This window comes from Grampus griseus (genome assembly GCF_964374135.1).
Source record: "Grampus griseus genome assembly, chromosome: 10".
Classification (NCBI taxonomy): domain Eukaryota; kingdom Metazoa; phylum Chordata; class Mammalia; order Artiodactyla; family Delphinidae; genus Grampus; species Grampus griseus.
In genome coordinates this window covers 92,459,717-92,601,662 of record NC_139004.1, presented here as the reverse complement: position 1 = coordinate 92,601,662, position 141,946 = coordinate 92,459,717, and the positions used below count along the sequence as shown (strand labels likewise).

The following is a 141,946-nucleotide window of genomic DNA, read 5'->3' as shown; positions in this document are numbered from 1 at the left end:
TGTCAAAAGAAAAACAGAAAGCTTTTCCTTACAGAAGATTTCAGCTAATACATGTAGAAGGAATAATAAAATTAGAAAATCACCGTTTTGCAGCTTCTGCTGTAAACATGTGTTTAGGCAGATATCAATAAATGCCAAACCTCCTGGGCGAAATGTTGATGGGAAGAAAGATATTCATATGGTCCTTAAAAATCACCTCCCACACTACTCACTAATTACGAAGTGGAAAGTGGACCTTTACGGTGAAGAAATATGTCAATCACCCACATTAACCAAGTAGTCAAATTTACCATCAAGAATACTGGAACAAGCAGAAACTATTTACATCCTGGTATGATTCTATAAGAAACCCACAATATCACATGTGAAACGATCTTGCCCAAAGTGTTTCAGCATACAGTCAGACCAACCCAGAATATGGGGCATTCCACAAGACCACTGGTCTGGATGCTTCAAAGATCCGTGTCATGGAAAAACTAAATGGCAGGAGGACAATCTAGTTTTAAAGGACTAAAACAAACATTACAACTAAATGCAACATGTGACCAGTGATTGGATCCTGAATTGGAAGAAATAAGAGAATATATCTATGGAAGACATTTTTCAGCAACTGGAAAAATTTGAATCTAGATTGTATATTAAAGAATATTATGGAATTATTCATTTTCTTGGGTGCAATAATGGTATTGTGGTTCTGTAGGAAAGTGCCCTTGTCCTTAGGAGGCATACCCTAAAGCAGCGGTCCTCGATGGTTTTGGCACCAGGGACTGGTTTTGTGGAAGAATTTTTCCACGGAGTGGGGGAGGCGATGGGTCAGGCTGTAATGCGAGGGATGGGGGGATGGGGAGTGGCAGATGAAGCTTTCCTCGCCTACTGCCATTCACCTCCTGCTGTGCGGCTCGGTGCCTAACAGGCTGGTGGACAGGAACCCGGCTGCAGCCGGGGGGTTGAGGACCCCTGCCCTAAAAAAGTATTTAGAGGTGGAATCTCCTGGTGTCTGAAACTCACTCTTAAAAAATGCATATGTATTTAATCTGAAAAAATTGTTTATGTATTTGTACTTGTCTACTTCCTCAAAAAACGATCTAAAATCTTGCCACATTTATAGATATTTCTATGACCATTTCTGTGATCATTTCACAGTTACGCTGGAGAATTATTTCATACCTTTGAAGGTGATAGTTAAGTGCAATAAATTATTTTAAAATTTCCATTTAAGTTTCTCGGTAAAATGTAAAACAAGCTAGTTCCTGTAACTAGGCATATTTGTGTCAAAGGTGTCCAAGTTATGAGTAATTCATTGCAATTACTTAAGGTCTTTTCAAGGCAACCAGAAAAGCAAAGCAAATGACGCATGAGAAAAGGGAAATGGAAAACTTGAGAATTTTTACAGACTTCATTTTTCCCTTCTCCTGGGCAAGTTATTTAATGATCAATAGACCTGGTCACTAAAGCAAGTACTGAAATCTACTTAATTCAGTTACCAATCAAGCAGAACCTGCAGCTTTTTCACTTCGCGTGTTATGTCAGTGTATCCAGACTCAAGAGAGTTAACTGCTTCCTTTTGTTCCCACTTAATTTTGTTCCCAGATGAAAGTAGTATTTCCCTCTAATTGTAGTTTTAGGACATGGGTAATCTGCATCATGAGTTCAACCCAGATGGAGACTTTGAGTTTAATCCTTCACGAAACAGATCAGTGAGGTGGGGTCAGCCCAGGGAAGTGGGGTTGGAGAGGTGGGGAGTAGAGTAGAGGGATTTATATAAGAACACTTTATTGGCTACTTAAGTACCTGGCTGTCAGTATTAAACTGATATTTAATGGGTACCTACATACTCTACCACGTGCTTAGCTGGGCACCGGGAAGCGTGGAAAAGACTGAGTAGAACGCAAAGTGTTTTGCTGTCCGCTTTTTCTGTATCATTACCTTCCTTCCAAAGGAATTTCAGACTTTCAAATGTGGTGTTTAGAGGGTAACAAAGAGGAAGATTGGCTGCTTTTTAATGGTTAAGTTGTAGCCCTTAGATGGTCTTTCATCCCATTTCCTTCATTGTCCTTCTTTCCAGTAATATTATGCAGACCTAGCAGCTGTGACCTAGGAAATCGCCCAGATGTTGTCCAGGTCCTCCGGCCTTCTTTAATTACTTCAACCACCATCTAGGGTGATGAAGTAGTTAAAGAACGGAATATTTCTCCGTTAAAGATACACATTATCAAGATGATTCTTTGTCATGGAAACACTTATATTGAATATAATATAGCAAGTGAAGGAGAGGAATAGCTTCTTGTGAGTAGTTTCTCTATTCAACTCTCCCTCAAACAAGCCCTTTTAATTACACTTACAGCTGTGCTACCTCTCAGGGGTAGGAGGAGGAAGCAGAAAGTACATCTATTTTAAAGGCAAAGTCTCACTCAGCACCTGAGATGCCTCGAGAAGTAGATGAAGTTGGCAATCCTTGATGCAAATGAGCAATTCTATGCAGATAAGTGTTCACTAGAAAAAAAATTAAACAAGCAAATTGTACTCTCATTATCAAAAATAAAGATATTTGGAAGAGAAAGATTGTTTCAAAAGAATCCCATTCATAGGAAAAGCAAGGCCTTTCTTTCTGAGTTTTTGAATATACTGTTTTCTACCTGAATGAAAAAAACTCGTAGTAAGGCTCAATGAAAATAATTCCATGTAGTAACAAATAAACAGAGCTGGTCCTTCCAAAAAATGATTCCAGTAAGAATTTACTAATTATTTTTAACTTGTGCATAATTGAATGATCATTTGACCTTCAGAAAAAGCAAACTATTTCAGATCATGTGGTTTTGGAAAACTACACTTGGCTTGAGAAGTAGGGTGAAAAGCTGTTATTAGATAGATCTTTGTATTATGTCTGTTGCCCTTGCTTTCAAAAAAAGAAGTGTACATTCTGACCCCAAATCAGTGTTAGAAATTAGGTTCTCAGGGCTTCCCTGGTTGCACAGTGGTTAACAATCCGCCTGCCAAGGCAGGGGACTCAGGTTCAAGCCCTGGTCCGGGAAGATCCCACATGCCGCAGAGCAACTAAGCCTGTGCACCACAACTACTGAGCCTGTGATCTAGAGCCCGTGAGCCGCAACTACTGAGCCCATGTGTCACAACTACTGAGCCTGCGCTCTGGAGCCCATGCTCCGCAACAAGACAAGCCACCACTATGAGAAGCCCACGCACCGCAAGGAAGAGTAGCCCCCTCTCTCCGCAACTAGAGAAATCCCACGCACAGCAACGAAGACCCAATGCAGCCAAAAATAAATAAATAAAACTTTTTTTAAAAAAGAAAAGAAATTAGGTTCTCAGATTAATAGCCTTTATTTCTCTTCCACTTAGCTTATTTTCAGAACATTATCACAAGGGAAGAGGCACCAATATTAAAAAAGAAAAGGGCAAAAAAAAAGGCTTCTTATAATGCTAACCTATTTTGGAACCATGTTTTGAAGCAATAGAGTGGCACTTGGTGACATGTCAATGCACATTCAAAGTAAAAGAGGGAAAACACTGTCATGTATTTCATGGAATAATTCTTAATCAGCAAGTAATTAAATTTTGATTAATTGCAGCCATTCAATTATAATCTTATTTTTTTGTCTCTATCTCATTTAAAATGTAGTAAAAGCAGAAACATCTTGAAGAAATGAGGAAACAGTGGAATTTGCCTTAAAAGTCTATTTTGGAGGGGGGAAGAGGTCATACATTTCTATCATTCCCCCATAGGGAAGAAGCCTGTTCGGGAAGTTTAGGAAACTTTTTGTACATAGGATGGAACACCCTGCTAGAGACATGTCACTGGCAAATGTTGGCATCCATAAAGCACACAACAGCAAAGAGAGCTGGCAGATTTGGGTAGAATTTTGAACACTTGGGCTGTTTTCAGAGTATTTGCCAATGCTACGTTCTCTGATTCCATGGGTTCCCCAGTCCCTCCACAGCGCCTGGCAGATGGTGGATACTTGGCGTCTGTTTATTATATAAACACATGAAGTCAATCTATTTCTTAACATTATGTATATGCCTGTGATATCTGGGTCTCTAAGGATCAGTTAAAGTGGTACTGGAGATCCCTAAAGTATCATAAACAAACTAGGTAGCCCTGGTTATTTAATATTCATTTACATGTATTAAGAAAAGTGTACTCATTTAAAATTTTCTATTAAATTAAAATACAGCCAATACTAACTAGTAAGTTATCCTAGATAAGTCAACCACGCCTGCAAGTAGAGTCGAGTCAAAATGCCTAGATTTTTCCACTCCTAGTTATCTGTCTACCCAAGGAAAAGGAAGACATACATCCATACAAAAACTTGTGCACAAACGTCCATAGCAGCATTACTCATCATTGGCAAAAGTGGAAACAACCCAAACATCCATCAACTGAAAAAATGATAAACAGAACACAGACTATCTATACAATGGAGTATTATTCAGCCATAAAAATTAATGAATTACTGGCACATGCTATAAGACAGATGAACCTTGAAAACATTATGCTAAATCACAAAAGGCTGCATATTATATGATTCTATTTATATAAAACATCCAGAATGGACAAATCTATAGAGACTATGTAGATCATTGTTTCCCGAGGCCTGGCAGGGAATGGGGGTGCTGGGACGGAATGGAGGGGACTGCTAAATGGTATGGAATTTCTTACTGAGGTGGTGAAAATGTGCCAAAATTGAATGTGATTATAAGCCTCTGTGGTTATGCAAAAAGCCACGGAACTGTACACTTTAAAAGGGTCTATTGTATAGTAGATGAATGATTTCTCAATAAAGGTATTACAAGAGAAAAATGCTGGGTTTGAAACCTGGGACCCTGCCACTTACTAACTTAGGTAAATTACTTATCTGAAAAGGGGCCAATATAGTGTCTCCCTCATGGGGTTGTTGTTATAATGATTAAAGGAGATAATTCTAGGGAAAAGCCTCAAATATAGCAAGCACGTAAGTGGTAGTATCAGTCGTTATTATAGGACATTGGCTGATCCACTGCCCTTGCTGCTGTGTTTTGAACCATTTAGTGGACACCACAGGACCATAGCCAGCAGTACAGCTGCATGTGAAAAGGTGACCTGAGCCAATGGCTGCTCTTTAATTAATTAACTAACTGACTTATTTTTATGTTTAGCTTAGTTCTATTTTCTTCTTCCAGTTTTATAATTGACTTAAAGCACTGTATAAGTTTAAAGTGCACAGCATAATGACTTTTACACACATCATGAAATGATTACCACAATGTTTAGTGAACATCCATCATCACATATAGATACAAAATTAAAGAAAGAGGAAAAAAAAGTTTTTCCTTGTGATGCCAACTCTTAGAATTCACTCTCTTAACAACTTTCATACATAACATACAGGAGTACTAATTATATTTATCATGTTGTACATTACATCCCTAGCACAATAGTTATTTATCTTATAACTGGAAGTTTGTGTTTTTTGACTGCCTTCATCCAATTCCCTCTCCACTCCCCTCTGGTAACTACACATCTGATTGTTTTTCTTCTGAGTTAGTTAGTTAGTTACTGAATTACTTAGTCTGTTTTTGGAGGATAATTGGCCTACAGCACTGTGTTAGTTCCTGGTACACAGTATAGTGATTCCATATTTCTATACATGGAATGTATTTCAAAATGATCACCACAATAAGTCTAGTTATGATCTGTCACCATACAAAGATACTAGACGATTATTGACTATACTCCCCGCACTATACATTTGGTACCTGTGACTCATTTATTTTGCAGCTGGAAGTCTGTACCTCTTAACCTCCCTCACTAATTTCTCTCCCTGACCTAACCTCTCGCCTCTGTCAACCACCTGTTTATTCTCTGTATCTATGACTCTTTCTGTTTTGTTTTGTTTGTTCATTTCTTTTGATTTTTTAGATTACACATATAAGTGAAATCATACAGTATTTGTCTTTCTCTGACATTTCACTTAGCATAATAATATACAATGGGGAAAAGACGGCCCCTTCAATAAATGATGTTGGGAAAATTGGACCGCTCCAATCAAAAGAAAGAAACTGAACTAGTCTCTCACACAGTTATAAAAATAACTGCAGGTCCTTCCATGTTGCTGCAAAAGGCAAGAATTCATTTTTTACGGCTGAATAATATTCCACTGTATTCGCCACTTTCTTTATCCATTCATGTGTTGTTGGACACTTAGGTTGCTTCCATATCTTGGCTGTTGTAAATAATGCTGCAATGAACATAGGGGTGCATGTATCTTTTTGAATTTGTGTTTTCGTTTTCTTCGGACAAATACCCAAAGTGGAATTGCTGGATTTTAGTGTAGTTCTATTTTTTATTTTTTGAGGAACTTCCATACTCTTTCCCATAGTAGCCACACCAGTTCCATTCCCACCAACAGTGCACGAGAGTTCCCTTTTCTCCACATCCTCGCCAACGCTTGTTATTTGTTGTCTTTTTTATTACAGCCATTCTGGCAGGTGTGAGGTGACATCTCATTGTTTTTTTTTTTTTTTTTGATTTGCATTTCCCTGATGATTGGTGTTGCTGAGCATCATTTTGTGTCTGTTGGTCATCTCTATGTCTTCTTTGGAAAAATGTCTTTTTAGATTCTCTACCCATTTTTTTTAAATCACTTTATTTCATTTTTTGATGTTGAGTTGTATGAATTCTTTGTATTTTTAGATATTAACTCCTTATCAGATATATAATTTACAAATATCTTCTCCCATTCAGTAGTCTGCCTTTTCATTTTATTGATTATTTCCTTCACTGAGCAAAATGTTGTTAGTTCGATGTAGTCCCATTTGTTGAGATTTGCTTTAGTTTCCCTTATCTGAGGAGACATATCTAGAAAAAATATTACTAAGACTTATGTCAGAGAGTGTACTGCCTAGGTTTTCTTCTAGAAGTTTTATGGTTTCAGGTCTTACATTTAAGTCTTTAATCCATTTTGAGCTTATTTTTATAACTGTGTGAGAGACTAGTTCAGTTTCATTCTTTTGCATGGAGCAGTCAAATTTCCCCAACACCATTTATTGAAGGGGCCGTCTTTTCCCCATTTTATATTCTTCAATCCTTTGTTGTGGATTAATTGCCCATATAAGTGTAGGTTCATTTCTGGGCTCTCTATTCTATTCCATTAATCTATGTGCCTGTTTTTGTGTCAGTACCTTACTGTTTTGATTACTGTAGCTTTGCAGTGTAGTTTGAAATGAGGGAACATGATACCTCCAGCTTTATTCTTCTTTATTTTGATAGAGAGTACATTGAATCTGTAGATTGCCTTGGAGAGTATGGTCATTTTAATAATGTTAATTCTTCCAATACCTGAGCCTAATATACCTTTCCTCTGTTTGTGTTGTCTTCAATGTCCTTCATCAATGTCTTATAGTTTTCCAAGTACAGGTCTTCTACCTCCTTATATGGATTTATTCCTCATTATTTTATTCTTTTTGATACTATGGGAAATGTGATTGTTTTATTAATTTCTCTGACAGTTCACTGTTAGTGTATAGAAATGCAACAGATTTCTATATATTGATTTCGTATCCTGCAACTTTACTGAAATTGATGTTCTTTAGATTTAAATAAAGAAACAGAGAGACTAGAGTAACTGACTGTGAGGCCTAAATTTTCAAGGTCACAGGGGCTGGACAAGCCCTGTGCAAATCAAAGTGATGAGGGAGCAGAAATAACTGTGAGGGAACAGAGAGGAACACAGAGGAGATGCCCACCAGAAGGTGAGATGCTGGGAGTAAAGTTGAGTTTGGCCAATACCCAGAACCGTCTGAAGTCCTGGTAATTTCCTTGTCTAATTCCAAGCCATTCATAGCCATGCAGTGTGCCACGACCACTGTGTGAGGCAGTGTAACCGAGTACTAAATAGTAGAGATACTGCCATCACATTGCAGAAGTCCAAGTCCCACTTTCCAATCTCAGCATTCCACTTACCAGCCCCATGACTGGGCAAGATCTACATTGGCCTCTTTTCAGGTAAGTAATTTACCTAAACTCTCTGAGCCTCAATCTCCTCATCAGCCAAATTGGTATCATTATAGAACTTCCCTCACTGCCTTGTTAAAGGAATGAAATGAGACAATGCATCTAAGTGCTCAGCACGTAGTAAATGCTCAATAAATGAGAGACTATTAGCTAACACTACAGTCTTTATTATTATTACTATTAATGCAACTTTGCTCCTTGCACGCAAAGGCATTTAATCAAATAGCTGGTTACGCAAAGCTGTTTACACAGTGAAGTCCTTTAGCTGAAAAGTAGTTTGTATAAAAGGATACTTGAAAGCGGAAATTTTTTTGGTGGGGGGGGGCATGCCACAAGGCTTGCGGGACCTTAGTTCCCCAACCAAGGATTGAACCCGGGCCCTCAGCAGTGAGAGCATGGAATCCTAACCACTGGACCACCAGGGAATTCCCAATAGTGGAAATTTTATAAAGGAGTTATTTACTCAGTCCTTTCTTTTGCTGATGAAGGAGTTATTTACTCAGTCCTTTCTTTTGCTGATGAAGGAACAGACATCTAAAGATTCAGTGGTTCTTCCAGTTCACAGAGACACAAAAAGGCTATGTGGGGTTGAGAAACCAGGCTTCCTGACCCTAGGCAGGAGGTAAGTCCACTGACTCTCAGATCTTTGGGATTGAAACTACTAAATTAAAGTAGCAAATTTTCTACCTAGTCTCTTAACCAGCTCTTTATTTTTAGTTTTTAAATGGAAGTCAAGATTAAAATCCTAATGCTATGTACTTTTTATTATATCAATTTTTATTTCTGTAAATTTTATTATATACATTATAATAAATTAAATCCATTTATTTCAGTTAGGTTTTATTCCACTGAGCTTTTGGCTGATCCATCAATATAGCCAAGTTCCAACAGGAAAGAGACACTTTTCCGTGGTGAAATCACAAGAATGTCCTGGGTTCCCAGTGACCTAACCTGTTCTTCTGTTGCTGTGACCCAGAGAAAAAATTCCTGAAAGAGGAGCAACAGTGGAGTCATTCCATGGCTGACTTATTTTTTTTCACATGACAGTAATACCAATTATCCTAGAAATGGGAGGGGGGAAAAACCCAAAATCCTTACTTTTTTTGTCAGATTTCCCAGAGGAGCAAGCATGGCACAGTTCCTTTTTCTTTTCTGCAATTATTTTCAAATTAATTTGCTCCTGGCCCAGTTTACTTTTATTCATTTCTATAGCCATTGAATCACACCCAAATGAGCTTCCTCTTTCTATTGTTAGACAAATTTTCTCAAAATATTTTAAAACTTTCTGCTTCCTCTCCATTCTGTTTTGTGGGTGAAGCATTTTATTCAGACTCTTTCCTCTGAGTCCTCTTGAGTTACAAAGTTAAATGATAATCTGTGGGTTGGAGACTTTGAGAAAGTTTTGATAATCGTAGGAAGACAGTTTGTGAGATAACATTTATTGTCTCTCATTGGCTTATCTATGGATGTGCCTGTGGTGTCTTGTATGTTACACTTAGTAAGTTGTCATTAATAATAATGATGATGATGATAAACACATTATATTAGAGACCGTTTATTGAGATCTTACTATGTGTTAAGTGCTTTACATAGGTCATTCTATTTAATCCTCATCGCAGTCCTAAAGGGTGGATTTTATTAACCCTATTTGATAGATGAATTCCAAAATTTAAGTAAGTTGCCCAAGATCATTCAACTTGTAAGCAGCAAGGGTTCTCTGAATCCTAAGCTCTTATTCATTCTATCCATGCTTCTCAAACTGTGGTCGTCAGACCAGCAGCAAGAGCAATACCTAGGAAATTGTTAGAAATGCAAATTCTCACACTGCATCCCAGATCTGCTGAAACAAATTCAGGGAGTGGGGCCCAGCAATCTGTGTTTTAATCAGCTCTCTGAATGATTCTGACAGATGATGAAATTAGAGAAACAGCTGCAGCATGCTATGCTTTATAGGCACAAAGGCATCACACCTGTAAGGAGGGAACTGGGAAGTTTTCTGGGAAATGACTCCAGGAACTTTGCCTGGCCAGGGACTGGCTAGGACCTGTGGCTTCCTGTCTCGCACAGGGAGGTGCAAGACTTCCCCTGGTTCCAAAGGCCCACAGATCTCCAGGGGTTGGGCGGTTGGCCTTTCTCTGAATTCCCCTGAACAGCTAGCATATGAGCTCTGTCTGTGCCTGAACCCTAAGTGGTTATCATCACCCTCCAATTCCTCCATGACCCCATGCAAGACCACTCTCATACTTTTCCAGAGACAAGGGAGAACAGTGAGTGCTGAGGTTGAGGTGCAGAGTCCCCCTCTGGTGCTTAGACTCACCATGGTCCAGCTGTGCCCCCAGCCAGAGCACATCGTCTGACACTGCAAAGGATGCTCGGTACATCTGCTGACCTTCTGCTGTGAATCCCAGCCTGCCTCTAGTGATAATGCTGGAACTGAAAGATGTATTTATTAGTTTCCTATTGCTGCCATAAAAAATGATCAGAAAGTTAATGACTTAACAAACACAGATTTATTATCTTATGGTTCTATAGGTCAGAAGACCAACATGGGTCTCATTGAGCCAAAACCAAGGTACATTCCTTCCTTTCTGGGGACTCTAGAGGAGAATCTGTTTCCTTGCCTCTTCAATCTTCCAGAGGCTGCCCACATTCCTTGGTTTGTGGACCCTTTCTCCATCTACAACATCAATAATGTTGCATCTCTCTGACCATTCTTCAATAGTGACATCTCCCTCTGACCACAGCCAAGAGGTGTTCTGCTCACCTACGTAATTAGATTGAGCAGGGCAATCTCCCCATCTCAAGGACTTTAACTTAATCACATCTGCAAAATTCCTTTTGCCACATAAGGTAATGTATTTATAGATTCTGAAATTAGGACGTGGACGTCTCTGGAGCCATTATTCTGCCTACCAGAGTCTTCTCTCGTAGCACAGAGCACAGCATTCTTTTTCGGAGACTATAATTGCAAATTCCAAGAGATAGGAACAAGAAGAGAAAATGAATTCATATATTATTTGTTATTTAGAGGACCATACAAAGCCATGTTTCCTTGATTCCAAGACCATTTACTGAAATATATACCCTGCTTTGAAAAAAAAGCTTTTTGAGGGAAAAGGAAGCACTACGATACTATACGTATCCCTAGCTCACAAGATACAACCAGAATTCAGAAACAATACAATGAGATATGGAAATGTGTTGCAGAATCAAAGTGATACCATAGTAAAACCAGCTAGTGTTTATTTCCTTTCTTATACCTATATATTTGGTCTCAATAAAATATGATTATGAAGTAGGCAAGGTAGGAGACTCAGCCGCGTAGAAGCTTAATTACTAAACCTAAAGTTTCCTAAATAAATGCTGGGACCCAAAGCTAATCTTTGAGACTGATGCCAGGACCTCTCTACTACGTGAGGCACATCTTCCCAGAGAGACATTACTTCCTCAGTGATCTCCAATCTTTGGGCCACAGACCCCTGGGGAACCAGTGATTACAAGTATTGGGAGTTCATTCAAATGTTAAGCATTGCCTGAAGCCCAAAAATGTAATATATTTCTAAACCTTTCAAATATATACAGGAACTGATGTGATGTAATACACAGTTTCCTTTGCTAATGTACTGCCTTCAAAGCAGCATCTTGACGTTTCATTTTCCAAATAAGTGGATATTAAAAGTAAAACTTCTATTGTAGGAGCATCTGAAATATAAATGTATGTTTATACTATATATATATTTATATATATATTTATTTCTATTTTCCAATTGACTTCTTGTTGAAAAATTTGGGAATCATTGTTCTCCATCATTTCATTTGATTTTCCATCTTTACAGCCAGGAGGGTCAGCCAGATGGATATAACAGCACCTCCATCCAGTGGTTATGTGATGATCCACTTTAATTCATCCAGCAAGTATTTATTGTGTATCCACTAGGTGCTGAGCACAATTCCAGGCACCGAAGATACAATAGAGAAGAAAACAGATGAAGATTCTTGCTCTTGTAGAACTGACATTAAATAATTTAAAACATGTGAAATACTTAGAACATTGCTTGGTACCTAGGAATAGCTCGAGAATTATTAGTTCTTATGATTATTATAATTATCAACTTATGTAATATCTAAAATGAGCATTCCAGAGTATTTTTTAAAAATAGGACACATTCCTCTGTATATTTAGAGAGTAAAAATGAGAAGTCCAAAGAGGCAGAAACATTCTGCCACGGGGTTCTTTCATTAGGCATTCTTTAGCATCATTGTGTGGTGAAATCACTGGTTTGGAAAGCCTGCTAACTGCTGCTTTTTAATTTTTTTGTGTGTGTGTGTGGCCATGCAGAGCAGCTTGCAGGGATCTTACCTTCCCAACCAGGGACTGAACCTGGGCCCCGGCAGTGGAAGCACCAAGTCCTAACCACTGGACCGCCAGGGAATTCCCTAACTGAGCCTTTTTAGTTTTGCTAGTTTGTGCTGCAGTCAATGAGAAAAATTTATACCGAGAGAAATTTTCATTTTGTTTGCTTTTTTCTTTTCCTCTTATTCAGATAGTTTTATCTTGCTTCTCTCCCACCTTCAGAGCCGAATGATGTTGTGCACTAGTGTTGAGGTCGTGGACACTAGCCTTCTCAGGACACTTCGTGGCCTCACCACTGTGGCACAGCCCTTGTCCAGCTTTGACGGCTGCTGACACTCAGGGTATCACTGCTTCCCGTTCAGCTGTCACAGAGAGGAAACCTGGTTTCCCCAGCTCCTCTCTCTATCCCCACAGCCCACCGCAGCCCCACAGAAGCCTATGGTTTAGCTGTGCTTGAGTCACATTGCCATCCCTGGTCCAATCAACTGTAACTGGAAGTTCAGGCAAAACCGGCTTGTGCATCAGAACCACTTAAAGCAATGCTTGGTGGGCCCACCCTTAGACTCAGGAGGTCTTGGGGTGGGGCCCAAGAATTTGCACTTTTAACAGGTTCCCCAATGCTACTGATGCTGCTGATTCAGACACTTTATAAATGCCGGCTCTTGTAAAGCAAGCCGCTAGCTGTACTCCTTTGTACCTGTGCCGGGAGGGACATTTTTCTCTTAGCAATGCTGGAGGCAGGCATGGCAAGCTCCGTGACAATTCCAGTACAGCCTACCATTTTCCTTTCTCCAAACTTACCATCCATTCATATTCCCGATGTTCCTGAACAGTGGTGATTGGAGAGAAAGATGGGAAGAAGCTAGAGTGCACTGAAAGAAGTTCAGGGCAAGTAAAAGATGCTCTATGGGCCTTTGGGAAGAGAAAGGAAGGAATAACATAAAAAATCACCGTGCTAGCTTCTCTTCTAAATCCTAACATTGATGCCCACCCACCCTGGAGAGGGCTTTACTCAGTCCACCAATTCAAATACACGAGACAGAGAGGTTTTCCTGCTCAATCACCTTCCTGCCTCCTTCCTTTCACAGGTTTCAAATATGTATTACGGTCTGGAGGCTTTCAATGCCTGTTCCTTTGTATTCCCTTGTCCCTTTAGTTTTCACAGGTGTTACCAACAATCAATCTCTTGCATTTCTGATTACATCTTGGCATCTGTTTGTTTTTAAGTTAATTTCTATTGGACTATAGTTGTTTTACAATGTTATGTTAGTTTCTGCTGTACAGCAAAGTGAATCGGCTATACATATACATATACCCCCTCTCTTTTGGATTTCCTTTCCATTTAGGTCACCACAGAGCACCAAATAGTGTTCCCTGTGCTATACAGTAGGTTCTCATTAGTTATCTATTTTATACACAGTAGTGTATATATGTCAAATCAATCTCCCAATTCATCCCACCCCCCTTTCCCCACCTGGTCTGCATACGTCTGTTCTCTACATCTGTGTCTCTATTTCTGCTTTGCAAATAAGATCATCTGTATTGTTTTTCTAGATTCCACATATAAGTGATATTATGTAATATTCGTTTTTCTCTTTCTGACTTACTTCACTTAGTATGACAGTCTCTAGCTCTATCCACGTCTCTGCAAATGGCACAATTTTGTTCCTTTTTATGGCTGAGTAATATTCCATTGCATATATGTACCACATCTTCTGTATCCATTCTTCCGTCGAGGGACATTTAGGTTGCTTCCAGATCCTGGCTATTGTAAATAGTGCTGCAGTGAATATTGGGGCACACGTATCTTTTGAATCATGGTTTTCTCTAGGTATATGCCCAGGAGTGGGATTGCTGATTCATATGGTAGGTTTATTTTTAGATTTTTAGGGAACCTCCATACTGTTCTCCATAGTGGCCGTATTAATTTACATTCCCACCAGCAGAGTAAGAGGGTTCCATTTTTTTCTCCACACCCTCTCCAGCATTTATTGTTTGTGGATTTTTTTGGTGATGGCCATTCTGACTGGTGTGAGGTGATACCTCATTGTAGTTTTGACTTGCATTTCTCTAATGATTCTGTAATAATTTGGTTGGATTGTTTGTTTTGTTGATATTGAGCTGCATGAGCTGTTTGTATATTTTGGAGATTAATCCCTTGTCAGTTGCTTCACCTGCAAATATTTTCTCCCATTCTGAAGGTTGTCTTTTCGTCTTGTTTATGGTTTCCTTTGCTGTGCAAAAGCTTTGAAGTTTCATTAGGTCCCATTTGTTTATTTTCATTACTCTAGGAGGTGGGTCAAAAAAGATCTTGCTGCGATTTATGTCCCAGAGTGTTCTACCTATGCTTTCCTCTAAGAGTTTTAAAGTGTCCGGCGTTACATTTAGGTCTCTAATCCATTTTGAGTTTACTTTTGTGTATGCTGTTTATTTGCTTTGGGAGAGTTTCTAATTTCATTCTTTTACATGTAGCTGTCCAGTTTTCCCAGCACCACTTATTGAAGAGACTGTCTTTTCCCCATTGTTTATTCTTGCCTCCTTTGTCATAGATTGGGTGACCATAGGTGCATGGGTTTATCTCTGGGCTTTCTATCCTCTTCCATTGATCTATATTTCTGGTTTTGGAGGCATCTCTTTTTGACGTGAACCACACTGACAGAGTTGGTACTAGAAGCGGTCTGAGAAAGCAGGTGATAAGATGAGATTTGAGGACTGGGTCATCCACTGCCTGGCTGGCAATGAGGATGCCCATCTTTTTTTAATGAGATAGAGTTGATATACAATATTATATAAATTACAGGTGTACAACATAGTGATTCACAATTTTTAAAGGTTATACTCAATTTATAGTTATTATAAAATAGTGGCTGTTTTCCCTGTGTTGTACAATATATCCTTGTATCTTCTTTATTTTATACATGATAGTTTGCCCCTCCTCCTTCCCTCTCACCACTGGTAACCACTACTTTGTTCTCTATATCTGTGAGTCTGTTTCCTTTTAGTTATATTCACTAGTTTGTTTTAGTTTTTAGATTCCACATATAAGTGATATCATACAGTATTTGTCTCTGACTTATTTCACTTAGTATAATATCCCCCAAGTACATCCATGTTGTTGCAAATGGCAAAATTTCATTCTTTTCTATGGCTGAGTAGTATTCCATTACATATGTGTGTGCACATATATATATATATATATATATATACACACACATATATATATGTATGTGTATATATATATATATCTTCTTTATCCACTATTGATGGACACTTAGGTTGCTTCCATATCTCAGCTACTGTAAATAATGCTGCTATGAACATTGGGGTGCATGTATCTTTCTGAATTAGTATTTTCATTGTTTTTCCAGATGTATACCCAGGAGTGGAATTGCTGGGTCATATCGTAATTGTATTTTTAGTTTTCTGAGAACCCTCCATACTATTTTCCACAATGGTTGCACCAATTCACATTCCCATCAACTGTGTATGAGGGTGCCATTTTCTCCATATCCTCACCAACATTACTATTTGTGTTCTTTTTGATGATAGCCATTCTAACAGGTGTGTGGTGATATCATTTTGTAGGTTTTTTTTTTTTTTTTTCTGCAGTACACGGGCCTCTCACTGTTGTGGCCTCTCCCGTTGTGGAGCACAGGCTCTGGACGCGCAGGCTCAGCGGCCATGGCTCACGGGCCCAGCCGTTCCGCAGCATGTGGGATCCTCCCGGACCGGGGCACGAACCCGTGTCCCCTGCATTGGCAGGCGGACTCTCAACCACTGCGCCACCAGGGGAACCCCTTTTTGTGGTTTTAATTTGCATTTCTCTGATGATTAATGATGTTGAGAATCTTTTCATGTGCCTGTTGGCTATCTGCATGTCTTCTTTGGAAAAGTGTCTGTTCAGGTCTTCTGCTCATTTTTTAATTGAGTTGCTTGTTTTTTTTGCTGTTGAGTTGTTTGAGTTGTTTATATATTTTGGATATTAACCCCTTATTGGTCATATCATTAGAGGATATTTTCTCCCATTCAGTAAGTTGTCTTTTCCTTTTGTTGATGGTTTCCTTTGCTGTGCAAATACTTTCAAGCCTAATTAGGTCCCACTTGTTTATTTTTGCTTTTACTTCCTTTGCTTTAGGAGACAGATTTCCCCCCCCAAAACACTGCTGCGATTTATGTCAAAGAGTGTTCTGCCTATGTTTTCTTCTAGGGGTTTTATGGTTTCCAGTCTTACATTTAGATCTTAATCCATTTTGAGTTTATTTTTGTATATGGTATTAGAGAATGTTTTAATTTCGTTCTTTTACATGTAGCTGTCCAGTTTTCCCAGCACTCCTTATTGAAGAGACTGTTTTCTCATTGTATATTCCTACCTCCTTTGTTGTAGATTAATTGACCATACGTGTGTGGATTTACTTCTGGGCTTTCTATCCTTTCTATCCTTTTCCATTGATCTATGTGTCTGTTTTTGTGCCAGTACCATACTGTTTTGAATCCTGTAGTTTTGCAGTACAGTCTGAAGTCAGTGAACATGATTCCTCCAGCTCTGTTCTTCCTCCTCAGAGGACCCCCATCTTGAGTGGTATGTGGGGTATGGACAGCCCCTGGCACAAGGTGGCAGCCCAACTGGTAAAATGTTTACTGGTGCTGACCTGGGAAAATGTCCATGTGGAAAGGAACGTCTACACCAGTGTGCTGATTTGGGGAATTTGAAAGATGTAGAGGAACAATGGATCCAAGAATAATGGGATTGGCTGGTTATTACCAAGTGGCATTGACATCCTACAGAGAGACAAAGAGAAACAAAGGCAGCTAAAAAAACAGTTAAAAAGTACATGTGAGACCCAAAGGGGCTCTTTGGTAGCTGTTTAAGAGCAGGTCGAGCTGAGTGTCAGGTTAATGATCTGATTGTTAGAATCCAGAGCTCCAGAGATGTTTGGATGCTCAGCCACGGCAGGTTTCCTATGCTAAAGTCAGGGATCAGACTGGAAAAACCTGGGACCCAAAACATGGGGCAGGAACATGTAGGTGGAGGCCCCTGAGAAATGTGGCTCTGCAGACTTCTCTGAGCCCCAGAGCCTGCAGAGAACTAGTATTGAGTTTGGAGAACTAGCAGTTCCTCCACGTGGGAAGAAGCTGAAGGTCCCCCTCACCCCAGGCAGTGCCCTCACCTCCTCTGTGCCTGCCAGGCTATAAGGAGAGTTAAATCCCAGTATAGCCAAACTGAGGAAATGCTGGGCCTCAGAAAGGAGAAAAGACATTTTACTCTAAAGGAAATGCAAGAATTAACTAGCATGATGGAGAAAGTAGATCCCCTCAGGCATTGTTGATGGGAACGTAAACTGGTACAGGCACTTTGGGAAACAGTTTGGTAGCTCCTGCAAGAGGTTAGACACAGAGTTACCATGTAACGAAACAATCCCACCCCTAGTTTATACCCAAGAGAAATGAAACATATGTCCACACAAAACTTGTAGACAAATGTTCATACGCTGTCCATAGCTGCATTATTCATCGTAGCTAAAAAGTGGAAACAATCCAAATGTCCATCAACTGATGAACGGATGAATTAAATTTGGTATTTTGGCCATAAAAAGGAAAGAAGTGCTGATTTGTGCTACAACATGGATGAATCTCAGAAATAGTCCAAGTGAAAGAAGCAGACACAAAAAGCCATATATTTTATGATTTCATTTACAAGAAATGTCCAGAATAGGCAAGGCTATGGAGACAGAAAGTCGAGTGGGTGTTACCCGGGGCAGGGTTGGGGGGATGAGGGAATGAAGAGTGACTGTTAATGAGGTTTGGAGTTTCTTTGGGAGGGATAATAAAAATGTTCCAAAGTTAGATTGTGGTGATGGTTGTATAATAATGTGAGTATATGAAAAATCATTGAATTATATACTTTAAAAGGGTAGATTGTATGGTGTGTGAATTATATCTCAGTAAAGGTGTTTTACAAAGGAATTAACTAGCACATATGAACCAAAGCCAGGGGAGTAACCTTGGGCCTGAACTGTGTGGGTATTTGATTAAGGGCCCAAAACACAAGAATGGATGGACAAGAATGTATTGACTTGGAAGTTCTCGCTTAGGACTTGGGATTTCATACCTTGGCAAGGACCCCAGGGAAAGGGGCAGACTCATTGCTAGTGTGGATCTAGAAGCTGGGAGAAAGCAGTGGCTTACTCTAAATGAAGGTGAAATGCATGGGTTGCTGAGGCAGATAGAAGAAAGGACTTGATAGTTCAGGGAACTAAAAATGCTGTTTGGATTTATTCTGAGAGGCCAGAAGACCCACTGAGGACTGTATTCCCTGGGAGGGCCCTCATGAGATGCTAGGTGCCAAGGCTGTCAGGCATGCACGGGGCAGAGGGGCACCAGCATCACTCAGCAATTCAACAGAGGCTTGCCTTGTCCTGGTCCTCAAAGGAGTACACTCTTGCTGCGCACAGGAATGATCCCATTGAACTACAAGCCATGACTGCTATCAGGGCTCTTTGGACTCCTTGTGTTCAGGGACCTCCAGGCAAGACAAGGAGCCTATAACTTGGCAGGGAAACTGACCCTGATTAGCAGGAAAAGTGTGAGATGTCTTCTCACAACTGTGTAGGGCTTCCCTGGTGACACAAGGGTTGAGAGTTCGCCTGCCAATGCAAGGGACACGGGTTCGTGCCCTGGTCTGGGAAGATCCCACATGCCCCGGAGCGGTTAGGTCCGTGAGCCATGGCCACTGACCCTGCGCGTCCGGAGCCTGTGCTCCGCAACGGAAGAGGCCACAACAGTGAGAGGCCCGCATACCGCAAAAAAACCAACCAAACAAAAAACTATGTAATGACACTGCCTTTCAGTTAGAGTAAAAGCTTACTAGATCCTACATAATCTGGCCCCCTGTTACTTTCTGACCTCCTTTGTTTTCCCCCCCTCCCTTGTTCATTCTACTGCAGTCACACTGGTCTTGCTGTTTAGTGAACACAGAAGTCACTGTCAGGTCTGAGGTCTTTCATCTAGCTTCATTAGATGGAAGGGGCAAGAAGACCAGCAGAAGGAACTTAAGTGGGAGTCAGAGCGTGAGCGAAAGTCTAGATAAATTGCCCTAATTGGTGTAGAGTTGATTGCTGAGCTGTACTTTTAACTCTGATTCCTAGCATGGCCTTCTCACCTATGGATTTCTCATCACTTTTTCCCACTTACTCATTGATTAGTGAGTGACCAATAAGAAATTATTTAATGAATTGAGAGAGAAGGTTGATACTTCCTGGAGAATCAACGAAGTTTCCATCTTTGATAATGATGGCTAATAATAGCAAACATTTTTTTTGAGGTGTTGTGAAATGCTAAGACTTTTACAACGCTATCTCACTTAATCTTCATAAAATCTGTAAGAAGGTGCTATTATTATCCCCGTTTCACATATGAAGAAATAGTGGCTTAGAAAGGTGAATGCTTCTTGTAATTGGCCGGCTTTAAACACAGCTCTTTCTGAGTCTAAAATCTGTATTATTTTCTCAACAATTTGCTTCTCTTTAAGGGAAAGAGGTCATGATTACTGCCATTCATTTTTCCATTAACTCAATAAATACTCACTAAGAGTTTATTAAGTGCCAGGTCTTGGCCTAATTTTGCAGATACAATGGTGAACAAATAGGCAGGATCCTTGCCTTCATGAAGCTTATCGCCTAATAGTGTAGCAGGACCATCAATCAAAGGAATTCAGGGCTCGGTAGGGCAGCAGGCTTGTGCTGAGATTGAACACTTGCGAAGAGACTGACAAAGATTATCTCTGACCTGGAATCTATATTTGTGCACAGCTAACATGTAAAACCTTGGTTAAAGCATTGATCTTTTAGCCTCATCAGTTGTAAAATGGGTATAGTAATAGTAGATTTCTTGCCAAGGGGTTGTGATGTTAAATGAGAAAATGTGTGAAAGCTCTTGGCAAACTGTAAAATAGCAAGTATGGAAGGACTTAAAATTTTTTTCACCTGTTTTTTTCATTTGAGATATAGTTGACATATTAGATTAGTTTCAGGTGTACAACAGAATGATTCCCTATTTGTATGTATTGCAAAATGATCACCACGGACTTTCCTTTATACTAAAAAAACTTCAAACATAAACTAGAAAGAATAGGACAAAAAACACTGAAAAATCCATAAACCAGCTTTAACAATGACCAACTCATGGCCGATTGTGTTTCATCTCTAGCCATCACCCCATTCACCATATTTTGAGAAGCAACTCCTTGGCAACAGCATGTCTTTTTATCTATCTATCTATCTATCATCTATTTCAATACATATATCTCAAAGGAAGGGATTCTTTTAAAAAACATACCCACAAATACCATTATCACTCTTAAAAAACTAAAAACAAAATTGACAGTAATTCTTAATTTTATCAAATATCATAACTTGATTTAGTGGCCATATTTCTCTGATTATCCTAAAAAATTTGAGATCAGTAGGTTTGAATCACTTTTTAGATAAGATTCATATATACTACAATTGTGTGAGATGTCATATTTAATCTATAGGTCCCCCCTCTTTCTGGTTTTTGTTTTGCCTTTTATTTCCCCCTGAAGAGATTGGGTCTTATGAAACAGTGGTTCTCAAACTTTAGTGTGCATCAGTATGCTTTAGAATCATCTGGAGAACTTGTTAAACGCACAGATTGATGTGTCCTGTCCCCAGACATTCTGAGTATTGAATTTCTAACAAGTTCCCGGGTCATGCTCATGCTGCTGGTCTGGGACGACACTTTGAGAGCCACAGTAGGGATTTCTCTAACTGTATCCCTTGGTGAGGTGTCCTTCAACACGTTCATCTTCCATTTTCCTGTTAAGGGAAGCTTATTGAATTGCCTGCATTACAGCATAATGATTTAAAACTCAGGGTTTGAAGGTATGTGTTAGAGACGCAGTGTGGCTGGGTTTAAATCTCGTCTTTTGACATTTATTTGCCTTGTGACCTTGGGCAGATCACTTAATTGTTCTGTGCACTCAACATTCAGGGTCCTCGTGAGGATTAAATGAGATTTCAAAAAATAAAGTGCTCACCTAGTGTATTGCCTGGCACACAACAAATGCTCAATAAACTCGATTATAATTTTTTCAACTTAAAAATAATAATGGGGCGCACAGGCTGCGGAAGGCCAAGACTTTTTGGGTTTTCTTGTTTTCACGTCAGGAGAGCCAAGGAGGAAGGCTCTAAAGGAGAGGTGCCTGGAGAGAGGTGGAAAGAGGGCAACTCTTAGGGACACTGAAGTCAGCCTAGGGCTTGGCCCCTTTAAGGAGGGCGGGGCCACGTGACCCAAAGGGTCACATGGCTAGTGGGAAAACATGGCTGCGCCCGCGCTAGAGCCGGCTGGAGGACGAGGCGCCGGGCTCGGTCTCGTTCTCTCTTTGCCTCTGGTCTTGCTGCTGGGCCGGGCGGCGGGGGGCGAAGAGGTCGGGGCCGAGGCGGGCGCGGCGTCCCTCGCGGGCTCGTGCGGTTGTGGCACTCCCCAGCGGCCCGGGGCCCATGGCAGCTCGGCGGCCGCGCACCGATACTCGCGGGAGGCGAACGCCCCAGGCTCGGTAGCCGGAGAGCGACCGTTCCCGCCCACCAAGGTGCTCTCTTGGTTCCTTAACGACGGGTGGGGGGCGCCGGGTTCCTCGACAGGGTTGGGATGGGTAAGGCCAGGGGTTGGAGGAAGGCAAGTAAAGATTATAATTACATTGCCAAATCGCGCACTTGCAGATCCAGTTTGTTGAGAAGTTCTTCCGCCCTCCGAAACGGGTGGATCTTGGGGCTCTGCGTAATGCTGAGCATTAGGGAGTTTGGTTTGAGGACAGTTGTCTTTCCTTTTCTTACCTCTTATCTCCTGCTTCCTCGTTCTTGCACCCTGTGTTTTTGATGAGGTTCTCAGAATTTTAAGTCAGATAGATGTGGGTTTAAGTCCTGCGTTCCTCTCATGAATTGTGAAGGAATCAGGACACTGGGTGTCAGTGTCTCTAACCTTGTTGTTTACTTATCAGTAGTCTCTGACAGTAGACTCTGCTTCTTGACGACAAGGACTTGTCTTATTTATTCTGCTATTCCTAGCACTTTAGTACATGGGAAAAACTAAGTAAACAGTAGTTGTTTTATTACTATCGTTTATCTGTACCTTGCACAGTGCCTGAATGTTTTATGTGCTAGGATATGTAAATAATAACATTAATAATAACTATTATTTAGTTCTTAGTTAAAACAAAAAATCAGTAACTGTTCCTTAGTTCTTACCATTCCAGGTATTTTGCATATTGGTATGGTTGTGAAAACAACTTAGATCTGCTGACTCCCAAAGTTCTTCTTGAATACTAGTACACCCTTTCCAGCTTTTTCTGTCCAAGTTTTTTTTTTTCCTGTGGGTTAATTCTGACCAATTTTCAGTTCTTAGGTGAGAGGTAACATCCTCCTGCAGGCCTTACCTGACCTCTTTCCTTCCTTTCCCTTCAGTATTTCCATATGCTGCCGCAGTTGTACCTGTTTGCTCTGACATAACCATTACTGAAGATATTTGTCTGTTGGTGTCTCTCCCCAGCTAGGTTGTGAGAGGGAGGGGAGTCAGGACTATAATTTTGTGACTTGGGTATAGAGTGTTAGGAGGTTGGTAGCTGGACTTCTCATTGTTTCTCCATCCTGTATAATTACTGGCCTTTAAAATGTTTCCTGTTGTTCCTCAGAGGATTCCCTGCATTATTAGTGTTTATCTTTTGTGTTGTGGGGAGCCTTGGTTACAGTTGTAGTGTGTGTTGGCCATAGTTGATTTTAGTTCCTCTATAACTTGAATGGTAATTGATAATCAGTTTCTCCCTCCTCCTGCAGGGAAAGCCCTCTGGTTATCTGCTTTGTAACTAACAGGGGCGCTGTCTTATTTGCATGTACATTGGTCTGTGTCAAACTTTTGCCGAGAACCTTCTGGCCAGTACTGAACATTCCTCATTTTAAATGCTCCAATGTCCTATTGATTCCAGAATCTGATGTACGTATCATTATAAGATATCCATTTTTCATCCCTTTAGAGTGGGTTCACGTCCGGACTGAGTATTGTGTGGGTCATCTTTGGCCATATCTTGCATTCATTTTATAAAGGGAAAAATATATAATTAATTAACTTATATTTTGTATATGTGCATTTATTTTATGTTTGTCTTCCCTTGCACTCAGTTTCTATAATGTTTGGCAGCATCCCAAGTTATTAGTAAACTAGCAGTTGTTGAGAACACAGCTCACAAGCCTTCAAGGACTCTTAAACTTAATGCTTGAACCTGAAGTAGACTTCTTATCAAGACAAAGGAATTCCTAGGAGGCTGTTCTTTGTCTCTCTGTTTTCCTTGGTTTCAGATGTTTTAGTTCATGTGCAGATGACTTTGGTCTAATTCTGACACTTAGCCATTTATTCTGAATTCAGGAAGTCCAATATTATGTGAGATACATGGTCGTAGTGATAACCTTTTATTTTCTTAATTTTCTTTCTTTTTTTAAATAAAAGGATTATTTTTTTGAGCAGTTTTAGGTTCACAACAAAATTGAGAGGAAGGTAAAGAGATTTCCCATATACCTACTGCCCCAACACAGGCATAGCCTTGCCCATTATCAAGATCCTCCACCACAGTGGTACATTTGTTACAATTGATAAACCTACACCGACATATCATAATCACCCAAAGTCTGTGCAGTTGACCCTTGAAAAACATGTGGGTTAGGGGCACTGGCCCCCTGCGTGGTCAAAAATCCTAGTATAACTTTACAGTTGGCCTTCCATACCTGTGGTTCTGCATTCCAGGATTCAACAAAGTGCAGGTCATGTAGTACTGAAGTATGTATCTATTGAAAAAATCTATGTATAAGTTGACCCTCGCAGTTCAAATCCGTGTTGTTCAGGAGTCAACTGTAATTTACATTAGGGTTCACTGTTGGTGTTGAACATTTTATAGGTTTGGATGAATGTACAGCGACATACGTCCATCACTATAGTATCATACAGAATATTTTTATTGCCCTAAGAATCTTCTGTGCTCTGCCTCTTCATCCCTCTCCCTCCTCCCAGGTGGCCACCACTGATCTTTTTACTGTCTCCGTAAGTTTTGCCTTTTCCAGAATGTCTTATAGTTGGAATCATATAGTATGTAGGCTCTTCAGATTGGCTTCCTTCACTTAGTAATATTCATTTAAGTTTCCTATGTGTCTTTTCATAGCTTGATAGTTCATTTATTTTTCATGCTGAATAATAATGTATTGTCTGGATGTACCACAGTTTATCCATTCACCTACTGAGAGGCATCTTGCTTGTTTCTGAGTTTTGGCAATTATGAATAAAGCTGCTATAAAAATCTGGGTGCAGATTTTTTGTGTGGACATAAAATTTTCAACACCTTTGAGTAAATACCAAGGAATGTGATTGTTGGATCATATAGCAAGAGTATGCTTAGTTTTGTAAGAAACCACCAAACTGTCTTCCAAAGCGGCTGTACCGTTGTGCATTCCTACTAGCAAGGCATGAGAATTCCTGTTGCTCCACACCCTTGTCAGCATTTGGTGTTGTCAGTGTTTCAGATTTTGGCCATTCTAAGGTATGTAATGGTATGTTGTTTTAATTTTGCATTTTTTGGTTGACATACTGAGCATCTTTGCCACCTGTATATCTTCTTTGGAAGGTCCTTGGCCCATTTTTAATTGTATTATTTGTTTTCTTATTGTTGAGTTTTAAGAATTGTTTATTTTGGATAACAGTCCTTTATCAGATGTGTCATCAGCAACTATTTTCTCCCAGTCTGTTGCTTGTCTTCTCAATTTCTTGACATTGTCTTTTGAAGAGTGGTCTCTGTCTAGATTCTTTTTTTTTTTTTTTTGCACGTGGATGTCCAGTTGTACCAGCATTTGTTGAAGAGACTGCCTTAGCTCCATTGTATTGTCTTTGCTCCTTTGTCAAAGATCATTTGATTTTATTTATGGAGGTCTATTTCTGGTCCCTCTCCGCTGTTCCATTAATATGTTTGGGTGTTCTTTAACTAATACATGTCTTGGCTACTGTAGTTTTATAGTAAGTTGCATAGTGTCTTTCCTCCAACTTCATTTTTCTCATCAATATTGTGTTGGTTCTTCTGGGTCTTTTGCCTCTCCATATAAACTTGAGTATCGTATTGTTCATATTGATCAAATAACTTGCTGGGATTTGGATTGAGGTTGTACTGAATCTATTTTTGTTTTCCGTTTATTTAGTTTAATTCAATAAATACTTATTTGGTACACGTATTATATAAGACTCTGTCCTGTGTTCTGGGCTTATAGAAAAGAAAGACCTATGCCCTACCCTCAAGGCATTGACTTGTTGGTAGACCTCTCTCTCTCTCTCTCTGTCTCTCTCTGTCTCTCTGTCTGTCTGTCTGTCTGTCTGTCTCTCTCTCTCACTCTCTCTCACACACACACACACACAATCACAGTTATATGCAAGCATCATTTTTCTATAGTGACAGTCCTATAGGAGGAGTATGTACAAAGCACTTGGAGAAGAAGAAAGGATTCTTGTTTCCTGGACAAGTCAGGAAGTGCTCAAAGAAAAGACCACATTAGGCTAGGCCTTGGAGGAGACATTTTCAGGAGTTAGGGATGGAAGGGCAGATTGAAGGACATTGCGAGAAGGAGAATAGCATGGGTACAAATGAAGCATTGTACAAGTGCATGGTGTGTTCCGGGATATGTAAGTAGTTTAAGGTTTCTGGGGGTGACATTTTCACCCTTTTTAATGTAACACTTTTTAGGTGTGAGTCTTTTTTAAAAAATATTTTAATCAATTTAATGAACACTTGCCAAGTGCTATTTACAGAGAAGTAAATAGCACTGGGCTTTACCCTCAAGGAATTTAGGTTTCACCAGAAAGTTATGGCAGTAAGAATTGTCTGGGAAACAATATAGATATTTTCAAATTTTACTTAACTTCCCTCTGGTTAAAAACTATACAATGCTCCTTGAGAAAACTATTCTAACAATGTTCTGTACAGCTTATTATTTTATAAAAAGGTATCAAAATGTTTTAATCTCCATGTATCTTTTAAAAGAGTTGTTTGAAAAGGCATTGAAGATCATGAGACAATAAAATTGTACGTGGTATCTCTGTATATGTGGGTAAAGTCAGTCAGTTTCCTGTCTGAGGATGGTTTGATCGGGTAATGCTTACCCAGGTGTCAAGACACGATTGAATACCATCTCTTCTATGACCCCTTTCCTCCAGGAAGAAGTGGTGTTTCTATCCTCTAAATTCTCATAGTATTTTGTCAATGTCTGATGGAAACTTGTATATTTTCTGTAAAGTAGTGTTATTTGTGTAATTGTCTGATATCTCTTTCTACGCGGGAAGCAATTTTTTAGACCTGTTTTAATGTCTGTATCCTCCAAGCGCTTTACACATTTAGGCATCGTGTAACAATTTCTGGAATGATCTTTTACCTTTTTTTGTTGGTTACAATATTGAGAAACTGCCAGGGGAATTAAGGGTATGAGTTACTTTTTAAAGAAACCTTTGGAAAGCAGTCTTTTTGCTGTATCTTATCCTCTCCAGGATCCTGTGAGATATTATCCTCCACTTTACGGATGTGACAACTGAGGCTGAATAGAATCATGAAATCCCCGGGCTTGAAGGAACTTTAATGCCATTTCATCTATGATTAGTGTCAGTAGAGTGACAGGATGATATAGGTAGGTAAGCCCTGCATAGATAGATAAGACAGCAGCTTGTGGGCAGATCCAGGGAGCTTGCGTCTCTTGTTATTCACCCAGCTTTCTGCGGAGCCTTTACCTTTTTACTTAGGTTTGAGGAGAGGAAAGAAGGAAAAAGGAGAAGTGCTACACAAAAGAGTTGCCTGTAAACTTATTTCATTTTTGTGTGTAAAACAAAAGTCCCACAGAAGCAAGTGAAAGAAGAGATTCTTAAAACTAGCTTAGTAGGCTGATAAAGAAGTGTGGGTAGGGACGTTTATGGGCTCTCATGGCTGGGCAGTTCACGTGCAGATATGGTCCCAGACACAGCTGGATGCAGGGCCTCAGGCAGCATCTCCAGATCTCTCTTTTTGGCTCTCTCGGCAGCTCCTCTTTCTTCTATGTTGGCTTCATTTTTAGGTAGTATTCCTTCTAATGATCAAAGAGCTGGAAGAGAAAGAGTTTTCTTTCCCTCATAGCTCCAGCAAGTTCTGAGATTAACTTTGATTGGGTCGTGGGCCTATCCCTGATTACATCTCTGTGGTCAAAAGAATGTGGTAATTGGCTAGGCCTGAGTCATGGGGCAGGGGCGGGGTGTGTGTGTGGCGGGGGGGAGTGGGGGGCATGCAGCACTGTCATCCAGCTCCACCTGAGACATGTACTTAGTTGAAGAAGTGGTTTTCAAAGAGATGTCACTTGCTCTTACAAGAACAGGAGGGAATGGGTGCCAGGTGGGCAAAAATCATAGATGTCCACTGCACCTGGCCAGAGTGTGTAGCTCAGATATGGTCCTAGTGATAAGAGAGTTGCTTTGACTCACCTGTCCTTTTGGCTTGCTTGGCAGTGGCAGAAACTGATGTGCCAGAAGGGGTTTTAACTTACCTCCAAGGACGAATGGATTGTTTGAATCTGGACCTTCATGAAGGTCCACACTGATCAAAACGGTTCTTTGTATTTGGTTTAGGAGTGTGAGACCTGATGCTCTGGATTTCACTAGAACGACATTCTACATTTGTAGGACAGAGACTTCATCAGTGAAAATTGGGAATTATGATACAGTCAGAGCCATGCAGGCTATTTTTATCTATAGCCTCCAGAATGGAAACTTGGCTTATTCATTGCTGGCTATCTCTGATGGTTAATGAAAGAAAAAAAATTAGGCCTGGAGTCCACAGTGGAAGTTGTGATTGTATTAGCATTGTTGGTGCTCACCTTGAGGGAGAGTGGGATGAAAAACAGATAATTGTAAAACTTCATTGGGAATAATGGGCATAGTTTCCTATAGGCCTTGTGTTTGCACCTTGGGATGAACAGCCGTTCTGAGAAAAGGACCTACTTGTCTGCTGCTGGAAAGCTTTTTTTTTTCTTAAAGTCCTTTAGGAAATATGAAACCTTTTATTAGATCATTTTAATAATCATTTTAAGCTTTCGTCTGCAGGCTTCTATTTTTCTTCTTCTTTGCAGAGCTGCTTGAAATTCTGACTTCTCATCTCGATTGAGGAATCTTGTGTCCCAGATGCTTGGAGAATAATGAGAATAATGTGGGAACCTAGTTCAGTCTTTGAGCAGAGTCTCTTAAACAGGTTTCACTGTGATGCAGGCATGCTATCCATGTCTGGGATGGTGTTATAAAAGAAAGAGAATTTTTATAATTAGGAATAATTCAACTGATACATTTTTCATTGTATCCGTGATGTCACTCTTTCAGTCAACGAAGTTTCTTCATCCATCCATCCCCCCCACTCCCTTCCTTCCTTCCTTCCTTCCTTCTTTCCTTACTTGCCGTGCACCGTACTAGGAGCTGGGGACATAGAAGTGAAAACTTTATTTCTGGTCCCCAAGGAGCCTGGGATCTAGGGCAGGTAAAAACAAGCCATTAAAGTATGTACAGTGTGTGTCGGTTGTTTAGAGAGGTGTTTATCAGAGGATCCCAAATGAGGGGGATATGCCCAGCCAGCAGAGGGAAATGTAGGCAGGAAAGGCCTTCTGTAGGAGGTGATCGTTGAGCATTGATGTTATTCACAAGAGATGAAGTGCAGGTGGAGTACAGCGTGAGAGAGGTGGGGAGAGATTAGGCTCTGATGCTGAGATATTTAACCCTCAAAGGTGCTGGGGATCCCTGAAGAATTTAAGTAGGAAAGAGGTATAATCAGATTGACACTTTATTGTTTGTTATTTTGAATAGAGTACATGGTTTTAAAATTACAAAAAAAATTCTGTAGAAGGGTGTATAGTGAAAAATTTTCCACTTTCGTAATAACCTTCCCCTCAGACAACCACTGCATGAGTTTCTTGAATACCTTCCCAGAGCCGTGTTCTGCAAATGTAAGCAAATACAAAAAAATATGTGAATCTATGTTCTCCTGCCCACCTCCTTTTCATGCAAATGATAACACACCATGCTTTCTAGGGTGCACCTTGCTTTGTTCACTTTGCTCTTCATCGTGGTGAGATCTCTCCATATCAGTATATTAAAAGTGTCTTTTTATTCCTGGTGTTTTCCTTCTTTTCCTTTTCTTATGGCTGCCTAATTTTCCATTTTCTGGGTGGCCCACAATTTAGTTAATCATTCCAATATTGAAAAATATTTAGGTTGTTTCCAGTCTTTTTCTGTTCCAAGCAGAGCCTCAGTAAGTTGTGTGGGATACAGAAGACAGATATTTTGAAAAGTTCAGTAGGGGCTTAAATACTTGTATGAATGATTGAAAGGAAGGTTGATGGCTTAGAGAGGAGCCGGGAGAAATGTGAAGGGATGAGACTGGAGGCAAGGAGACAATTGTGAGGCTACAGCATTAATCGAGGAAAAGAAAAGGGGAGAGGACAGAGGGATATATATTTAGGATACCCAGTAAAACTGGATGACTGCTGTAATGTTGGATTTCCCAAGTGATGCTGAGGATGGACCTGTGTTTCTTAACTGAAAATTTTCGGTGTGATCCTCAGATCTTATGTTTAGTGCTAGGAAAACATGTGAACAAAGCAGCCTCGGTTGCTACCCTCTTGGTGTTTAGAGGTTATGTGAAACAGTAGATAGGAACAATTAGAGTTTTAATAAGGTATTAAATAAGGACAAGACATGGTCCTCTAGTAAACCTTTTAGATTTTCCATTTCAATGATTTGTCTTTTCCATTATCATTGGGAACCTAGATTCACTCAGTGGGTTTTTTAATATATTATATATGGGGACTTCCCTGGTGGTCCAGTGGTTAAGACTGCGCTTCCACTGCAGGGGGCGCGGGTTGCCCTGGTCGGGGAACTAAGATCCCACATGCCGTGTGGCCAAAAAAAAAAAAAAAAAGTTAAAAAAAAATATTGTATTTGGCATTTTTATATTTGCTTTTAAAAATAATTTAAAAGAAATATGGACATAATAAAGGACAAAAATGCACAAATGTATAAAGAAGTGGAATATTCTCCCTGCCTCTGCACTGCAGCCATTAGCAGCTTGGTGACTGTTGCTCCAGACCTGTTTCCATGGCGTGTGCAGATGTGTATTATGTAGTGTTTTTCCTAAAGAAATCACTACCCTAAAGAATTTTCACTTCTTTTTGTGACTAATCATTCATTGGAGTACGCCATGATTTTACTTACTTCACAGTGGCTTTTGTGGCGGAGGTTGGCTTGCTGTTGGGTGCTTACTGTGTGCTGGCGCTCTACACTTGACCCAGGTTCACTCTGGCGGTGACGGCCTGACTTCCCGTGTTTCCCCTTTTGCTGCAGATGGTCCCCATCCCTGCCGGAGTATTTACAATGGGCACAGATGATCCTCAGATAAAGCAGGATGGGGAAGCACCTGCGAGGAGAGTTGCTATTGATGCCTTTTACATGGATGCCTATGAAGTCAGTAATGCTGAATTTGAGAAGTTTGTGAACTCAACTGGCTATTTGACAGAGGTAATGGGGTTGGAATGGGGAGGAAGAACTTTATCAGTTGACCGCTTTTTCCTATGTGCCTAGTGCTGTGACAGGCATTTTCTGTATATTTCATGTAATTTTTGTTCTCATAGCAACCCAGTGAGGCAGCTTAGTTTTCAGGTGGCAAACTGGGGATTAGCAAAGTGATTTGCCCCGAGTCCCACAGCTGGTTAGTGGCGGAGCTGGGATTCAGGCCTGGCCAGTGTGACCCCAGGAGCTGTCTTCTTAACCGTTATGCTCTAGTGTGTCAGTGCTTTAATCTTCCAAAGAGCGTCACTGTCCTCTCAGGCTTTTTGAGATGATAGCATGTAAGGTAAGGCCACTTCTCCCTCTCAAAAAATTATAGTTTGGGTGTTCCAGAAGCATTGCATAATTCATAAGTAATAGATGCAGAAGTGCAGCTTTTCATTTTTGTGGTTTTATTCCAGTGCCTGACGATTATAAGCTTTCCTTTGGCAGTTCCAGGCTTTATCCTGTGGTCACTGAATCACAGAGCAAGGTTCTGCAAGTGGATGTTTGTCCTAAACGGGAATAGGAAGAGAGAGGCTTTCTAGTTTATGAAAGTTTCTGTGAGTGTCTAAAATATCCTTGTTATGTAGGTTTCCCATTTTTTTCTTACCAAAGGACTCTACCCTACCCTTGCCTTCAGTTTGTGGAGTCCCTGTCCTTGTTTTTGTTTTTTTCCAGGCCAGAACATCTTCCTTTCTTTAAAAAAAAAATTTCAGAGCGAATGCTGAAAGCAAAACAGCATCCAAATTTGGTTTTGCATTTCTTTGGAATTTCTTAAAATATACAAAGTAGTTGTCTTTTTGGACCTATTTGTAGTAAGAAGTTGCTGTTCCTTTTGTTTCATGAGGATACTCTCAGATCAGGTTCCTCAGTAGTCTGATGAAGTTAGAAGTGGGCTTCGAAGGCAAGAAGCTTCCCTTAGACTAGGGTTCCCATCAAGACTAGATAGAATAAGCAGAGTTTAGGGCATCTAGGAGCATGGATGGGGAAATACTGCATCTGGATTTCTATTACCCTCTAACTGAAGTTCAGCATTTCCTTCAGTTAGGAATAGACAACATACCACAGTAGTGGCAGCAGTACCTATGACTTTATCACCAATAGAAATCACAGACATTTTGTATCCCATTATTGTTGTTGCAGAGATCATAAAATATTGTTTGTATTCATCCTCACTTTAGAAATGATAATTATGAGGCCTGCCACTAGATCTTATTTAATGTATTATTTATACATATTTATATTTAATGTATAGATATATATAACATATATGTATATGTTACTATAGCACAAATTTGTTTTACTAATATTTCGATATAACTAGTTTTCTTTGTAATTGTATTGATTTTATTTTATACACGTAAACATTTCATTCTGGGAAGGAGATCCTTAAGCTTCACCATACTGCCAAAGGGGTCCAGGGCACAAAAAGGGTTAAAACCCCTGCTTTGGATAAAATACTTCATATTATTATGGCATTCATGTTTCTTTTCTTCCATTTCTCCAACTTCATTTTATATCACATTTCCCTTGCTCACCATGTTCTAGCCCTGCTGTTCTTGGTTCTATTCCTTGCAGACTTGACACTCTTTCCCATCTTAGGGGTGCAGCCCATACTTTCCCCCTGCTTGGAATTTCCTGACCCCGTTGCCTGTCCCCCTTTTGCGTGGCTGGCTCCTTCTCATTCTCGAGTCATCTCAGCTTAAATATCCCTCTCAGGGAGGCTTCCTCTGCCCACCCTATCAAAAGGAGGCTTCTCTCTATACTCTCTGCCTTACAGGGTCAAATAAAGTTGTAATTATATTCTTCCTTTCTTTGTTTGACTTGACTTTTGTTTGTGGCCCCATATGTGAGTGCTCTAAGGACAGAGACCATGCCTCTGTAATACTGACCTTGTATCTCTGTCATTTAGCCCAAAGCCAGGCTTCTGATAGGTGTTTGGTACATGTTGTTGAGTGAAGGAATGGTCTGGGTTCTCAGGCATGGTGATGCTACAAGGGAATACAGAAATAAGAGCTGGGGTGGAGAAGAGATGATGAGCTCTAATCAGCAAAAGGAGTTTGAGGTGCTCATAAAGCTGGAAATACAGGGATCTAGTAGGCCGTTAATATCATGTGGTGAGGAGAGGAGAGGACTGGAGGTGGAGATACGAACATCATTTGAAATGCCGGTGGTGATTAAAATCATGGGATTTCAAGAGTTTGTCCAGCAGCAGGTCGGTGTATCTCATCATGTGATCTCTTAGACCACCTGTATTAGAATCACCAGCTTATCTGTACACACGGGCAGGTTCCTTGGCCTCACCCCAGACCTACAGAATCAGAACCTCTGGGCTTGGGGAGCAGTGCTGTGTAGCTATAACAAGCTGGCCAGGTGATCTCAACTGCACAAAGCCTGAGGGCCACTGGTGTAGAGTAAGAAGAGCAGAGAGCCGGGGCAGAGTGCTGGGGAGGAACAGTGTCTTGGGGCAAGAAGAAGTGCCCATGTATTTCAGGAGATGAGAAGGAGTCTGAAATGGAGGAAGAAAACTAGAAGAGTAGAATCATGGAGACCAAGAGACTACATTGGGTGTTTCCAGAACTGGGGTCATATGCAACAAAGAAAACCAGGTAGATATGGACTTGAGACAGTAATGGTAAATAAAAATGATTAAAATACAGATTTACATCTGGTGCTTGAATTGGCCACTTGAGATGTATAAGCACAGTGGACACGTCAGTGGAGTGCGTCAGAATATCAACAAACAGGGCCATTTACTTCTTTTAGCTAGGTTCCAGGAGCAGAACAAAGGACAAAGGTTGATTATGTAATCTGACATGTAAAGAATCCTGTTATTTTCCAAAGTCATTTGTAATACTTGGGGAGATGTGTTTCCATCAACAGAAACAATCACAGTCTCAGTAGCTAATCTCTTCCAGTCTGCCTTCTTATCAGCTAAATGAGCCTTAAATACAAATGGTCTCTCTAAGTGACAGTAACCTGTTTTAACAGGAAGCCACATGCTTTTAGGTCATTTGGGAGGTTATAAGACAAATCTAAGTTCATTTGGACAAGAAGAACCCCTTTAGTAGTGTACAGAGAAAATGGCACATGTGAAATATGTTACTACAACCTTTTCTGGATTTTTATTTCCTTCCTTTCCTTTAGGCTGAGAAGTTTGGTGACTCCTTTGTCTTTGAAGGCATGTTGAGTGAGCAAGTGAAGTCTGATATCCAACAGGCAGTAAGTAATGTTTAAACAGGCTCTCATATTTCTCTGTTGCTCATTGGAAAGGGCTTGGGTGAAAAATCCAAACTACCAGCCGCGCCACCCCCCCCCCCCCCCAAAATAAACGCCTCACCATTTTCCTGCTATAGATTTGACCGTAGAACAGGCCTATGGGACCAGGGCACCTTATCTTGAGGAAAATGGCACAAACCTGGGACAGTATCTGAAGTGTTAGGTCTGACTGAGCTTCTGTCTTGTGCCCCTGAGTATAAGTGGAGCTCAGCTGGGCTTTAGACACTTCTGGGTTTCTTTTGCTCATAGCCATTTCTAGAATGGAGGGTTAAATGTGCATGTTTTTTACTTCTATTCTTAAAGTCTTGGTCTCATCAGGTTCTGGTATGGAGAGAGAGCTTCCTATTTAAACATTCCTGAATTCACTTGATCAGAGTAGTAGTTATGAAAGGGGCCCTTTGCTGTGGATGTACACAGGAAATTGAACCCAGGACCTGGTCCTTACCATCCACGGTGTACCTTCTCTCATAAAGGGATCCAGGGAAATCATGGAGACTGGACTAGGTCTCCATAAGCCCCTGTGTGGTGAGTGGAACTTGGGATTTCTGTTCCAGACATTTTAGTAGGCTTGTGTATATTTGAGAATTTGTCTACTCACATGTCTCATGAGAAAGCAAAATATACAAGGAAAGGAGTGTGGGTAAGCTAGGAAGCTGAGGGTTCACAAAACAAGGATGGCTGAGGACACAGAAGAAGCAGGAGGTGGGAAGAGAGGAAAGGAAACGGGGTCAGCTGACCCAAGGGAGACTGATTAAGATACAGACATCGAAGACAGGAATTCAGCACTAATCTTCCTTTGTTATACAAGTTCCCTTTTAGCTCCTGCCTGAATCTCATCTTTATGTGTTGGGGTCACTATTCTCTGGTGAGCAGCAGTGCCAGAAAAATTAAACATTCCTGGCTCGGGTTTGCTTTCTCTTCAAACTCGTAGCAAAACTTGGGGGGGGAAAAGATGAGGTAGAAGCAGATTTGCTCTCAAGTCGTTTATAGGAGAATCAGGCCACTTTTATGTATGTATTTTAGAAAAATGTTTTAAAAACATGACTGAATTCCATCTGAATTTCAGAGTTTTCTTGGCTTGCTACAAGTTTATATTATCAGTCTATTATATAACCTGATTACCCCCCCGCCGTTTTTTTTAAAGGGCTTTGAGGTCAGATTGGCTTAGTGCTGATGAGCCAGTAGCTCAGGATGTGGTGCCTTGTTTTATGATGGGGAGTTCAGCTGGGGGAGGGCCTTTGCACTTATTTTTGTAATTTGTGCTTTCCGATACAAGGCCTCCTGTCACTTGAGAACCTCTGAGCACATTAGGCATAAAGGCAGAGGCAGAGGATTACTGGGCTCTGACGGTGCCCTTTTAAGTCCATAGTGAAGTGTGTGTGCTGGTAACTAGGATGAAGATAAGCAGCTCTTACCGGGTCGTAGTGTTGGTCTCTTGCTTAAATGCTCATAATGGAAAAGCAGACCTTTTAAGCATGTTTAGAAAGGGTTGGAACAAGTGAAATGAATCTGTTGGTGATCCGAGAGAGCTAAGTTTTTGTTTTTAGGTCTTGGCCTACCCTAATGCACCAGATCTGTTTTTAACCCAGTGTTTCCAGAAGTGTAGGATAGGAGATGGTCCATGCGGTGACTTGAAGTGAAGCAGGTGACTTAAGCTGGTACATGGCCAAACGTAAGAGAATCCTGAATCACATTGTCTCAGGGCTCTTTCAAGGCCTGATTAAGTTGAGAAGAAAGTCTCATTTGAGTGCTGGCCTGTCACTAGCACTCAGCGGCACTTGTTAATCTCCTTTTTAACACAGAAAATAGGCCTCAGAACCTTCCTCAGGCTTCAGTGGCTGGCTGGAATTTAATAATACGGTTTATGTTTGTGTACATTTTATTTACTTTTAAAATTTTTGTTGGAGTATGGTTGCCTTACAATGTTGTGTTAGTTTCTGCTGTACAGCCAAGTGAATCAGCTACACGTACACATATATCGCCTCTTTTTTGGATTTCCTTCCTATTTAGATCTCCACACAGCATTGAGTAGAGCTCCCTGTGCTATACCGTAGGTTATCATTAGTTATCTATTTTATACATAGTAGTGTATATATGTCAATCCCAATCTCCCAATTCATCCCACCCTCCCTTTCCCCCCTTGGTGTCCATATGTTTGTTGCCTACATCCGTGTCTCTATTTCTGTTTTGCAAATAGGTTCATCTGTATGTACATTTTAAATGTGATTATTTTATAAGATTGGTTACTTTCACATAGTTGTTTTACATGTTTACTATCGTATAATTATTTTAAATGTTTCATATAATTATTTAAAATAAATGTCATTATTTTAAATGTCATAAATGTTCTCTTATGATAGGTAACACTAGTGATATAACTTTTCCTTATTAGAAAAAGCCTTTTTATTGTAAAAGAAAAGTCAAATACAGAACATCAGGCAAAGCAAATGTGTAGCTTTACTGTGTTATTTTTAAGCAAACATGATCGTAACCTTCCCTTAAGTCAAGAATTAGGATTTTGCTCCCTGCCCCAGCGATCCCATCCACGAGCCACATTCTTAGCATCACCCCCTCTGTCCCTGAAGTAGCCACTGTCTTGCTTTTTAAAGTAGATGCTTCCCTGCCTTTCTTTATAGTAATATTGCGAGGTGTGCCTCTCAAGACTACCAATGTTTATTCTTGTCTATTTAAAGGAAATTTGTGTCTTTTAAGACTCTTTTAATCAATGGATTTCCCTTCCATTACTCTGCTCCTCCCCAGCCCCTGGCCCTTGCCCCCCTTTTTTTCCCTAACAATTTATCTGTGGAAGAATCCAGGTTGTTTTAGCGGTAGGCTTTCCCACAGTCTGAATTTTGCTGCCTGCACTGTCCCAGTACAGCTCACCTTTCCTCTCTGTCCTGTAAGTTGGTAGCTGGATCGCCAGGCCTGATCAGACTCATGTTTGGACCCTGTGGCAAGACCTCAGATAGTGACGTGTTCTTTCACTACGAGGCACCTAATGTCTTCTTCTTCCTCTTTTTGTGATGTTACCTGCTGTTAGTGCTCAGTGCCTAGACCCATTAATTCACTGGGAGTGGGAAGATTCTGATAATCTAATAGGTTTTTTTTCATTTATTAATTGAGATACTTTTATAAAGAGATGGTTGCCTCGTCTACTCTTTTCTTTTTTTTTTTTAAGTGACCAATTAGGTTTCTTTTTTAAAAAATTAAACATTTAAAGAATATTGTAAATTACATGCAGTTGTAAGAAATAATACAGAGATCCTGTGTACCTTCCCCCCAGTTTCCTTCAATGATAACATCTTGTATAACTATAGTACAGCTTTACAACCAGGAAACTGACAATTGACACAACCCACTTACCTTTGTCGGGTTTTAGCAGTTTTATATGTATTCATTTGTATGTGTGTATTTAGTTGTATGCAGTTTTATCACAAATGTAGATTTGTATAATCACCGGATTAAAAAATTATCTTCATGAACCTATGGATTTAAAAATATTTTACGGGTTTTGTTCACTTGGAATCATGATACCTTTTGAATGTCAAATTTTCCTATTTTGGGGTATTGAGTGCCTCTTTAAGTTCTTGTGAGTTCTTTTTTTCTTCTCTTTTTAAAACAGCTTTATTGAGATATTTATTATCCCACAGAATTCACCATTTAAGTGCACAATTTATTCAGCTTTTTCTGGTGCATTTATAGAGTCGTGCAGCCGTCACCACCATCCCAGTGCAAAACATATCCACCAGCCCAAAAGGAACCATGTGCCCATTTGCAGTCCCTCCTCATTCCCACCCCGAGCCTTAAGCAACTGTCCTGAGTCCTTTTGGAGTAACCCTAGTCGTCAGTGCTTCCTTGCTTTCTGTAATGACCCCCTGGCCTGGAATCAGCCATTTATTTAAGAAACACTAGCACCTTTTAGTAGAAAATAGTATTCCAGGACCCTGTCTAGGTTCTAGGTGTGCTCATTGCCTAAGGTTGGTCATTGTTTCTAGGCCTCTTCAGTGGGCAGAGCTATGATAAAATGCTCTATGAGTTCATACCGATGTTTCTAGGTTAGGGTTTATAACTTAGCCGGTTTTTGTATTACCTGTATCTTCTTCCTTCCACATCAAGAATCCTGGTTCTCAAGGACACAGGGGATGATAGAATCAGAATAACCTATAATTACTCATTTATTTTATCCCAGCTCTTATACATGGCAGTCTCAAAATAACAAGACTAATGCTACCATCACCAATGGAATTACTGAGACCAGGTCAAAAAAAAAAAAATAGCTTTTACATTTGCATTTCCTGTTTCTCTCCCAGTTTTAAAATTGTTGTACTATTTCTGTATTATCAGAGCATGTGTCCATTACATAGAGTACTCACTTCCACAAGTAACTATATGTTTAATGCTTTCTATGTTCAATGTCTCTCTAGTCATTTGGATTAATGAAGCTTTTTCTCTTCTAGATTCTTAAGGAAATGGTCTTGGGGACAGTATTGCCTAGTTTTTGCATATTGTTGACAGTTTGTTATTGCCCGTTAGACTTTGAAGTCAATTTTGCTGGATGTGAAATCTGGTTCACTTTTGTTTTTCTTGAGTATCTTATATATGTTATTTTGTTTTCTCTTGGAATAGGCATTACTGTTGAAAGTCTGATGATAGTCAAATTTTCTTTCCCTTGAAAGCTACTTGTTGTTTCTGCCTAGATACCCAAGGATTTTTTTTTCTTTTTCTTTAGTATCTAGTGATTTTACCAGAATATATCTTGGTGTTTCTTTGTGGGTCAGTATTCTCAGGTATGGGGTGTGTTCTTTTAATATGTAGCTTCAAAAATTTTTTTTCTAATTTCAGGAAATTTTTCTTCAAGTTTTTGCTATTTTTTTCTGTGCCCTTACTTTTTTTTTCTTCTTTAGGAATTCTTAATATATCTGTTTGTAGGATTCATTTTCAGTGTTTATTACTTTTGAATATTTCTATCTCTTTTTTTTAAATTAAATTCTTCCTTTTCATCTTCTTTCTCTCTTAAGTATTCTTGTATTCATTTCTGAACTGACTTTTTCTTTTGTTTTAGTTGTTTCTTGAGTTCTCTACCTCATCTGAGTTTGCTGATTCTGATTTATTCTCATGAATCATTTTCTTAATTCCGCTGACCTCATTTTTTTTTTTTTTTTTTTGCGGTACGCGGGCCTCTCACCGCTGTGGCCTCTCCCGCCGCGGAGCACAGGCTCCGGACGCTCAGGCCCAGCGGCCACGGCCCACGGGCCCAGCCACTCCGCGGCATGTGGGATCCTCCCGGACCGGGGCACGAACCCGCGTTCCCTGCATCGGCAGGCGGACCCTCAACCACTGCGCCACCAGGAAAGCCCCCGACCTCATGTTGAAATGGCCAGCTGCAGGCTTATTTTGAGCATGACTTAACCTTTAGAAGGAGGCGTGGCCCAGGGTAGCTTCTGTAACTTCACAGAACTCTTTCTTCAGTTGTACTCATGTAGGCTTCAAAAATATGGCCTCCTGGGACTTCCCTGGTCGTCCAGTGGTTAAGACTCCGTGCTTCCACTGCAGGGGGCACAAGTTCGATCCCTGGTTGGGGAACTAAGATCCCACATGCCCTGCGTCCAAAAAAAAAAAAAAAAGTCCTGCTTCCTCAGATTGCCGGCATCTCTCCCCCTCCACTCCTTCTCCTTTTCTCTCTTGTCCCTTGTTTTTTGGAGTTTGATTTCATTCTCTGAGGTTTCTCCTTGGTGGGTCTCTTTTCTGGAAGGGAACCCTGGCAGGTCAGTGTAAAGAATTCATAGGGCAAGACTGTTCGAAGGCCTTTATACTCTCTCACTGCGGGCGCCTTACATACACTCACCAGCAGAGTGGGCAGAATTCCTTCCCGTTTTCAGTGCTTTCTCACACTGTAATTCTCTGCTTTCCGGTGATACCCATTGGCTACTTTGGGATTTTCCTCGTCACATCTCTGATGACTTGCTGTTTCTTCTGCTTTCTCCTGCCCAGCCAGAGGCATCATGCAGGTTGTATGGCTATTGGCAGTTTTTCCTCACGTACTTGTATTCTGGCTTTGATTAAGTACCCTGTCACATAGATTGACTCTGCATGTTGTTCTTGGGTTTTTGGTGGTGTTATCCAGTGGTTATCTAGTTGCTCTGTCTTGTTTTTTTTTTTTTTCTTTTCCGTACGCGGGCCTCTCACTGTTGTGGCCTCTCCCGTTGTGGAGCACAGGCTCTGGAAGCGCAGGCTCAGCGGCCATGGCTCACGGGCCCAGCCGCTCAGCGGCATGTGGGATCTTCCCAGACCGGGACACGAACCCGTGTCCCCTGCATCGGCAGGCGGACTCTCAACCACTGCGCCACCAGGGAAGCCCTGTTTTTTAATGTATACAGTTTTGAGGCAAAACATGGATCTGGCTCTCAGGGTTTGCTTGTAAAGATAAACTGTGAATTTAATGGTTAAAAATAGAGTACATGTGCATGCTGGAATTTTCTTATTCGTGATTATTCTTTGGATGCTGAATTTGAAACAGGGTCTTAAAAGCTATAGATATCAAATCCTAGAAAGGATTAAGGTTGTCGTGTTGTTGATTTTGTTGGTTTGGGGGTATTTTACCCTAGAAAACTTATTGTTGAAAAGGATGGTATTTAAAATATTTAATTTCTAAAAAGTATGTTTCATTTTTTTACTTGTGTCATTAATGTATCTCATAAATCTTTGACAGAGGAATGGCTGTGGGATAGGAGAAAACAGTTCCTCTTGATGGAATCCTGAGAAACAATGATCACCTATTGGTTTGTAATTTTGTACTTTCAAAGTTGTTAACAGTTTAAGGAAACAAATTCCTGAATAAGTGTCCTCCATAAAGGAGGATGGGAGGCTATTTTGAGATGTTATTTTCAATTGAAAGCCAATTTCAGTGAGGATTCAGAATTACCAAGGCTGCTGCTGCTTTTTCTTCTTTCTTGAGTAAAAAAAAAAAATGTGTAAAAAAACAATGTCTCTTCTGCCTAAAGGATATCCTTTGGTAAATGTTTTTGTTATTAATTGTCTTAAAATATCTTTATTTTGCTTCATTACTGAAAGATATTTTCACCAAGTAAAAATTTTAGGTTGGCAGTTATTTCCTGTCAGTACACCGTAGGGCTTATTTCACTGTCTTCTGGCTTTTGTTGTTGCCATTCAAAAGTCAGCCATCAGGAACATCTATTGCTCTTCCCCTGTAGGTGATTGGGCTCTGCCTGCTTTTAAAACTGTCTCCTGTCTTTACTATTCTACAGTTTCACTATGGTATGTCTAGGTGTTGATTTCTTTCATTTTTCCTGCTTGAGTTTTATTGGGCTTCCTGGGTCTGAGGAGTGGTGTTTTTAAAACAAATCTGGATTATTCTTTTTTTTTTTAATTTATTTTTTAGGCCACGCCATGCGGCATGTGGGATCTTAGTTCCCTGACCAGGGATCGAACCTGTGCCCCCTGCAGTGGAAGTGCAGAGTCCTAACCACTGGACCGCCTGGGAATTCCCTGGATTATTCTTTTTTTGGGGAGGGAGAAAAGAATGTTGTCTTTTTTTTAATTTTTATTTTTATACAGCAGGTTCTTATTAGTCATCAGTTTTATACACATCAGTGTATACATGTCAATCCCAATCGCCCAATTCATCACACCACGACCCTCACCCCGCTGCGGCTTTCCCCCCGTGGTGTCCATATGTTTGTTCTCTACATCTGTGTTTCAATTTCTGCCCCGAAAACTGGTTCATCTGTACCATTTTTCAAGGTTCCACATATATGCATTAATATACGATATTTGTTTTTCTCTTTCTGACTTACCTCACTCTGTATGACAGTCTCTAGATCCATTCACGTCTCTACACATTACCCAATTTCATTCCTTTTTATGGCCGAGTAATATTCCATTGTACATATGTACCACATCTTCTGTATCCATTCGTCTGTCGAGGGGCATTTAGGTTGCTTCCATGACCTGGCTATTGTACATAGTGCTGCAATGAACATTGGGATTCATGTGTCTTTTTGAATTATGGTTTTCTCTGGGTATATGCCCAGTAGTGGGATTGCTGGATCATATGGTAATTCTATTTTTAGTTTTTTAAGGAACCCTCCATACTGTTCTCCATAGTGGCTGTATCAGTTTACATTCCCACCAACAGTGCAAGAGGGTACCCTTTTCTCCACACCCTCTCCAGCATTTGTTGTTTGTAGATTTTCTAATGAAGCCCATTCTAACTAGTATAAGGTGATACCTCATTGTAGTTTTGATTTGCATTTCTCTAATAATTAGTGATGTTGAGCAGCTTTCATGTGCTTCTTGGCCATATGTATGTCTTCCGTGGAGAAATGTCTATTTAGGCCTTCTGCCCATTTTTTGATTGGGTTGTTTGTTTTTTTAATATTGAGCTGCATGAGCTGTTTATATATTTTGGAGATTAATCCTTTGCCCATTGATTTGTTTGCAAATATGTTCTCCCATTCTGAGGGTTGTCTTTTCATCTTGTTTATGGTTTCCTTTGCTGTGCAAAAGCTTTGAAGTTTCATTAGGTCCCATTTGTTTATTTTTGTTTTTATTTTCATTACTCTAGGAGGTGGATCAAAAAAGATCTTGCTGTGATTTATGTCAAAGAGTGTTCTGCCTATGTTTTCCTCTAAGAGTTTGATAGTGTCCAGTGTTACATTTATGTCTCTAATCCGTTTTGAGTTTATTTTTGTGTATGGTGTTAGGGAGTGTCTAATTTCATTCTTTTACATGTAGCTATCCAGTTTTCTCAGCACCACTTATTGAAGAGACTGTCTTTTCTCCATTTTATATCTTTGCCTCCTTTGTCATAGATTAGTTTACCATATGTGCGTGGGTTTATCTCTGGGCTTTCCATCTTGTTCCATTGATCTGTGTTTCTGTTTTTGTGCCAGTACCATATTGTCTTGATTACTGAAGCTTTGTAGTATAGTCTGAACTCAGGGAGTCTTATTCCTCCAGCTCCATTTTTTTCCCTAAAGACTGCTTTGGCTATTCGGGGTTTTTTGTATCTCCATACAAATTTTAAGGTTTTTTGTTCTGGTTCCATAAAAAATGCCATTGGTAATTTGATAGGGATTGCATTGAATCTGTAGATTGCTTTGGGTAGTATAGTCATTTTCACAATATTGATTCTTCCAATCCAAAAACATGGTATATCTCTGCATCTGTTGGTATCATCTTTAATTTCTTTCATCAGTGTCTTACAGTTTTCTGCATACAGGTCTTTTGTCTCCCTAGGTAGCTTTATTCCTAGGTATTTTGTTCTTTTTGTTGCAATGGTAAATGGGAGTGTTGCCTTAATTTCCCTTTCAGATATTTCATCATTAGTGTATAGGAATGCAGGAGATTTCTATGCAATAATTTTGTATCCTTCAACTTTACTGAATTCACTGATTAGCTGTAGTAGTTTTCTGGTGGCATCTTTAGGATTCTCTATGTATAGTATCATGTCTTCTGCAAACAGTGACAGTTTTACCTCTTCTTTTCCAATTTGTATTCCTTTTATTTCTTTTACTTCTCTGATTGCCGTGGCTAGGACTTCCAAAACTATGTTGAATAATAGTGGTGAGAGTGGACATCCTTGTCTTGTTCCTGATCTCATAGGAAGTGCTTTCAGTTTTTCACCATTGAGAATGATGTTTGCCGTGGATTTGTCGTATATGGCCTTTATTATGTTGAGGTAGATTCCCTCTATGCCCACTTTCTGGAGAGTTTTTATCATAAATGGGTGTGGAATTTTGTCAAAAGCTTTTTTTGCATCTATTGAGATGACCATATGGTTTTTATTCTTCAATTTGTTAATATGGTGTATCACATTGATTGATTTGCGTATATTGAAGAATCCTTGCATCCCTGGGATAAATCCCACTTGATCATGATGTATGATCCTTTTAATGTGTTGTTGGATTCTGTTTGCTAGTATTTTGTTGAGGATTTTTGCATCTATATTCATGAGTGATATTGGTCTGTAATTTTCTTTTTTTGTAGTATCTTTGTGTGGTTTTGGTATCAGGGTGATGGTGGCCTCATAGAATGAGTTTGGGAGTGTTCCTTCCTCTGCAATTTTTTGGAAGAGTTTGAGAAGGGTGGGTGTTAGCTCTTCTCTAAATGTTTGGTAGAATTCGCCTGTGAAGCCATCTGGGCCTGGACTTTTGTTTGCTGGAAGACTTTTAATCACAGTTTCAATTTCATTACTTGTGATTGGTCTGTTCATATTTTCTATTTCTTCCTGGTTCAGTCTTGGAAGGTTATACCTTTCTAAGAATTTGTCCATTTCTTCCAGATTGTCCATTTTATTGGCATAGAGTTGCTTGTAATAGTCTCTTAGGATGCTTTGTATTTCTGCGGTGTCTGTTGTAACTTCTTTTTCATTTCTAATTTTATTGATTTGAGTCCTCTCCCTCTTTTTCTTCATGAGTCTGGCTAATGGTTTATCAATTTGTTTATCTCCTCAAAGAACCAGCTTTTAGTTTTATTGATCTTTGCTATTGTTTTCTTTGTTTCTATGTCATTTATTTCCGCTCTGATCTTTATGATTTCTTTCCTTCTGCTAACTTTGGGTTTTGTTTGTCCTTCTTTCTCTAGTTCCTTTAAGTGCAAGGTTAGATTTTTTCTTTGAGATTTTTCTTGGTTCTTGAGGTAGGCTTGTACAGCTATAAACTTTCCTCTTAGAACTGCTTTTGCCGAATCCCGTAGATTTTGGAATGTCGTGTTTTCATTGTCATTTGTTTCTAGGTGTTTTTTGATTTCCTCTTTGATTTCTTCAGTGATCTCTTGGTTATTTAGTAACATAGTGTTTAGCCTCCATGTGTTTGTTTTTTTTACATTTTTTCCCCTATAATTCATTTCTAATCTCATAGCGTTGTGGTCAGACAAGATGCTTGATATGATTTCAATTTTCTTAAATTTACTGAGGCTTGATTTGTGACCCAAGATGGGATCTGTCCTGGAGAATGTTCCGTGCGCACTTGAGGTGGAAGCGTAATCTGCTGTTTTTCGATGGAATATCCTATAAATATCAATTAAATCTATCTGGTCTATTGTGTCATGTAAAGCTCCTGTTTCCTTATTTATTTTCATTTTGGATGATCTGTCCATTGGTGTAAGTGAGGTGTTAAAGTCCCCCACTATTATTGTGTTACTGTTGATTTCCTCTTTTATAGCTGTTAGCAGTTGCCTTATGTATTCAGGTTCTCCTATGTTGGGTGCATATATATTTATAAGTGTTATATCTTCTTCGTGGATTGATCCCCTGATCATTTTGTAGTATCCTTCCTTGTCTCTTGTAACATTCTTTATTTTAAAGTCTATTTTTTCTGATATGAGTATTGCTACTTGAGCTTTCTTTTGATTTCCATTTGCATGGAATATCTTTTTCCATCCCCTCACTTGCAGTCTGAATGTGTCCCTAGGTCTGAAGTGGGTCTCTTGTAGACAGCATATATATGGGTCTTGTTTTTGTATCCATTCAGCAAGCCTGTGTCTTTTGGTTGGAGCATTTAATCCATTCACGTTTAAGGTAATTATCAATATGTATGTTCCTATTACCATTTTCTTAATTGTTTTGCATTTGTTTTTGTAGGTTGTTTTCTTCTCTTGTGTTTCCCACTTAGAGAAATTCCTTTAGCTTTTGTTGTAGAGCTGGTTTGGTGGTGCTGAATTCTCTTAGCTTTTGCTTGTCTGTAAAGCTTTTTTTTTTTTTTTTTTTGTGGTACGCGGGCCTCTCACTGTTGTGGCCTCTCCCATTGTGGAGCACTGGCTCCGGACGCGCAGGCCCAGCGGCCATGGCTCACGGGCCCAGCCGCTCTGCGGCATGTGGGACCTTCCCGGACCGGGGCACAAACCCATGTCCCCTGCATTGGCAGGCGGACTCTCAACCACTGCGCCACCAGGGAAGCCCTGTAAAGCTTTTGATTTCTCTGTCGAATCTGAATGAGATCCTTGCTGGGTAGAGTAATCTTGGTTGTAGTTTCTTCCATATCATCACTTTAAGTATATCATGCCACCCCCTTCTGGCTTGTAGAGTTTCTGCTGAGAAATCAGCTGTTAACCTTATGGGAGTTCCCTTGTATTTTATTTGTCCTTTTTCCCTTGCTGCTTTCAGTAATTTTTCTTTGTCTTTAATTTTTGCCAATTACATTACTATGTGTCTTGGCGTGTTTCTCCTTGGGTTTATCCTGTATGGGACTCACTGCGCTTCCTGGACTTGGGTGGCTATTTCCTTTCCCATGTTAGGGAAGTTTTCAACTATAATCTCTTCAAATATTTTCTCGGGTCCTTTCTCTCTCTTCTCCTTCTGGGACCCCTATGATGTGAATGTTGTTGCGTTTAATGTTGTCCCAGAGGTCTCTTAGGCTGTCTTCATTTCTTTTCATTCTTTTTTCTTTATTCTGTTCCATAGCACTGAATTCCACCATTCTGTCTTCAGGGTCACTTGTCCATTCTTGTGCCTCAGTTATTCTGCTATTGATTCCTTCTAGTGTAGTTTTCATTTCATTTATTGTATTGTTCATCTCTGTTTGTTTGTTCTTTAATTCTTCTAGGTCTTTGTTAAATATTTCTTGCATCTTCTCGATCTTTGCCTCCATTGTTTTTCTGAGGTCCTGGATCATCTTCACTATCATTATTCTGAGTTCTTTTTCTGGAAGGTTGCCTATCTCCACTTCATTTAGTCGTTTTTCTGCGGTTTTATCTTGTTCCTTCATCTGGTACATAGCCCTCTTCCTTTTCATGTTGTCTATCTTTCTGTGAATGTGTTTTTTTTTGTGTGTGTGTGAATGTGGTTTTTGTTCCACAGGCTGCAGGATTGTAGTTCTTCTTGCTTCTGCTGTCTGTCCTCTGGTCGATCTCTGGATTATTCTTAACACTCATGTTTTTTGTTTTTTGTGTTTTTTTTAAGTAGTTCGGCTTTAAAAGAATTTTTTTAATGTTTTTTAAAAAGTTTTTATTTATTTATTTTTGGCTGCATTGGGTCTTTATTGCTGCGTGTGGGCTTTCTCCAGTTGCATTGAGCAGGGGCTGCTCTTCATTTCAGCGCGTGAGCTTCTTACTCTGGTGACTTCTCTTGTTGTGAAGCACAGGCTCTAGGTGTGCGGGCTTCAGTAATTGTGGCATGCAGGCTCAGTAGTTGTGGCTTGCAGGCTCTAGAGCGCAGGCTCAGTAGTTGTGGCCTGCATATAATTTTTGCTTGCAGCACTCATACATATGTTTTATAATTTAAAGGAGAAAGCAATCTATTATATTTACCCAAACTATTCCTGTTGCTCTTCCTTCATTCCTGAAGTTCCATGTTTCCCTTCACCTTAAAAAACTTCTTTTAGTGTTTGTTTTAGAGCAAGTCTTATGGTGATGAATTCTCTTAGTTTCTCTTCATCTGCAAATGTCTTTATTTCACCTTCATTCTTGAATGCTATTTTCACTGGATACACAGTCCTGGGTTGACAGTTCTTTGCTTTCATCACTTCAAAAATATTTCACTCTTTTCTGTTCATGTGGTTTCTAATAACAGTCATTTGAATCACTGTTCTCTCATATGTATTGTGTCATTTTTTTTTTCCTGGCTTCTTTCAAGATTTAAAAATTGTTTTGTCTGCAGTAGTTTGATTATGCTTTTGGACATTGTTTTCTTAGAGATTATCCTGTTTGGGGTTTGTTGAGATACTTGTGTCTGTAAATTTGTGTCTTTAACCATATTTGGGGGAGTTTTTAGCCATGATTCCAAATATTTTTTCAACACCAATGTCGCCTCTCATTTTGGGATGCCAATGCATGAATGTTAGACCTTTGATTATCCGAGAGATGCCTTAGGCTTTGTTCACTGTTTAAAAATTTTTTTCCTCTATTCTTAGTTTGTGTACTTTCTTTTGTTATGTCTTCAAGTTTCCTATTTTTTCTGTCATTTTCATTCTGCTCTTGAGCCTGTCCAGTGAATTTTGATTTTCATATATTGTATTTTGCAATTCTAAAGTTTCCTTTTTAAAAATAGCTCCTGCTTCTCTGTTGAGAATGAATGCCTGTCTTTTCATTCATTTCAAGAGCATTCATCTTTACCTCATAGCTGATGGTTATAATAGCTGCTTTGGTCTTTGTCTGATAATTCCAATATCTGGGTCATCTTGGATTTGACACCTGTTCATTTTCTTTTCCCTTCAGTATTGGGACTCTGGGTCCTGTTATAATGCTGTGGAGAAAGTTGACTTTTTTTGAGGCAATCAACCTGATAACCTCGTTAAGTACAGATCTGAAGTTTTGTCTTGCCTACTGCTGGTAGTGATTTTGTAGCTCTGTTCATTCATCCCTTTCATGCTAGGATAGCACTGTAGTTATTTTTTTCTTTGTCGTAACTAGCATTTTACTTTTTTTAATTGAATTATATTTGATTTACAATGTTGTGTTAACTTCTGCTGTCCAGCAAAGTGATTCAGTTATACATATATATATATATATATTGCTTTTCATATTCTTTTCCATTATGGTTTATCACATTTTACTTGTTTAATCAATTTCTTGCAGTTGATTAAAGGCATAATAATGCCTACCTAGTAGAGTATTGTAAAGACCAAATGAAATAATATACACAGAATCACCTAGTAGTACAATATCTAGCACATACAGAGCCTTTTAATAAATGTTGTTATTCTCGTTTCTTCAAATGCACTATCTCTTTGCCTGGCCTAATTGAAAATTTATTTAAATCTTCTTTGCTTCACTCTTGCCCATTTTCATGAATTGGAAATGCCACATAAAGTGTTCTACCAAATTACAATGATATTTTCAAAGGATTTGCTATTGTGGAATAAAGCCTCTTGGATTGTCTCAGAGTCCTTGACTGGAGGAATATACAAGTGATAAATCTGTTTTTGGTGGGGGAGGGAGGTAAAATATATATATAACATAAAATTTATCATTTTAATTATTTTTAAACGGGTAATTCATTGACATCATGTACATTCCCAATGTTGTGCAACCCTCAATCACCACTGTGCCTTTCCCGAGCTTGTTCACCATCCCAAACAGAAACTCTGTACCATTAAACAATAATTTTTCATTCTCTCCTCCCCTAGCCCCTGGTAACCTTTTTTCTACTTTGTGTCTCTTTTAATTACTCTATTCTAAGTGCCTCATAGATGGAATCATACAATATTTGTCCTTTTATGATTGGCTTATTTCACTTACCATAATGTCTTCAAGGTTCATTCGTGTTGTAGCATGTATCAGAATTTCATTTCTTGATAAACAACAAGGTCCTGCTGATTAGCACAGGGAAACGTATTCACTATTCTGTGATAAACCATAATGAAAATGAATATAAAAAAAGAATGTATATATATGTATAACTGAATCACTTTGCTGTACAGTAGAAATTAACACAACTTTGTAAATCAACTATACTTCAATAAAAAAAAGAATTTCATTCCTTTTTAAGGCTGAATAATATTCCAGTGTTTCTGTATACCGCATTTTGTTTAATCATCTGTCAGTGGATGTTTGGGTTGTTTTCAGCTTTTGTGTATTGTGAATAATGCTGCCATGAGCATTGGTGTACAAGTATCTGGCTGAGTCCCTGCTTCCAATTCTTTTGGGTATATACAGTAACATATCTTTTTTTTGGATTCATGCCTCCTTGATTGTCTGCCATCCATCAGTGGGGTCTGTTTTTTGACTTCTTCTAGTGATAGAAATCAGTCTAGCTCCCTCTGTTTGAAGATTTGCTTTCTGGCATAAAATATGGGCTGTTTGTTTAGCAAACCATCAGAAATGTCCTGCTGTCTTCTAGGTACTGTGCTATTCCTGAGAATACAGCGATGAAACATAACTTCCCTGTCTTTTAGCTGTGCAAAGTCTAAGAGATACAGTGACATCAACTCTGAACTGATATGAGGTGTTTTTATTGTTTTGTTTTGTTTTTTTGTGGTATGTGGGCCTCTCATTGTTGTGGCCTCTCCCGTTGCGGAGCACAGGCTCTGGACGCGCAGGCTCAGCGGCCATGGCTCGCGGGCCCAGCCGCTCTGCGGCATGTGGGATCTTTCCAGACCAGGGCACGAACCCACGTCCCCTGCATCGGCAGGCGGACTCTCAACCACTGCGCCATCAGGGAAGCCCGAGGTGTCTTTTTTTTTTTTTTCTGATTTATGACTTTTTAATAGAGAAATAAAAATGAAAACACATATATCATCTGTTTAAAAATTCTTGAAAAGAATGAGAGTATATGAAGTCCATCCTATTCTGTAGTGGAAGTACATCAGCAGGTGCTGTGATAAAGAGAAGTGGTGAGGAGTTGGGGTAGATGCCAGGAAAGCTGAATTTGCTAGGTTGATCAGAGAAGGCCTGTGTGAGGAAGAGCCATTTTAGGGAAGCCTTGCAGGTGAGGAAGAACTCATCTTGGGATGAACTAGAGCACAGTGTCTGGTGGAGGGCCTACTATGTCCGGATGTGTTGACCATCCGCTTTCAGCTTTACATGGTCAGGACTCAGCTAAGCTTACTCTGGGAAGTCCATTTGAAATGCCCTTCCGTTGTCCCACATTCCAGATTTAGATGCTTCCATTTATTTGTTCTTATGGCTTCTTGTGCCTTCCTTTTATGTCATTTACCTCCCCTATAATTATTTGTGTAGGTATTTGTTGAATGCCCTTTGCTTTACCTGATATGTCCTGTGATGGTGGGTGGGGATGCTTCTGTATTATTCACAATATCCCCAGCCTAGTAACTGTCACTTAATAAGCACTTAATAAACATTTGTCGAAAAATGAAAGAATGCCATTTGGGTATCACCTGGGGGAGCATTAGTTTTTGAGGGCTGAGGGGCTCAGACCTAGTATGACCTGTCTTATGTTGGAAAGGCAGCTTTTCCTTGGCACGAGAACACTGATCCAATCAACAGGGTTAAGGTCGGTTCACAGTAACTGAAGAGTTTTGGCAAGAGCGATCCAGGGCTGGGTGATTGGATAAGAAGGGAACATGGTCAGACAACCGTATTTTATGTCTGTTTTTGAAAGGAGTAGTTGTCCACCTGTCTTAGGAGTCAGTGTGTGGTGTAGGCTCAGGAAGCAAAGCATGTTAACCCTGGAAACTGAGAACCCAATATAATAAGATAACAGGGCACAATATTTTATTCCAGCCTGCTCCAAAACAAGGCACCTGATCAGAATGAGTGTGAGTGAGGTGTGTTGGGGTCCCAGGGGCTCAGATTCCAAATATCTGTTTAAGGTGTTCTTAAGTGTCTTTTCAAGTCATGGGTCTTTTGAGGTCTGTCTTGGATTAAGAAATAAAAATGATTCTCACATCCCCCCTACCTCCCAGCTGTTGGCGTTTGCGCCATAAAATCTCCTTGGTGAGACAAAGACAGACTATCTAGTAGGGAGTCCTGCTCAGGGGATATCCAGCATTAAGAAAAATTTATGCAAAAATGAAGGTTTAGAATGGAGGGAGCTTCCAAAATATTCAGGCAAAAACCCTTCCTCTTGTAGATGAGGCAGCCATGGCCCAGGAGGGGAAATGGCTCCCCTCAGTTCTCAGTAATGTTTGAGGGGGGCCACGAAATAGTACCTGAGAACTAGTATAGTACCTTTCCCCTTACGGACCCCTGTGCAAAACCCATAAGACAACGGCTGATTCTCTCTCTCTTTAAAAGTATATCCCACTGAAAAAGCATATCCCACTGATAGACTATATTTAAAATTGGTGTTTATCCAGAAGATGGTCACGCAAGGTGCTGAGGGCTTTGGAAACCATGGAAACCTCAGGAAAAGGTGAACTTATTTGTTAAATAAATGTTGATCCTGTGTATGCTATGGGCCTGGCAGTGCCAGACGGCTGGCAGAAGACCTCAGACATCCCAAAAGTCAAGAATTTCCCATGTACCTAGGGAGGGCAAAAGAAAGAAGAAAAAATGGAGACAAAAGAACAGGGACAGGACCTGCACCTAGGGGAGGGAACTGTGAAGGAGGAAAGGTTTTCACACACTAGGAAGCCCCTTCACTGGCAGAGATAGGGGTGGGGGCTTCGGAGCCATGGAGGAGAGCGCAGCCACAGGGTTGCGGAGGGCAAAGCAGAGAGATTCCCACAAAGAGGATCGGTGCCGACCAGCACTCACCAGACTGAGAGGCTTATGTGCTCACCCACCAGGGTGGGCGGGGTTGGGAGCTGAGGCTCAGGCTTCGGAGGTCGGATCCCAGGGAGAGGACTGGGGTTGGCTGCGTGAACACAGCCTGAAGGGGGCTAGTGCCCCACAGCTAGCCAGAAGAGTCCAGGAAAAAGCCTGGACTTGCCTAAGAGGCAAGAGACCATTGCTTAAGGGTGTGCGAGGAGAGGGGATTCAGAGTGCCCCCTAACCGAGCTCCAGAGATGGGTGTGAGCCGTGGCTGTCAGTGCAGACACCAGAGACGGGCATGAGACTCTAAGGCTGCTGCTGCAGCCGCCAAGAAGCCTGTGTGCAAACACAGGTCACTATCCACACCGCCCCTCCCGGAAGCCTGTGCAGCCCGCCACTGCCAGGATCCTGTGATCCAGGGACAACTTGCCCAGGAGAATGCACAGCGCGCCTCAGGCTGGTGCAATGTCACACTGGCCTTTGCCGCCGCAGGCTTGCCCCGCTTTCCGTACCCCTCCCTTCCCCCCGGCCTGAGTGAGCCAGAGCCCCCTAATCAGCTGCTCCTTTAACCCCGTCCTGTCTGGGCGAAGAACAGACACCCTCAGGTGACCTACACGCAGAGGTGAGTCCAAATCCAAAGCTGAACCCCAGGAGCTGTGCGAACAAAGAAGAGAAAGGGAAATCCCTCCCAGCAGCTTCAGGAGCAGCGGATTAAACCTCCACAATGAACTGGATGTACCCTGCATCTGTGGAATACCGGAATAGACAACGAATCATCCCAAAGTTGAGGTGGTGGACTTTGGGAGCAACTGTGGACTTGGTGTTTGCTTTCTGCATCTAATTTCTTCCTGGCTTTATGTTTATCTTAGTTTAGTATTTAGAGTTTATTATCATTGGTAGATTTATTTATTGATTTGGTTGCTCTCTTCCTCCTTTTATATATATATATATATATTTTTTTTTCTTTTTCTCTTTTTGTGAGTGTGTATGTGTATGCTTGTTTGTGTGATTTTGTCTGTATAGCTTTGCTTTTACCATTTGTCCTAGGGTTCTGTCTGTCCTTTTTTTTTTTTTTAGTATAGTTTTTAGCTCTTGTTATAATTGGTGGATTTGTTTTTTGGTTTGGTTGCTATCTCCTTTCTTTTTTTTATTACTTTTTAATTAAAAAATTTTTAATAATGATTTTTTATTGTTTATTTTAATAACTTTATTTTATTTTATTTTATTTCTTTCTTTTTTTTCTCCCTTTTCTTCTGAGCTGTATGACTGACAGGGTCTTGCTGCTCTGGCCGGGTGTCAGGCCTGTGCCTCTGAGGTGGGAGAGCCGAGATCAGGACATTGGTCCACCAGAGACCTCCTAGCTCCCCATAATATCAAGTGGCGAAAGCTCTCCCAGAGATCTTCATCTCAACGCTAAGACCCAGCTCCACTCAACAACCAGCAAGCTACAGTGCTGGACACCCTATGCCAAACAACTAGCAAGACAGGAACACAACACCACCCACTAGGAGAGAGGCTGCCTAAATTCATAATAAGGTCACAGACACCCCAAAACACACCACCCGACGTGGTCCTGCCCACCAGAAAGACAAGATCCAGCCTCATCCACCAAAACACAGGCACTAGTCCCCTCCACCAGGAAGCCTACACAACCCACTGAACCAACCTTAGCCACTGGGGGCAGACACCCAAAACAACAGGAATTACGAACCTGCAGCCTGCAAAAAGGAGACCTCAAACACAGTAAGTTAAGCAAAATGAGAAGACAGAGGAACAAACAGCAGATGAAGGAGAAAGATAAAAACCCACCAGACCAGACAAATGAAGAGGAAATAGGCAGTCTACCTGAAAAAGAATTCAGAATAATGTTAGTCAGGATGATCCATAATCTTGGTAGAATGGAGAAAATACAAGAAACTTTTAACAAGAACCTAGAAGAACTAAAGAGCAAACAAACAGTGATGAACAACACAATAAATGAAATTAAAAATTCCCTAGAAGGAATCAATAGCAGAATAACTGAGGTAGAAGAACAGATAAGTGACCTGGAAGATAAAATAGTGGAAATAACTACTGCAGAGCAGAATATAGAAAAATGAATGAAAAGAATTGAGGACAGTCATAGAGACCTCTGGGACAACATTAAACACACCAACAGTCAAATTATATTATAGGGGTCCCAGAAGAAGAAGAGAAAAAGAAAGGGATTGAGAAAATATTTGAAGAGATTATAGTTGAAAACTTCTCTAATATGGGAAAGGAAATAGTCAATCAAGTCCAGGAAGGGCATAGAGTCCCATACAGGATATTTTCAAGGAGAAACAAGTGAAGACACATATTAATCAAACTATAAAAATTAAATACAGGGGCTTCCCTGGTGGCACAATGGTTAAGAATCCGCCTGCCAATGCAGGGAAAATGGGTTCGAGCCCTGGTCTGGGAATATCCCACATGCCACGGAGCAACTAAGTCTGTGTGCCACAGCTACTGAGCCTGTGCTCTGGAGCCTGCAAGCCATAACTACTGAGCCCATGTACCACAATTACTTAAGCCTGCACACCTAGAGCCCGTGCTCCACAACAAGAGAAGTCACCACAATGAGAAGCCTGCGCACCGCAACAAACAGTAGCTCCCGCTCGCCAGAACTAGAGAAAGCCTGTGCACAGCAACGAAGACCCAATGCAGGCAAAAATAAATAAATAAATAATTAAAAAATTAAATACAAAGAAAAAATATTAAGAGCAGCAGGGAAAAACAACAAATAACATACAAGGGAATCCCCATAAGGTTAACAGCTGATCTTTCAGCACAAACTCTGCAGGCCAGAAGGGAGTTGCAGGACATATTCAAAGTGATGAAAGGGAAAAACCTACAACCAAGATTACTCTACCCAGCAAGGATCTCATTCAGATTTGACAGAGAAATTAAAACCTTTACAGACAAGAAGAAACTAAGAGAATTTAGCACCACCAAACCAGCTTTACACCAAATGCCACAGGAACTTCTCTAGGCAGGAAACACAAGAGAAGGAAAAGACCTAGAACAAGAAATCCAAAACAATTAAGAAAATGGTAATAAGAACATGTATGTACCTTAAATGTAAATGGATTAAATACTCCAACCAAAAGACATAGACTGCCTGAATGGATACAAAAACAAGACCCGTATACATGCTGTCTACAAGAGACCCACTTCAGACCTAGGGACACATACAGACTGAAAGTGAGGGGATAGAAAAAGGTATTCCATGCAAATGGAAATCAAAAGAAAGCTGGAGTAGTAATTCTCATATCAGACAAAAGAGACTTTAAAATAAAGACTATTACAAGAGACAAAGAAGGACACTACATAATGATCAAGGGATCAATCCAAGAAGAAGATATAACAATTGTAAATATTTATGAATCCAACATAGGAGCACCTCTACATAAGGGAAATGCTAACAGCTATAAAACGGGAAATCAACAGTAACACAATCATAGTGAAAGTGAACACCTCACTTTCACCAGTGGACAGATCATCTGAAATGAAAATATATAAGGAAACACAAGCTTTAAATGATACATTAAACAAGATGGACTTAATTGATTTTTATAGGATATTCCATCCAAAAACAACAGAATACACTTTCTTCTCAAGTGCTTATGGAACATTCTCCAGGATAAATCATATCTTGAGTCACAAATCTAGCCATGGTAAATTTAAGAAAATTGAAATCATATCAAGTATCTTTTCCAACCGCAACGTTGTGAGACTAGATATCAATTACAGGAAAAAAATCTGTACAAATACAAACACATGGAGGCTAAACAATACACTACTTAATAACCAACAGATCACTGAAGAAATCAAAGAGGAAATCCAAAAATACCTAGAAACAAATGACAATGAAAACACGACAACCCCAAACCTATGGGATGCAGCAAAAGCAGTTCTAAGAGGGAAGTTTATAGCAATACAATCCTACCTCAAGAAACAAGAAACATCTCAAGTAAACAACCTAACCTTACACCTAAAGCAATTATAGAAAGAAGAACAAAAAACCCCAAAGTTAGCAGAAGGAAGGAAATCATAAAGATCAGATCAGAAATAAATGAAAAAGAAATGAAGTAAACGATAGCAAATATCAATAAAACTAAAAGCTGGTTCTTTGAGAAGATTAACAAAATTGAGAAACCATTAGCCAGACTCATCAAGAAAAAAAAGGAAGAGGACTCAAATCAATAGAATCAGAAATGAAAAAGGAGAAGTAACAACTGACACTGCAGAAATACAAAGGATCATGAGAGATCACTACAAGAAACTGTATGCCAATAAAATGGAGAACCTGAAAGAAATGGACAAATTCTTAGGGAGACCCCAAATAGCCAAAGCAATCTTGAGAAAGAAAAATGGAGCTAGAGGAATCAGGCTCCCAGACTTCAGAGTATACTACAAATCTACAGTAATCAAGACAGTATGGTACTGGCACAAAAACAGAAGTATAGATCAATGGAACAGGCTAGAAAGCCCAGAGATAAACCTACACACATACGGTCATCTTATTTTTGATGAAGGAGGCAAGAATATACAATGGAGAAAAGACAGTCTCTTCAATAAGTGGTGCTGGGAAAACTGGACAGCTACATGTAAAATAATGAAATTAGAACACTCCTTAACACCATACACAAAAATAAACTCCAAATGGATTAAAGACCTAAATGTACGGCCAGATACTATAAAACTCTTACAGGAAAACATAGGCAGAACACTGACATAAATCACAGTGAGATCCTTTGACCTAATGAAACTTAAAAGCTTTCTCACAGCAAGGGAAAACATAAACAAGAAGAAAAGACAACCGTCAGAATGGGAGAAAAAATTTGCAAATGAAGGATTAAATGACAAAGGAATAATCTCCAAAATTTACAAGCAGCTCATGCAGCTTAATATCAATAAAACAAACAACCCAATCCAGAAATGGGCAGAAGACCTAAATAGACATTTCTCCAAAGAAGATGTACAGATTGCCAACAAACACATGAAAGAATGCTGAACATCGGTAATCATTAGAGAAATGCAAATCAAAACTACAGTGAGGTATCACCTCACTCCAGTCAGAATGGCCATCATCAAAAAATCTACAAACTATAAATGCTGGAGAGGATGTGGAGAAAAGAGAACCCTCTTGCACTGTTGGTGGGAATGTAAATTGATACAGTCACTATGCAGAACAGTTTGGAGGTTGTTTAAAAAACTAAAAATAGACGTACCATACGACCCAGCCGTCCCTCTATTGGACATATACCCTGAGAAAACCATAATTCAAAAAGAGTCATGTACCACAATGTTCATTGCAGCTTTATTTACAATAGCCATGACATGGAAGCAACCTAAGTGTCCATCAACAGATGAATGGATAAAGAAGACGTGGCACACATATACAATGGAATATTACTCAGCCATAAAAAGAAATGAAATTGAGTTATTTGTAGTGAGGTGCATGGACGTTGAGTCTGCCATACAGAGTGAAGTAAGTCAGAAAGAGAAAAGCAAATACCATATGCTAACACATATATATGGAATCTAAAAATAAAAGGTTCTGAAGAACCTAGGGGCAGGACAGGAATAAAGACGCAGATGTAGAGAATGGACTTGAGGACATGGGGAGGGCAAAGGGTAAGCTGGGACGAAGTGAGAGAGTGGTATGGACATATATACACTGCCAAATGTAAAATAGATAGCTAGTGGGAAGCCGCTGCATAGCACAGGGAGATCAGCTCAGTGCTTTGTGACCACCTAGAGGGGTGGTATAGGGAGGTTGGGAGGGAGACTCAAGAGGGAGGAGATATGGGGATGTATGTATATGTATAGCTGATTCACTTTGTTATGAAGCAGAAACTCACACACCATTGTTAAGCAATTATACTCCAATAAGGATGTTAAAAAAAAAACCTCCCCTTACTTAGAACTTAACCATAACCGTTACGTTAACAGTTCAAAGATTTTGAGAAGTTCTGCAATTAAAAACTAGTATAAATTGATTAACTCGGTGCTTTCCTGGCTAGTTTGAATGCTTTGATTATGTTACTTTTTCTCCCCCCTGTACGTTCTAAAGTCATGTGGAAGACTTGGGAAACAGCCACTGGGAAATGCTTGGATAGTAGAACAGAGTTATAAATTGAATATCTGCGGCTGTAGGTTCTTTTCCTGGCTCTGTCACTACCTGCCACATTTCAAGGCTTATTTTTCCATCCTTAAAATGAGGGAATTTAAATACACGACCTCCCTGATCCTTCCCATCTTTAAAATCCTGCGGCACTATAATCCTGCGTCTGTTAACTATGCAGCCAGGCTGGGAAAGCATCTTATATGCCTTTTCTATATTCTGTCTTTTGTTTGACCTTTTTTCTCAGAAGCCTCAGAACTTGTAAGCCATGAAAAAAAAGTACAGAAACAATCAAATGGTATTCAGAGTTTCTGTAATTTCCCTGTTTTATACATTGAAAAAATGTCTGTAGTTAAGCCAGTAGCAATATAAGGAACCTAAATGGAGCCTTCTTGTGAAGAGTTGTAATAAAAACCTCTCTCTGGGGTGCCATGATTTTTACATATACTCATCCCTCTTTCCAGAGGGAAACTAGCCACACCATGTATTAATATTGGTAGATTTTTAAAAATCCGTTGTTGATTTTTTTTAAAAAAACACGATTTTTAGCAAGAGCCACAGAAACACACTCTTAGGTACAGTGATGCCAGTTCTAGAAATTTGGGAAAAGCAAAAACTAAATGAACATGTTTGAAGATGTTCACTGTAGTGTTATCTATAATAGTAAAAAAAGCAACAAAGTTGAATATAACCTGAGTGGTTCAATGTTAGGAGATTGGTTGGTAAATTACAGTACATCAACATGAGAAAATATTGTGCATCCTCTAAAAATGTTTGTTGTGAAGTTCAGATAAAGCATAAGAAAATATTTTATAAAGTAAATGAAAACAATCAATACATATAAATTTGGAAAAAATATGTAAAAATGTGTATGCTTATTGATGAAACTGGAAGCTGAATATAAAAACAAAGTTTATAGAGAATGGTGAATATGTTATTTTAATTAAATTAATAAATAATTATTTAATATTGCTTACTTTTGTTTTTTCAATGTAAATTAACTCTCAGCTCTGTTAGCAGAACAAACTTAGAAAATCTGAATAAAAAATGTATTCACTGTAGATAATTTAGAAAAGAAAAATGACACAAAAAAGAACATTAAATATCACCCATCATCTCACCACCCAGAAATAATCATTGCAGACATTTCAGTATATATACCAGTAATCTTTTCTTGGTGGGGCGGGGGTGTGTCTGTGTGTGTCTCTTTCTAGACATATTTTTAAGCAGATTTGTACAGCCATACGTGCAACTGGCTTTTTTCACTTTAAATTGTGAACATTTATCCAAGTAGTTACGTTTTTTTCCTGCATATCATTTTTAGTTATTACGTTGTATTCCTTCATACAGATGCACAGTAAGGGACTCAGCCAGTCTCCCCTATGGGTATGCATGTGATGTAGCCTTTTGCTGAGTATTGTCAAATTGATTTCAAGATAGGTTATATCAATTTACTTGGTCACCTTGCCTAAAGAAGTAAAAAATTACTTAAAAAAAATAAAACGTTTTGTCTTGTTTTTATGAATTTTTTAAAAAGCCCCAGATCCTGGACCTAGACAGCATTATGCTAAGTGAAATAAGTGAGAGAGAGACAAATACTGTATTTTATCACATATATAGAATCCAGAAAGTAAAGCAAACAAATACATATAATGAAACAGAAACAGATTCACAGATACAGAGAACAATATAGTGCTTACCAGTGGGGAGAGGAAAGGGAGGAAAGGCAAGATACGGGTAGGGGAATAAGAGATACAAACTACTATGTGCAAAATAGGTAGGGAATGAGGATATGTTGTACAGCACAGGGAAATAGAGCTATTGTAATAACTTTAAGTGGAGTATATGTTGTACACCTGAAACGAATACAATATTATAAATCAACTATGCTTCAATAAAAAAATTGTAGTAAAAAGCTGCAAATCTACTTTTCCCATGTTTATGGAGTTCTCAACTGAGAATGAGTCAACTAGATCACTTTTAAAGGGTTTTTTGATGCTAAAGAACTCTTAGGCCGTTTTTCTTTTTTTTTATTTTTAAATTTAATTTAATTTATTTATTTATACAGCAGGTTCTTATTAGTCATCAATTTTATACACATCAGTGTATACATGTCAATCCCAATCACCCAATTCATCACACCACCACCACCACCACCACCACCCCCGCCGCTTTCCCTGCTTGGTGTCCATATGTTTCTCCTCTACATCTGTGTCTCTATTTCTGCCGTGCAAACTGGTTCATCTGTACCATTTTTCTAGACTCCACATATATGTGTTCATATACGATATTTGTTTTTCTCTTTCTGACTTACTTCACTCTGTATGACAGTTTCTAGATCCATCCATGTCTCCACAAATGACCCAGTTTCATTCCTTTTTGTGGCCGAGTAATATTCCATTGTATATATGTACCACATCTTCTTTATCCATTCATCTGTCGATGGGCATTTAGGTTGCTTCCATAACCTGGCTATTGTAAATAGTGCTGCAATGAACATTGGGGTGCATGTGTCCTTTTGAATTGTGGTTTTCTCTGTGTATATGCCCAGTAGTGGGATTCACTACTGGGCATATACACAGAGCTGGATCATATGGTAATTCTATTTTTAGTTTTTAAAGGAACCTCCATACTGTTCTCCATAGTGGCTGTATCAGTTTACATTCCCACCAACAGTGCAAGAGGGTTCCCTTTTCTCCACACCCTCTCCAGCATTTGCTGTTTGTGGATTTTCTGTTGAGGCCCATTCTAGCTGGTGTGAAGTGATACCTCACTGTAAGTTTGATTTGCATTTCTCTAATAATTAGAGATGTTGAGCAGCTTTTCATGTGCTTCTTGGCCATATGTATGTCTTCTTTGGAGAAATGTCTGTTTAGGTCTTCTGCCCATTTTTTGATCGGGTTGTTTGTTTTTTTAATGTTGGACTGCATGAGCTGTTTATATATTTTGGAGATTAATCCTTTGTCCGTTGAATCGTTTGCAGATATTTTCTCCCATTCTGAGGGTTGTCTTTTCATCTTGTTTATGGTTTCCTTTGCTGTGCAAAAGCTTTGAAGTTTCATTAGGTCCCATTTGTTTACTTTTGTTTTTATTTCCATTACTCTAGGAGGTGGATCAAAACAGATCTTTCTGTGATTTATGTCAAAGAGTGTTCTGCCTATGTTTTCCTCTAAGAATTTTATAGTTTCCAGTCTTACATTTATGTCTCTAATCCATTTTGAGTTTATTTTTGAGTATGGTGTTAGGGAGTGTCTAATTTCATTCTTTTACATGTAGCTGTCCAGTTTTCCCAGCACCACTTATTGAAGAGACTGTCTTTTCTCCATTTTATATCTTTGCCTCCTTTGTCATAGATTAGTTGACCATAGGTGCGTGGGTATATCTTTGGGCTTTCTATCTTGTTCCATTGATCTATGTTTCTGCTTTTGTGCCAGTACCATATTGTCTTGATTACTGTAGCTTTGTAGTATAGTCTGAAGACAGGGAGTCTGATTCCTCCAGCTCTGTTTTTTTCCCTCAGAACTGCTTTGGCTATTCGGGGTCCTTTGTGTCTCCATACAAATTTTTAATATTTTTTGTTTCAGTTCCATAAAAAATGCCATTGGTAGTTTGTTAGGGATGCATTGAATCTGTAGATTGCTTTGGGTACTATAGTCATTTTCACAATATTGATTTTTCCAACCCAAGAACATGATATATCTCTGCATCTGTTGGTATCATCTTTAATTTCTTTCATCAGTGTCTTATAGATTTCTGCATACAGGTCTTTTGTGTCCCTAGGTAGCTTTATTCCTAGGTATTTTATTCTTTCTGTTGCAATGTTAAATGGGAGTGTTTCCTTAATTTCTCTTTCAGATATTTCATTAGTGTATAGGAATACAGGAGATTTCTATGCAATAATTTTGTATCCTTCAACTTTACCAAATTCATTGATTAGCTATAGTAGTTTTCTGGTGGCAAATTTAGGATTCTCTATGTATAGTATCATGTCATCTGCCAACAGTGACAGTTTTACCTCTTCTTTTCCAATTTGTATTCCTTTTATTTCTTTTACTTCTCTGATTGCCATGGCTAGGACTCCCAAAACTATGTTGAATAATAGTGGTGAGAGTGGACATCCTTGTCTTGTTCCTGATCTCATAGGAAATGCTTTCAGTTTTTCACCATTGAGAATGATGTTTGCCATGGGTTTGTCGTATATGGCCTTTATTATGTTGAGGTAGATTCCCTCTATGCCCACTTTCTGGAGGGTTTTTTATCATAAATGGGTGTTGAATTTTGTCAAAAGCTTTTTTTGCATCTATTGAGATGATCATATGGTTTTTATTCTTCAATTTGTTAATATGGTGTATCACATTGATTGATTTGCATATATTGAAGAATCCTTGCATCCCTGGGATAAATCCCACTTGATCATGATGTATGATCCTTTTAATGTGCTGTTGGATTCTGTTTGCTAGTATTTTGTTGAGGATTTTTGCATCTATATTCATGAGTGATATTGGTCTGTAATTTTCTTTTTTTGTAGTATCTTTGTGTGGTTTTGGTATCAGGGTGATGGTGGCCTCATAGAATGAGTTTGGGAGTGTTCCTTCCTCTGCAATTTTTTGGAAGAGTTTGAGAAGGGTGGGTGTTAGCTCTTCTCTAAATGTTTGGTAGAATTCGCCTGTGAAGCCATCTGGGCCTGGACTTTAGTTTGCTGGAAGACTTTTAATCACAGTTTCAATTTCATTACTTGTGATTGGTCTGTTCATATTTTCTATTTCTTCCTGGTTCAGTCTTGAAAGGTTATACCTTTCTAAGAATTTGTCCATTTCTTCCAGATTGTCCATTTTATTGGCATAGAGTTGCTTGTAGTAGTCTCTTAGGATGCTTTGTATTTCTGCGGTGTCTGTTGTAACTTCTTTTTCATTTCTAATTTTACTGATTTGAGTCCTCTCCCTCTTTTTCTTCGTGAGTCTGGCTAATGATTTATCAATTTTGTTTATCTCCTCAAAGAACCAGCTTTTAGTTTTATTGATCTTTGCTATTGTATTCTTTGTTTCTTATTCATTTATTTTTGCTCTGATCTTTATGATTTCTTTCCTTCTGCTAACGTTGGGTTTTGTTTGTTCTTTTTTCTCTAGTTCCTTTAGGTGTAAGGTTACATGGTTTATTTGAGATGTTTCTTGTTTCTTGAGGTAGGCTTGTCTAGCTCTAACCTTCCCTCTTAGAACTGCTTTTGCCGAATCCCGTAGATTTTGGAATGTCGTGTTTTCATTGTCATTTGTTTCTAGGTATTTTTTGATTTCCTCTTTGCTTTCTTCAGTGATCTCTTGGTTATTTAGTAACGTATTATTTAGCCTCCATGCGTTTGTGGTTTTTACGTTTATTTGCCTGTAATTCATTTCTAATCTCATAGCGTTGTGGTCAGACAAGATGCTGGATATGATTTCAATTTTCTTAAATTTACTGAGGCTTGATTTGTGACCCAAGATGTGATCTGTCCTGTGGAATGTTCCGTGTGCACTTGAGAAGAAAGTGTAATCTGCTGTTTTTGGATGGAATATCCTATAAATATGAATTAAATCTATGTGGTCCATTGTGTCATTTAAAGCTTCTGTTTCCTTATTTATTTTCATTTTGTATGATCTATCCATTCGTGTAAGTGAGGTGTTAAAGTCCCCCACTATTATTGTGTTACTGCCGATTTCCTCTTTTATACGTGTTAGCATTTGCCTTATGTATTCAGCTTCTCTTATGTTGGGTGCATATATATTTATAAGTGTTATATCTTCTTCTTGGATTGACCCCCTGATCATTATGTAGTATTCTTTCTTGTCTCTTGTAACATTCTTTATTTTAAAGTCTATTTTATCTGATATGAGTATTGCTACTTGAGCTTTCTTTTGATTTCCATTTGCATGGAATATCTTTTTCCATCCCCTCACTTGCAGTCTGAATGTGTCCCTAGGTCTGAAGTGGGTCTCTTGTAGACAGCATATATATGGGTCTTGTTTTTGTATCCATTCAGCAATCCTGTGACTTTTGGTTGGAGCATTTAATCCATTTACGTTTAAGGTAATTATCAATTTGTATGTTCCTATTACCATTTTCTTAATTGTTTTGGATTTGTTTTTGTAGGTCGTTTTCTTCTCTTGTGTTTCCCACTTAGAGAAGTTCCTTTAGCATTTGTTGTAGAGCTGGTTTGGTGGTGCTGAATTCTCTTAGCGTTTGCTTGTCTGTAACGCTTTTGATTTCTCCATCGAATCTGAATGAGATCCTTGCTGGGTAGAGTAATCTTCGTTGTAGTTTCTTCCATTTCATCACTTTAACTATATCATGCCTCGCCCTTCTGGCTTGTAGAATTTTTGCTGAGAAATCAGCTGTTAACCTTATGGGCGTGCCCTTTTATGTTATTTGTTGTTTTTCCTTTGCTGCTTTCAATAATTTTTCTTTGTCTTTAGTTTTTGCCAGTTTGATTACTATGTGTCTCTGTGTGTTTCTCCTTGGTTTATCCTGTATGGGACTCTCTGCACTTCCTGGTCTTGGGTGGCTATTTCCTCTCCCATGTTACGGAAGTTTTCGACTATAATCTCTTCAAATATTTTCTTGCGTCCTTTCTCTCTCTCTTCTCCTTTTGGGACCCCTATGATGTGAATGTTGTTGCGTTTAATGTTGTCCCAGAGGTCTCTTAGGCTGTCTTCATTTCTTTTCATTCTTTTTTCTTTATTCTATTCCACAGCACTGATTTCCACCATTCTGTCTTCCAGGTCACTTATCTGTTCTTCTGCCTCAGTTGTTCTGCTATTGAACCCTTCTAGTGTAGTTTTCATTTCAGTTACTGTATCGTTCATCTCTGTTTGTTTGTTCTTTAATTCTTGTATTCCTTTGTAAAACATTTTTTGCGTCTTCTCGATCTTTGCCTCTATTGTTTTTCCAAGGTCCTGGATCATCTTTACTATCATTATTCTGAATTATTTTTCTGGAAGGTTGCCTATCTCCACTTCATTTAGTTGTTTTTCTGGGGTTTTATATTGTTCCTTCATCTGGTACGTATCCCTCTGCTTTTTCTTGTTTATCTTTCTGTGAATGTGGTTGTTGTTCCACAGGCTGCAGTATTGTATTTTTTCTTTCTTCTGCTGTCTGCCTGCTCCCTTAGGCTATTTTTTACACATTGTCTATAATGAGTGAGTCTATAGGATTTCTGCTACTCTCTTAAGGAAACGTAATGAATGTTTAGAGTATACCGATTGGTGTCATGGAATGCAATGTATTCTAGCATGAGGAATTTCACTACAAACTGAAGCAAAAAGTATTGAGACATTTCAGATCTGCCTTAAATTTCTTAAATATTTGTACTCTGTTTGAAAAAGCATGGATTTTTCACTCTAATGTGTTCTATTAAGTAGTCGAGGTACCTGCTTTAGGATTTAATTTGAAATAAGCTGTCAGACTTGAGTACCTATCTATTTTCATGATGAATTTGTTTTTAGTCTTTATTTAAGCCTAGTTCTCAATTTTCTACATTTGTGTTAGGTGTTGAAGAAAGAGATTTTTACTCATTGTGTGCCTTCTATTCCATTTTATTCCTTTAGTTGCATTTGATTCTCATCCAGTTTTATTTATACTTCATGAATTTGAACAGATCTGTGATTTCTCATTGTTTCCTGGTGCCAGTTGAAAAATTCTCCCAGGCTCTTTTTATGGGGTAACTGTCATGTTTATACTGCGTTTCAAGAAATGTCCATCTTTTTAATTCTCTTGTCTAAATGCATTCAATTTTTAAAAGAACAGTTGTAAAGTCGTGAACTTGACATCTTTACACTTGAATGTGCATAATTACACAGTGCTCTTTTTCCTGTGCCGACTTCAATCTAGGCTGTGTGTGTATGAGAAGCATAATTTACCACTTGGCAAGAATAAAGGCACCTTTGCTGTCTTCCCCTTTTCTTTTCTTTAAGCTGTTACTACATGTATGGTTATGTCCCTAGGGAGAGGTGGGAAAAGATGTCTTTGCTCTCTGAAGTCCATTTCTCAAGGGGATATCAATACGCACAAGGATCCTATTTACATTGTAATTGGTTTCTGGCTGTCTGGTACAGCTGTTTCAACTTAAATCCAAGACAGTCACTATGGAGATGGTTGACTTGAAATAGGTCAAGTTAAGTCCTTTTCTCCCTGGATATGAGGGAGTGCTGTAACTCAGCTAGAAATGTCTCAGTTGAACAGAATATATGTAGATGGGCAACCACATTCCCCACCCCCCCAACACCCAAATTTCTCTTTTTAGGCTGAGGCTTGTCACATATGCTAGTCCGATCATGTTGCTGCTGTGAATCTGGAAACAACACACCTGAAGACTATTTCTGTTAAAGAAAAGGAATGAGAGATGTCATAATTTGCAACGTAACCTTGAATTAACTGGCTCATATGACTCTCAAAAGGTGCTTATTTCATAAGTTCCTAGACATAGTAGAATAGCATTTATTTTCAAGACATGACCAGGCGTTCAAGAACAGTTTTTAAAAACATGGAGTTGGGGGGGACCTTCAAGATGGCAGAGGAGTAAGACGTGGAGATCACCTTCCTCCCCACAAATATATCAGAGATACATCTACATGTGGAACAACTCCTACAGAACATCTACTGAACGCTGGCAGAAGACCTCAGACCTCCCAAAAGGCAAGAAACTCCCCATGTGTCTGGGGAGGGCAAAAGAAAAATGAAAAAACAGACAAAAAACAGGGACAGGACCTGCACCTCTGGGAGGGAGCTGTAAAGGAGGAAAAGCTTCCACACACTAGGAAGCCCCTTAACTGGTGGAGACGGGGGGTGGTGGGGTGGGGAGCTTCAGAGCCACAGAGGATAGTGCAGCAACAGGGGTGCAGAGGGCAAAGCGGAGAGATTCCCGCACAAAGGATCGGTGCCGACCAGCACTCACCAGACCGAGAGGCTTGTCTGCTTACCCACTGGGGCAGGTGGGGGCTGGGAGCTGAGGCTCATGCTTTGGAGGTCAAATCCCAGGGAGAGGACTGGGGTTGGCTGCATGAACACAGCCTACAGGGGGCTAGTGCACCACAGCTAGCCGGGAGGGAGTCCAGGAAAAAGTCTGGAGCTGCTGAAGAGGCAAGAGACAGTTGTTTCCAGGTGCGTGAGAAGAGGGGATTCAGAGCACCACCTAAAGGAGCTCTGGAGACGGGCACGAGCCACAGCTATCAGCATGGACCCCAGAGACGGGCATGAAGTGCTAAGGCTGCTGTTGCAGCCAGCAAGCCTGTGTGCAAGCACAGGTTACTATCCACACCTCTCCTCCCGGGAGCCTGTGCAGCACACCACTGCCAGGGTCCCGGGATCCAGGGACAACTTCCCTGGGAGAACACACAGCGTACCTCAGGCTGTTGCAACATTATGGCAGTCTCTGCTGCCGCAGGCTTGCCCCACATTCCATACCCCTCGCTCACCCTGGTCTGAGTGAGCCAGAGCCCCCTAATCAGCTGCTCCTTTAACCCCGACCTGTCTGGGCAAAGAACAGACGCCCTCAGGTGACCTACATGCAGAGTTGAGGCCAAATCCAAAGCTGAACCCCAGGAGCTGTGCGAACAAAGAAGAGAAAGGGAAATCTCTCCCAGCAGCCTCAGGAGCAGCAGATTAAATCTCCACAATCAACTTGATGTACCCTACATCTGTGGAATATGTGAATAGACAACAAATCATCCCAACTTGCGGTGGTGGACTTTGGGAGCAACTGTGGACTTGTGGTTTGATTTCTGCATCTAATTTGTTCCTGGTTTTATGTTTGTCTTAGTTTAGTATTTAGAGTTTATTATCATTGGTAGATTTGTTTATTGATTTGGTAGGTCTCTTATTTTTATATATACATATATATATATTTTTTCCTTTTTCTCTTTTTGTGAGTGTGTATGTCTATGCTTATTTGTGTGATTTTGTCTGTGTAGCTTTTCTTTTACCATTTTTCCTAGCGTTCTGTCTGTCCTTTTTCTTTTTTTTTTTCTAAGTATACTTTTTAGCACTTGTTATTGGTGGATTTGTTTTTTGGTTTGGTTGCTCTCTTCTTTCTTTCTTGTGTTCTTTTTTTTATTACTTTTTAATTTTTTTATTTTTAATAATTTAAAAAATTTTAATTTTAATAACTTTACTTTATTTTTCTTTCTTTTTTTCTCCCTTTTCTTCTGAGCCATTTGGCTGACAGGAGCTTGGTGCTCTGGCCAGGTGTCAGGCCTGTGCCTCTGAGGTAGGAGAGCCGAGTTCAGGACACTGGTCTACCAGAGACCTCCCAGCTCCATGTAATATCAAACAGCAAAAGCTCTCCCAGAGATCTCCATCTCATGGCTAAGACCCAGCTCCCCTCAATAACCAGCAAGCTACAGTGCTGGACACCATCTGCCAAACAACTAGCAAGACAGGAACACAACCCCACCCGTTAGCAGAGAGGCTGCCTAAAATCATAATAAGGTCACAGACACCCCAAAACACACCACTGAACGTTGAAAGAAAGACAATCTCCAGCCTCATCCACCAGAACACAGGCACTAGTCCCCGCCACCAGGAAGCCTACACAGCCCACTGAACCAACGTTAGCCACTGGGGGCGGACATAAAAAACAATGGGAACTATGAACCTGCAGCCTGCGAAAAGGAGACCCCAAACACAGTAAGTTAAGCAAAATGAGAAGACAGAGGAACACACAGCAGATGAAGGAGCAAGATAAAAACCCACCAGACCTAACAAATGAAGAGGAAATAGGCAGTCTACCTGAAAAAGAATTCAGAATAATGATAGTAAAGATGATCCAAAATATTGGAAATAGAATGGAGAAAATACAAGAAATGTTTAATGACAATGTAGAAGAACTAAAGAGCAAACAAACAATGATGAACAACACAATAAATGAAATTAAAACTTCTCTAGAAGGAATCAATAGCAGAATAACTGAGGGCGAAGAACGGATGAGTGACCTGGAAGATAAAATAGTGGAAATAACTACTGCAGAGCAGAATAAAGAAAAAAGAATGAAAAGAATTGAGGACAGTCTCAGAGACCTCTGGGACAACATTAAATGCACCAACATTCGAATTATAGGGGTCCCAGAAGAAGAAGAGAAAAAGAAAGGGACTGAGAAAATATTTGAAGAGATTATAGTTGAAAAGTTCCCTAATATGGGAAAGGAAATAGTCAATCAAGTCCAGGACGTGCAGAGAGTCCCATGCAGGGTAAATCCAAGGAGAAACACGCCAAGACACATATTAGTCAAACTATCAAACATTAAATACAAAGAAAAAATATTAAAAGCAGCAGGGAAAAACAACAAATAACATGCAAGAGAATCCCCATAATATTAACAGCTGATCTTTCAGCAGAAACTCTGCAAGCCAGAGGGGAGTGGCAGGACATATTTAAAGTGATGAAAGGGAAAAACCTACAACCAAGATTACTCTACCCAGCAAGGATCTCATTCAGATTCGACGGAGAAATTAAAACCTTTACAGACAAGCAGAAGCTAAGAGAATTCAGCACCACCAAACCAGCTTTACAACAAATGCTAAAGGAACTACTCTAGGCAGGAAACACAAGAGAAGGAAGAAGACCTACAATAACAAACTGAAAACAATTAAGAAAATGGTAATAGGAACACACATGTCAATAACTACCTTAAATGTAAATGGATTAAATGCTCCAACCAAAAGACATAGACTGGCTGAAGGGATACAAAAACAAGACCCATATATATGCTGTCTACAAGAGACCCACTTCAGACCTAGGGACACATTCAGACTGCAAGTGAGGGGATGGAAAAAGATATTCCATGCAAATGGAAAGCAAAAGAAAGCTGGAGTAGCAATTCTCATATCAGACAAAATACACTTTAAATTAAAGACTATTACAAGAGACAAAAAAGGACACTATATAATGATCAAGGGATCAATCCAAGAAGAAGATATAACAACTGTAAATATTTATGCATCCAACATAGGAGCACCTCAATACATAAGGCAAATACTAACAGCCATAAAAGGGGAAATCAAAAGTAATACAATCATAATACTGGGGGACTTTAACACCCCACTTTCACCAATGGACAGCTCATCCAAAATGAACATCAATAAGGAAACACAAGCTTTAAATGATACATTAAACAAGATGGACTTAATTGATATTTATAGGACATTCCATCCAAAATCAACAGAACACACTTTCTTCTCAAGTGTTCATGGAACATGCTCCAGGATAGGTCATATCTTGGGTCACAAATTAAGCCTTGGTAAATTTAAGAAAATTGAAGTTATATCAAGTATCTTTTCTGTCCACAACACTATGAAACTAGATATCAATTACAGGAAAAAAATCTGTACAAAACACGAACACATGGAGGCTAAACAATACACTACTTAATAACCAAGATATCACTGAAGAAATCAAAGAGGAAATCGGACAATACCTAGAAACAAATGACAATGGAAACACGATGGCCCAAAACCTATGGGATGCAGCAAAGGCAGTTCTAAGAGGGAAGTTTATAGCAATACAATCCTACCTGCTTTTGCACAGCAAAGGAAAACGTAAACAAGGAGAAATGGCAACCCTCAGAATGGGAGAAAATATTTGCAAATGAAGCAACTGACAGAGGATTAATGTCCGAAATTTACAAGCAGCTCATGTAGCTCCATATCAAAAAAACAAACAACCCAATCCAAAAATGGGCAGAAGACCTAAATAGACATTTCTCCAAAGAAGATGTACAGATTGCCAACAAACACATGAAAGGATGCTCAACATCACTAATCATTAGAGAAATGCAAATCAAAACTACAATGAGGTATCACCTCACGCCAGTCAGAATGGCCATCATCAAAAAATCTACAAACAGTAAATGCCAGAGAGGGTGTGGAGAAAAGGGAACACTCTTGCACTGTTCGTGGGAATGTAAATTGATACAGCCAGTATGGAGAACAGTATGGAGGTTCCTTAAAAAACTAAAAAGAGAACTACCATACGACCTAGCAATCCCACTCCTGGGCATATACCCTCAGAAAACCATAATTCAAAAAGAGTCATGTACCACAGTGTTCATTGCAGCTCTATTTACAATAGCCAGGATATGTAAGCAATCTAAGTGTCCATCAACAGATGAATGGATAAAGAAGATGTGGCACATGTATACAATGGAATATTACTCAGCCATAAAAAGAAATGAAATTGAGTTATTTGTAGTGAGGTGGATGGACGTTGAGTCTGTCATACAGAGTGAAGTAAGTCAGAAAGAGAAAAACAAATACCTTATGCTAACACGTGTATTTGGAATCTAAAAAAGAAAATGGTTCTGAAGAACCTATGGGCAGGACAGGAATAAAGACGCAAATGTAGAGAATGAACTTGAGGACAGGGGGAGGGGAAACGGTAAGCTGGGACGAAGTGAGAGAGTGGCATGGACATTATACACTACCAAATGTAAAATAGATAGCTAGTGGGAAGTAGCCACATAGCACTGGGAGATCAGCTCGGTGCTTTGTGACCTCCTAGTGGTGGGATAGGGAGGGTGGGAGGGAGACTCAAGAGGGAGGAGATATTGGGATATATGTTTATGTATAGCTGATTCACTTTGTTATAAAGCAGAAACTAACACACCATTGTAAAGCAATTATACTCAAATAAAGATGCTAATAACTAACTAAATAAATAAATAAAAACATGGAGTTAACAGTGATATTTGGAAGAAGGCACCTGGTGACACTTGATGGGATTTGCCATTAGTTTGGCCAGAAAGCATGGCTTTCCCAGGAAAACTTGGCTATGTTCTGTTGTGGGTGACTTTGATTACTTACCTTTCCTTCTTCATGTGTCCTATGTGGAAATGGTTCCTGACTCTGCATCTGACCATTACAATGGGGACTTACAGTCTTTCTGACAGGTGGCGATGCCGTTAGGTTCCCTTATAGGACCCGTAGCTTTGTCTTGTTTGGGGCATGGTGAATATGGGTACAGTTTTGGTTGTCATAGTTGGGTTGCGGGTAGGATGTTACTGGCATCTAGTGGGGAGGGGTCTGCGATGCGGCTGAGCATCCTACAACGCACGGGACAGCACCCCTCCAACAAGGAATTATGTGGCCTAATAAGTCAGTAGTGCTGCGGTGGTCTGTTTTCGATGGGTTGCTAACAAATGTGAAAGATTTCATTCAAGAGTGATAGTGGGAGAAATGAAAAGCAGACATCTAGAAGGAGAGGCAAGTGTGTGTATATGACAGGGAGGAAGTTGAGTAGGAGCTATAGAAGTGATGTGTGTAAGGTGGTACCCGGACCCACCAATTTGAGTTTTGTAGATATTTTTGGAAGAAAATAAAATGCCTAGGTTCACACTTTGTATCCTGCTTTGTGTAGTTAACCATGTAAGATAAATATGTGCAATAAATAATTGAAAAACTCTCAATATACCGACTGTCTTAAGTCATACTCAGAGGATTCTGGGAGTTGAAGATCCCCTTTAGGAATTAGGCTTAGCTCCAGGCAGATAGTAGGTGCTCAGTAAATATTTGCAACCAGAGTGAGTTAAGGGGAAGAGGAGAGGGAAAGGGAATGGACTCAGAGGCCACTGGAGCAGCTGCCCTGGGTCTACCGCACACAAGCCAACTCCATGGAAGTTCCCTGTTGAAGAAGGTTGGGAACCGTGGAGGACTTCTGCCATTAAGGCTTGTGTTCAGCTGTCTTTACTAAAGCTGTGCCTGTGTCTACCCTGGGATCCAGCAGTTCCACTCCACAGTATGCAATCAGCAGAAATGCTTATCATATTTACTAAGTCATGAGCTTTCAAGAATGTTCACAGAAGTAGTACCATTCATAGTAGCCCAAACTGGAAGCCACCCAAATGCCCATCAGTAATAGAATAGATAAATAAATTTATTTTAAAAATTGCTAATGGACTTGAGGACATGGGGAGGGGAAAGGGTAAGCTGGGATGAAGTGAGAGAGTGGCATGGACATATATACACTACCAAATGTAAAACTGATAGCTAGTGGGAAGCAGCCGCATAGCACAGGGAGAGCCGCTCGGTGCTTTGTGACCACCTAGAGGGTTGGGATAGGGAGGGTGGGAGGGAGACGCAAGAGGGAGGAGATATGGGGATATATGTATATGTATAGCTGATTCACTTTGTTATACAGCAGAAACTAACACACCATTGTGTTAGCAATTATACTCCAATAAAGATGTTAAAAAAATTGCTAATGATGAAATATTTCAAAGCACAATAGGGTATAAGAAAAATAGGCATTCTAGTTCCTACCACCCAGATTTAACAAAGGTTAACATTTTTCCTGTTTGTTTTTTTTTCTTCTTCTCTTTTTTTAAAATTTTTTATTTTTTATTTGAGAAATAGAACCTTCTGGTGGCCTTAGTGTTGGGGGTAGGGTAGAGGTGGGTGAGTGATGTAAAGATACTGGAATGTAAGAGTGGGATGACCTGGGCTTTCTCTGCAGGTCTTCCCTTGACATGGAATGAGTTACCTGTCACTGGCACCTAAACATCAAGCAGAGTAGTCAGCGAGAACATCTCCCCATTAAAGATTCCGCAGTACTACAGAAGGAATAGGAAGAAGCCATGCCGTTCACCTCTCCTGCTCTCTGAAAAATAAAACACTTTGCAGTAGTGTCCTTTAAGGACACAATGCCTCTTTCGTTGAAATATAAAAGAATTTGGCTTTTTCCATCAAATTGTGATTGGAATACCATGAATGTTTTGATTGCGCTGATGTGAAAAAAGAACAAGACAGGGTTTGGTGTTTTCAGTGATTGCTGTAATTGTTAGCAGGAACACATTCCCCCTTCTCTTCCACTCAGGCTGGCTCATCAGGACGCAGAGGATTGAGAGTAACATTGTCATGGGGATAACCTTGAGTCTGCTCTGGTTTATATTAGAAGAAACATTTGCAAACTTCTTTACTTAGTATTAGCATCATTGATGATGGTAATTTTTTTGTAACTCTCTTCCTGTCATGAGGCCCCTAGTTGAGACTGGTTCCCTTTACTGAGTGCTTGCTAAGTGCTAGGCATAGTCCTAAGCCCTGTGTGTATGTTCTGTTTCCTCCTTGTAATAACCCCTGAGGTAGGCATTGTTACTGTCTTCACCTACAAATGAGAAAACAGGTGTGGGGAGGTTGATTAGGTTACCAGGGGTCACCGTAGGAGTGGCAGAGCCATGAGTCACATCTCATTTTGCCTGACTCCAAAGCCACGTTCTCAATCAATCACTAAATGAGGGCCACTTGATTTTGGTATTTGGGTTAACAGAACTGTAAAGTAGGAGGTAAGGTTCTGGGAACAGGATCTGGGCTGACCACTTCCCAGTCCTATCTAATGCAGCCTCCTTTGAGTCTGAGGTAGGTGAGGCAGGCGGGCCTGCTCCCATTTCACAGATGAGGACTCTGGGGCCAGGCAAGCAGTGAACTTGCCCAGAGCCATACTATTGTTGGGCTGGAGATTAACCAGGGTCTTTTGAAAACACACTACAGCTCTTTATGCTATGCTTCAGCTTGGTCTCTGGCTACCTCGGTTGACCTTCAGCCCGGCACTTAACTATAAGATTAATGCTGTTTCACCATCTTTTAAATAGGAGGAGTACTACCTGTCTCACTTGTTAGAGATTATAGAGGGTTAGCTAGCAGTGTGTCTTTTAAAATTCTTGGAGACACACACCATTTAGATACGTATTTATTTAATCACTGTGGTGCTTTATGATGGGAGATAATGCTTTTGTTTTTTTTGGCCACAGCGTGTGGCTTGCTGGATCTTAGTTCCCCAACCAGGGATTGAACCTGGACCACAGCAGTGAAACATCGAGTCCTAACCAGTGGACCGCCAGAGAATTCCCGAGATAATGCTTATTTGTTAGATTTAGTTACATATAAATCTTTATTTTTGATATTCTGGTAAAGTTATTTGGTAAGTCAACTGGAAGTTGAAGACCTTAAGAGAGATATTTTTCTGCAGAGACTGAGTCAGTGTTTTTCTAGAGGCATCATAGCTAACCTCAGCTTATTCTGGGTTGCTTTGAGGTGGCAGCTGCTCCCTGGTGGTTACCTGTTAAAGGCGCTAACTGGAGACACCCAGAAGGGCCCGACTCTACTGTCCTGCACAGGTGAGGCTGGTGGGTCTTTCCCCAGATGACATGTTTCATTCCAAAATAGGTTCCTATGCTGTTGAAAAGAAACTCAGTGGCTGTCTTGTATAAAAGAGTGAGTATGAAAAACTCTACTGACTTGGTCGGTAGGAAAATAGGATGGCAGGAAATACTGTATGTACAGACCCAAACATAGCACCTAGCTCACAGAGAGCTCTTAATAAGTGGCCTTCCTCCTCCCTCATTTGGCCTGTCAGAGGGTTCCCTCTTGGAGATTTTTTCCCCCTTTGACAGGCCTATTACAAATCTCATGACATGTTTAACCTTTACAACTTGTCTGTTTGCTCTCCCTCATGAGTGGGTCATTGAGAGGAAGGAGACCATCTGTCTTACAGATAAGTGGTGGTGTCCTGCCAGGTGGCCGCGGTAGAAGCTCATCCCTTGGGTTTAGGACTCATGTTGTCTCCAGTCCAGGACTGACATACTTTGAAGCCACCGTCTGACCGAAAAACCACAGAGCTGCAAGTCGGTCAGCAAGTCTCCAGGGTGGCAAAGAAATAATTATCTCAAGCAAAAATGGATAGCACTTTAAGCCCTGAAGACGCAGAAAGGTTTGGGTCAGGACTCAGCATCTCAACAGCCCAAGAAAACTGTTCTCCTAACCCAATTTTTCAGATGGGATTTTCGAGCTTCTATTTTTGACAACATTCCCGGTTATTGACCTCATTGTCAGGAATCTGGAAGTGCATGAAGTTCAGCTTTAGGGATATAGCCCCTTGAAAACATCAGAAATCTTTCAAAGCCTGAGGTGGTAGCCTCTGTGGTAGAAATAGGCCATGAGGTGGAAAGTTGTAGGATTCTTGGGTACCTCAGGTTGACGGCCTCTTAGGTCCCAATTATTATCTTCTTTCCTGAATTTAATAGTAGAAGAAAAAGTGAAGGGTAGAAGGAAAAGTGAGAGTGGAATGTATTATATCCACTGAGTGAGTCCTTCTGAGAAAAGTGCATGTCTTAATATCAGTGTTGAAAACAGTGACTGGCATGTAATAGGTACTCAATAAACGCTTTTAAAGAATAAGTGAAAGTTGTGTAATTACTGTAGGGAATTCAAAGATGCTTAAGAAATAGCCTAGGAATGTAGAGTCCACCTGAGAAAGAGTGAGCAGGGAATTAAAGTTATCTGGTGCTGGGTAAATATGTTTATCCCCTTACTCTCAAACTTTCCCCCTAACCTTCCCTACCCCTCTATACTTTTAGAAAAAATAAAGATTTATTTGGAATCTGCTAGATTCCTCACTTGCTAGAGTGAGGCACATATAGCTGACTCATCTATAGCAGAAAGAGACAAAGTTTAAGGCCAAGTATCACAGATTGGATTCTCTGGAAACAGATGCTTAGATAGAGCTTGGTGTGAAGAATATTTGTATAAGGGGATCCACACCTGTGGAAGGGATGGGGAGGAAACAGGATTGGGCAGAGGGAGAAGCCAAGACTACAGTGCAGGTCCAGGACATCCCACCCAGTCCTTGGGGCTCTGGGGTATAAATGACACGTAGGATTTAGCTATGGTGAACTCACACGGCTGCGCCTTTATGCCCCTGCCGTGGTTGGTCCTCGCTGACTGTAAGGCGGCTCTTTGCAGCTCTCCTAAAGGAGCCGAGAGCTGGAAGCTTCTGCTGATGCCACGCCCAGCAGCTGGAAGATCATTCCTTCCTCATAGGGGGATCTGGCTGGTGCGTCTCCACACCTACTGCACCAAGTGAGATTCTCTGGGGGTCCAGGCCTGCATGCAAAGTGAAGAAATGTTTTGAGTCTTGTTCCAAGCGGGATCATAACCTCTTTGGGAGCCTTGGATGTCAGAAACCCGTGGTCGAGGGTGACAGATGTGACCGGGCTGGGGCTGGATTTGGGGACCAGGCTCACCTCAGCATCACAGATTGAGGTGAAGGTGCTGATGGGCACTTTGCTGAAGCCGGTCCTGCCGGTTCCTGTTCCTGTTCCTGTTCTGGTTCCTGCCCTGCTCACTCTGCTCTCGCTGTTCCCCAGGCCAGATCACCCGGTTCTTCACGTCTCCTGGAACGATGCCGTCGCCTACTGCACATGGGCCGGGAAGCGGTTGCCCACGGAAGCCGAGTGGGAGTACAGCTGTCGAGGAGGCCTGCAAAATAGGTACTTGGAGGGTCTCGTCTTTGCCTAACAGTATGTGGACCTTTTTCTAAATATACGGAACTTACTTTGGCTGGACAGTTGGTTTAAAACCACAGCCAGATCGCAGCTTACTCCTGCTGGGCTTTCTTCCTGCCCGTGAAGTTACTTAGGAAACATGGATGCAGGGATCACCACCCCCTGACAGTCTCCCAAAGCCATGTGTGTGGTGAGGTGGGCTACGGCAATTGAGCCGCCATCCCCGTGTCACATAGTCCTCCTTAGAGCCTCCTGGCAGGCTGCCTTGCTTTTTGGATTTTCTTATTTTAGGCATCTCCTGAAGCAGCAATATATCTTTTGCTTCCAGAGCCATGAGACAGAAAACTCATGTTTGGGTCACATCTAGGAAAGGTTCCTTAAAATAACGAAGGCTTTATAAAAAAGTGCGGTGTGATGTTGCCTGATCATGCTTCCATATAAGTCCAGGATGATGTCTGCTTTCCCAGCCTCCTATAAGCCCTTCTTTTAGTTCTGTGATTTATTTCAGGCCTCCTGAGTCCTCGGGAGAGACCAAGGTTGTTGTGAACTTGACATGAACTGGTTGTGCGGAAGTTAAAAAAAAATCCTGATTAAAAGCTTTATGTATTTTTTTTTTTTTTAAAAATAGCTCACTCGGAACAAGCAAGCAATGTTCTCTCTTTCACTGCCTTCCTCCTCTTGACTTTCGTCCAGAAGCCTGTGTCTGTTTGACAGGCTGATGCCTGTGTCTCTTCTGACAGACTCTTCCCCTGGGGCAACAGACTGCAGCCGAAGGGCCAACATTATGCCAACATTTGGCAGGGCGAGTTTCCTGTGACCAACACCGGAGAGGACGGCTTTCGAGGGACTGCGCCTGTGAGTAGCGAGGCTTGTGACGGATGGCGGCGGCTGCAGCGCACCGAGAAACCACCAGCAATGAGTGAAAGCGCTGCTCGCTCTCTGCCCCACGTGCTGCCCCCTTCCTGCCTCCGTCCACCACCGCACGTAGCAAATACTAATAATTAACCAGACGTTCTTTTTCTGTAACACCTTTTTCCTTCCGATTCCATAACACTTGTTGTGGAAACTTTGAAAAAACAAGAAGTGTACAGAGGAGAAAATTGAAAGGATCTGGAATCCTACCCCCCAGAGATAGGTAACCCCTGTTAACGTTTAGGTGCATTTCCCCCCATTCGTCTCCTATGTTGATGATGCTCCTAATGGCTAGTAGTTAGTGAGCACTTGCAGAGTGCCAGGCATGTTGCTGAGCCATTTGCATGAATTATCTCATTTAATGTCTCTTCAGCTCTGTAAGGTAGGTACTGTTATCCCCATTTTCCAGGTGAGCATTCTGAGGCACACAGAGGTTAACTAACTTGCCCAAGGTTATACAGCTGGAAAGCAGCACAGCTGGGATTTGAACCAGGTCGGTTTGTTTTCAAAGGCCATGCTCTTAACTACCACAGATGCCAGCATAAATGTTTCTGGTGTATATGTGCCTATATATTTTTTACATATTGCTTTTGGGTCATACTATAATATTTAAAATCCTACTGTTTTTCCCTGTGTAATATCAGCAACATTTTATCTGTCATTAGCAGTTCTTCACAAATACATGTCTTTTAGCAGCTGGATAACTTGTCATTTGAATGAACCCTAATTTATTTACCTCTTATTTTTGCAAATTTATATCTGTTTTTCTGCTAAACAACAATGAACATCTTATGCATAGATATTAAATTGTATCTCTGATGATTTTTTAAAACATTATTATTGGAATATAGTTGATTTACAATGTTGTGTTAGTTTCTGCTATACAGCAGAGTGAATCAATTATACATATACATATATCCACTCTTTTTTAGATTTTTTTTCCACGTAGGTCATTACAGAGTATTGAGAAGAGTTCCCTGTGCTATACAGTAGGTCCTTATTAGTCTGATGATTTTTTAAAAGATAGATTCCTAACAGTGAAATTAGTGAGTCAAAGACTAGAAAACTTTCTTCATAAGGGTTTCAGATATATAACCAAACTCTTTTCCAGACTGTGTATCGCAAGTTTCCCTCCATGAGTGTTCCTTTCTTTCTGCTCTTTTGTCAGCAAAACCATACATTAATGAAGCAATGTTAAAAGCATTTCGTTTTCTCTCTCTTTTTTTTTAAACATCTTTATTGGAGTATAATTGCTTTACAATGGTGTGTTAGTTTCTGCTTTATAACATAGTGAATCAGCTATACATTTACATATATCCCCATATCACCTCCCTCTTGCATCTCTCTCCCACCCTCCCTATCCCACCCCTCTAGGTGGACACAAAGCACTGAGCTGATCTCCCTGTGCTATGTGGCTGCTTCCCACTAGCCATCTGTTTTACATTTGGTAGTATATATAAGTCCATGCCACTCTCTCACTTCGTCACAGTTTACCCTTTCCCCTCCCCATGTCCTCAAGTCCATTCTCTACGTCTGCGTCTTTATTCCAGTACTGCCCCTCGGTTTTTCAGAACCTTTTTTTTTTTTTTAGATTCCATATATATATATGTTAGCATACGGTATTTGTCTTTCTCTTTCTGACTTACTTCACTTTGTATGACAGACTCTAGGTCCATCCACCTCATTACAAATAGCTCAATTTCGTTTCTTTTTATGGCTGAGTAATATTCCATTGTATATATGTGCCACATCTTCTTTATCCGTTCATCTGTCGATGGACACTTAGGTTGTTTCCATCTCCGGGCTATTTTAAATAGAGCTGCAATGAACATTGTGGTACATGACTCTTTTTGAATTATGGTTTTCTCAGGGTATATGCCCAGGAGTGGGATTGCTGGGTCGTATGGTAGTTGTATTTGTAGTTTTTAAAGGAACCTCCTTACTGTTCTCCGTAGTGGCTGTACCAGTTCACATTCCCACCAGCAGTGCAAGAGGGTTCCCTTTTCTCCACACCCTCTCCAGCATTTATTGTTTCTAGATTTTTTGATGATGGCCATTCTGACTGTTGTGAGATGATATCTCATTGTAGTTTTGATTTGCATTTCGCTAATGATTAATGATGTTGAGCATTCTTTCATGTGTTTGTTGGCAGTCTGTATATCTTCTTTGGAGAAATGTCTATTTAGGTCTTCTGCCCATTTTTGGATTGGGTTGTTTGTTTTTTTGTTATTGAGCTGCATGAACTGCTTATAAATTTTGGAAATTAATCCTTTGTCAGTTGCTTCATTTGAAAATATTTTCTCCCATTCTGAGGGTTGTCTTTTGGTCTTGTTAATGGTTTCCTTTGCTGTGCAAAAGCTTTGAAGTTTCATTAGGTCCCATTTGTTTATTTTTGTTTTTATTTCCATTTCTCTAAGACGTGGGTCAAAAAGGATCTTGTTGTGATTTATGTCATAGAGTGTTCTGCCTATATTTTCCTCTAAGAGTTTGATAGTTTCTGGCCTTAAATTTAGGTCTTTAATCCATTTTGAGCTTATTTTTGTGTATGGTGTTAGGGAGTGGTCTAATCTCATACTTTTACACGTACCTGTCCAGTTTTCCCAGCACCACTTATTGAAGAGGCTGTCCTTTCTCCACTGTACATTCCTGCCTCCTTTATCAAAGATAAGGTGACCATATGTGTGTGGGTTTATCTCTGGGCTTTCTAGCCTGTTCCATTGATCTATCTTTCTGTTTTTGTGCCAGTACCGTACTGTCTTGATTACTGTAGCTGTGTAGTATAGTCTGAAGTCCGGGAACCTGATTCCTCCAGCTCCGTTTTTCGTTCTCAAGATTGCTTTGGCTATTCGGGGTCTTTTGTGTTTCCATACAAATTGTGAAATTTTTTGTTCTAGTTCTGTGAAAAATGCCATTGGTAGTTTGATAGGGATTGCACTGAATCTGTAGATTGCTTTGGGTAGTAGAGTCATTTTCACAATGTTGATTCTTCCAATCCAAAAACATGGTATATCTCTGCATCTATTTGTATCACCTTTAATTTCTTTCATCAGTGTCTTATAATTTTCTGCATACAGGTCTTTTGTCTCCTTAGGTAGGTTTATTCCTAGATATTTTATTCTTTTTGTTGCAATGGTAAGTGGCAGTATTTTCTTGATTTCACTTTCAGATTTTTCATCATTAGTGTATAGGAATGTAAGAGATTTCTGTGCATTAATTTTGTATCCTGCTACTTTACCAAATTCATTGATTAGTTCTAGTAGTTTTCTGGTAGCATCTTTAGGATTCTCTATGTATAGTATCATGTCATCTGCAAACAGTGACAGCTTTACTTCTTCTTTTCCGATTTGGATTCCTTTTATTTCCTTTTCTTCTCTGATTGCTGTGGCTAAAACTTCCAAAGCTATGTTGAATAAGAGTGGTGAGAGTGGGCAACCTTGTCTTGTTCCTGATCTTAGTGGAATGGTTTCAGTTTTTCACCATTGAGGAAGATGTTGGCTGTGGATTTGTCATATATGGCCTTTATTATGTTGAGGAAAGTTCCCTCTATGCCTACTTTCTGCAGCGTTTTTATCATAAATGGGTGTTGGATTTTGTCAAAAGCTTTTTCTGCATCTATTGAGATGATCATATGGTTTTTCTCCTTCAATTTGTGAATATGGTGTATCATGTTGATTGATTTGCGTATATTGAAGAATCCTTGCATTCCTGGAATAAACCCCACTTGATCATGGTGTATGATCCTTTTAATGTGCTGTTGGATTCTGTTTGCTAGTATTTTATTGAGGAATTTTGCATCTGTGTTCATCAGTAATATTGGCCTGTAGTTTTCTTTCTTTGTGACATCCTTGTCTGGTTTTGGTATCAGGGTGATGGTGGCCTCATAGAATGAGTTTGGGAGTGTTCCTCCCTCTGCTATATTTTGAAAGAATTTGAGAAGGATAGGTGTTAGCTCTTCTCTAAATGTTTGATAGAATTTGCCTGTGAAGCCATCTGGTCCTGGGCTTTTGTTTGTTGGAAGATTTTTAATCACAGTTTCAATTTCAGTGCTTGTGATTGGTCTGTTCATATTTTCTATTTCTTCCTGATACAGTCTTGGCAGGTTGTGCATTTCTAAGAATTCGTTCATTTCTTCCAGGTTGTCCATTTTATTGGCAATGAGTTGCTTGTAGTAATCTCTCGTGATCTTTTGTATTTCTGCAGTGTCAGTTGTTACTTCCTCTTTTTCATTTCTAATTCTATTGATTTGAGTCTTCTCCCTTTTTTTCTTGATGAGTCTGGCTAATGATTTATCAATTTTGTTTATCTTCTCAAAGAACCAGCTTTTAGTTTTATTTATCTTTGCTATCGTTTCCTTCATTTCTTTTTCATTTATTTCTTATCTGATTTTTATGATTTCTTTCCTTCTGCTAACTTTGGGGGTTTTTTGTTCTTCTTTCTCTAATTGCTTTAGATGCAAGGTTAGGTTGTTTATTCGAGATGTTTCCTGTTTCTTATGGTAGGATTGTATTGCTATAAACTTCCCTCTTAGAACTGCTTTTGCTGCATCCCATAGGTTTTGGGTCGTCGTGTCTCCATTGTCATTTGTTTCTAGGTATTTTTTGATTTTCTCTTTGATTTCTTCAGTGATCACTTCGTTATTAAGTAGTGTATTGTTTAGCCTCCATGTGTTTGTATTTTTTACAGATCTTTTCCTGTAATTGATATCTAGTCTCAGAGCATTGTGGTCGGAAAAGATACTTGATACAATTTCAAATTTCTTAAATTTACCAAGGCTTAATTTGTGACCCAAGATATGATGTATCCTGGAGAATGTTCCATGAGCACTTGAGAAAAATGTGTATTCTGTTGTTTTTGGATGGAATGTCCTTAAGTATCAATTAAGTCCATCTTGTTTAATGTATCATTTAAAGCTTGTGTTTCCTTGTTTATTTTTATTTGGATGATCTGTCCATTGGTGAAAGTGGGGTGTTAAAGTCCCCAACTATGAATGTGTTACTGTCCATTTCCCCTTTTATGGCTGTTAGTATTTGCCTTATGTATTGAGGTGCTCCTATGTTGGGTGCATAAATATTTACAATTGTTATATCTTCTTCTTGGATCGATCCCTTGATCATTATGGAGTGTCCTTCTTTGTCTCTTCTGATAGTCTTTATTTTAAAGTCTATTTTGTCTGATATGAGAATTGCTACTCCAGCTTTCTTTTGATTTCCAGTTGCATGGAATAACTTTTTCCATACCCTTACTTTCAGTCTGTATGTGTCTCTAGGTTTGAAGTGGGTTTCTTGTAGACAGCATATATATGGGTCTTGTTTTTGTATCCATTCAGGCAGTCTGTGTCTTTTGGTGGGAGCATTTAGTCCATTTACATTTAAGGGAATTATCGATATGTATGTTCCTATTCCCATTTGCTTAACTGTTTTGGGTTCGTTATTGTAGGTCTTTTCCTTCTCTTGTGTTTCTTGCCTAGGGAAGTTCCTTTAGCATTTGTTGTAAAGCTGGTTTGGTGGTGCTGAACTCTCTCTCCTTTTGCTTGTCTGTAAAGGTTTTAATTTCTCCATCAAATCTGAATGAGATCCTTTCTGGGTAGAGTAATCTTGGTTTCAGGTTTTTCTCCTTCATCACTTTATATTAGTCCTGCCAGTCCCTTCTGGCTTGCAGAGTTTGTGCTGAAAGATCAGCTGTTAACCTCATGGGGATTCCCTTGTGTGTTATTTATTGTTTTTCCCTGCTGCTTTTAATATGTTTTCTTTGTATTTAATTTTTGACAGTTTGATTAATATGCGTCTTGGTGTATTTCTCCTTGGATTTATCCTGTATGGGACTCTCTGTGCTTCCTGGACTTGATTAACTATTTCCTTTCCCATATTAGGGAAGTTTTCAACTATAATCTCTTCAAATATTTTCTGAGTTCCTTTCTTTTTCTCTTCTTCTTCTGGAACCCCTGTAATTCAAATGTTGGTGCGTTTAATGTTGTCCCAGAGGTCTCTGAGACTGTCCTCACTTCTTTTCATTCTTTTTTCTTTATTCTGCTCTGCAGTTGTTATTTCCACTATTTTATCTTCCAGGTCACTTATCCATTCTTCTGCCTCAGTTATTCTGCTATTGATCCCATCTAGAGTATTTTTAATTTCATTTATTGTGTTGTTCATCATTCCTTGTTTCATCTTTAGTTCTTCTACGTCCTTGTTAAATGTTTCTTGCACTTAGTCTATTCTATTTCCAAGACTTTGGATCATCTTGACTATCATTCTGAATTCTTTTTCAGGTAGACTGCCTATTTCCTCTTCATTTGTTAGGTCTGGCGGGTTTTTATCTTGCTCCTTCATCTGCTGTGAGTTTTTCTGTCTTCTCCTTTTCTTATCTTACTGTTTTTGGGGTCTTGGGGTCTCCTTTTTGCAGGCTGCGGGTTCGTAGTTCCCGTTGTTTTTGGTGTCTGTCCCCAGTGGCTAAAGTTGTTTCAGTGGGTTGTGTAAGCTTCCTGGTGGAGGGGACTAGTGCCTGTGTTCTGGTGGATGAGGCTGGATCTTGTCTTTCTGGTGGGCAGGTCCACGTCTGGTGGTGTGTTTTGGGGTGTCTGTGGACTTAGTATGATTTTAGGCAGCCTCTCTGCTAATGGTTGGGGTTGTATTCCTGCCTTGCTAGTTGTTTGGCATAGGGTGTCCAGCACTGTAGCCTGCTGGTTGTTGTGTGAAGCTGGGTGCTGGTGTAGAGATGGAGATCTCTGGGAGATTTTTGCTGTTTGATATTATGTGGAGCTGGGAGGTCTCTTGTGGACCACTGTCCTGAAGTTGGCTCTCCCACCTCAGATGCACAGCACTGACTTCTGGCTGCAGCACCAAGAGCCTTTCATCCACACGGCTCAGAATAAAAGGGACAAAAAGTAGAAAGAATGAAAGGCAGAAAGAAAGACAGAAAGAAAGGAAGAAAGAAAGGAAGAAAGAAGGGATGGAGGGAGGGAGGGAGGAAGGAAGGAGGGAAGGAAGGAAAGAAAGAAAGAAAGAAAGAAGATAAAATAAAGTAAGATTAAATAAAGTTATTAAAATAAAAAATAATTGTTAAGAAAAAAATTTTTATTAAAAAGAAAAAAAAATGGACGGATAGAACCCTAGGATAAATGGTGGAAGCAAAGCTATACAGACAAAACTCACACAGAAGCATATACATCCTCACAAAAAGAGGAAAAGGGGAAAAAGTAATAAATCTTGCTCTCAAAGTCCACCTCCTCAATCTGGGATGATTTGTAGTCTATTCATGTACTCCACAGATGCAGGGTACATCAAGTTGATTGTGGAGTTTTAATCCACTGCTTCTGAGGCTGCTGGGAGAGATTTCCCTTTGTTTTCTTTGTTCTCACAGCACCCGTGGCTCAGCTTTGGATTTGGCCCCGCCTCTGCCTGTAGGTGGCCGGAGGGCATCAGTTCTTCGCTCAGACAGGACGGGGTTAAAAGAGCAGCTGCTTTGGGGACTCTGGCTCACTCAGGCCGGGGGGAAGAGAGGGGTACGGAGTGCGGGGCGAGCCCGCGGGGGCAGAGGCTGGCGTGACGTCGCACCAGCCTGAGGCGCGCTGTGCGTTCTCCCGGGGAAGTTGTCCCTGGATCCCAGGACCCTGGCAGTGGCGGGCTGCACAGGCTCCCCGGAAGGGGGGTGTGGAGCGTAACCTGTGCTCGCACACAGGCTTCTTGGTGGCGGCAGCAGCAGCCTTAGCGTCTCATGTGTGTCTCTGGGGTCCGCGCTTTTAGCCCCGGCTCGCGCCCGTCTCTGGAGCTCCTTTAAGCAGCACTCTTAATCCCCTCTCCTTGCGCACCAGGAAACAAAGAGGGAAGAAAAAGTCTCTTGCCTCTTAGGCAGGTCCAGACTTTTCTCCGGACTCCCTCCCGGCTAGCCGTGGTGCACTAATCCCCTGCAGGCTGTGTTCACGCCGCCAACCCCAGTCCTCTCCCTGCGCTCCCACCGAAGCCCGAGCCTCAGCTCCCAGCCCCGCCCGCCCCGGCGGGTGAGCAGACAAGCCTGTCGGCCTGGTAAGTGCTGGTCGGCCCCTATCCTCTGTGGGAATCTCTCTGCTTTGCCCTCGGCATCCCTGTTGCTGTGCTCTCCTCCATGGCTCCGAAGCTTTCCCCCTCCGCCACCCACAGTCTCCGCCCACGAAGGGGCTTCCTAGTGTGTGGAAAGCTTTCCTCCTTCACGGCTCCCTCCCACTGGTGTAGGTCCCGTCCCTATCCTTTTACCTCTGTTTATTCTTTTTCCCTACCCAGGTACGTGGGGACTTTCTTGCCTTTTGGGAGGTCTGAGGTCTTCTGCTATCGTTCAGTAGGTGTTCTGTAGGAGTTGTTTCATGTGTAGATATATTTCTGGTGTATCTGTGGGGAGGAAGGTGATCTCTGCGTCTTACTCTTCCGCCATCTTCCCCTCATCCGCCTGTTTGTAGATTTTTTGATGATGGCCATTCTGACTGGTGTGAGGTGATACCTCATTGTAGTTTTGATTTGCATTTCTCTAATGATTAGGGATGTTCAGCATTCTTTCATGTGTTTGTTGGCAGTCTGTATATATTCTTTGGAGAAATGTCTATTTAGGTCTTCTGCCCATTTTTGGATTGGGTTGTTTGGTTTTTTGTTATTGAGCTGCATGAGCTGCTTGTAAATTTTGGAGATTAATCCTTTGTCAGTTGCTTCATTTGCAAATATTTTCTCCCACTCTGAGGGTTGCCTTTTCTTCTTGTTTATGTTTTCCTTTGCAAAAGCTTTTAAGTTTCATTAGGTCCCATTTGTTTATTTTTGTTTTTATTTCCATTTCTCTAAGACGTGGGTCAAAAAGGATATTGTTGTGATTTATGTCATAGAGTGTTCTGCCTTTGTTTTCCTCTAAGAGTTTGATAGTTTCTGGCCTTACATTTAGGTCTTTAATCCATTTGGAGTTTATTTTTGTGTATGGTGTTAGGGAGTGTTCTAATTTCATTCTTTTACATGTAGCTGTCCAGTTTTCCCAGCACCACTTATTGAAGAGGCTGTCTTTTCTCCATTGTATATTCTTACCTCCTTTATCAAAAATAAGGTGACCATAGGTGCATAGGTGTATGTGTGGGCTTTCTATCCTGTTCCATTGATCTATCTTTCTGTTTTTGTGCCAATACCATACTGTCTTGATTACTGTAGCTTTGTAGTATAGTCTGAAGTCCAGGAACCTGATTCCTCCAGCTCTATTTTTCTTTCTCAAGATTGCTTTGGCTATTCAGGGTCTTCTGTGTTTCCATACAAATTGTGAAATTTTTTGTTCTAGTTCTGTGAAAAATGCCATTGGTAGTTTGATAGGGATTGCACTGAATCTGTAGATTGCTTTGGGTAGTATAGTCCTTTTCACAATGTTGATTCTTCCAATCCAAAAACATGGTATATCTCTTCATCTGTTTGTGTCATCTTTAATTTCTTTCATCAGTGTCTTATAGTTTTCGGCGTACAGGTCTTTTGTCTCCTTAGGTAGGTTTATTCCCAGGTTTTTTTTTTTTTTTTTTTGCAGTACGCGGGCCTCTCACTGTTGTGGCCTCTCCCATTGCGGAGCACAGGCTCCGGACGTGCAGGCCCAGCAGCCATGGCTCAGGGACCCAGCCAGTCCGCGGCATGTGGGATCTTCCTGGACCAGGGCACGAACCCATGTCCCCTGCATCGGCAGGCGGACTCCCAACCACTGCGCCACCAGGAAAGCCTGTATTCCTAGGTATTTTATTCTTTTTGTTGCAGTGGTAAATGGGAGTGTTTTCTTGATTTCACTTTCAGATTTTTCATCATTAGTGTATAGAAATGCAAGAGATTTCTGTGCATTAATTTTGTATCCTGCTACTTTACCAAATTCATTGATTAGCTTGAGTAGTTTTCTGGTAGTGTCTTTAGGATTCTTTATGTATAGTATCATGTCATCTGCAAGCAGTGACAGCTTTACTTCTTCTTTTCCGATTTTATTTTTATTTCTTTTATTTCTTTTTGTTCTCTGATTGCTGTGGCTAAAACTTCCAAAACTATGTTGAATAAGAGTGGTGAGAGTGGGCGACCTTGTCTTGTTCCTGATCTTAGTGGAAATGGTTTCAGGTTTTCATCATTGAGAACGATGATGGCTGTGGGTTTGTCATATATGGCCTTTATTATGTTAAAGAAAGTTCCATCTATGCCTACTTTGTGGAGGGTTTTTATCATAAATCAGTGTTGAATTTTGTCGAAAGCTTTTTCTGCATCTATTGTGATGATCGTATGGTTTTTATCCTTCAGTTAGTTAATATGGTTTATCACATTGACTGATTTGCATATATTGAAGAATCCTTGCATTCCTGGGATAAACCCCACTTGATCATGGTGCATGATCCTTTTAATGTGGTGTTGGATTCTGTTTGCTAGTATTTTGTTGAGGATTTTTGCATCTGTGTTCATCAGTGATACTGGCCTGTAGTTTTCTTTCTTTGTGACATCTTTGTCTGGTGTTGGTATCAGGGTGCTGGTGGCCTCATAGAATGAATTTGGGAATGTTCCTCCCTCTGCTATATTTTGGAAGAGTTTGAAAAGGATATGTGTCGTTTTCTCTTAACACAGTCAGGAAAGATGTCTTGTGGCGAGGCAGTAGCACCTTACTGGGTTTGTTGTTACAGAGAATAATTTTCTTTCAACAATCTTTCAAACAGTTGTCATTTTTAAAATATTTGTATTTTTGTTTCAGACAAATATGATTCTTCCAAAATTTATTTATGAATGTAGCACACATATGTTATTTGGAACATGACCAAATGATTCCAGAATTTCAACTGAAATAATAAACAAGTGAGAAAGACTGAGACACTGGAAAAGATGAAGGGTTAGGAGACACTTGACCTATGAGAACTTTTAAAATATTTTGAGCCATATAGTTGTTTTTTTTTTTTTTTGCAGAGTTAATGTAAAAAAAAAAGTTGCATGAGAATATGTTGCCCTTAAATAGGCACATAGGTGCATATGTGTGTGCTTCTAAAATTCTATATATATGAGTTAGGTATATGATAAAGGTACCGACACAAACCAGTGGGAACTGGATGTATTATTCAACAGGCAAAAGGCTAATCAGGCCATCTAGAAGTTGATTCTTCTCAAGTTTCCTTCAAGATCGCTTGTGCTCTCATGGGTGCATAATTTTTTAGTCAGTAAAATGAGTGATTAGAGACCTTGGGGTCTAAACTATCTCAACCTGTTCTCAACCATTTCCTGGGTAAGAAGCCCAGCCAGTATCTCATGGGCCACCTTTTGTTGGCAGAACCGTGCTGCAGGATGAACAGAATAAGGTGCCGGATGAGGTTGCTCATGACACCCCAGGAAAGATGATAGTTGGTGCAGAAGCTGCACAGTGGCCATCACGTGGTTTGAGAAGGGCCTCGGCAGCCTGGAGGTCCCTCTTCAATGGGAGTCTGTGTGAAGTAGGGCCACTGCCCTTAGCCTTGAGGCCTACGGCATGGGCTTCTGGTGGACCACACAAATTATACTAGCGCCTGCCAGTGTTCATAAAAGGCCATGAGCAGCTGTACTGGACAGTTATGAATATTTTACAGCACTTAATGGCTACAGAATTTCTTGTCATTATTTAAGCACATGAGCCTCCAAGGAAAATAGTCATTTATTCTCAAGTCAGTGCACCTTTTCAGAAAACACCAGTTTCCGTATAAAATAAGGATACTTTACAGATATTTCGAGTTGGAACATTTAACTGTGGGTTCAACAGATGTCTGTTTGGAGTATATTCAACAGAACTTACCTGAAGAAGTTGCCATAGAAGTTCCTAAGACAAAATTAGAACAGTTACCAGGAGCCCGCAAATAATCAATTGGAGAAACAGGACCCGTGGAGAAAAAAAGCAGCAAGTTATACAGAGGCCACTTCCACCTGTGTTTGGAATGAGACTTGACGAGATCTATACCTTTAAATTGGGACTGTTTACCCAGAGAATTATCTCAAGTCCTCCATAGCTGCCTTGTTGTGTCCACAGGCCCTGGTCAGTTGAGAGCAGGAATTGAACTTTAATGATAGGATGGACTGCAGTGAAATAGCTCCCTCCCCTGCTATTTTATGTATTTTATTATTTTCACTCTGGTTGTAAACTGAGCAGACTATTCTGACCACAGTGAATTTGAAGAATTGGATTTGTATTTGGTTAGGCCTCTGTTGTACAGTTGTTAGTATGTTTTGGTTTTCATGCCTATCAGCTCATTCACCTGAAAATAAGCATGTTTGAAGTATTTCTCATGTACATTTGTCTTTTAATGAGCTTTCTGGAAGGAAGCTTTGGTTGGTGTGATTAATTTAACCATGAGCGTTTAAAATTTTTATACTCTCGTGGTAATTTTGGGGGTGGTGACCTCCTGATTTTACCTCACTTAAACGTCATATTGTTTAAAGAGGGAAAACCCCTCAAACCTTTGAGTAGATGCTCTTATTTCCTCATGTTATGGTTTAACCGGTCCAGATAGGCTAACTTGCTTGCCCAGTGGTTGCTGCGTGTTGGCACATAAAGGGGACCTCAGGCTGACTGACCTGAGAGCCCCTCCACTCGTCTGCTCTCTGAGCCTGAGAAATGATTCCTTCTTCCAGAACGTTCGTTCCATCTCACTTGCTCTCGCGTCCCTTGCTCCTTCCCTTCTTTCCCTGAAACAACTTATTTTCTCCTTTTCCTTCCTTCTCTTTCAGCTGTTATTCTGTCTTGCTGTTCCTGATCATCTCCAAATTCTTGAAAGGACATTGTATCCTCTGGCCTTTCCTCCTTTACTGTCTCTCTGTCTTTTGAACTCTGACCTCAATTCCCACAAGGCACTTCTACCTTTGTTGAAGAGGGTTCACCTTCAGCCCGAAATCTCTCCCTCTTGGGAGTTCCTGCACCTTTTCTTTCATTATCTTACCTTACTCATCCCACCCTGCCTTTCAGGATTGGATTTTTAATTTTTGGTATCCTCCTCCTTTCTCCCTCATTAAAGCTCATTCATGTCTATGTCATCAAACCCTTCCTGCTTTCATTCGACACTCATGGAATTACTGAATGAAGCAATGAATAGGTACCACTGTTTCCATAATGAATGCTGAGTGAGGAAGCAGAGTGGTAAACGTTTTCAGCTTTCCACCTCGCCTGGATTAAGTTTTTTTTTCGGAGTAGCTTCATAACTTTGAAGTGCTCTGAATTGCCCAAGTGTGAGATGCTTCCATATTTATGTGTCAGTCTAAAACCTTCTGAAGCCAAGTAGAAGTGAATGGTATTCCTTTTAGTTCTATCTCATTAATTGGGGAAAAAAACATGGATTTAAAAAAATACTTTAAAAAAAAGAACCCCAAAGATAACAGTATTTTTTTCATTTAAAAAATAAAAGTTTTCTTCATGTATGAGAATTTCTATTACAATATGTTAGGAAAAATTTTGCGTCCCTAAAATAGCATAACTGTTCTGTACATATTTACTATTCAGTCAAAGATTTTTCTCTCCTCCTCCCCACCCTCCTTCTTACACAAGTGTTGCACTTTGGTACCATGTCTGTGACAGTATTATGTGGCAGACTGTCTGGTCTGCCTTTGAAATGTGATCAAACTACTTGCTGAAGAGCCTGTGCAGCTTACCTCATACTTCCACGTGCCAGAGATTGCAAACCCTCTATGTATTACAAATACGCTCGGTAATGAATTCACATTTTCTTTATAAAAACAAGTCCCCTCAGTGTTGCGATGATAACGACTGAGGCGTAAAGATAAGCTGGTGAGTTGGAAGGGGCTGGTGGAGAGGATAGAATCGGCTTGGGGTCTCTCAGTGCTAAAAAGACATCATGGCCAGCAGAGCTCAGCTCTGATGACAAGACTGATACCGGGTCTAATATGGTGTTTCTGTTACGCTTTTGAAGGTCTGAAGATGGTTTACCCCTCACTCCCCAGTCAGATACAGATTTGACTTATGACCAGTACTAGTCTCTCTATTAGGAATAATTTCATTGACTGTCCTACTATGTAATGTGAACTCTTCTTAGGTTTCTAAACTCCCTTTGAGAGCTCAAAGCTGAAGAATATCTTTGTTTCTACATTGGCCAGATTGTATTTTCACTGTTGGAATGAGAATTAATATTCATACTTTAAAGTAAGAGTTCTTTGTACATGTTTGTACCAAAGAGGTTTTCTAGACAAGATGAGTACTTTGACATTTCCCCCTTTTTTTAATTTTTAGGTTGACGCCTTTCCTCCCAATGGTTACGGCTTATACAATATAGTAGGGAATGCCTGGGAGTGGACTTCAGACTGGTGGACCATTCACCATTCTGTTGAAGAAACGATCATTAACCCAGTGAGTATCAGTCTCAGAGTATGTATTGTGAAGAGGTTACATCCATCCCCTGGGCAGGCTGTGGCAGCAATTTCATGTGTTTCGGGTATTTCTTTTCTATTGACGTTAATCTTGGAATTTCCCCAAAGGGATACTAAGCACTTGTCTCTCATTTCAACCTTAAAGCATTGTGTAGACATGTCTATGGACATTTCATATGCTGCTGGATTGCAATGGTATTAATGATTTGAGGGAATCTGTCTATAACTTTAGAAATTATTTCAGCCTCATAAATGTGATCAAAGTGAGATATATAAATAAGTATGCAAGATGCATTAATGTTTATTAATAACTAGTGAGATCCGGTAGATGGTATTTATCATCCAGCTAATTGCCTGAGTTTTCATTGGTTGAAATTTTGATTGAAGAGCATTGTTTGGAGAAAATGAGAAAGGATGTTTTCTGGGTGAATGTTGAATCAGGAAGTTGAGTCATTTCATGATTATTTGCTGAACTCCACAGTATGAACTCCACAGTTCAGTGCATCATAAACCTTGGGAATTGAGACAACCATGTTTAAGTTTTACCTTTTCTGGCATGGGAGGAATGTTGACTGCAGTTAGTGGACTACTGTGCCTCTAAAACCAAGCTCTCCCAGCAGAATATACAAAAATTGAGACGCTACAAAAACTGGGCATGTGGGTGGGAAGTACTTCCTTTAAAAAGAACATGACTGAATATTTCTTGTGTAAACAGATTGGGGGGAAAATACCATTTAAAAATCCTATCTCTAGCAAACTAGACATTCATAAGTCAGATCCAAGAATGTATATTTATACCCAAACTAGCTAGACTGGGAACTTAATATGTTTAATTTTAAACCTTAACCTCTTGAAAAGGCATAAAAGGTAGTGATAAAGAAAATTAATTCTTTGATCTCTTCTCAGTAGAGTGTTGAACAGCTCAGAGTAATTGAAGAAATTGTCAGACTCTGCCTCGGGCCATTTTTCAGAATACGGGGATAAATTTGTGTGATATGCTTGATTTTTCTTCACAGAATAACACGTGGATTGCTCATGAATAATCTAGAGACAGAAATCTACTTTCTTGGGGGCAGATGAAAAAGCTGAGTTTTTCGGAAACTGTCATTTCCTCCTTGTTTTCCTTGTACTTTCTGGCAGGACTGGTGGAAGTAGTGGTCAAAGACAACCCATCTCTCCAAAATGAGAATAAGGTTGTGAAGTTCTCAGTGGGTTTGTGGTTGGGAGACGCCATTCTCTACTGGCAAGATGTGACTTGGCGTTTGCTGTCAGAATCAGAAATAGAATTTTTTTCCCCCTCAGATTAAAGCATCTGCATGTTTGGAAGGGGGTGCACGAGGCTTCAAAATGCTGGCAAGTTGTGAATGTATCTCTCTGACCATCTGTTGTTGAGCTGGGTGCTTATTGGTTTCAGTTTTATAATTGCTTGTGTTTCTTCTAAGGATTTACAGAAAAATCCATATTTTTCTTGTTTTCCCCAGTCCCGGGCTCTATCTCAGATGTTGTCTTTGGTCTATAAATCATTCTCCTTGTAGGTTTATTCTCTGTCACAGAGGCCTCATTTGCTTCCTTATTTGACTGGGATAAAATTCAACAGTTTTGAGAACTAAATCCCAACTCCCTTGCAAACTCAGACTCTTTCATTGAAATCTTCACAGCTCTCCTTCATTCGTAGAGCCACTGCCTGTCTCTCATCTGCATTACTGCATCAGCTTCCCAGCTGGGCTCCCTGCCGTCACTCTTTCTGCTCTACTGCAGCTGTAATGATCTTTATAGAGGACACACTTAATGCTGTCACTCCTCTGTTTAAAATAAAGTACAAACTCTTGAACATGACTTCTGAAGGCTAAAATAATTTAGCCCTTGCTGATCTCTCAATGGCCACAGCTTTTTCTTCTTCTTTCAACATTTAATTATGAAATGTTACAAAAATTCGGACAAGTACAGAAAATAGCATAACAGATACCTATGATATCGACCATTTTGATTTAACGTATATTGACAGTATATTGTATTTACTATATTTCTTTTAGCTAAAGAACAAGAACAAAAACTAGTCAACACTTGATATTTGTCAGTATTTTTAATTTAAGCTATTCTGGTCAGTGTATAGTGCTATCTCACTGTGGTTTTTTAGTCATTGTATATGTATATTAAAATTTATTTTGGTGAAGTACAGTTGATTTACAGTGTTGTGTTAACTTCTGCTGTACAGCAGAGTGATTCAGTTACACATAAATATACACATTCTTTTTCATATTCATTTCTGTTATGGTTTATCACAGGATACTGAATATAGTTCCCTGTGCTATACAGTGGGACCTTGTTTATCCATTCGAGATATACTAGTTTGCATTTAGTCATCATATATTAAAGTTTGTATCTGACAACTCTCATATCTGGTCACTCTGTTGATCTGCTTCTGTTGTCTGTTGTTCTTGAATTTTGGTCACATCTTGTTTTCTCACATGCCTTGCTATTTTTGATTGAGTACCAGATGTTGTTTAAGAAAAACTGTGGTGATTATTTGAGATCTGGATAGTGGGATCTTTCTCTAGAGTGGACTTACCTTTGCTTCTGGAAACTTCTATTTCATATTAGCTTATTCCAATCACGAATTGAGATGATTTGAAGCTGAGCTTCAGTCCCTGTGAGGGCTAGTTGGGTATAGTTCTTCAGGGTACCAACGAACAGTCTAGGGGTTTTCCATGACTTTTCTTCCTTGTAGGGCGCCGAGCTCCAGGTTTTTCTTCCTTGGTCTATAAGTCTATGCAAAGTTCTTTTCAGCTTCTCAGCATTATAGCTGCTGCCATTGGAATCAATAGACCTCTGGGAAAATAGGCTCGTCTCTCTGGGCTTCCCTTCTCTCTGGGATTTGAGCCCTGCAGTTCCTCACAGCCCTGATAGTTCTCATCTGATCTGTTTAAACTCCCAATTGTCTTTGAGGTCTTTTTTCTTTTTTTAATTAATTAATTAATTTTGGCTGCGTTGGGTCTTCGTTGTTGCGTGTGGGCTTTCTCTAGTTGCGGGGAGTGGGGGCTACTCTTTGTTGCGGTGCGTGGGCTTCTCATTGTGGTGGCTTCTCTTGTTGTGGAGCACGGGCGCTAGGTGTGCGGGCTTCAGTAGTTGTGGCACACACGCTCAGTAGTTATGGCTCGCGGGCTCTAGAGCGCAGCCTCAGTAGTTGTGGCGCACGGGCTTAGTTGCTCTACAGCATGTGGGATCTTCCTGGACCAGGGTTCGAACCCGTGTCGCCTGCGTTGGCAGGCGTATTTTTAACCAGTGCGCCACCAGGCAAGTCCCCTCTTTGAGGTCTTAATTTATTTGCCTTCCTTCCCTGATGGCCTGTGTATTACCAGTGCCTAGCAGAGAACCTGGTACATAATAACTGGTCCTATAATAAAGCCAATTCCAGATACCTAGAATCAAGAGAGTTTGGTTACTCTTCATACTCCAGGTGTTTCAAAAGCAAAGGCTAGTTAAAAACAGATATTTTCAGGAAAAGCTTTGGACCAAAATACCCATGTGATTAGTAAACATTTCAACCCAGGAACTGACCTCTTCAGTGTCATGTGTATCTTTTAGTTCCAAGACTAAATCATAATGGCAAATCATTTTAAATCTTCTTTGGAGAGCTTAGGAAAAGTCAGTGCTCTGTATGCAGAGGCTATTCGGGGATTATCTTTTTCTTGTTCAGTGACTTCCAGGGAGCAAATGTTAATCATTAGTGTTTATTTTATTGGGTAGTCATTTATGGCAAAAGCAGGTGGTGGGAACACCTTGTGTGCTTTGTACACACAATCCTAGGAGAGACTGAGCTATTTGGCCATATGGAGTGAGGGTCAGTTTGGTCTTACCTGGTAGAAGGTTCTTGGGAGTGTGCATGCATGTGTGTGTGTGTTTTCTGGAACTACTTAGGGTGGCATCACCTCTTCCCACACAGATACAATCCAGAGTGTGGCTGTTGATACTACTGTTTTTTTTTCACCCAATAATTATAATAATAAAAGATGATTTGTGGTTTTTTTCCTTTTCACTTACCTAACCCGGAGACCCTTATTAAACTGTGGCAGTGTGTGCTGCTTTCAATAAAAGACTATGTAGAGCTTATATAGCATCCTGATTTCCCACACCTGCATCCTCACTCGCACTACCCTGGTATCATGCTGACTTGTTCGCTGATGATGTGAAAGGATGGAGTGATCTATAATATCTTTCCCACTCTTAGAGGTACACGGTTTCATTCAGGCAGCTTTTTTTCCCTAAGGGAAAGAATTCTAGTCTTAGAATTAGTCACAGTAACTTGGATTATAGCTCTGCCACTTAATAGTAAAGGAATCTCTCTAAACTTAGAATATATCTTAAGTTTCCTTATCTACAAGCTGGGAATAACTATACCTATCTCATGAAATTGTTGGGAAGTTAGATTTGATAATGTTGTATATAAAAATACTTTATACCCCAAAAGTACTATTGTGGTGGTGGTTTACTCTTTTTGTTTAAATTATTTTTGGGTACCTAATTGGGATATTGTATGCTTCTGTTCAGCAGAATTAATGAGGAATGTTGGCCTTTGGAAGCAGAGGGGGAGAAAATGATGTTTATAAATAATGAATGCGTAATATTCCTCCTATCCTTATCTTTTGTTACCATAGTCATCCTTACAATGAAAATCTCACTTCACGGCCCATTAAAGTCCAATGGGAATAAAGTTTTCTAAAAAGTATTCCTCCTCTGAATGAATCCCTGCTGCTTGCCAAATTCTGTTAGCCAGAGATTCTGTTTGTTTTGTTTTTGTCAACGTGGAGTTTGGCTGTTCAGTTAGATTGTATAGCTCTAGACATTTTGGGAAGTGTGTTCTGTTTTGCAAGTGTGCATTGTTGTGGCTGGGAATTGACCAGGAGGCTGTAAGCCCTCCTTGTGTGCCAGCCGTGGTTTGCAGTTTGCACTCTGCTCATTTTGAAGGACACACATCTGAGCCCTTGCCCATCTCACAGGGCACATGCCAACCCTCTGACCTGAGGTGCTGGCAGGTGCCTAATGGCCAGTCCTGCTTTTGCCATTGGGTGATTGGACTTGGGGCTTGGACTTGCGTTTGCCCGTCCTCTAAACCAGCGATCCCCATCCTTTTTGGCACCAGGGACCGGTTTTGTGGAAGACAGTTTTTCCACGGACGGGGTGGGGGGCGGGGGGTGAGGGATGGTTCAGGTGGTGACACGAGCGATGGGGAGCCGAAGATGAAGCTTCGCTCGCTGGCCTGCCGCTCACCTCCTGCCGTGCGGCCCGGTTCCTAACAGGCCGCGGACCGGTATCGGTCTGTGCCCCAGGGGTCGCGGACCCCTGCTCTAAACTCCACATTTGGTTGTTTCTCTTCCCAATAACCCCTCCTCTGGCCTCCCACCACTACATGGATCAATGAATTTTGTACAGCAAAAATGTTAGACCCCTGGGGCTTCCCTGGTGGTGCAGGGGTTAAGAATCCACCTGCTGATGCAGGGGACATGAGTTCGAGCCCTGTCCGGGAAGATCCCACATGCTGCGGAGCAACTAAGCCCGTGTGCCACAACTACTGAGCCTGCGCTCTAGAGCCCGTGAGCCACAACTACTGAGCCCGTGAGCCACAACTACTGAAGCCCGCGCATCTAGAGCCCGTGCTCCACAACAAGAGAAGCCACCCAATGAGAAGCCCGTGCACTGCAGTGAAGAGTAGCCCCCGCTCTCCACAGCTAGAGAAAAGCCCGTGCACAGCAACAAAGACCCAACGCAGACAAAAAGATAAAAATAAATAAACAAACTTAAAAAAAAATGTTAGACCCCTGCTTAGCCTGTCTCCTAGCCCTCCTCTGCCTATGGCGTGAGCCTGTCCTTGTCTCAGCTGGGCAAGAAACAGTAAATACCACATCATCCTTAGTTGAGATTGCCCCACCCATCGGCAGCCTAATCAGTGGAGCAGGCATACCCAGGATGTGCTAGGAGGAGGAGTTCACTGAGGATTTTTATCTGCCGTAAGGCCTTCATTCACGTATTTTCAATGAGGACAGTTTAGAATAAATCAGTTTGATGTAGAAGTGACCTGGTATTCAAAATGAAAAAGGCATGAAAGTGTTAAGGAAGTTGATTTAAACTTGATAATAAATTACTGTGGTTGTAAATTATATTTAATAAATCCCAAAGGGAAAGCAGGGCAGTCAAAAATCATCAGTCTCTAGAGGCTATGCTTATGAAAAGAATTTTATCTTCTTCTCCCTAGTGGAAGATGAAAATCATTCTGGAGGAAAAGCTAATGTTTATCCATTGCCACTGTTCTTCGTGGTTCTGGAGCAAGGTTGATCATTCAACAACAATAACAAAAAAAACTGTTGAAAAATAGAAGGAATAAGCTTGAATGTATATGGCTCAGATATTTAGATCCTGTGAACACATTTTCAAACACATTATCCAAACACATGCTTCTTGCTTGAAAAGAGTGAATGCTAATTCCAGTTGCTATTTGGAAGGTGGTAAAAATGCTATTCACAATAATATTACCTTCACAATCTCATGTTACATCTCTGGACTCTTCCTGTTCAAATAGAGTGGGACACCCAAATGTACTGTGGCCTCCTCTCTTAGTTTGGAGGATCAGTGGATCTTGGAGGGAAGTGAAAACTTCCAGCTTCTACCCCTGCAGGAACCCTTTCTTTGGTACCCATGACAGCTATGGTCCTGCAGCCTCGAGCTTCAAACTTCCTGGGGCCAAGAATGCCCTAAGGTCTGGGGCATCTAGTTGTGTTATCAGATGTTCTCATTGTTTGATGTTCTCCCACGGACAACCAAATATTCCATCCCTGGAGTTTCAGCTCACTGGTACTCCTTCTGCAGTTGGTGGAATACAGAACACAGCTGCTGTCTTGTGCATGAAAGCTTTTCAGATACCTGAAGAGAGTCATAGCCTGTGCCCCCTTGTCTTTCTCTTTCTTGATAAACATCCCCACTCCTTCAGCTGCACCTTGAATAACTTGGTTTCCAATACAGGGCAACCCAGGTTACGTTCCTCTGAATAATATGAGTGGTTAAAAAAGTCCCATTTTCTAAATGGGCATCTGGAAATGTACACAGCATTCTAGATGTTCCCTGATAGATGAAAATAATAGTGTGGCTGTCCTTTTTCCTCCTTGTGTGTCATCAGGTCCCAGATTGTGGTAGGAGTTAAAGGTTGAGCCAGTGGAATTCAGCAGAGCCAGGTTTGGACTTTATTACTGTCACTTTGGTTTACCAGGTGTGTGACCCTGGGCAAGTCACTTAACTACTCTGGGACTCAGGTTTCCCTCTTTCGTAAAGGGGGATATAGATTCCTACTTCATAGAGTTGTTGTGAGGAACTGAGAGAGTGTTTGTAGCCACTTAGCACAATGTTTGGCAAATAGCAAGCATACAATACATGGCAGCTTCTGTTTTCAGCGTGACCGGTTCTGTCCTCCACTGCTGGTTCCTCTCACTACTATGTGTAGTAGTGGGAGTAGCAATAGGAGGAGCAGCTTGTAGTAGCCAAATAAGACTTCCCTTTCTTCCCCAGCATATTGATTTTAGGCTGGGTCTCCCTAAATATTGTTGTTATGCAGCTGTGTTTTTTTTGTTTTTTTTTGTTTTTTTTGGCGATACGCGGGCCTCTCACTGCTGTGGCCTCTCCCACTGCGGAGCACAGGCTCCGGACGCGCAGGCTTAGCGGCCATGGCTCACGGGCCCAGCCGCTCCGCGGCATGGGGGATCCTCCCGAACCGGGGCACAAACCCGTGTCCCCTGCATCGGCAGGCGGACTCTCAACCACTGTGCCACCAGGGAAGCCCTGCAGCTGTGTTTTATGCATTTATTTTTTAAAGTAGTTTTCAAACTTCTTTGAATCTTCTCTTTATGTTATGTAGCTGTTTTTTTAAAAAATTGATTTATTTTATTTATTATTATTTTTTTTTTTGGCTGTGTTGGGTCTTCATTGCTGTGCACGGGCTTTCTCTAGTTGTGGAGAGCGGGGCTACTCTTCATTGCGGTGCGCGGGCTTCTCACTGCGGTGGCTTCTCTTGTTGCAGAGCACGGGCTCTAGGCACGCAGGCTTCAGTAGTTGTGGCACATGGGCTCTAGAGCGCAGGCTCAGTAGTTGTGGCGCACGGGTTTAGTTGCTCTCTGGCATGTGGGATCTTCCCGGACCAGGGCTTGAACCTGTGTCCCCTGCATTGGCAGGCGGATTCTTAACCACTGAGCCACCAGGGCAGCCCCATGTAGCTGTGTTTTGAAATGTAATGAGGAGCCTATCTTTTCTGTCCATCAAATTCCATTTTTTTTTTTAATGGGTTTCAACCTTCAGAGACTGCTTACAGACCTCATTGTGACTATCAGCTCTGTCATTTATGGTAGTGGTTTTCCCTTCCAGCTTCTTATAATCAACCAATTTGGCTGTGGTTTTGTCAGTGATACCACGTGAATGGGACGAGGCTCAAGGCAGAGGTCAGCCCCGGGGTCAGGCCGCATTTCCTGAAGACTTACACTGTATCATGGGGCCGTATCGGCTCTCGGGGATGCAAGGTGCATGAGACGGGCTGGCTATTAGGGAGCGCATAGGCCAGGGAGAGGGTGGGTAGTGATCAGGTACATCACGATGTGCTGCGGTGAGATTTGCTGCTGATGTGGTTGAGGTACGGCCTCCCTGAGCTCTTTTCTCTGCCAGTTGGAGCCGTGAAGCCTTCTCTGAGGAGGTGCCCTTAGAAAGGACGGCAGCAGTTGTGTGCCAGGTCCTTGGCATCCAGACACAGGAAGGACATGGCATGGCCTTGTGAGGAATTCATGGTAAGCAGAGAAAGGGTGTTCATTCCTTTATTTTCCTGCTGCTTTCAGTTTCTTGAAGCCTTGCCTTTTCCATACTTACGGTGAAAGTAAAAGTAAAAGCAGTGAGAGGGGTGTGTGTGTGTTTCTATTAGTTTGGCCGCAGTGTATTTTTCTTCTCCTTATGGGCACAGTCGAGCTGTTTCAAGAATTTCTGTTAGCTAACCAACTAGGGGCTTTGGAGAGTGACTTGTGAATTGCTTTCCTAGTTTGGCATGCCCTGTAAAAGGGCTTTTCTGAGCTGTCTTTTTCACAGTGTAGAGCACTCCTGGGAGGGGGGAGCCATATGCTCTAAGATTGGGATGACAGAAGGTCGGCATACTGGGTTGGGGTTATAACAAAAACGTGACAGGCAAAGAGCAAAGCGTTTGCTGTCCTCAGTCAGGTTCTTCCTGCTGCACTGAATAACAGAACCGTGGCCTCGTGATGGAAGCACAGGTCAGCAGCCTGGGTTTCCGTCTGAGATTTAGCTTTAACACGTCAAGGGGCCTTAGGTGAGTCGTCGTGCCCTTGTCTGGCTTACTGCTTCATCTGTAAATTTTGCTGGTGATGTAGCCGTTCCTAGGGTACAGTAAATCTGGACAGCAGCCCTGGAGTCTCGTGCTGGCCTGGAAAACAGGCAGCGATGGATGAAGAAGCTGGTAGGAACATGGTTAAGAGGACAGGTTTAAAAATGATTCACACCTCGTTCTACATCCTAGTTTTGCCACTGATGGCATGGTGGCCGTGGGAGAAGGGGGTGACATCTTTTGATTTTGTTTCCTCATCTATAAAGTGGGAGTAACGATACAATTTAAGGACATTGGGTTGTTCTGAGAATTCACAAGAGATTCAAGCACATGGCACTGTACCTGCATGGTAAGCACTACGTAAACGAGAGCTGATTACTTTCCAAGCACCCTGCAGTTGGAACATTTCCATTTTGAAAATCCTTTCCCCTTTAGCACATCCTCTTGTTTATTATACCAGATTATGTTCTTTTCTTCCATTTGTTTAATAAGCATTTATTGAGCACTTGCTTTGTCCTAGGGGCAGACATAAATGTCACACCATCCTTGCCTACAGAGAGTTTGAGTTTCACAGTCCTTAATTACGGTTCCTTTCTCCCATGATACTAGGAAGGCTTTGCCCCACTGACACTTAGGAAATCAGAACTGAAGCCCAGGTTTTTGGCTTCCTTTCAGAGGTTGTTTATTCCTTCTCTGCCCTTCTGTTTACCTGGAAGCGGCCACGGGGAAAGGAGGGTGGGGGCTTGCAGAGTCTCTGTCACTTGGGTCCCTTATTTATTTGGGTCCACAGCTGACAGGCCAAGTCTGAGCAGCATTTCTGGACAGAGGCGAGTACTTGCCAAATGGAAGAAGCCTCCATTATGGGTCTGTTGCACAAGGTTTTTCTGTCCTTTCCTGGTGTGGTTTGCAGAATGAATCGACAGCCGGAAGTGCAGGCGCTGTATCCAGAGCCAGAGCCTCTGCATCAGGCTTGGCATCCTGGCTTCCACCTCCGTGGGCCTCCCTTCCCATCTCCTTCCTGCTCTAGGCCTTCCTGGACAGATCATTTTTCTTGGTTGCAGTGACTCCCTCAACACTCCCCCAGGTATCTCAGCCCCTAATTTACGCTTAACATTTCCGGCTAAGGCCTGTCTCATCATGCTCGACAGTCAGCAAAGGTCAGTGCATGTGTCTATTCTGGCACACAGAATAATTCTCTTCTTCACCATTTTTCACATACGACAGTCTATAGTTGTAAACACGTTGACCACAGCACTCCTAAACCAGAGGTGGAATCATTGCACACTGTTTGGGAAGAAAAAGTGTGGTCTCTGTCAACCTGGAGACAGTCCCCCAAGCCCTTGTGCACTCTAGCTTTCTAGATTATTACAGTAAAATGTTTGGGTTGCAGAAGAAGAGGTATGCCTCAGACCCTTGTCCACAGCCTGAATTTACCCCAGGGCTGCCCAGTGCTTTTGTGAGGATCCAAGTCAACGTTCTGTATACTTTACATTTATATTTGGGTTTTTTCTCCTTGAAGAACTCAGAGTCGTCTCTGTCTCCCTCCCTCCCTCTTTCTCAGAGGCTCTTCTGTATTTCTCATACCCGCAAAATATTCCTGATTGTGGAAAAGGAGACATGTGGTTTTAGTCTCATTTCTTATGATAATTCAGGGAGTGGAAGAGAGGTTCTCGCTTTGCCCCAGATTTGGAATTTGATTTGCAGAGTCAGGATTAAATCCCAGGTCTTCTGATCTTGAGACTCATACAATATTTACCAGACTCCAGATGTTACTTGAAATACAAAACTTGAAAGGCTACTTACTTCCTTATAGTATCTTACCACGAACTCCATACACTAAGTCAGGAATTTCAGAAAGTGTTATAAATATGAAAGTTAATTTAAGAGATGTGAATTGCTGTGTCATGCAGTGGCTTCTTCCAGAGCAAGGGAGAGGCAGTGAATTATGCCTATGGTTTTTTATATCTTGAGATTTTAAATCAGTTTCTTGTCCTTTTTACCTTCCTAATCTCTTATTTCCACTAAATTGTTCTTTAAAAGTATTGATTCGGCGAGTCAGTTTTTGCACTGAACATTTAACCTGTTAATGAATTGTGAAGTAATGTTGCGTCATCTTCCACTTCTATAGCTTCACCTTTCATGCCTTTTCCTATGCCATAGTGTGACTCATTTGTTCTTTCCCTAAGGATCTGGAAATAAAAACATGTTATTGAGAAGAGAAAAATAGAACAGTTCAATCATCTTTTATATCAGGTTATTCTGGGGACTTCTTTCATGTGGATATGTGGACATATTGATAGTATAGGTACATATATATCCACATGTGTGATTTCTATATAAATATATACTTTTATTCTTTCGGCAAAATTTATTGGCAATCTATTGAATACCAGACTTATGTGCTGGGTTCTGGGAATCCCACAGACCTGATCCGCTTGCCCGCGTGTAGCCTGCAGATGTTAAGCAGTCAAGCAAACACACCTCGTTATATATATGTGCTTATGTATTTAACTATATGTGAGGAGGAAGTATAACATGATGGTTAAACTCAGGCAGTTTTGGAGTCCGACCTGGTTTCCTATCTTAGCCACTTACCAGCTGATTAACCTGGGGCAAGACACTTAAATTCTCACTCAGCTTCCTCATCTATAAGTGAGGCAATAGCAGTTACCCCTTGTAGAGTTACTGAGAAATTTCAATGAGGTACCACAAAGAAAATGTTTAGTGCAGTGACTGGTATGTGGTAAGCACTTGATAAATCTTAATTGTGGCTACTGTTTTTATGTGTAATGAAAATTCAAACACAATAAGCTAACAAGCTATGAAATGACACCTCACTCTGAAATCTAACTCATGAAAGACATTTATTCTGGACCTTTTTAGGGATGTGGAAAGGAGATAAGACATCTGGTAACATGCAACTGTAAATAACATTTCTTTCCATGGACAATCTCTGCTTTATACTCACTAAAAAAAGTGAACACTGCTTCTAACGAAGTGACAGGACTTACAGAATTGGGCACTTAGTGCTTGTCTACTTTTGCAATGTACAAAATAAAATCATGGAAGTGTTCAAGTATTCTTTGCAAAAAAATGTTTAAAAATACTATTTGGTATAAACTAATTGCTTATACTCTCTCATAATTTGCTAATGAGTTGTCACTGAAGAACACAGTAGATTGTGAGTGTAAGAGAATGTAATAAATGAAATCCTCAGGAAGACTAAACTGTTATTCTTATTTCTCGCAATGCTTTAGAGCCATATCTGGCTTTGCAAGCAGGACTGAATGGTTTCACACCATTATTCTGAGAGATGGAAGTGACTGAACCTGGAGTAGATCTTTCAGAAGATGTAGCTGGTACCCTGTGATCTTGGTGGCTTGGTTTTCATTGACCCAGAAGTCACCTTTCTTTAGGATCATGCTACTATATACCTTGCCTTGTTTAGGATGAAACAAACTGATTTCTCTATACTTTAGAACCAACCCCTCCAGGATTGGATAGACCATGAATATTCTTTTGTGTAGTACATTAGCATATTAAGCTTTCAGAAATTAAAGAACCATCTGCGTTATTAGACAACAAATATCATTTAACAGTGTACACCTATTAGCAGATGATAAGAAAGTTAGCTCTTCGTTGCAGAAATCCAATGTGCTACTTATTTTCTCTTAATAGTTGCTTCTTCTGTGTTTAGATGGACTGGTTTTTAGCACTTAGATATTTCATGGCCTTGTGTTGAAGACTACTGCTTATTTGCTCAATTATTATGGTCTATATCTCTGAAACCATATGTATCTACCGTTGTATAAGTCAGAGTATTAACCATTTTCCTGGACTTTGCTGCTCTTTCTTCTCTCTTTCCTTTCTACCTAGAAGTTTCTACCTAGAAGGTGTAGAAGTTGAGGCCCTTGGCCACCTCATACCCACTAGGATGCCTACTATTTAAAAAAATAGAAAATAACAAGTGTGGGTAAGGATGTGAAGAAATTGGAACCCTTGTGCACTGTTGGTAGGAAAGTAAAATGGTGCAGCTTCTTGGAAAAACAGCATAGTGGTTCTTCAGAATGTTAAAAATAGAACTCTGATCCAGCAGTGCCACTTCTGGGTATATGCCCAAAAGAATTGAAAGCAGGATCTTATTTTTTAAAATTTATTTTATTTTATATTTTTTTAAATTGGAGCATAGTTGATTTACAATATTGTGTTAGGTTCAGGTGTACAGTAAAGTGATTCAGTTATACATATATATTCTTTTTCAGATTCTTATCCTTTACAGGTTATTATGAAATATTGAGTATAGTTCCCTATGCTATACAGTAGGTCCTTGTTGATTTTCTATTTTATATATAGTAATATGTATATGTTGATCCCAAACTCCTTATTTATCCCTCCTCCTCTTTTCCACTTTGGTAACCATGAATTTGTTTTCTGTGTCTGTGGGTCTATTTCTGTTTTGTATATAAGTTCATCTGTATCTTTTTTTTTTTTTTTTTTTTAGTTTCCGCACTTAAGTGATATCATATGATGTTTGTCTTTCTCTGTCTGACTTACTTCACTTAGTAGGATAATCTCTAGGTCCATCCACATTGCTGCAAATGGCATTATTTATTCTTTTTTATGGCTGAGTAATATTCCATTGTATATATGTATCACATCTTCTTTATCCATTCATCTGTCAGTGGACATTTAGGTTGCTTCCATGTCTTGTCTATTGTAAATAGTGCCGCAGTGAACATTGGGGTGCATGAATCTTTTCGAATTATGGTTTTCTCTGGATATATGCCCAGGAGTGGGATTGCAGGATCATATGGTAGCTCTGTTTTTAGTTTTTTAAGGAAACTCTATACTGTTCTCCATAGTGGCTGTACCAATTTACATTTCCACCAACAGTGTAGGAGGGTTCCTTTTTCTCCACACCCTCTCCAGCATTTATTATTTATAGGCTTTTTGATGATGGCCATTCTGACCGATGTGAGGTGATACCTCATTGTAGTTTTGATTTGCATTTCTCTAATGATTAGCGATGTTGAACATCTTTTCATGTGCCTTTTGACCATCTGTATGTCTTCTTTGGAGAAATGTCTATTTAGATCTTCTGCCCACTTTTTGATTGGGTTGGTTGTTTTTTGATATTGAGCTGTATGAGCTGTTTGTATATTTGGGAGGTTAATCTCTTGTCAGTCGCATCATTTGCAGATATTTTTCTCCTATAGGGTGTCTTTTCATTTTGTTTATGGTTTTCTTTGCTGTGCAAAAGCTTTTGAGTTGAATTAGGTCCCATTTGTTTATTTTTGTTTTTATTCCCATTACTGTAGGAGATGAATCCAAAAAGATCTTGCTGCGATTTATGTCAGAGTGTTCTTCCTGTGTTTTCCTCTAAGAGTTTTATAGTGTCCAGTCTTACATTTAGGTCTTTAATCCATTTTGAGTTTATTTTTGTGTATGGTGTTAGAGAGCGTTCTATTCTCTTTCTTGTACGTGTAGCTGTTCAGTTTTCCCAGCATCACTTATTGAAGAGCCTGTCTTTTCTCCATTGTATATTCTTGCCTCCTTTGTCACAGATTAATTGCCTATGTAAGTTTGGGTTTATTTCTGGGCTCACTATCCTGTTCCATTGATCTGTGTGTCTGTTTGTGTGCCAGTACCATACTGTGTTGACTACTGTAGCTTTGTAGTATAGTCTGAAGTCAGGGAGCATGATTTCTCCAGCTCCATTCTTTCTCAAGATTGTTTTGGCTGTTTAGGGTTTTTGTGTTTCCATACAAATTAAAAACAAAAATTTTATTCTAGTTCTGTGAAAAGTGCCACAACACTTCTGACACTAAATGTATAGGTTTTTTTCCATACCAACAGCCAAGTCCAATTCTCTGGACACCAACCGAGTGTCCTTCGATTCAATTTAGTCTGACAGTAACCACCTGGAGTCAGCACAGACTCCAAGGTTTAAGGGCTCAGTCCCACAAGTCTGCTGCCACTTCACATGCCAGTCCAAGTATTGGGCGCTCTGGTACCCACACTTCTGCCTGAGCTGGCTCCTCAGTCAGGAGTTCCCACAGCTCCCCTCTTTCAGGTTTGATAATTTTCTAGAACAGCTCACAGATCACTTAACTTACTATCACGGGTTTATTATAAAGGATACAAATGAACAACCAGATGAAGAGGTACATAGGGTGGGGTCCAGAAGAGTCCCATGCACAGGAGCTTCTATGCTTGTGAAGTTGGGGTGTACCACCCTGCTGGCATGTGGATGTGTTCACCATCTCTGAAGCTCTCCAACCTCATTGTCTGGGTTTTTTATGGAAGTTTCATTACATGGGTATAATTGATTAAATCATTGGCCGTTGGCGATTAGCTCCAATTACCGGCCCTTCCCCCTCCCCAGTGATCAGGGAGTGGAGCTGAAAGTTCCAACTCGATAATAATGCCTGGGTCTTTCTGACTGACCAGCTCTCATCCTGAAGCTCTCTAGGGCTCTCCAGCTACCAGTCATCTTATTAGCACACAGAAGCCACTCATCACTCTGGAGAACCAGTACAAAGACCAAATATATATTTCCCATTGTATCACAGGGGGCTCTCCCATGTTACTCTTCTTTCTAACCTTCTCGCCTCTTTTTTTTTTGGTGAATCTCTACTTTGGCCAAGAGTCATTACATAGAAGCTTAAGTGCAGGGTGATGATCTACTAGTTCAAATAGTGTTGATATCTACAATCCCAGCCACTATTTAAGGCTCAAATGATAAAGCAGTGAACAGAGCAAAGTCCATGCTGTCAAGGTGTCTGCTTTCTAGTAGGAGAAGGAAAGCAATTTGTAATTTGTCACCAAGTGGTAAGCGCTGGTGTATTTAATTTTTTTAGCACTGTTCTGACACCAAATGTGTGTGTTTTTTTCTGACAGCAAATACGTGTCATTTTTCCACACCAATTCTCCAGCACCAGTTGGATGTCCAGAAATTCAATCCAGTTCTGATACTAACTCTTAGAGTTATCTCAGACACCGCAGATTAAGGGCTCAGTCCTTCAAGACTCGTCCACTTCAGATGCCAGCTGCAAATGGGGTACCCAGGCTAGCCACACTTCTGCCCGGCAGACTGTGAATTTGGGGGTTCACATGACCCCTTCCTCAGGTTTGATAATTTACCAGAACAACTCACAGAACTCAGGAAAGCACTTTACTTATGATTGCTCATTAATTATAACGTATACAACTCAGGAATAGCCAAAAGAAAGACACATCTTTTCCAAGGGTTTCAGCTCTGTATCAGGAACTGGGGACAAAGACCAGATATTTTTGTTTTGATACCACAGTGAGGAAGAAGCGGGATATATATAGGGTATGAAGAGAGAGAGTGATGGTGGGTGGAGGAGGGTATGATCTTTCAGCCTGTCTGGAAGCTTGTCATTTGACAGAGACACTAAATGGAGTGTGAAGTCTGAGGGAAGAGGCAGAAAGAACTGTAAGTGCAAAGGACAGTGATGTCACGAGGGACCCAAGGAAAGGGATAATGGGAAACAGACCAACATCATGTTGCCTTAGGAAGCATGTCCACACGCAGTCTTGTGTGTGCATAAAGACACTTTCTACCGACCTGACATTGTGGCTCATTGAGGTCTCATGGCACCTGTAGTTTATTTTGTAATGAAAGGAAGATGTTGGATTTCCTCCTTATCCCTTTATTTCTGGGGTGTGATTTTTCCTTGGAGGTTTTTGAAAACCATTCCAGTCATACACAAGGGAAGATGAGACTTGACAAAGTAGGTCTATGAAATGGAACAGTTGCTTCCATGGTATGAGGTTGAGACCCCCAAACCCAGGGGGGTTTGAGCCAGTGAAAGCACTGAAGGCATCTGCAGTATCAATCTAAGTACGGATGTCTGTTTAAATGGTAAGTGTGGCTGCTTTAAATGTGTATTTATTCCTAAGTGAAAGAAGCAGATGTCATATGCCAAGAGAAGTACTTTAGGAGAGGCACATCTAACAAGGGGAGTTTTTTCAGCTCTATCCCAAAGCTAATGAATGTCTTTTATTTTTTAACAGTGTGAACTCTCGACTCACAGTTTCCCACGGGTTTTAGCCATTTTCTTGCAGTGAGCTTGTGAAATACGGACAGTTTTGCGCTCTTCAAACTGGAACAGTGGAATAATTTATTAAAAGAATATGATACCACTTCAGCTCATAAGGGGCACATGGCCGAGTTGGCTGAGTGTGAGCCTGGAACCATACGGCCTGGGCTTGACTCCTGGCTCCTCCACCTACTAGCTGTGTGTCATTGGACAGGCAGTTTAACCTTTCTGTTCTTTATTTCTCCATTTGTACTTACTCTTCTTTCTAACCTTCTGAAAGTGGGATCAGGAAATTTTATAATCCACCATCACTGTGAGTTTGCTCTGGGATGGTGCAAGCATGGCCTGTGAAAGGGGCTTAGAGGTATGATAGCTCCTGTCTGAAGAATGGGTCCCTTGGGCATGGGACTCATGTTACCTAAGTGCCCCCAAACCAAGTGTTTTTTCAACTTCTTGCCCACATAATCATGACTAGAGGTTTCAAGGAGAAGACAAGAGCAAGTACTATTTAGCTTTGACTTTTGAGCAGATGTAACACCAGCTCTTCATCCTCGGCTAAAGACAGGCCTGTATCCAAAGGCTCTGAGGTTTCTCACTTGGTCTTCTTTCTGTCATGACTTGTGGGTCCCACGTCTTCCACTTCACTGTCGTTCTTTTTCCTCATTGCCTGCTTCTTCTTGGTATCACTAATGGGGCTAATGATGGGGTGTCCAAACATTCCTAGCCTGTGCTCATGCCTGGCACAGTTGTTAATAGCAGCCGTGTTCACTCCCCAAAGTATCCTTATTTGGACAATAAATTATATAACTGCCCTACCAATAATAGAACCTACATCAAAATATCTTTTTAAAGATGAGAAACATTAAAACAGTACCTGACTCTAATATGTGCTCAGTAAATATTAGCTGCTATTATTAGCTGCTACAACTGGCATCAGTGTTTTTAAATATCCAGTTTTATGTATTATCCCCCAAAGCAAGAATTGTTACTGTAGTCCTTGGGCTGTGAAAGTGACACCTTTTTTTGGAACATGGAGGACCATGGACACTGGGAGCGAGTTAATACAGCTTTGCGAATTCTCTTCCTTTTTACCCTAGATTGGGTGAAACAAGTAGCATGGAGGAAATGACTGTTTTCATTCATTTCTCTAACAGGGTAATCACCATCCAGCACATGCTGACTTTACAGAGAAAATACTGCAGGGGTTGTTAACTTGGACTGTGTGTTTAATGTGCTTTTCTTTCCAATCTGATCTCTAGTTTCCTTTCTTTGACCTTTCTCTGGGTGTCACCCTCCTTTTTCTCTCCTCATGCAAGGTCTAAAGCTAATTGCAGTCCCTTCTGTTGGACCTTATGCTGGGGGATGAATAAAATTACACATAATTGAAAAAGCTTTATTTGAAATACCGGTTTCAGCTACCCACTCTTAAAATCCCTTGTTATGTTCGACATCAGGTAAACAAAGTGAGTTGGTCAGAGATGCAGCTAGCCTGGAAGAGATTTGAGCTGGACAGGCACAGATGTGGGAGGGACCTTGACTCCTGGCCTTGTCACTTGCTAGCTGGGTGACCTGGGGCTCTCCATTTTTCCTGTGTCTCTGAGTTTCACTATTCCTCATCCCTGAAATGGGGATCATGACACTTACTGCTTCCCAAGGTTATTGTGAGGATCAAATGAGAGAAGAGGTATTAGCCTGCTCTAAGCAAATGTGGGCAGAGTTCCTTTCTTTAAAAATGGTTGAGGTGATTGAAAAGAGATCCGTTTTAGGAGACACATGAGCAGAGGCTTGAAGGAAGAGATTGAAAAGGCTGCTGCTGTGTGTTTCTGAGCTGCCTGTTGCTATAGTACCTGGTGAGTTAACAAGGGCGCTGTTTTAGCATGCATGAAGTGCTTCAAATGGGCAGCAAGATCATTTTTGTTTAATCCTAAACTTCAGGCTGCCAGAACCATGCCTGTGGGAGCCCGGGTGATAAGATAGCTTGAAGGCTTGACTAGAAGTCAAGCGTGCAGAGAGCCCAGCTTTTAGCCAATCAGGGCGAGGATGACTTAGCTCTCAAGGGAAGATGCACGCTTCTCAGGGTCCGAGAGTGGAGAATGAAATCTGTCCTTTTAAGCTCCAAACCTCCTATACGTAAACTTCTAAGGAAACCTTTGACTCCTAGCATTTGGGGGCTCTGGAACAAGATTAGCCAACTCATGGCTAATCTTGTTTCATTTATATTTCCGTCCACTCATCCCCGCTCCCCTTCTCTCCTGGATTATTTGAAGCCAATCCCACTCCTCATATTTTATTTAAAATACCATCATTTTAAAAATTGGTTTACTTTCATTAAAAATAGTTTTATTGTGATATAATTGGCATAAATTGTACATTTCTAAAATGTACAGTTTGATCAGTTTGTATATGTATATATACGTAATTATAAATATATATACTGATCAAAAAATAAATATATAATCACACACATATCCATGAAACCACCATAGTCTAGATAGTGAACATGTCCAACACCCCAGAATTTCCTTGTGCCCCTTAGTAATCCCTCCATTTTGCCTTCTCTACCTCTCACACGCAAGCAACTACTCATCTGCTTCGTGTCATAGTAAATTAGTTTGTAGTTTTTAGAGTTTTAGATAAATGGACTCATACAGTGTGTACTTTTTTTTCTTTTTTTTTTTTGTCTAGCTTCTTTCACAATGGCATAGTCTTTTATTCATTCTACAAATATTATTGTGCTCCTCCTACTAGGTACCATTTTGGAAGCTGCAGGACGTCTTAGGAGGCTATTGTAGTAGTCCAGGGGAGAAGTGGTGGTTTGGAGCCAGGGTGGTTACTATGGAGATGGTAGCTGCCACCCATTAGCCATCTGCCTTGGAGGTAGAGCTCATCAGACCAGCTGGATGTTGGGGTGGGAAGAGGGAGGAGCTGAGAATTGCTCCTCAGGCTTCTGGCTTGAGCAAACGGGTAGGGAGGAAGCAAACGGGAAATGGAGGAAGACTCAGTGAGAAATAGGTCTGACCTTCCCCAATTTGATCCTTTACTGGGTGTCCGTTGCTTCTTCAGAGTTACTCTTGTTATCATTTGTTGGTCTTAAGGGGTATCTAATATGCAGATGAAAACAATATTTAAAACACTTTAAGGTATTCACGAGATTTCTGGGTCTTCTCACAAATGTTATTAAAATAAAGGCTAGCTGCCGTTGTCAAATTGAAAATAGTGAATCTCAGTTTTCTCCTCAGGTGTTTGTGGTATCGGTTGTACCAGGCAAGGGAAAGAGAAAGCGCAAAGTCAAATAATATTTTCAGACTTCTAAAAGTTTCTTGAGGAGAAGTTCTCTCCACTCTTTATCTGGCCCCCAGAATGTTTTTGTTTGGGTTTTACCATTAAAAATGTTAACGTTTTGCTAAGTCGGATGCTGTGGTGACAGCCTCTGCATGCTGCGACCAGCTATGTGAATTTCATTGTACTATACAATAGTCTGTCTTCCTTCTGCAGTGTTAGTAACAGGTCAGCTATTTTATTAGAACTTAGACTCCTTTTGGGGGTTTTGGCCTTAGAAATAATGGGTCAAGTTATCACTGTGGTTTTGGAATTTTGGAGGTTACACGCCACCTGGTTTATGGGCACCTTCGGGAAGTCTGAGTTAGTCATGAACTAATAATGTGTAATAGTAAACAATAATGACTGCACATTTATTGTGTATTATTTGCTCAGTGCTTTCTATGCAGTCTCTCTTTTAATCCCCACATCATTCCAGTGAGGGGATTTTATATGTGTATGTGTGTGTGTATAAATAACCTAAATGTCTTCTTTTCACCTAAAAAGCAATAAACATGCAAACAGGAAACTGTGACCAATACCAAGGAAAAAGATTAGTTAAATAGAAACCGAGTAATCACAGATACTGGATTTAACAAAGACTTAAAAGCAGCTATTATGTTTAGAGGATTAAGGGAAAATATATTCAGAGAATTGATAAAAAATACAATGTGAATCAACAAATCACAGACAAACACAACAGACAAATGGAAATGATAAAAGAAGAACCAAGTGAAATTTCTAGAATTGGAATTATAATAACCGAAATGAAGAGTTCCCTAGATGAACTTGATAGCAGATTAGAAATGGTAGGATGGCAGAATTAGTGAACTTGAAGGTAAATCAAGAGAAAATTTCCAAACCAAAGCACAGAGAGGAAAAAAAACTGGAGACAGATCAACAGAGGCCTGTGTGACAGTATCAAACATTTCAACATAATTTCAACACATGTGTAATAGGAGTCCCAGATGGAGAGGGGAGAGAAAGGGACAAAACATTTTTGCAGAAATGATCTAAATACTTACCAAACTTGATGAAAATTATCTATAGTTCCAAGAAATTCAGTGAACTTCAACTAGGATAAACACAAATGAGAAATATACCTAGACATGTCATAGTCCCAGTGCTGAAAGACAAAGAGAAAATCTTGAAAACAGCAAGAGAAAAGCACTTTATCACATGCAGGACAACAATGATGTGATTAATGACTGCTTTCTCATCAGAAACAGTGGAAGTCAGAAAATGGTGGAATGATACAGTCAAAGGGCTGGAAAAAAACAACTATCAGCTAAGACTTCTATATGTAGCAAAACTATCGTTTAAAAATGAATGTGAAGGAAGTCTGACTTGATTCTGGGAAAATGGAGTAGACATACATTTCCCTCTTCTTCTCGCTAAATACAATTAAAACTCCGGATGCTACCTAGAAAAGGAACATAAGTCCCTGAAGAGCAAAAAGAAGGCAGAGTAGCTGCAGACCTTGGGACCCCAGGAATGACATGGTGGTGAGTTCCATGGATTTTCTTTTGGCCTCATATATCCCAGACTTGGAGCTGAAGAAGCCAGCAAATGCCAGGGAATGTAAACCAAAAAAGTCCCAAGAAAAGCCTGCTCTCTCTAGCCAAAGGGGAAATAGGAAATGGACAGTCTAGCAATACTGAAAACTTCTAGTCAGTAAACCACCCTACTCCATCTAAGCATGACAGAAAAAAACTGTGTTTTCTCACGCCTGCAAAGGCCAGCGTGGGGAGCCTATACTTGCACCCTCGTGAGGCTGTATTGAGGTGACATAATACCTCTGCCAGGGTGGTGTCAGAGAAGGCCAGGTGGGGTGCCAGGCCTTTCATAGTTGCCTGGCAGTAATGAGGCCACCCCTCTCCATGGTGTAAGTGGCTACCATGTGGGGAGCCAAAACTCTCACCTTCTCTAGTAATGAGCATCCCTCATGAGGTGTCAGTGGAGGCTGAGTGGGGAACCCAGACTTCTGCTTCCACCTGGCAGTAACGAGATGGCTCCCTCCCTTCCCCTGCCAATGTGGTGTCAAAGAAAGCCAGGGGAACAGAATATTTAAATAAGAGCCAGAGTCTTGTAACATAAACATTATCCAGGTTTCAAGTGAATAATGACTTGTCATATCAAGAACCAGGGAGACACCAAACGAGATGAAAAAAAGACAATCGATACTAACACTAATGACAGAGATGTTAGAATTACCCATTTAGCTAAAGATTTTAAAGCAGCCATGATAAAAATACTTAAGTGAGCAATTATGAACATTCTTGAAACAATTGAAAACAGAGAATAAAAACTTCAGAAAAGGGCTTCCCTGGTGGCGCAGTGGTTGAGAGTCCGCCTGCCAATGCAGGGGACATGGGTTCGTGCCCCGGTCCGGGAGGATCCCACGTGCTGCGGAGCGGCTGGGCCCGTGAGCCATGGCCGCTGGGCCTGCGCGTTCGGAGCCTGTGCTCTGCAACGGGAGAGGCCACAGCGGTGAGAGACCCGTGTACTGAGCAAAAAAAAAAAAAAAAAAACAGAAAAAAAAACCAACTTCAGAAAAGAAATAGAGAGTATAAATGGGAACTAAGGGCAAATTTTAGAACTGAAAAATAGAATAACCAAAATAAAGCTTTGTGAATTGGTTCAGCAGCATAATAGAAGGGACAGAGGGGGAAAAAAATCAGAGGGGGAAAGAAAACAGAAACAAATTATTCAATCTGAATGATGGAGAGAAAATAGAAAATGAATGAATGAATGACGCCTCAGGGACCTTTGTGACTGTAAAAAGATCATCTAACATTTTTTTTCTTATTTTATTTTTTAAACTTAAAATTTTTTTTTAACATCTTTATTGGAGTATAATTGCTTTACAATGGTATGTTAGTTTCTGCTTTATAACAAAGTGAATCAGCTATACATATACATATATCCCCAAGTCTCCTCCCTCTTGCATCTCCCTCCCACCCTCCCTATCCTACCCCTCTAGGTGGTCATTTGTGTTGCGGGAGTCTCAGTGGAGAGGGCCAAGAGCATGTGGCTGAAAGAGTACTCAAAGAAATAATGGCTGACAACTTCCCAAATTTGGGAGGAGATTAAACCTGTAGTCAAGAGGCTAAGTGAACCTTAAATAGGATCATCCCAAAGAAACCCATACCAAGACATATCATAATTAAACGTCTGAAAACAGGAGACAGAGAGAAATCTTGAAAGCAGCCAGAGAAAACTGATACCTTATCTATAGGGGAAAGGCCAATGTGAATGACAGTGGGTTTCTCATCAGAGACCCTAATAAAGGGCAGAAGAAATGGCATGATACTTTTCCCCTGTATTCCCTATGGGCATGATATTTTTTAAGTGTTGAAAGAACTGCCAACCCAGAATGCTTTATCTAGTGAAATGTCTTTTACGAATAGGAGGAAATCAAGACATTTTCAAATGAAAGAAAACGGGAGAATTTGTCACCAGCAGACCTATCCTAAATGAATGTCTAAAGGAAGTTCACTAAACAGAAAGGAAATGATTAAAGAAAGAACCTTTGAACATCAGGATGGAAGAAGGAACATAGTAAGGAGAAATACGGGTGCATACAGTAGGCTGTTCTTCTCTCGAGATTTTTAGGTTTTGTTTGATGGTTGAAGCAGAAATTATAACGTTGATGTGTTTCTAAATGTATTTAGAGGAAGTTTTTTAATGCAATTATAAACAGGGGATGCTAGAGGGTTGTGAAGGGAGGTAAATTTTCTATACTTCACTGGAATTGGTAAAATAATACCAGTAGACATATCTTATCACAGTTATATGTATATATATAAATGTAAATATATATAAAATATATATAAACATAATATTATATATAACTGTATATAAAATATATCCACATATTTTAATAAAAATATAAAATGTGTTTTATATATTTAATATTTATATATTAATATATTATATATATTTGTTAATATATTTATAAATATATTGTGTATGTATTTTTATATATATAAAACTGTGATAAAGCATTATAGGTAAATAAAAATGAATTTCTTTAAAAAAATGTTCAGGTAACCCACAGGAAGGCAGAAAAAAGAAAACAAAAAAAAAATAGAGAACAGACAAAAACCAAAACATAAAATGACAGTCTTAAGTGCTTAGATATCAATAATTTCATTAAAAGCTCAATGGTCTAAATACATCAATTAAAAGACATTGGCAGAGTGGATTAAAAAACATAACTAACTGTATATGGTCTACAACAAACTCACTTCAAGTATAATGATAAATAGGTTGAAAACAAAATGATGGGAAAAGATGTTTTAGGTAAACATTAATCAGAAAAAAGCAGGAATGGCTGTATTAATGTCATATAAAGTAGACTGCAAAGCAAAGAAAATCACCAGAGTCAGAGAAGGACATTGTGTAATGATAAAATGGTTAATCTACCAAGAGGACATAGTAATACTAAATATATATGCCCCAATGAAAAGAGCTGAAACATATGAAACAAAAACTAATAAAATTGAAAGGAGAAATAGACTAACCTGCAATTGTAGGTGGAGACTATAATGCTCCTTTCAAAAATTGATGGTACAATTATATAGAAAATCAGCAAGGATATAGAAGAACTCAACAATATCATCAACCAATGAGATCTAATTGACATTTGTAGAACAATCTACCATACAACAGCAGAATACCCCTTCTTTTCAAGTACTCATGGAACATATGCCAAGATAGACCGTATCCTGCACCATCAAATAAAATTTTGAAAAATTGAAGTCACACAGAGTGTGTTCTCCAACTGCAGTGGAATCAAACTAGAAATCAGTAACAGAAATAAAATAGGAAAATGTCCAACACTTGGACAATAAACACACTTCTAAATAATCCATGGGTCAAACCATACGCTGAAGTGAATGAAAATGAGCACATAGGGACGAGTGCATGCCTGACCCGTGTGGGGTGAGGCACCCTCCTGTGCCCCAGGGCCAGATGCTCACTCCAGGTAATCAACTCCCCACTGGGGCACAACGTATAAGAAAATCAGAATAAATGCTTGATTCCATGTCATTTTCTAAGTGAAAGTGACAGTACAATATACTCATACAGAAGTGCCTCGTTCTTATTAACAGCTGCTTAGTATTCCTCACTATGGATTTCATCACACATGGTTTAAAAGAAGTGCTGTTTGTCCCTTTGCTGACTGATGAAAATTTGTCAGACGCTCTGTTCCCTCTTTTGCTGTCCTTGTTGTTGTATTACACATGACACGGAGGGAAAGGGAAGCGTATCTCTTGACTACATAAAATGTCGTTGTTTATGCTCCTGTGAAGAACGACCTGGCCAGCCCCAGCACATTGGTCAGCCCTCTTCCTGCAGGCTTACTCCTCATTCAACAAGCCAGTCTTGCTGAGGAGTGGTTCTGTGGCATCTACTGTGGATTTGTTTCATCACTAAGGACTTCTGTGCCTTCCGAGGTGTTTTAGATGAGGCTCTATTCCCCTGCACTAGCACTCGGAGCATTACTCCTTCAGCTCTTGTCCTGAGAACTTGAGATGCACCTTGCTTAGCCTTTTGAGATTATTGGGGCTAACATTTAGAAACCTGCTTTTTAAATTTTTTTTCTTGCTGTCCTTGCAATCATCCAAGCATTAGAGACCTGTTCGTATTTTGCTGTCTGGGAGTAGAGCAGTTATGGGTAGTAGTCCCTTTGGAGACAACATTCACATGGGTTCTTGTCTGTTTCTGATCAGGGTCTCTGTGTTCAGTGTGTATTTTTACTTAGATTCTTGAGTACTGGTGGTGCAGGTTGTGTGGCACGGCAGCCTCTCTTCTTGCCAAGTATACAGGCAGAGAGGTGAGGTATTGACACTACCGTCGGTAGCTTCTCAAGTTGTTTTATTTTTTTTTTATTTTTTCTGCGGTACGCAGGCCTCTCACTGTCGTGGCCTCTCCTGTTGCGGAGCACAGGCTCCGGACGTGCAGGCTCAGCGGCCATGGCTCACGGGCCCAGCCGCTCCATAGCACGTGCGATCTTCCCGGACCGGGGCACGAACCCGTGTCCCCTGCATCGGCAGGCGGACTCTCAACCACTGTGCCACCAGGGAAGCCCTCTCAAGTTGTTTTAACCTGCAGTAGCAAACTTGATCATGAGAGACAACGTTAATTTTGAGTTATCGATCCTTTCCTTAATGAAAAGAAATGGAGACATTTCCCCCTTATATTAGTTTCCTAGGGCTTCCATAACAAATGACCACAAACTTGGTGGCTTGAAACAACAGAAATTTATTCTTTTAGTTCTGGAGGCTAGAAGTCTGAGACCAAGGTCCTGGCTGGGCCATACTCACTTCAGAGTTTCTCGAATCCTTCCTTGTCTCGTCCTAGCTTCTGGCAGTTCCCCGGAATCCTTGGCATTCTTTGACTTGTAGCTGCATCACTCCAGTCTCTGCGTCCATCTTTACATGGCCTTCTCTGTGTCCTCTCCTCCTGTTATAGGGACACCAGTCATTGGATTTAGGGCTCACCCTAATCCAGTATGACCTCATCTTAACTAATACAGAAAATTACAAATCTGCAAAGTTCCTATTTCCAAATAAGGTCACATTCTGAGGCTCTGAGTGAACATGAATTTGGGGGGACACTATTCAACCCACTACACACTCCGAGTAATTTTTCTGGGTTTTTTTTGCAAAGTGGTAAGCATTTCAAACAGATGTAGCTGATCCTACATCATGTTGTCTTCTGGCAAGAATAGTTTTATTTATAAGGACCAGATGAGCAGCCACCTAGAGGACTGTGTTAACTGCTGCGGTCATATCAGCCCGGGATGACTCTCATGAGTGCTTGGGTCACTTTGATGAGTGTCACTTTTATTGGTTGTAGACTTCCTTCATTGGAGATGGTGGTGAAAGGGAACTGTTCTGTTCTCCTTCCTGCTGGCAAATCAGCTCCTTTTTCTTGTTCTTGGATCTAACTTGACAAAAGAATTTAATCTTGCATGATAGCAGATACTGTAATCAGCATTTAAACTGTCATTTTTTCCATTGTAACCCAGCATGCAGAGACCCCCCCTGAAGCAGTGTAACGCAAGGATCCCCAAGCAAGAAATTTAATGTAGGAGAGAGCAGCCATTCTATGGGATAGCTACACAGCTTTACATGCTTTCATTTCTGCTTCAGTGAATTCTTGGTGATTATGCTGCTTTTATAGAATGATAAACTCACCCAGCAGATTCTGTTGTAATGGCTGTCAGATTCCAGTTACTCCTGGGAAGGATGCTGTTTTGTGAAGTCATTATTTTCACATGTAGCTCCTCTCAATTATAGCTTGCCCATTTCTAATCAATAAAAGTTTGTTAATGTAACATAAAACATTGAAGGCCATGGAAATACTGTGGCCTTGCAGTGGAATGAAAAATAACCAGTGGCTTGGTCTTTGACAGCTTTTAAGTACCTGGCTTAGAAGAAAACATGAACTTGTGCCCACAAGTTGACATTTGCGAGTCAGTGTGTTAGCCATGCTTGGAGAAAACATGGTTCTTTTAACTTCTGCCACTGACGTCTGGGCCTTTGACAAGCAAAAGGAAAACTAAGATAGGAGGCTCTGTTCAACCTTCTCTTATTTTCAGTAAGCAAAGAACAGGCAGCTGTATGATTAGTTGACTTCTTGCATAACAAAGGAAAAGCAAAAAATTCTTATCCCCCTCAGACTTCCCAGATGTGGCTCTGGTTTGTAGGAGTTTACTGGTAACTCTCAAATACTCTTTGCATGGCTTACCTGATGATGAGGCTTTTGTCCTGGCAGCTTTACGGTGTTCATTTGCATTGCACATTTATCCAGAACCCTCTCTAGAAGTAATAGTCTTACCTCTTGGCTGGCTTTTTCTGCCTCCAGTTCTCATTGCAGTGGTAGCCACTGTTCCTTCTTTTTTTTTTTGGCCTGCGTTGGGTTTTCGTTGCTGTGTGCGGGCTTCCTCTAGTTGTAGTGAGTGGGGGCTACTCTTTGTTGAGGTGCATGGGCTTCTCATTGTGGTGGCTTCTCTTGTTGCAGAGCACGGGCTCTCGGCGCACAGGTTTCAGTAGTTGTAGCACGCGGGCTCAGTAGCTGTGGCACATGGGCCCTAAAGCGCATGGGCTTCAGTAATCGCGGCGCATGGGCTCAGTAGTTGTGGCTCAAGGGCTCTAGAGTGCAAACTCGATAGCTGTGGCGCACAGGCTTAGTTGCTCCGCGGCATGTGTGATCTTCCTGGACCAGGGCTCGAACCCGTGTCCCCTGCATTGGCAGGCGGATTCTTAATGACTGAGCCACCAGGAAAGTCCCGCCACTGTTCCTTCTTGCTTTCTTTTAGGCCTTGCCCAATTTCCTATACTCTTGGTCTCTAAACTCTTGAGCCAGGCTGCCTCGGTGTGAATCCTCGTTCTCGCATTTGCTTAATCTCAGAAGTTGTTACAGAAATTACATGAGTTAATATTTGCAGAATACTTAGAACCCTACTTGGTTCATAATAAATACTGTATGAATCTTTTTGAAAAAGATAAACTATGTTCTATATCTTGATTGTGGTGGTGGTTATACACTTGTCAAAACTTACCAGAAGTGTGCATTTAAAAGTTTTAAAAGTATAAAAGTTTACTGTATATAAAGTATACCTCAGTAGACCTGACCTAAAATTTTTTTAAAGGTAAAAAGCATATCCGTTTATTCAGTCAGCAAAGGGTTTATTAGGTGTTGCACAGTAGGATTTTAAAAACATAATTCAAAGAGGCTTGCCAGTCTAGTTGAGCTGGCCGGTTATAATGCAGGATAAATTTGCCCATCAGTGTGAGAAGGTGATGTAAGAGGTGCTGCAAAGCAGCTTATTAGTCATCTAGGTAGGAAACACTGTAGGGGTTTGGATTGCTTAAGGCAGTCCCAAGGAGTTCACCAAATAGTAGGAACTTGAGCTGGACCTCAGAAGATGTAGGATTTGGAAAGATGGGCATTCGAGAAGGTGCATGGGTGCAGGTGCAAGACCCAGGGGCAGAAATGCATGTGGAGACTTCAGGCAACCATGTGAGAGCTGGTTGGATTAAAATAGACCCTCTGACTGTGGGAGGGACAGCTGTGCCTTATGGACTAACGAGTTCTCTTCTCTTCATCCACAGAAAGGCCCCCCTTCTGGCAAAGACCGGGTGAAGAAAGGTGGATCCTACATGTGCCATAAGGTAAGTCAAGTCACTAAACTCTGTTTTGGTGTTCTAACAGCAGGTTTATGGATCCATTGTAAACATTAGCCCCAAGATGTCTCATCCACTTCTGTTAATACATACCTATCTCCATCAACGCCAGAAAAAAAAAAGTTTGTGCACAGGCATGGGGAAAAGTGGTTCAAGAAGCAGAGGTTGTAAATGATCTGTTGTCAACCATATTCCATCTGTTGTATCTTGACCCTTTGAGACACCTTTGTTGTCCCATGAATCAGGGTGAGCTGTATATCTGGTTTCCAGCATGTAAGTCTGGAAGCACACCCTTAATTTATTTGAGACTCCTGTAAATTTCTGGCTTGTCTGTTGAGATTAAGTTGAGTTATAAATGGAGGGTAGTTTGTGGTATACTGGAATGGAAACATCCCAAGTGTTCTAGGTATATAGTGTGTGCTTTGTGGAATAAACATCTCTCTCAGACAATGATTCTTCTCTTTGGGCTATAATTTCAGTGTCAGAGTTGGTTGTTCTTGGCGAGTAGAAGTAACTCAGTGTTTCATGAGTAACCTTTTTAAGGAGTTCAGAAATCGAATACCAGTTCTCTCCCTTTTTTTCTTTAAATCATATATTTTTAGTATATCTAGGACTTCAACTTCTATCTCTATGTAAACATGGCATTTTGCAGATTGTTATTACAAGAAGCTTCCCATGGTAATTCAGTCAGTCTAGGCAGTTAGAGACTTAAAACTGTAATGGCTCCAAATTAAGTTATTAATTTGATAATGGAGGCATTGTCAAACTTTGCCTTAAAATAATAGTTCTCAAACTTTATTGTACATTAGAATCATCTGGGATCTATAAAAGATATTGATGCCTATTTCCTCACTCACCTCATTCTGACTTGATATTTCTGGATTGTGACCTGGGCATCAGGATTTTAAAGCTCTCAAGGTGATCATAACATACATCAAAGTTTGGGAGCCACTGGCCTAAAGAGAACCTATTTAAATTATGTATATCTGTGAGTTCGTAGGGGTGTGTGTCTTCTGCATTTCTTAGAATCTTTAGTGTAGTTATTTAGGTGGCAGTTCATAGAGTTGAGTTCACTTTATGCTTTACACTTACCTTTATAACAAGATGTGGACAAATTTATCTTTAAAATTCTAACTTTAATTTTAAATTAAAAGCATTGCCCTAGGTTTTCCCAGTACTTTTAAGTGTTCATATACCCATCTGTCTGTAGTCCAAGATTTTTTTCCTTTGATTCAAGCTGTTGCTGCAGGTGTATCTGAATCCTCTTGCTGGGAAACCAGACTTTCATGAAAAACAGGTGAATCTCTTTTTGCACAAGAGCATCTCAAAACCCTAATTACCACCAGTTATGTGTCTGACATATGGCACTTTTCATAATTGGGAGTCCATTTACTCTGTAAGAATTAAAGACCATAAGATTTTTTTTGCACAAATAAGTGGAGAAAATGAATCCTGTAAAAAACATTTTAAGCATGAACACCAAAATATTCCAGTGCCATGCATATGAATGTGTCTACTTTAACATTTCATTTTTTCTTGCTTATTTTAAATGTTTAAAATTTTTATAAGCTTCTTAATTTATTCTTTTAAAATATCTTTTAACATGTTTTGTGTGTGTGTGTGTGTGTATATATATATATATATATATATATATATATATATATTTTTTTTTTTTTTTGGCATATGCGGGCCTCTCACTGTTGTGGCCTCTCCCGTTGTGGAGCACAGGCTCCAGACCTGCAGGCTTAGCGGCCCTGGCTCACGGGCCCAGCTGCTCCGCGGCATGTGGGATCTTCCCGGACCGGGGCACGAACCCGTGTCCCCTGCATCAGCAGGTGGACTCTCAACCACTGTGCCACCAGGGAAGCCCTATATTTTTAATAAATACATTTTTATGGTGCAGTTGGTTTTTGTATATTTATGTTGTGTCCTGTAACCTTGTTAAACTCATCTGTATAAGTGATGTTTTTGTAGATTCTTTATATATATATATATATCTTTACTGGAGTATAATTGCTTTACAATGTTGTGTTAGTTTCTGTTGTACAACAAAGTGAATCAGCTCTAAGTATATATATATCCCCATATCTCCTCCCTCTTGAGCCTCCCTCCCATCCTCCCTATCCCATCTCTCTAGGTCGTCAGAAAGCATCGAGTTGATCTCCCTGTTGTTTTTGTAGATTGTGTTGTATTTTCTACGTAAGTGGTTATACCATCTGTGAGTATAGACAATTTTACCTCTTCCTTTTTAATCTGGATATCTTTTATTGCTTTTTCTTACTGTATTGTGTTGGCTAGAACCTCCAGTATATCGTTGAATAGGAGTGGTAAGAACAGACAGTCTTACCTAATTTTTGATCTTAGGGGAAAAACATTTGACTTTTCAAAATTAGGTATGATATAAGCTATAGTGTTTTCAAAGATGCCCTTTATCAGCTTGAGCAAGTCTCCTTCTAGTCCTAGATTTCTGAGAATTTTTTTTATCAGAAATGGATGTGGATTTTGCCAGATGCTTTTTCTAAAGCTATTGAGATGTTTATGTGGTTTTTCTTTTTCAGCCTGTTAATATGGTGAATTATAGTCATTGATTTTCTGTTTTCAAATGTTAAACCATCCTTGGCTTCCTGGAATACATCCACTTAGTTATGATGTATTATCCTTTGTATATGTTTTGGATGCAGTTTGCTAAAATATGTTCGTGATTGGTATTGGTCTCTTGTTTTTTTGTTTTTGTTTTTTTTTCTGTCTGATATTAGTATCAGTGTATTGCTGGCTTCATAGATTGATTTGGGAAATATTCCCTCATCTTGAATTTTTTGGGGAAGAGTTCATGTAGAGTTAGCATTTTTCTTCCTTAAATGTCTGATAGAATTTCCCCAGGAAAACCATTTGGGCCTAGAGTTGTAACCATACATTTAATTTAGTTAATAGCTACAGGGTTGTGCAGATTATCTGTTTGTTCTTGATTAAGCTCTGGGAGTTTGTGTCTTTCAAGGAATTTGTCCATTTCAGCTGAGTTAATGAATTTATTGACATAAACTTTGCCTTTTCACTTGCTGTTTAGACCATTTATATTTAATGTGATTGTTGATATGGCTGGATTTAAATTTGTTGTCTTGATATTTGTTTTTCTCTTTGTCTCATCTGTTCTTTTCCTTTTGCTTTTTTTTTTCTTTTTTTGGATTAAGTGGTTTTTTTATCACTTCATTGTCTCTCCTTTGGCTTATTAGCTATAACTCTTTATTTAAAAATTTTGTGGCTGATTTAGAGTTTATATTATACATCTTTAACTTTTCTTAGTCACCCTGAAGGATAAGTTTTAATTTAGTCAGGCTCAGAGTGATGGAGAGAGTATTCCAGAAAACAGAATAGCAGAGTGACAAAACTGAGTGGGATCCACAAGATTTTCCAGAGAGAAACGGCAGCTCTAGGATCTTTGGTCAAGTTAATTGTAGATGATGTAGGTTTTTAACCTCAGCCTGGTTATTTTGGTGTAGTCAAGAAAACAGCGCAGTGTTGGCTGTGAATTACTTTCAGTGCTTGTTCTTTACACTAGATTAAGAGTGGCAGTTTTAACTGCCACTAAGTATATTAAGATGTGGACTCTAGAATTAGATCTGGGTTGGAGTTCTGTAACTGTTCTTTGCTAGTCTTTGCCTGTAACATTAGGCAAATTACTTAACCTTTCTAAGCCTCAGTTTTCACACTTGTAAAATGTACATCATAACTGCACGTATTGTAAGGTTCTTACGAGGAATAAATGCAGCAAAGTAAATAAGCACTTGGTACAGTGCCTAGCTCATGGTAAAGTCTCCATAAGTTAGTTGCTGCTAACACCATCATTCTTAATCATCATCTTTATTATAATAAGATTATTTTCTCCCATTTTCTCTTTTGAATAAAAACCAACTAATGAACTGCTAACTAGACAGGCAGAATCCTGGAAATGATTACTGTAGCACAGGTAAAAATCAGTAAAAGAAAGAAAATCAATAAAAAGAGAAAAGAATAATGTAATTCATTTTGAAAAAAAAATCATCTTGCTTAGAAGGTAACTTACTTTTGATCATGGCCCAGGGCCAGTTTGCATGACTAAAGTAAGCTCTGATTATTATTTTTGATTTTTTGAAAGTCCATCCAAAGTATAGCTTCAGTAAGGAGACGAGGCACAGAAAGAACAACTATGAGTCAACATGGTGTTAAGAGCACAGATTCTGGAATGGGACTGAAAAGACTGTAATCCTGGATTCACAGTTACAAACCATGTGACCTTAGGCACACTATTACCACACCTGTGTGTCGGTTTTTTCCTTGTGTATACATATATATATATTATTGTGTATACAATAATACCTACCTCAGGATTATTGAGAGGATTAAGTCACTTAATACATGTGAAGTTCTTAGAACAGTTCACATGGTAAGTACTCAAGAAATACTAGTCTTTCTTGAAGTTGTTAGATTAATCTCTGTGGGATCTTTAGCCCAACCTACAACATTGACGAAATCCTCACTCCCCTACCCCCTCAACCCCACCATTTTACATCAAGATTAGTAGCAAAAGGAGTTGTCCAAGTGTCAGTGGCAAGAGCAATGGATGGGAAATTGAGAGACCTGAGTTCTGCTGTGTCATTTTTCTATAATCATTTTGTTCATAATGAGCTACAATTACCTTAAAACTGTTCTTTATCCCTAAAAGTCTTCCTCTCATAAAAACCATATTGCCGTCCCACTTGACTTCAGAGCCCCAAGGCTGGTAAGCCATTATCTTAAATGAATTGTTCTTGAATCCAGGATCATATTCTTAGTGCAGATATCGAGGTCAGTTTCACAAAGTAATTAGCCATTTTGATGAAATGGGGCTAAAATAGGCCCTCTCTACTACCTCTGTTCTTAATTAATAAAATGACCCATATTTCAACCACTCAAAGACCTAACATCATTAATAACCATTTTTAGTGCTAAAAGTAGAGTTGGAAAAAAAGAAAGAGCAATGAGGACATATGAAATCAGGCCATTTTTCTCTTTAATTACGTATTTCATTAGTTGCCGATTACTGGAATTTAAAATGAACTGCTTATTAATAAATGTTTGCTGAGTGAATGAGTGCATTTGCAGTGGAATGATAATGTGAATTGACTGTTTTCTCATGTGATGGTCCTGACCTTTCAACACTAACTTGTAGTGAGACTTGCTTTTTAGTGTTTAGTTCTTCATCATTTAGGTTAATGGAAGACTTTAGGTACTGCTATGATCCAAAAAAGGACTAGCTCTTTTTGTTGTCACTGATTTTAAGCTTTTTTGTTATGTAAGCAAAACATTTTCATGGCATAAAAATTAGAAAATAAATAATAAACAGAAAAATGAAAAAAATCGTTCACGCTGCTTTCTGAAGAAAACTGTTAATAGCATTCTACCAAACTCTTCGGTGCACTTTTATTTTTTCTTCCCAAAATGGAATTATGCTGTATGTACCAGGGCCTTCAAATATGACTATGGTCAATAATCTCTTATACATCATGGATCTCTTTTCTGATCACAGTGCTCCAGGCAGGCACAATTCGTCACAGTTGCTACAGCCTGCATTTTGTGGCATATGAAAACCAAATTTTAAAACAGTTTGTTATAGAATTTGAGAGACAAGTTGCATATTGAACTATGCCATCGGACAAAGACCTCAGTCCTATGCCTTGTCACCAGAGATACCCCTTCATCTTTTCCATTTATATAACAAATAATTTTCCTATTTTTGTAGCAAATGCGTAACCGTATTCAGATGCTGGCAAGGAATCATCTTCCCAACACAAGATCACTAAGACCTGCAGAGAAGCTGCTTTTGTTTTAGTAAGGAAGCAGGTTAACCCAAGGAGGTCAGATAAGACAGGCAAAGTGAGTTCTTTTAATTGAGAGTGTTGTGTTCATTATAAAGTAACAATTACAATAATCTCCACATGTCTACTGCTTTACTTTTTCATGTAAAGATAAGATGAAGCATTTTGACATTATTCCATTAATAGCCCCATTTTATCGGAAGAGGGAGCAGATTCAGAAAGGCTTTGCCTAAGGTTAAATAGCTAATGAGTCTTGGATTTTGCCTTTTCAGGTGAGTAAATTAGTAAAATGTTTGTCACAATTTCCACCTGTGTCAAGCCCAACCTCTTTCTGCCAAGTAGACCACCTTTAATGTGACTCCATCCTATTTATCCACCCACGTTTCCTGCTTTTTATCATTTATCCTCTCTGTGCCACTCATTGCTTTTGCCTGGAATTCTCATTCTCTGAATCTTTGGGCAGCTCAGCTCTCGCAGCGCCTCATCAGAGGAGCCTTCCCAGGCCACCTTATCTAAGTAGCACCTAGTCACGTCTAGTCCTCTCTCCCTATGTGACTTTCTTCCAAGCTGACCACTGCCAGAAGCACTCTTGAATTTATCCGTTTATTTATTGTCTGACTACTTAACTCCTTGTTGAATGTGAGCTTCCCGATAACGGGTATATTGTTTTGTTCCGCATTGCTTCCCTCGTGCCCAGAATAGCATCTAGCATGTTGTAAACTCTCAAATATTCAATGAATAAATAAACCATGCTCTGACACTCTCAGGCTGTGGCCTTGCTATCCTCTTCACTTGCCTGAATTTTTCCATTTTTATGCCTCTTATGTTATTGTTTTCTCCACTTAACATACCTTCTTTCCTTGTTTCTAAGTCCTGTAAATCAGTGCTACTCAGTTTGTGGTCCATGGGCCCGTAGCATTAGCAGCGCCTGTAAGCTGGTTAGAAATGCAGATTCTTGGAACCCACACCAGACTTACTGAATCAGGATCTCTGGGTTTGTGGCCTAGGAATAGGTATTTACATGAGCTCTCCAGGCTATTCTTCTGTATACTCAAGTCGGAAGGCCACTGCCATAATCACGTAAATCCTGCTCTGGCCAAGTTCTGCCTTCAAAAGTCTTTCCTAAAAAATTAGACATTTAGTGACTATTTCCTCCCCTGAATTAATAGTAGCCTCAGAATTTTTTAATCCTAGCTTGTTTTGTAGCTTTTTGATGTGTAATCATTGTTTCCTCAACCAGCCTGTGATCTCCAGCGGGACAGTGCGCACAGGAGGCGATCAGGAAACGCTTGATTGTTTTTTGTCATGTGTGGTCCAGTTATGGAACAAGAATGTCCCTGTCTGACTGCCTGCCCCCCTGCCCCAAGCTCGATTCTTGCTCCAATGTAGAATTCACTGCACACACTGAGAGCATGGGGCCCTGCATTATCCACAGGAGCTTGATTCTAAAAATACCAAAGCACCTTGCTTCACAGCAGCCCAGTGAGTAGGCCCTACATGGAACAAAGCTTCTGCCGTGTCTTTCTGCATGGTCACCTCTAGTCATTTTAGAGCTTCCGTTGCATCCCAATCACAGGTAGTAGCAGATGCCATCACATCTTTCATTATTTCAGGCATATTTTTTTATTCATTTTCCCTCTGCCTGCCTGAATGTTGGTAATAGTGTTACATTCTTCACTGGCCACAGGGAAAATGAGAAAATTGGTTGCTACTGTTTTGCTATCTATAAAAGACAGAGCACCATGTGTTTTTCATTTTTTTCATGGTGGAAGTGCTCCAGAGAATTCCTTTGTCAGCTCTAGAGATAATTTTTATGAAGATTAGAAACATTCAACTTTCGTGAGAGAAAGGAGAATAATAAGAATTAAGGAAAAAAAAAAACATCTTTCATACTGCCCTATTTTGCCCCTCCACAAATTCTCTCTGCTTCATGAGTTCCAAAGTTACTCTACATGATTCTTTGTGCAGTTTCTTTAACCAGCGGCGGGGACTTGAGTTTCCCAGCGCCCACTCAGAGTTGATGCTCTTGGTACACAGGGTAACTAGTTTATTTTCATTGTCTGTTATTTTTGATCAAAGATCTTAGGACATAAGAGTTCCATGCATGGTTATTTTTGGAACGTGGAAGCTTTTGAAGTGTTTGAATCAAGTCATCTGTGGTTATTCACTGACTATCTAGTAGGTGACCAGGGATATGTGTTAGGTTTTCCCTGGTGTGTACATGCAGGGGGCTATAACAGGGGTGGAACAGAATCATGAGTTGTGATGCCTTTCCATCTACGAGTATCGACTGTTGCTAGGCAGGCAAGCACACCACAGTTAGACCTGGGTTCGAATTCTACTTCTTTTAACAACTGTGTCATCTAGGGTAACTCATTTAATTCCTCTGGCCATTATGATCAAATCAAATAAGTGATGAAGGCGCCTAGCACCATGCCTGGAGAGCTTGATGTCTGTGTGTTTGTGCATATGTATATACCATACTCTGCTCTTATAAAATAAAACAATACCAAACAAGTCCCCCACACAAAGATACATAGCTTTATGAATTACTGTGATTTAAACTCCAAAAGCAATGTATTAAGAAAAAATGTTTTCCACAGCCTTTCCTACTCTTGATGTTCCTGGGCTTGCTGTTCAATTTTTTGCCAACCTGTTGGATAGTAAATAATATCTTAATGTTGCTCTTAATTAATATTTTCTCAATTGCCATTTAGCTTTATTACTTGGTTTCTTGTCTACTTGTCAAATGCTATTCTAAATGTGCAAACGTGCAAATAACTTTTTAAATTATAAAAGTAATACATAGTTATCATCGGAAATTTGAAACCCCACTGCCTGAGGATAACTACGGTTCGGATTATGGTGCATTTTGAATCTTCCAGTCTGCTTTTCTTTGGCGTACGTGATTATCTAGATTGAGATCATAGCACATATACAGTTTTGTATTCTGACTTTTTCATTTAAGATTGTATCCTGAGAAATTCCTATGTCATTAAATGTTACATGAAAACATGCCTTTTAATGGCTGCTTACTAGTCTAAATTATGGATGCGCCATAACTTATGTAACCATTGGTTGTTACATTTTTTTAAACTGTTCTAAGTAATACTCACACCAACATCTTTGTACTCTATCTAGTCACGTTTATAACAGACCACTGGATAATGTGGTGAGCTCGCAACGCGCTACCCTTTTCAGAAACATAGCTGCTAAATGTGCAGGAGGCGGGTGCCTGTAGGCAGGCACTGTCTGCAGATAGGCATAACTCTCTACAGTTGGTACTTGGGTACAACGTCAATCTGACAGTTGAGAGCCTTCAGCCCAGACTCCAAGAGCACTCATGTGTCTGGTTCTCTCCGCAAAGTCCTACTGCTACAGGTATCGCTGTGCTGCTCGAAGCCAGAACACACCTGACAGCTCCGCTTCGAATCTGGGATTCCGCTGTGCAGCCGACCACCTGCCCACCACAGGCTAACAGCCACGAAGAGCCTTCCTGAATCGGAGAAGTCGTGTCTAACCTGCACGCGGCTTCCCTCAGAAGGCTGAACAACCTCGTGTGAAGAATTCCCACCCCCAGGTGGGTTACCTACCTGCCCAATGGCCAAAGGAACCGTGTGGCGAGACCAAATAGCTGACCTGCATCAGCAAGTGTGCTTTATTGTGTGGTGCATTTCATGTTTTACTTTTGGAGTCTTTTAAAGAGGAAGGCGGTGGAGGGCACCCAGAACTAGGCCTCAGGAGGTCTGCGTTCTACCCAGGCTCTGCCCCTGGGTTAGACCCCAGGGTCCCACACTTGACCTTCCTGGGCCTCAGTGACCTCATCTGTCCAGTGAGGGGATGCACAACATGATCTCTGAGGCTGTCTCCCAACTCGCAGATTGTCTGAATATATCAGATTCTATTGTGATTTCATAGTGAGAGTTTATGGCAGGTTGTTTTTTAGCTGTTTTTTCCCATATGTGAACCTTGGGTAATATTAATCATGTAAAATAATCGTTCTCTTGTATATTATTTTCAGAAAAGAATGAGGGGGGTGGCGGTGATGGGTCTTTATATTCGTACTGCACTTTGTTTTTTCAAGGAAATCAGTGTCTTTTACATTGTTATAATGAATCCCACTTGGGCCAGTGATGGTGCGCTCAAGTTCAGCAGTCCGAACACGCAGGGATGTCTGTGAGGTGACTTTACTGTGCTTTATATTTTAACATTAAGTGCCTTTGGTTCAGGGGGGCAGTTACAAGCCCTATTTCCCCCTCTCCGCAAAGCCTTTGGTGAATGTGAAATGTTTGCTACATGGAGAAACCTGTTTAATTCTAAATGTAGGAGAAAAAAACCAAGAACCTTGAATTAACTGTATTCAGGGTATCCAGTATTTTGTAATAGGGAAGTAGGAAACCTTGTTGGCTGTGGAGTGTCAGATGCTTCAGATCATGCACTGAGTCGAATAAAGTGGTATCTGCTAAATCAGGCTTCACTCTCATTGTTTCCTTTTCTCTTTCCCTCCATTATGTTTTCTTTTAAAGAAATGACTTTGTGATATGTATGTGTTTTGTTTGCTAGAAAACTTTCTTGTTGTTTAGCTATTTGATAACTTGGATATTTGAGCAGTTTGTGGGAATTTTTATTCCAAAAAGCAAGGCTGTTCTGCCAGGAACCTAATTATGACCGTGCTTCTTCGTGCCTCAGTAGATGAGACAAGGTCAAGGGCGGCGCCTCCATCCTGTGAAACGCAACAGCTGCTTCACATGCCGGGAAAGCACCTTGACTTAGAGTGATGGCTTCCAGCCAGAAGTCCCTGTCATCACGATCCCAGCCTGATTCCCCAGTCCTCAAAGACCCCACATTTGCTTCTAGCATGTCATTTGAAAGGAGAGTCTTGTCTTTATGTTGGTTGTTCAAAAGCTAAGTCACAGAGTATTCTTAAGTGTTCAGCCAACTCTTGATTGCTACGTTTGCACCTGGCCTCCTAATGTTAAAACATTTATCCTGAGAAACAGTTGTGTTGCTGGGGTGTTTGGCCACATTTGTTAGTCTGTCACTTTGCGGATATAAAATGTTTCTTTACACGCTCTCATCAGTTGATGATTAATTTGGGCAAAACCAACAACAAAAAAGCATTTGGTTCATTGAAAAGGCTAATGGAGGAAATAAGGTATTTTATTCTTAAGTCACCAGTACTCAAGCACAGTTTTTGTTTTTACTTGTTACCTCCCACTTACTTACATTTTTCACATGGTTATACTTTTAGTGTGTGTATTTTGGATTCTTTTCTTGGTAATTAATGTTATATAGCATAAATATTTTGGGGTGTGTTTTGGCTTAGTCTTTAGAATTGCATTTTTAGCAGCAGCATAATGTTAGAAAGCATTTAAAGTGAAATCCTAACAAGCCCTTCATTTAAGAACCACATTTCTAGGTTACTGACTGCAGAGCGTGCCAGACTACAGACAGCTGTGGCTACTGCGCTTTATAAAATTGTGTGTTGACTTAGGAACAGACTGACAGGATCGTAGTATACGAACTGCAGCTTTAATGCTGTATATGCATTTCTGAAAAACCTCACCTTCTGCAAAATTGCGTGTAAAAAATAGGGAGCATGAGGAAAAATAGAGGCAGGGGCAGACCACTCACATGTTAAGGAACTTTGCCGCTAGAGCGCTAACAAAAATAATACCTATCCTACTAAAATCAGTAGCTCAGTTAAATCTGCAGTGGCAGCATCACAGCCAGTCAGTCCTTTGCAGCCTTAAGCCCTGGGGCTCCTCCATCTTTCTTTTCTAAGATGTAAGTTTTATTTATTTATTTATTTATTTATTTTTGCGGTGTGCGGGCCTCTCACTGTTGTGGCCTCTCCCGTTGCGGAGCACAGGCTCCAGACGTGCAGGCTTAGCGGCCATGGCTCACGGGCCCAGCCGCTCCGCGGCATGTGGGATCCTCCCGAACCGGGGCACGAACCCGTGTCCCCTGCATCGGCAGGCAGACTCTCAACCACTGCACCACCAGGGAAGCCCTTAAGATGTAAGTTTTTAATGGCATTTGCTTTTAATGGAGACCACTTCCATCAAAAGTAAAGATCTGATTGGGGTTTTAGACTTCTGCATCAGTCTTTATAAGGTTAGGGGGGCAGTGTTTTTGTAGTATCTTTATTCAAACTCGCAGATTTTCAGAGAGTTTATTTAACATAGGGCAAATTTGAGCAATTTTGAAGCCACTAAATAAACCACTACTTGTACTTCCATAGGGTTAAAAAAGTATTTTGGAGGTCTTCATATATCGCTAAAGTTTTCTATTAACTTTCAAGAAAGTTTACCCGTGATGGTTTCAAAACACATTTCAAATAACATACACCCCAACGTGACTTTCACATTCGACCATCTTCCAATCTCTGTTTACAAATCACTTACGAGCTATTTCTGCATTAAAGAAATATTCGTCTTAACAGAACAGACTACTTGGCTGATGTGCCAGTACCAGTATAGGAAAATCTGTGTTTTGTTTGTTTGTTTGTTTTGTTTGTGTTTTCAGGAACTCATTTATTAGGTGTGTGCTTCTAATTCATTTTTTGTCCCATTGAAGAGTGGAGGAAATTGAAGGTTTGTTCTCAAATCTGCTTTGGTCCTGAATCTTGGGCAGTCTTAATATATATTCAGGGGTGTACATGAGGTTCTGAGTAGGGAGCAGGTCATCTTCTTTTAAGCCTGTAAACATGAGTAGAAGGAGGGAGTGACGGGGAGTGATGGTTGTGGTGATCAAGAGTGACCTTTCCTTCTTAGAAAACATCAGATTACTTAGAGGCATCAGACTTTGCATGGTTCAACCTACAGCTTAAAATGAAATACAGATCTCCACCAATGTAGACATTTTTTTTCTTTTTTTAACTCTTCCCTCCCCACTTTTTTTTTTTTTTTTTTGACAGAGCATCTCTGTTGTCCACATGAAAGGAAAAAAGAAATCGAAGATGCTATTTATTTTAGTAAGTGTTGGTTTGGGCTGGGGCGTGGTGGGGTAGTGGCTCCAAACTAATATGTTGGTAAATTCTGTTTTCCTTGGACCGTCTTTACTAAGAATTCTGTTGTTGACATAAAATAAGGCAAAGGGCCTTTCATCCATGAGAATCTCAGGAACCTCTTGCTAATCACCTTTTCAAAACAGATCATGGGGCTTCCCTGGTGGCGCAGTGGTTGAGAGTCCGCCTGCCGATGCAGGGGACACGGGTTTGTGCCCTGGTCCGGGAAGATCCCACACGCTGTGGAGCGGCTGGGCCCGTGAGCCATGGCCTCTGAGCCTGCGCGTCCGGAGCCTGTGCTCCGCAACAGGAGAGGCCACAGCAGTGAGAGGCCCGCGTACCGCGAAAAAAACAAAACAAAACAGATCATGTTTTCAAGCTACACATAAAGTTGTTCTATGTGGTGAAATCCATAGTTGACCTAGTGAAAGGAGTATTTTGAGGAAAAAAAGACGTGGAAATATGATGTTTTCTGTTCTGAGACTTCAGGAATTTGATACAAGGGACTAGTGTAGGATTTATTTTTCCTTTATAAAATATTTGGTATGCATTTCTTCCCCCTTCCTTCCAACAGATATCGAAACTAACCTGACCATTGGCAATATTTATCACCAGGGAGTTAACCTGCAGGCTGGCTTTTAGGAGGAGCACTGGAGGTGCAGAGCCTGGCTCTTGTGGGAACGGGGGCAACAAGAAGCAGGCTGACTGATGCCCATTCTAAAGGCGCTGTCATTGCTCTGCCCTCCCTTGGCCGCCATGCAGAAATGTGAGCCCAGACTTTGTCGATTGTCCAGTTTCTGGGAGTACGTACCTGGCTCTTTGCATTTTCATGTGAAGTCTGAGTTTTTAATGTTGGCACCCAATTCAGATTAAAAAAAAAACACTGTGAGGACCTAATAAATTGCTTCTGTAGCCAGATTCAGCCTGTGGAGTGCTACTTTTCAATCGAGATTATGAAAAGTTGATTCATTTCATGGAGCACGAAATCCCATGTTATTTCTTTCTGAAAAATGACTGATCAAGTAAGTAATGTACCAGTTAGAAATGTCCGAGTTTGAGAAAGGGCAGTGGCTTGCCCAAGGCTATCATCTTGCCTAGAAATGCCATAGGGAACACCTTTTCTCCATCCCCACCCCATCCCACCTAAAATCATTTAATAGCCATAGGCAATCTCAGCAGTGCTATCAACAGTTCATTTTCATTAACTTTGGCACTTAAGTTTGCAGACTAATATCAGAGAATAGCAGAAATGTCAGTTGCTTAACTGTTGGTTTCATTTATTAAAATTTAATTGTCTGTAATACGAACTACCCCACAGTAGGCATTGTTTTTATAGGTTTTGCCAGAATCAGCCATGCTGTTAGTGAAAGCTGGCCTTTGTTGTTTCAAATGCTTAAAACACCATGGAAATTATTAACGCCAAGAGGCTCAGTTGGAGCCCTGGCAGCAGGCCAGAACTCCTTCCTTCCTCTGACTCTGGTGTTTAGACTATTAAAGTAGGAGTTTAATTAATTTTATGATTAAGAAAAATCATTACAGATAATATTCAGGTAGGCTGTAAAATGAGATACGCTCTTTTCTGAAATTTGCCCTATTTAGGATTGGAAAGTTGAAGGGATTAGCACCAAGGGGGTGGAATTTTTCAGCTTCAGATCAGATTCTAATCTGCCCCCAAATGGTAATTGACTCCACAGTCATCATTATGAGAAGCCTGGTTGGGCCTTTGGAATTAGTCATCGTTGTCAGGCAAAAAGACACTTCCATTGCAGGGTAATTGAAGGCCGGGCAGGATTCTCTCCCATTGCTGGGCCTGGGCCATGTTTGACAAACTCCTTGTTTTCTTTGCTGAGGAAATGGAAGACCGATCAGACCAACCCGTTTCCAACATGTCAGTTTGGCACCTCAACAGGGTAAGGTTAGAAGCTCTGAATCAACACTTAGCAGGAAAATGAAACCAGCTGACAGTCAATCAGGGGAACAGAGATAAGCCCTTCCTTGTCAGGTGGTGCTGATAAAAGGTTCACCTGCATTTAGTTTGGTGCCTGTTAAGAAGGGCCCTTTGTGGTTGCTTTGCTGAAGTCCACAATTTTTCTCTGCCCCAGACACTTGACAAATGAAATTTTATTTATTTTCTTTTAAATGACATGGAAGGATGCCCTTTTTAATCTCTTCCGTTATCTTCTTTAAAAGGCAGTTTATCATGGTGTGAAGAGAGCACCAGAATGAGATTATCTGGGATTGTTCCCCTGCCTCTCCACCTACTTACCTTGTGACCTTTAGGCAGGTAATGTCCTCTCAGGTTAAATGGGGATAATAATAGTACCTACCTCTTGAGGTTGTGCGGAGATATGAAATAATACAAAAATAAAGTGTTTAGCACAAATTACTTGGGTAAGTGCTTGCTAGGTACTTGTTTCTACTATGAGTGTGATTATTCAGATCAGAGGAGCAGGAAGGTACTACCAGACAGTCCTGGTCAGTCATGGGGTTCAGCTTAGAACAGGGAGCAAAGTGGGCCAAGAGGCAGAAAACAAAGAGGCTGAATTTAAAAGCGTAACTTGATCTCTATCTCAAATATAAAAAAAGAAGCTGGCATGATTGACCCCCAAATCTCTGTTAATACTTGAATTTGAAAATGTTCTGACACTATGTGGTCCATCTGTTCCCCAAATTTTGTCTGCGCCGGTGCAGCTTGTGGGATTTTAGTTCCTCAACCAATGATCAAACCCGGGCCCTCGGCAGTGAGAGCACAGAGTCCTGACCACTGGACCACCAGGGAATTCCCCCCATCAAAGTTCTCTTTAAAGGAGAAAATTACATCTGACTATTGCAGCATAGATTGTATAATTCTGAAGCTTTTCCTCCTCAATCTGCCTCACAAAGAACCTCTGGCAGGTTTAATACCAATGAAAATGTCATTCATGGGCATAACAATAGTTAAAAATAGAAAACAAAAGGGAAGGCAGTCTGTTGTCTCATAATATGCTAGTCAGCCTGTTAAGGTTTTCTGTGGTGTTTTCAATGTTAATTTGCATGCCAGTTTTAGAGAATAGTTGTTTAGGTAATTCTGGGAACTCATTTAAATTATTTCTTCTTACTTAATTCTTCTCTGAGATTTTTGGTCCAGGATCTAGATCCTAACTTCATAAATTACCACATTCAAAACTCAAAACAACATCCAAAGGAGAATAGTTGAGGGTTTGGCAATGCTCATAGGGATTGGTGTAATGGGTTTTGAGAACAGCAACTGTCAAAGTGTGGTCTGTGGACCGCATTCAGGGGGTTGAGTCAGAATTATCTTCATAATAATATTAAGATGTGATTTGCCTTTTTTATTCTCATTATCTCATGAGTGTATGGTGGGATTTTCCAGAGACTACATGATAGGTAGCCTGATGGCTCATAGAATATGAGCTTGTATATTTTTATGTTTTAAAATGTTTCCAGTCTTAATTTTTAATATGCTAAATGTTAGCTCTAACCCACGTTACAAAAGCTCCTTGGGGTCTTCAGTAAGATGTAGGCATGTAGAGGGGTCCTGAGAGCAAAAAGCTTGAGGGCTGCTGATCTAGAAGAAAAGCAAGGTCTCGTGGTGACCAAGTCTGTCTTGGGAATAATGACCAGCCCTTCTCCAGCTCTTCCGAAGACAGTCAAGAAGAATTGAGTTTAAATGACCACAGGAGAAAGTTAAAATTATCTGCTAAGAGGTGCTTCCTTCCTATTCGTTTCTGGAGACCTGTTAAATGCAGAGGAGAATTTCCTTCCGTGGCTCGAAGAAAACCCACCAATGATTTAGTTGAAGTGGTCACGATGTGGAAGGGTCAGAAAGAGGAAGCCCTGAGGAGCAGCACAGGGAGATGGCCCCGCCATGGGTTGTCACATTTTCTCAGAGATGGTTATAATGGAGTTGGGTCCTCTGAGAGACAATTCTGTGAGTGGAGTGCCCTAAACAGTCCTGTAATTGGAGTCACTCTGATATACAAGGACTCCCCAGGAGGGCTTTGGAATATCAGGTGCACACAGTGTAAGTTCCCCCACTCTTGCAGCCTCTGTTCGAGGTGATGTGGTAGTGGGACCCCTGCTTGTCAACCATCTGCCCCCTCAGATGGTGGTTGTATCATAAAGCGAGCGAGGAGGGTCAAAGTGTTACTTTCATGAAACAGCTCACTTTCTGCTGGTGGAATTCATCTTCATTGTGCTGTAAATTGTGACTGTTTTACCTTCCTCTTGCCTGGTTTATCTTCCAGTCACAGTTTTAGGTTCTCCTTAGCCAGGCACTACGCTGAAGACTTTATGTACATGATCTAATTTAATCTGCAGGCGATCTCGGGAGGACACGGTTATTTTTGGTTAGTATTCCCACTTTGCGCTTAGGAAACTAGGACTCGGTGTTTGCAAGGCGTCCAGGTGACACGGCTGAATGAGGCCGAACCAGGACTCCCACCATTTTTGTGACTTCTCTCTACTGCATCACTAGATCCACAGTTTTATTTTGAGTTTGGTGTGGGGAGGGGTGGATTGAAGAGGGGAGATTACTGAGGCAAAAGGGAGCCTGAAGGAGAAAAAAGGCCAAGAGCGAGGAGATGGAATGGATCAGTGGTGAAGAACATGGACCCTGGAGCCAGACTGTCTTGGTTTAAATTCTTACCCTACCACTTGCTAGATGGGTGACTTCGGGCAAGTTACTTAACCGATTTGTTTTTCAGATTTTGAAAATTAAAATTTACTTTCAGAAAAGGTAGAATCAAGGCAGGAGTGTTAAAATCGTCAGTATAGGGTGATCTGTGTGCAAATTTTTGACCTGCTTTACATCCCTTCCGTGTCATTCTCAATATGGCAATGAGACATCCAAGGTTAGGACCACACATTTTCAGAAGGCGTGTTTTCATCACATCATTTTCTTTCCCAGAACGTGCTGCTTCTTTTTACAAAACGATCATGTTTCCGTAAAGAGGCGGATTTTTTTTTTTTTTTAGGGGCGAGGTGGGAGAAAGCTGGGTATATGGGAAACATTCACCTGCTAGCAGTAATGAAGATCAAAAGGTGCATTATCAGCTCATTCATACCAGGCTCAAATTCATGAAAAAAGTTACAGCTGATAAGACGACTGAGCTCATGCGTGAAGAGTGAAACAAGTGTCCTGCACCATGCTTGTTAAAAAGCGCTCTGAAAAAGCATACGGGAGGAGTTCCTTGATAAGAGTGAATCCCCTGGTCTTTGTGAAACTGGGCAAAAGTCTCTTAGTTGCTTCCCCTAACTCTGCTGAGGGACTGAAAACTGGGCATTGTTTCTTAAGATGTGGTTTCAGGGCAGCTTCCAACTCAGCATTGTCCTCTGTTCCAGAACATTGTAAATACTCAGTTTGGTGGAGAGGGGGAAAAAACGTCATTAATGTGGGAGTCACATTCCCACATTATTTGTTATATTTATTAACATATTTGTTATATTTATTAACGAAATCTTTTGCTCCAGAATATATTAGGCAAGGCAAAGGATGAATCACGTTGATTACTGCTTCTGGCTGTCAGCTTTGGACAGTCTCTTTTGGAGGCAGCCCTTGTATTGATACCCCCATCCCTGGCAACTGGAAGTGGTTTTATGTGTATTGTTCCCCCTCTAGTGGCCAGATTGGTTTTGATTTTTGCACAAATGATCTCTGGAGTTGGAGAACCTTTCGTTTAGGGGTGCTGTGGATTTGAGAAAGCCAGGGGGAGAGGATAAAGAAGAGTGTGCAAATCTTTATTCCATAGGAGAAAATTGTTCTAAAGTTTTTCTCCCGTCCAGTCCCTCGATTTTTAAAGAGCTGATGGAGATGGAGACTGACCTGCGGAAGGGAGGAGATCTCTCATCTTTTCACTCTGATTGTTTTCTGAATTTCTACTGCCTTTATTAAGAATTATGTTATTGGGACTTCCCTGGTGGTGCAGTGGTTAGGAGTCCTCCTGCCAATGCAGGGGACGTGGGTTCAGGCCCTGGTCCGGGAAGATCCCACACGCTGCAGAGCAACTAAGCCCATGTGCCACAACTACTGAGCCTGTGCTCTGGAGCCCACGAGCCACAACTACTGAGCCCCT

At 40.4% G+C, this 141,946-nt stretch overlaps 1 protein-coding gene across 1 annotated transcript; it reads left to right on the top strand.

Moving 5' to 3' along the window:
- Nucleotides 1-21,701: 21,701 nt before the first annotated feature.
- On the top strand, nt 21,702-133,306 carry SUMF1 (sulfatase modifying factor 1). Its single transcript, XM_082664556.1, has 9 exons — nt 21,702-21,972; nt 30,804-30,977; nt 34,155-34,229; nt 75,591-75,673; nt 77,702-77,824; nt 78,580-78,694; nt 92,951-93,067; nt 122,961-123,020; nt 132,231-133,306. The coding sequence occupies exons 1-9, from the start codon at nt 21,703-21,705 to the stop codon at nt 132,339-132,341; spliced, it is 1,128 nt and encodes a 375-aa protein (XP_082520682.1). The 5' UTR covers nt 21,702; the 3' UTR covers nt 132,342-133,306.
- The last annotated feature ends 8,640 nt before the right edge of the window (nt 133,307-141,946 follow it).

Excerpts from the sequence above, each read along its gene's own strand:
- SUMF1 (XM_082664556.1), top strand. The coding sequence starts at position 21,703 with ATGGCTGCGCCCGCGCTAGAGCCGGCTGGAGGACGAGGCGCCGGGCTC. Across the intron at positions 75,674-77,701 it reads GACTCTACTGTCCTGCACAG|GCCAGATCACCCGGTTCTTC; the intron begins GTGAGGCTGGTG and ends GCTGTTCCCCAG. Across the intron at positions 123,021-132,230 it reads GATCCTACATGTGCCATAAG|TCCTACTGCTACAGGTATCG; the intron begins GTAAGTCAAGTC and ends CTCTCCGCAAAG.